We start from the raw sequence: 140,915 nt of genomic DNA, 5'->3' as shown, positions 1-140,915 counted from the left end.
AGGCACAGAGCAGAACAAGGGAGAATCTCAAACTAGGGTGAACTCAACAGGCAGGAAACATGACCTCAAGAAAACATGCAAGCAAGGGAACAAAATATATGCCATTTACAAGATACTAAATCATTTTCTATTCAAATTTTTCTTCTTAAAGAAAAAGTTAACAATATCCACCCAACCTCACCAATTCCATGGTTTCTATAGTAAATAACATGTTTGTTATGCATGTTAGTTTCAGATAATTTCTCTTCCAACCACATTCTCCCCGATGGAGATTGTTCCATTTAGCAACGCTGTCCCTGGCCTTCTGCTCAATGTCAGCGGCAGACTTCTCTTCACCACAGCTCTTGATCTGTTGAAGACTTTGGCATACTCACAGGCTTCTTCTCCATCCAACATCCACCCATTTTTCTGGATGATATCATGTCCATATTTGCCATTCTGGGCATTTATTTACTTGACATATTCGTTTCCAACGACTTCTATTGCAGCCACCCCTTCCCATAGACACACCCTGGGACTTGTCACCACCTGGAATTGCTCCAGCTGCAAAAACATTTTTTCAGACATCAGACTCTGAACATAACCTTGAATCAATCTCTCTCAATCTACAGTTGTTTGTCCTCATGGAGACCTCCAACTCACTGATCCCTCTGCTTTCTACCTGGCCCCCTTGGCTTCTGTCTGTCTTCATTCTTTCCTTTCCTGTTGAGTAGTCTCTGGCCCATGACTTCTCCATTTTACTTTCCAACACCCTTAACTTTGGTACCCTGTTGTTCTTTCATTGTACCTGCCTGGCCAAGTACCAAAGCTCCACGGACCCCCTTGCTGCCTGTATCTACCTCTTCAGATGATCTGCTGGAGAAAATAAGATACCCAGTGCACATCAAGCCATCCGAACTGAAGCACCAGTACTGTTTCTTCATCAGCTCCCTGCAATCCTCAACCTCGCCGATTTCCTACTTTTAGCACTTTTCTCAAACAACTATCCTTCTCCCCAAGAGACAGCACCCTCACTTTCAGTAGAGGATTTCCCCTTCTAATTAGCAGCTATAAGGCGGGCATCAGCCTCCCCCAACAAGCACACCCTCCACAGTTCACTTTGCCAGTGTTTTAGAAGAGGAAAGCCTCCGTCTCTGGAGGCCCTGGAGGCAGCTTCACTGCATTGCCCCTGCCTCTTCTCTCTCCCAGCTTCACCCAGAGAAAGCGTCTCTTAGCCGACAGTCACCGCCTGGATCATGAAAGTGTGCTCGCTGTTGGAGAACACATACAATGGCATACCTTGAATCAAGGAGTTTCTTGGGCCAGCGTGTGAGATCTTATATGAGGTTTTACAGTCCCTCAGTTTCAGTCTGTACAAATGGTTTCCAACCCAGGACTGCAACTCTTTTTGAATGCCAGAATCTAGATCCTTGTATCATTGTGGTTTTACTTTTTAAGAATCTTTTTTTTTTTTTTTAGAATCTTTTGATTAAAAAAAATAATGATTTAAAAAGCTACCATGAATTCAGAAATATTAAGATTCATTTTAGTTTATTAATTCCTAGCATCTCTATGCTTTTATAAATATCATTTTATTCATTTGTCAGAAAATAGCTTCACCAAGCACAAAGATCCAAAGATATCTTTACCATATCCACAGCCTATCATCTGGACCCACTTTTTCCTCCTATCATGCTGGACCTTTACTTTTCTTCTTTTTACTGGCCTGTGTTATCTCTGAGATCCATCCCCCCATTACTAAACTACATTCTTTCTCATTTCTTTTCATTGTGCCCATCCTTCAGTATGTTCTTCGAAATTCAGTTAGTTCAGATTTAACAATACTTACTGAGCATTTATTATGTGCCAGGTACTTTTAGGCACATCCATGCCTTAATTACAAGTAATCTTTACATACGCCTTCTCAATAATACTTTGAAGATGCTATTATTACCACCACTTTACATAGAAGGATATTGATGGCTTGGTCAGGATGCAAAGATTTTAGTTAGAAGATGCCAAATGCATGTCTAAGGCCTCTAGTTTTTGCACTGCATCGTATCTGCTATGACACCTATGTCCTGTTGCTCTTAGCGTGTATGCGGATCACACATGGTGTAGCATTTGTCTACTTTAGGTGCTGGTTGAGGGCAGTAAGAACAAGTTCCACCCATCATTGAATAAGTAAAAGTAATGGATTTTTAAACATGACTAAGCACACCCAAAAGTAATATTTTTACCTTCAATACAAATGTAACTTCTCCACTCAAAAAAGTTTGTCAAGAATATTTCCCCTTCTCCACATAATAAGGATTTATTACATACATCCTTATTAACGGATCCATTGAATAAAAGCAGTCGAAACCAAATGACAGAGATCCAATAGTTATTTCAAATTCAGTGCCTGCTAAACCTTGCCAGGGATATGTTGGCCTCTGTGGAAGTCTTTGTAACCAGGCAAACATGACATTGCTATGGCATTGTCTCTTGGAACAAAATAAGGCCCTAAGGTCTTTGGGGAGCTGAGGCCACTTTGGACTTCAGATCAAATTGGAGTCTAAAGAAGCCAACCATAAAGTACACCACAGGCAGAGTGTACAGTCACATTTGCACTGACGCACCCACGAGTATAAATGCTTGGTCTCTTCTGTGACCCTTCAAAGTGTGTGACAGACTCTTCTGTTGGGTTGCCTCTTTTGTCTTTTGAGAGAAGAGCAGAGCTTCAACTTTAAATATTTATTTTGGAAAGCAAGATTGACTTTTTTTTAATAGAATAAACAACCAAAAAGAAAGGAAGTAAGACCAAGAATAAAAAGATTGCTTCTTCTGGCACGGAGGGAAGCTTGAGTGGAGAAGTCTGACAGAGAACTGAGCAAACCCCAGAAGCATGTAAGAACTGGGTGTAGTCACAACCCAGGGAAAGGACTTCGACATCTGAAGTTGGAATTCATCATTGAGGCATGAACACATTTGGAGATACATTGTTAGGGCCATGATACTGACAATTTTTAAGCCCATGTGAAAATGGTGCCAGGAGAAAAGGAAGGGGGTTATTTCTGCACAGCTGAAATGTTCATTTTCCTCTGAAGCGAGATTCTCCTAGTTCCCAAGCACTTCTGGCCTTGGCACAAAGTCTTGGGCTGAGAATCAAGAAATGTGAGTTCTAGTATCAAGTCTCATAGTAACAAGTAGGCTTACTTTAGGAAAGTCAAGGAATAATGGAATTACAGCCTAGAAAGAAACTTCAGAATTTTCTTAATGCATGACTTTATTTTCTAGCTGCTGAAATGGGGCTGGGACCTTTCTGCACTTGGTTTTTCCACCCTGTCAAATGCTTTCATCATTCTCATACCTCCATCACAGAATTGTGGTGAGGGTCCGATGAGCTAGGTATGAGAGTGACTCATCCCTGTGATCTCTTTCTTCCCTGGATTCCTGTATTAGTTACTGTGATGCCCATCCTCCCGTCCTCCCTTCCTCCCTTCTTCCTTCCCTCCTTCCCTTCTCTCCTTCCTTCCTTTTTCTAATTGCCTCCTCTTATTCCTCGTACTGCATTTGTCTACCTTTGATCTTACCTTGATTCTGAAGGCGAGGAGTTATATATTAAATAGAGAGCGTGAAACAGATTTGTTGAGCATATACTAACAACTGAAATCTACTACGTAATTACAATGCACCAGGCTCTGGGCTACTATACACAACAGATCCTTAGAAGTGGGTAGCATTGATCTTCCTTTTCCATCCAAGGAGACTAAGAAGCAGAGAGGTTAAGTGGCTGCCCAAGAACACATAATTAGGAAGTAGTGGAGGAGGGACCAGATTCAAATTTCTCTGGCTCCAAAGCCCTTATTTCTATCCATGCAAATAGTCTTGATTAAATTAAACATGATTTTGAAATGTTAGGCATAATTATGACAACCCTTGAATTTCCCTCAGGACCAAGGAGACAAAGTGCAGGAAAAATCAGGAGGAAGTAAAGAAGAAAAAAGATCCTTTTGATATTATAGAAACTAAAAGTCAGAGAACTAGAAAACTACTCATACATCTCATACCCCCAAGGATACTGAACAAGAAATTTCATTCAACCTTATCTTCTACCCCTTCGTTCAGCCTAGCTACCGGCCTATAATATATTTTCTCTGGCTCCTTTTTTGCATACCCAAATGAAGGATGATTTAAAAATTTTTAGATCCCTTAAATTTAATCACTGTCCAAATGTCTTCCATTTCACATTCTTCAGATCTTCTTACCTCTTCTCTCTCTGGTGGGACAATGCAATGGGCTCAGTAGGGGCACGGGTTCTCAAGGCTGGATTCCATAATGAGTGGAAAGCTACAAGCCATGCCCTCAGGGAGCACTTGAACCCTGTTCTCTGCAGCTTCTATGCTTTCATGAGGCACTGGCCACCAAGGATACCTAGCATTAAAAACAGCTGCAGTTTTAAATGGCAAATCCTCCAGGAAAAGACTGTGTTTATTCCTTTCTCAGATTTTTCTACAATTTTTAACTCTTTTTTAGCCCCTACTCTTTAAATTACACCTTGTTAGAAAAAGACAAATTTCACCAGAAGAAAACTCTAAAGAACTAGTGATCCAAGTAGGTGAAATATGAACCTACATATGAAAAAAAAAAATGTTGTTTTTTTTTTTTTTTACTATGTTATGTTAGTCACCACACAGTACATCATTAGTTTCTGATGTGGTGTTCCATGATTCATTGTTTGTGTACAACACTCAGTGCTCCATGCCATATGTGCCCTCCTTAATACCCACCACCAGGCTCACCCATCCCCCTACTCCCATCCCCTTTAAAACCCTCGGTTTCTTTCTCAGAGCCCCTTGTCTCTCATAATTCAACTCCCCCTCCGATTTTCCCCCCTTCATTTTTCCATTCCTTCTCCTAATGTCCTCCAGGCTATTCCTTATGTTCCACAAATAAGTGAAACCATATGATAATTGACTTTCTCTGCTTGACTTATTTCATTTAGCATAATTTCCCCCAGTCCCATCCATGTTGATGCAAAAATTATTCATCCTTTCTGATGGCTGAGTAATTTTCCATTGTATGTATGGACCACATCTTTATCCATTCATCTGTTGAAGAGTATCTCAGCTCTTTCCACAGTTTGGCTATTGTGGACATTGCTGCTATGAACATTGGGGTGCAGATGGCCCTTCTTTTCACTACATCTGTATCTTTGGGGTAAATACCTAGTAGTGCAATTGCTGAGTCATAGGATAGCTCTATTTTTAATTTTTTGAGGAATCTCCACATTGTTTTCCGAAGTGACTGCACCAACTTGCATTCCCACCAACAGTGTAAAAGGGTTCCCCTTTCTCCACATCCTCTCCATCATTTGTTGTTTCCTGCCTTATCAATTTTTGCCGTTCTAACTGGTGTAAAGTGGTATCTCAATGTGCTTTTGAACTGGTTTCCCTGATGGCTGATGATGATGAACATTTTTTCATGCATCTGTTAGCCATTTGTATGTCTTCTCTGGAGAAGTATCTGTTCATGTCTTCTGCCCATTTTTTGACTTGATTATTTGTTTTTTGGGTGTTGAGTTTGAGGAGTTCTTTATAGATCTTGGATATCAGCCCTTTGTCTGTAGTGTCATTTGCAAATATCTTCTCCCATTCTGTGGGTTGCCTCTTGTTTTGTTAACTGTTTCCTTTGCTGTGCAAAAGCCTTTTATCTTGATGCAGTCCCAAAAGTTCATTTTTACTTTTGTTTTCTTTGCCTTTGGAGACGTGTCTTGAAAGAAGGTGCTGTGGCTGTTATCCAAAAGGTTACTGCCTATGTTCTCCTCTAGGATTTTGATGGATTCCTGCCTCACATTGAGGTCTTTCATCCATTTTGAGTTATCTTTGTGTATGGTGTAAGAGAATGGTTGTGTTTCATTCTTCTGTATATAGCTGTCCAATTTTCCCAGCACCATTTATTGAAGAGACTCTCTTTTTTCCATTGGATATTTTTTCCTGCTTTGTTGAAGATTATTTGACCATAGAGTTGAGGGTAGATATCTGGACTTTCCATTCTGTTCCATTGGTCTATGTGTCTGTTTTTGTGCCAGTACCATGCTGCCTTGGTGATCACAGCTTTGTAATATAACTTGAAATCAAGTAACATGATGCCCCAAATTTGTTTTTTCTTTTTCAATATTTCCTTGAGAATTCAGGGTCTTTTCTGGTTCCATACACAGGATTTAGGATTGTTTGTTCCACCACTTTGAAAATGCCAATGGTATTTTGATCGGAATGATGTTGAAAGTATAGATTGCTCTGCAGCATAGACATTTTAACAATGTTTATTCTTCCAATCCAATTCTTCCATGGGATGTCTTTCCATCTTTTTGTGTCTTCTTCAATTTCTTTCATGAGTGTTCTGTAGTTCCTTAAGTATAGATCCTTTACCTCTATAGTTGGGTTTATTCCAAGGTATCTTATGGTTTTTGGTGCTATAGTAAATGGAAATAATTCTCTAATTTCTCTTTCTACAGCTACATTGTTAGTGTATAAGAAAGCAACTTATTTCTGTGCATTGATTTTGTATCTTGCCACATCGTTGAATTGCTGTGTAAGTTCTAGTAATTTGTGGGTGGAGTCTTTTGAGTTTTCCACATAAAGTATCATGTCATTTGTGAAGAGAGAGAATTTGACTTCTTCATTGTCAATTTGAATACCTTTTATTTCTTTTTGTTATCTGATTGCTGTTGCTAGGACTTCTAGTACTATGTTGAACAATAATGGTGGGAGTGGGCATCCTTGTCGTGTTCCTAATCTCAAGGGAAAGGCTCTCAGCTTCTTCTCATTGAGAATGATATTTGCTGTAGGTTTTCCATAGGTGGATTTTATGAAATTGTGAGATGTACCCTCTATCCCTATACTCTAAAGAGTTTTAATCAGGAAAGGATGCTGTATTTTGTCAAATGCTTTTTCTGCATCAATTGAGAGGACCATGTGGTTCTTGCTCCTCTTATTTATGTGTTCTTTCACATTGTTTGATTTGCAAATGTTGATCCACCCTTGCATCTCAGGGATAAATCCCACCTGGTCATGGTGGATAATCCTTTTAATGTACTGTTGGATCCTATTAGCTAAGATGTTGTTGAAAATTTTGGCATCCAAAAAAAAAAAAAAAAAGAAAGAAAGAAAATTTTGGCATCCATATTCATCAGGTATATTAGTCTAAAATTCTCCTTTTTGATGGGGAAGGTAATGCTGGCCTCATAAAATGAGTCTGGAAGTTTTCCTTCTGTTTCTAATTTTTGAAACAGCTTCAGGAGAATGGATATTATTTCTTCTTTGAGTGTTTGGTAGAATTCCTCCAGGGAATCCATCAGATCCTGGACTTTTATTTTTTGGGAGGTTTTTGATCACTACTTTAATCTCTTTACTGGTTATTGGTCTATTCAGGTTGTCAATTTCTTCCTGTTTCAATCTTGGTGGTTTCTAGGAATGCATCCATTTCTTCTAGGTTGCTTAATTTATTGGTATAATGTTGTTGATAATAATTTCTGATACTTGATTTATTTCCTTGGTGTTAGTCGTGATCTTTCCCCATTCATTCATAATTTTATTAATTTGCATCCTTTTTCTTTTCTTTTGGATAAGTCTATCCAGTGGTTTATTGATCTCATTAATTCTTTCAAAGAACCACTTCTAGTTTCATTGATGTTTTCTACTGTATTTCTGGTTTCTAATTCATTGATCTCTGCTCTTATCTTAATTATTTCCCTTCTTGTGCATGGGTTAGGTTTAATTTGTTGTTGATTCTCCAGATCCTTAAGATGTAAAGACAGTTTGTGTATTCAGGATTTTTCTATTTTTTTGAGTAAAGCTTGGATGGCTATGTATTTTCCCCCTTAGGACTGCATTTGCCATATCCTATAGGTTTTGGACCAATGTGTCTTTGTTCTCATTGGTTTCCATGAATTGTTTAAGTCTTCTTTGATTTCCTGGTTGACCCAAACATTCTTGAGCAGAATGGTCTTTGGCTTCCAAGTGTTTAAATTTCTCCTAAACTTTTTCTTGTGTTTGAGTTCCAGTTTCAAATCGCTGTGGTCTGAGAATATGCAGGGAATAATCTCATTCTTTTGGTACTGGTTGAGACCTGATTTGTGACCCAGTATGTGATCTATTTTGGAGAAAGTTCCATGTGCATTCGAGAAGAATGAGTATTCTGTTGTTTTAGGGTGGAATGTTCTGTATATCTCTATGAGGTCCATATGGTCCTGTGTATTATTCAAAGCTCTTGTTTCTTTGTTGATTTTCTGCTTAGATGATTTGTCTATTGCTGAGAGCAGAGTGTTGAAGTCTCCTACCATTAATATGTTATTATCAATACGTCTCTTTATTTTGGTTAATAGATGGCTTATGTAGTTGGCTGCTCCCATGTCGGGGGCATAGATTTTTACAATTGTTAAATCTTCCTGTTGGATATACCCTTTAAGAATGATATAGTGTCCTTCTGTATCTCTAACTTCAATCTTTAGATTAAAATCTTATTTGTCTTATATGAAAATTGCTACCCCAGCTTTCTTTTGAGGTCCATTGGCATGAAAGATAGTTCTCCATCCCTTCACTTTCAGTCTGTATGTATCTTTAGGTTCAAAATGAGTCTCTTGGGATGCCTGGGTGGCTCAGTTGGTTAAGCGGCTGCCTTCGGCTCAGGTCATGATCCCAGGGTCCTGGGATCGAGTCCCACATTGGACTCCTTGCTCAGCAGGGAGTCTGCTTCTCCCTCTGCCTCTGCCTGCCTCTCTGTCTGCTTGTGCTCACTCTCTCTGACAAATAAATAAATAAAATCTTTAAAAAAAAACAAACAAAAAACAAAATGAGTCTCTTGTAGACAGCATATAGATGGGTCCTCTCTTTTTATCCAATCTGCAACCCTGTGCCATTTCATGGGGCACTTATGCCATTCACACTGAGGGTGATTATTGAAAGATATGATTTTATTGTCATCATGTTGTCTGTGAAGTCCTTGTTTCTATAGATTGTCTCCGTATATTTCTGTTCTATATCACTCTTGGGGTCTTTCTTCTTTTATAAAGCACCCCCCCCCCTTAATATTTCTTGCAGGCCGGCTTAGTGGTCACATATTCTTTCAATTTCTGCCGGCTCTGGAAGCTCCTTATCTCTCCATCCATTCTGAATGACAGCCTTGCCAGATAAAGAATTCTTGGCTGCATGTTATTCTCATTTAGTACTCTGAATATGTCTTGCCAGCCTTTTCTGGCTTGCCAGGTCTCTGTGGACAGGTCTGACATTATTCTGATGTTCCTCCCCTGTAAGTAAGGAATCTCTTCCCCCTAACTACCCTTAAGATGTTTTCCTTGGTTCTAATATTTGCAAGTTTTACTATTACCTGCTGGGAAATTGGTCTGTTCTCCTTGATCTTGAGAGGGGTCCTCTCTGCCTCTAGGACATGAATGCTTGTTTCATTCCCTAGATTGGGGGAATTCTTGGCTATGACTTGCTCAAATATATCTTCTAACCCCTCTCTCTATCCACCCCCTCAGAGATCCCAACAATTCTGACATTGGAAAATTTCGTAGTTTCATTTATTTCTCTAAGTCTGTTTTCATGGATTTTAAGCTGTTTGCTCCAGGCCTCTCCTGTTCCTTCTTTCTTATCAGTTTGTCTTCTATATCACTAATTCATTCTTCTTTCTCATTTACTCTAACTGTTAGAGTATCTAGATTAGATTAGATCTCACTGACAGCATTTTTATGTTCAGCCAGACCAGCTCTCATTTCTGCCCTTAGATAATCTATGTAGCCATTAATAGTTTTCTCCAGCCTAGCTATTGTTTTCATAACTGTTATCCTGAAGTGTCTTTCTAACATCTTTCTTATAGCCATATCCATTAGGTCTGTAGAATAGGCCATTACTTCTGGATCTTTTCTTTGTTGGGAGTTCCTCCTCCTAATCATTCTGTTGAGTTGTGGTTGAGGGGATGTACAGCCCAAAATACCAACCACAATCCAGGCAAGGCACACCGTGGGAAAGTTCAGACAACTGGAAACCACCACCAAAAACAAAAAACAACAACAAAAAACCAAAAAAAACAAAAACAAAAGGAAACAGACAAAATGAAACTCAAGAATAAGATTTTTAAAGTACAAAAGCAAAAATAAACAAACAAAAATACCCACAACCCCCCCCCAAAAAAAATGAAAGAGAGGGTGATGAGAAGGTGGCTATAAAAAAATCCCTCAATATGGGAGAAGTAGGGTATTTCAAGTCTTCCTGTATTTTGTTCTCTTTGTTAGAGAACACTACTTCCCGGAGATACAGGGAAATTAAAACTGGTATATATATTTATGGTATGGTATATGTATGGTATATGGTATGGTATATATGTAAAGGTAGTACTGAATAGGGAAAAAAAGGACTACATTGGAGCCCATATATATATACACACATATATATATATATTCTTTATATATACATATATATATATATATATAAAGATAAAAAGTATAGGTGTGAAAAAAGTTCAAGTTAAAAAGTAAGTATGGAATATGTTGTATTAAACATGTAATTGAAATGATAAGTAGGTAAAAAAACATAGAATAAACATGAGAAAGAATTTAAAGAGAGAGAGAGAGAGAGAAGTTCTATCACGGGCTGTCAGGCAACACCAGGAGCTTAATATAGTATTTTCCCCTGATGTTGGGGTTTTATAGTTTTATGGGGACCTGGGGTTGTTGTCCTCTTTTTCTTTCAGTTTGTCTACTGGGGGAGGGGTCTACCACATTGTTTTCTAGTCAATCCTGCTTTGGAGGATTTGCCCTGCCTCCTATCAAGGGGCTGGGCTCCTTGGAAACTGGTTTTCTGGGCTTTCATTCTCTGGCGGCTTTTTGCACCTTTTTGGAGGGTCAGAGCAAAGGAAAATATCTGCACCCAGACCTCCACCTCAGAGGATAGAAGCCACAGTCTGCTCCTCTCTGAATCCTCCAGAACACACAGTCTCCCCCTCTGTAAGTGCCACTGAAAACAGCAGCCTCCCACAGGTGGTGGTGCCTCCAGTGATCCTCTCAGTGGTGGACCCTGGCCCCCACTTGTCCCTGCACCCCACACCCCATGGCACCAAAACCACCAGCAATCCAAGTCTAGGCCCACCACGGCCCCAGAGGCAGCCAGCCCCGGGTCCATGGGCTCAGGTCCGTGCCTGCAGCCGCCAGGTCCCAACATTTGTCCCTTAAGCCCCTGTGTTTTGTTTGAGCACTGCTACCAGTCCCTTCCCATCAGGCTGCCACTGGTCTCCAAGCTATCGCTTGTTCCCAGGTGCAGGATGCTTTTACACTGGGGCATTACTTTCCAGTGGCTACCTTCTGGTGGTCCCCTCCCCCTTCTGTTTATCCTCAGACATCTGTCCACTCATTCACAACTCTGTCCTTCATACCTCTCACTGATGATCCTCTGTTGAGATTCCTGAGAATCTCTGAGATCCCTGTTGAGATTCAGACATATAATCTTATGTCTCAGGCTGATTTTGTGGGTGTTCAGAGTGGATTGGTAGACATCTAGCTAAATTCAGGGGACCAGTTGAAACACAGTTCCCCACACTTTCCCCCCTCTATTTTTAATTCATTTATTACGTATTAATTGCCTACTCTCTGCAAAGCTTTGTGCAGTGAACTTTCAACTGATGGGCATTCAGGGTCCCAAAGAGATTGCTAGATCTACCACATCACCTGCAATATTACATCTGGACTTCCCCAAACTTTCCTCTCCCATTTGCCATTGTTTTTTCTTTTACTCTATGTCTTACGCAAACACTGACCATTTAAAAAAAAAAAAAAATCTGCTGGTCAGAAAGCAGCCCAAGGTTCTTCACAGGGAGGTATGAAGGTGCAAGACTTACACTGGAAGACGAGGCTTTACATTATGATAAAAATATACCCATCATCTATTCCCATTGTTTATACTGGCTTTAGTTTTCCTAAGAGGGCTGTTCTTTTATTTATTATTTTACAAAACTTTTTTTTTTTAAGAGAGAGAAAGCTTGTGAGCAGGGGAGGTGGGGGGAAGGGAAGGACAGAGGGAGAGGGAGAGAGAGAATCTCAGGCAAGCTCCATGCCCAGTGCAGAGCCTGATGCAGGGCTTGATCCCACAACCATGAGATCATGACATGAGCCAAAACCAAGAATCAGACACTAACCAACTGAGTCACCCAGGCACCCCTACAAAACCCATTTTTAAAAAAATCAGTTTGTATTACAATTGAGATACATTTTTGTGTTAATATTTTTGTCACTATTCAGTTTGGAACTCATTACTGATGACTTCTCACTTATCTGGCCACAAAAATATTAAGCATTTAAGCCTATTTTTCAAAATCAAGATGCTGGATTAAAACACAGCAAGCCATCTACCTTCCTCTCTCCACAAAAAAGAAACAAACGAATGAAACATATAATCTTTGAGTACTTGGCTTTCTATAAGTTTGTTGTCCTAAATCTCTGTTAATCAGAATTATCTCTAAAAAAGAGGAATACTTAATGTGAAATCACTATTACACATTCCTACGTATTTAATATCATTGACATTAAGTAAAATATATAGGATTAAAGGGGGTAAACATCTAAGTGAACCCATAAGAAGTGATTACTCAGTATCTTGGTGAGTTCCCCCTTTTTTCTTATATTATTTTTACTTAATATTATACTGTGAACATTGCAGTATCAATGACAACTTCTAAAATAGTTTCACAATGGTACATTTGTAACTGGTTGGTAATTTATTAATCATTTTCCTATTGTTGAATGCTTAGGTGGTTTCCAGTTTTTCACCATTACAAATAAGGCAGAAATGGGGGTGCCTGGGTGGCTCAGTGGGTTAAAGCCTCCGCCTTCGGCTCAGGTCATGTTCCCAGGGTCAGGCTCTCTGCTCAGCAGGGAGCCTGCTTCCTCCTCTCTCTCTGCCTGCTTCTCTGCCTACTTGTGGTCTCTGTCTGTCAAATAAATAAATAAATAAATAAATCTTAAAAAAAAAAAAGTTAATATATATATATTGTAGTAAGAAGTGAGAGGTACAGAACTCCCAGTAATGAAAAACAAAATTACCCAAACCCTTTCTTACAGAAGTTAGCATAGTTCTAGTTTAGGGCAGGCCTTTGAACATCCTATATAAACATTTTCTCAACATTTAAATTATTTCATTAGTGGACCCTTATACCATACACAAAAATCAACTCAAAATGGATTAAAGACTTAAATGTAAGTCCTAAGACCATAAAACTACTGGAAGAAAACACAGGGGAAAACCTCTTGACATTTGCCTTGGCAATGATTTTTCTGGATATGCCACCAAAAGCAAAGACAACACAAGCAAAAATAGACAAGTGGGATTACATCAAACTAAAAACCTTCTACAAAGTAAAGGAAACAACAGAATGAAAAGGCAAGATATGAAATGGGAGGACATATTTGTATACTGTCATCTGATAAAGGATTCATACCCAAAATATATAAAGTACTCCTACAACTCAATAGCAAAAAAGACAAATAAATCAAATTTAAAAATGAACAAAGCACCTGAATGGAAATTCCTCTAAAGAAGACATACAAATGGCCAACATGTATATGAAAAGATGGTCCACATGACTAGTGGTCAGAGAAATGAAAGTCAAAACCACAATGAGATATCACCCTGTCCCTGTTAGAATGACTATTCTCAACAAAACGAAAGATAACACATGTTGGTGAGGGTGGTGAGAAAAGGGAGACATGGTGCACTGCTGGGAATGTAAATTTGTATGGTCACCATGGAATACAGTATGGAAGTTCCTCAAGTATTAAAAATATATCTATGGGGGGCACCTGGGTGGCTCAGTGGGTTGGGCCTCTGCCTTCAGCTCAGATCATGATCTCAGGGTCCTGGGATTAAGTCCCACATCAGGCTCTCTGCTCAGTGGGGAGTCTGCTTCTCCCTCTTTGCTCTCCCTCCCCCTCATCAAATAAATAGATTTTAAAAATCTTTTTTAAAAAGTTTAAAAATATAGCTACCATAAGATCCAGCAATTCTGCTTCTGGGTTTATACACAAAGGAAGTGAAGTCATAATCTTGAAGCAATCTGGTCTCCATGTTCATTGCAGCATATTTCATAATACCCAAGACATGGAAGCAACCTAAAGACTACTTTGACAGATGAATGGATAAAGAAGTACATACATACAGTAGAATATTATTTGATCTTAAAAAAATGAGGAAATCTTGCCATTTGCAACAATAAGGATGAACCCTGAGGACATTATAAGTGAAATAAGCCGATGCAGAAGACAAATAATGCACTTTTTTGAGGAGTCTAAAAATAATCAAACTCATAGAAATAGAGAGTAGAATGGTGATTGCCCAGGCCTGGGACGAGAGGAAAACAGGGAGGTAGTAATCAAAGGGAGCAAAGTTTTAGTGATGCAAGATGAATGAGTCTTAGAGAACTACTATACAGCATAGTAAATAATAATACTGTATTGCATGGTTGAACATTTGGTAAGGGGGTGGATCTTATGATGGGTGATCTGATTACACACGCAAACTAATAGTAAGCAAAAAAGATGGGAGGAGACATTTAGTAATGATGGAGGGGTTTATGGCATAGATTGGGTGATAATTTCATGGATGTATACTTATCTCCAAATTGAACAAGTTGCATATATTAGGTATCTATAGCTTTGGTATATCAATCATACTTCAGTAAAGTGATTTAAAAATTATTTCATTGAGAATGAATCTGTTTAAGAAACAAAACAAATAAACAAATAAAAAAAGATACAAACAAAAAAGCTGACTCTTAAATACAGTGAACAACCTGGCGATTGCCAGAGGGAAGAGGGAGATGGGTGAAATAGACAAAGGAAACCAAGAGTACGTTTATCATGACAAGCACTGAATAATGAATAGAATTGTTGAATCATTACACTGTATACCTGCAACTAATATAATTACCGTATGTTAATTATACTTCAATTTTTAAAGAGATACTAAATTCCTGATGTAAGATAAATAAGAAAAAAAGAGAATGAGTCTCAAATACAAAATTATTATATCAAAGGCTTTTGGTAGAAATTTCCATATTGCTTTTCAAAAGACTGGTACCAGCTTATTATTTTAAGAGAAAAACACCAGTCTCGGGGCACCTGGGTAGCTCAGTCAGTTAAGTGACCAACTCTTGATTTTGGCTGGATCGTGATATCAAAGTCATGAGATCAAGGCCTGTGTTGGGTTCGGTACTGAGCATGCAGTCTGCTTGGGATTTTCTCTCCCTCTGCCCCTCCCCACACCCCAGCTCATATGCTCTCTCTCTCCAAAAAAAAAAAAAAGAGAGAGAGAGAGAGAAACACATCAGTCTACCACACTCTAAAATTTATATTCAATTATGATATCCACATTACTGATCTAGAGGCTCTGCAATTGGGAGGGACTCATGAGTTCCTATGACTCTCTGACAGTAGGCCTGCTGTCCAAGTTACCTTATCCCATTTCAGTCCAGAAACTTAATTTTTACAAAATGTGAGTTATCTACAAAGAAAAAAATTCCAAGTGAACTAACAAATATTTTGTAACAAACTTACTATGCATGAAGAACAATTCCTAATGCTGGGGCATAGACAGTGCTTGCCCTCAAGTGCTTACTCTCCAGTGGGAGAGATAATATGATGAACCTGCCTTCCACGGCATTCACTTTGCAGTGTTTTGTATTAGTTACACAGTCAATACAAAACAGAAAGTAGTAAGAGCCACTGAGGAGATTCAAAGAGCTTAAGAGGACAGAAGAGAGGAATACATTTGATGAGATTGGGAAATCTTACTTATATCAATTGCTTTAAGACATGTCCTCTTTTATGAAGAAGAACAAAATGCCAGAAGGAAGGCTTTGGAGCCTTAAGATACCGTTATAGAAGGCTCTGGTAGAATTAGGGCTTTCTTGAGAAATTTTGCATTTCTTTAATACATTGTATAGGATGGGATGAGGAAGTTCTTGTTCATGTTCACCATCTTTTCCACTAGTATAAACTCTTTCCACAGTGTTTCAATTAGAATGGATCTACAAATAAGTTCTCTGTCCCACAAATACTCTTTTTTTTTTTTTTAAATTTTATTTATTTATTTGGTGCAGAGAGAGACAGAGACCACAAGTAGTCAGAGAGACAGGCAGAGAGAGGGGGGAAGCAGGCTCCCCGCCGAGCAGAGAGCCCGATGTGGGGCTCGATCCCAGGACCCCGAGATCATGACCTGAGCTGAAGGCAGAGGCTTTAACCCACTGAGCCACTCAGGCGCCCCCCACAAATACTCTTGATATCTATGTATTTCAAGGTCTTTCCCTTTCTTATATTTAGTAGAGATGAAATTGATTCTCAGACAAAAGAAGAGGCTGAGAGTTGGGCCTCTTAAGATCCTGGTGGTGTGGTGTGAACACTGGACAAGAAAATGAAAAATGTTTTGTTTTTATCTTATTACCATACACATGTCATCCTTTTTACTCCCAGTAGTCTAGAGAAGCATTATGTAATATGGTAGCTGCTAGCCACATTAGTTGTTTGAATTTACTTTTCAATTAATGATAATTAAAATTTAAAACAAAGTTTCTCCATCATACTAGCCATATTTTAACTCCTCGATAGTCCATGTGGTTAGTGGCTACTCTACTGGAAAGTGTACATAGAAAACATTCCATTATTGCAGAAAATTCTATTGGGCAATGTTGATCTAGAGTGTTAGGTAGTTCTGGAGGCTCACTATTTGGTAAAAATTCTGTTTTCCTCTACTCATAAAACACTTCTGACGCTAGATGTGTATGTTTTCCATACCAAGCTATTCTGACGCTGTGTGGAGTTAATACAGTCTCCACAGGTGAAGGGCAATCATATCAGACTGCCTCCCACTTTAGACACCCATTGTAAGTAATGGTTCCCCTGGTTACTCATACCTTCTATCTGACTTAGCTACAAATCTGAGATTCTTACAACTTTCTCCTCAAGTTTGATAATTTACTAGGGGGGATCCACAGAACCCAAGAAAACAATTTACTTACGACTGCCAATTTATTACAGAAGATATTTTAAAGGATACAAATGAAGAGCCAGATGAAGAGATACATAAGGCAAGCTTTGTAAGGTTCCTAAGCACAGGAACTTCTGTCCTGTGGGGCTGGGATACACCACTCTCCTTGCATGCGGATGTAATCACCAATCTGGAAGCTCCCCAAACCCCATACTTTGGGCGTTTTTATGGAAGCTACATCATGTAGGCATGATCTACTAGTAACTTAATTTCCAGCCCCCTCCCTTCTCTGGAGAATGAGGGGTGGAGTGGGGATAAAGTTTCAAGCCTCTAATCATGGCTTGGTCTTTCTGGTGACCAGCCTCCATTCAAAAGCCAACCAAGAGTTGCCTCATTAGAACACAAGACACTCCTATCACCTGGGAAATTCCAAGGGGTTTAGGAGTCCTGTGTCAGATGTTCCCATCGCTCGGGAAATTACAAGGGTTTTGGGGGCTCTGTGCGATAGGAATTGGAGTCAAAGACCAGCTATTGGCAGGAATTGGGGAGATCAGTATATATACTGCTTATTGTTTCAAACTCATGAACATTGACGAAGCAATGGGGCAATTTTGAGAGATTTTGTAATTAGAGATGAAAGACCCAATTTGCTATGGATAAGGGAAGGGGCTGTGATTCTCCTGTTTTCTAGGATATAGTTAAGAAAAGAACATTCTTTAAACATCAACTATTTTCAGAATGTCTTCTGTAAAGTGTGGGCTAGACTAAAGGCAAGGAGAAAGAAACTATACTCATGAAGATTTCTAAATCTGGGAATTTTTTATTTATAGAGAGAATGATTATATGTCCTAGTTTATGTGGGTGGTCCCAGTTTGCCCCTGTTTTCTTTTTCTTTTTCTTTTTTTTTTCCAGAAGCAATTTTTAATTTTTATTTTAATAAACATATAATGTATTTTTATCCCCAGGGGTACAGGTCTGTGAATCATCAGGTTTACACATTTCACAGCACTCATCATAGCCCATACCCTCCCCAATGTCCATTTCCCCACCACCCTCTCCCGTCCCCCCTCCCCCCCCGCAACCCTCAGTCTGTTTCTTGAGATTGAGTCTTTTATGGTTTGTCTCCCTCCCAATCCCATCTTTTCATTTTTTCTTTTCCTACCTCCCCCCAACGCCCCCCCCCGCCTTGCATCTCCACTTCCTCATATCAAAGAGATCATATGATAGTTGTCTTTCTCCAATTGACTTATTTCGCTAAGCATGATATCCTCTAGTTCCATCCACGTCGCTGCAATGCCCCTGTTTTCTTGACACATTGTTGCTTTGTGTTCTCCATTTGACTCCAAAGGTGTTTATCATCCCAGCTGGGATGATAAATTAAATGGTCATGTCTATTTATAGTTCCATTTCCTCTTTCCCTGTTGAAACTTTGTAGATCCACAGAACAAAAACCCTGTAGATGTTGGTTTCCTGAAACCAACTTTGCCAGGTCACATTCAGGTCAATGTGCTCACAGACTGTAAAAATGTTTCCCACGTATTCACTTTCTTACTTCTAATACTTACTTGCCAACTTACTTATTGCAAACTATTCTCCTACTTTAAGGCTGAATCATCAGAGCTAACACTGTTTAACCAGAAGGTAGAATGGCTTATGGCACCATCAGCTTCATCAAATGCTTGCATATATTTATTTTCTGCATCAACAGATTTCCATGAGGGTGCTGATGGAAAAGGGCCTTGGTCTTGAAACAAATTCAGAAATATAAATATTTAAAGGAGAGAGAACTGATCTGGGAGGCAGAATTTCTTGCTAGCTCAGTCATCTATATGAACCGAGGTTTCTCCTTTTTATGCCTTGCTCCTGTCGGTTTCCATTTTCTACAGAGAAACGTATGATGTAAATTTCATGCATTCTCCATCTGAGCCAGTTTGAACTTCTAAACTTCTTTCTCGGTGTCTTAAATATCCCTGTCTCTCTCTCACTTCCTGTTCTCTGCATATACGTTTCCTTCATTCCTTAACCCTCACCATGCACGTCGCTCCCTCAAGGAAGTCTCCTTTGGTCCCCTGAATCAGGTCAAGTAATCTCATGATCTCTATATCGCAACAAAGCACTGAGCTTTAATTTTCTCTTTACTTGTCAAAATTCCCCTTGAGACTTTAAGCTCTGTGAGACATGTGTGTTATATGCACTTTATCCCTCCAGCCCTAGAACAGAATCCATACAGTTGCTCCTCAGTTATACTCATGGAAGGAAGGAATGAGTAAGTCAATGAACAAGTCTGCGCAAGTGTTCATATCCAAGGATATTGAGCCAAGGAAGACATCGCTTCTACCCCGAAGGAGCACAGTTTAGTTAGGCCAAACTGGAATGACTATATTACAAGGCAAAATAAGCTTCACGGAAGAGGTAAAGGAATTCTGTACGAACTCAGAGAGAAATGAGAACACACTGGAGATAAGAAGAGGGTTCTTGCAAGAGGGAGCCATTGAGATAGGCCTTAAAGGAATGTTGGAACATTATAGGCAAAAATGATGAATACATAACATTCAATAAATTGTAAACCTCTTATGTATAGGAAGATACTGGTTGGGGCCCTAAGTCAGTAAGACAAAAAAGGACATGCACCCTGCCTTAAAGGGGCCAGTGGTCTAATTGGAAAACCCATAGACCACTTAAAAGAGATGGCATCAAGGGAAAAATGTATTCTGTGCTAAAATAATGTAAACAGAGTGCTGCGGGAGATGAGGGTGTGGGGAGAACAGAGATGGAGAGAAGAGGGATCAGTTCTGCCTGGAAACGTCTCTTCCACTAGGGTGGAGAACAGTGAACCAAAGCCCTGCAGCTGTGAGGATTAATGAACTTCTTGGAACTTGCCTTTGTTTCTCTCGTTGCTTGGTAACCCTCCTTCTGGCTCAGGAGATGGCCACCGCTGGGAACAATATTTTTGAAAACTAAACTGTAAATCCCCCATTTACACATAGATCACACTTGCAAAACTCCCCCCCAGATAATTGCATATTTGGGCAACGGCCTTGGCCAGGTTAAGAGCGCTTCACCCAAATTTTGCCTTCCTTTGGCGTCTGCCTATCTTTACGGGGTTATCACTGGACTATTCTAACTTCAGTAACTCCTAGGGACATTTTGAGCTGCTTTCTTCCAAAGGGAGTTGTGACTGGTTAGAATGTACTGCAGGTGAGATCTATTTATTTCCCCTTTCCCTCTTGGACTCTCACTTTGGGAATTATAGGCTCTGCTGCTCTACAGAGTCCCCGTGGTTTATGTGCCAAATGGCGTGCCTAACCCAGCTGGCTGCCTCCGCCCTTGGGATGCTCCGAGGTTGCTCAGCAGCAGCCTGAGGGGGAGAGAAGCGGGTTTTTGTTTTGTTTTGTTTTGTTTTTTTGTCTTCAGTTAACATGAAGCCTATACGTGGATTCTAACTCCTGCCATCGACTCAAACGTTCTGTGTCTGTGTGAGTGTCCAGAGGGCCTGGAGCACAAACGTCAGGTGCAAATGGCGACACACACTTGAGCATCCCCTGAGTCACAGCATAATGCATTTACCTAATGACCTCTAATATAGACAACTGGAAGATGTAATTCCAGTACTAACTAACATCTTCTAAAAAGTCTTGGATAAATCCAGGCCTATAAACTTCTGTAGTTTATCAAATTCCCTCTGTCCCCAAATATTCCTGGAAAGACAGGGAAGTTGGCAGCGAACTTATTTTTTCTCGGGAGGGGGTGTCATCTGGACAGAAGGAACACTGTTAAATGACTCATTGATCTAGGACTGCACAATGGTATAATGTGATGATGAAATCATCGCTAATTGTGCAAATACATCTAGTCCTAATCAAGGAGAGAGATGTAATTTATACAAACAGCAGGTGATGGCCATCTACCCATGCTATCGGTCCAAATGACTTTGCAACCTCTCCCTATTCCACAACTGAGTCTCTGCTTTGCAAATGAATTTTGTTACAAAATCTGGAAGCATTATTAGTTTAAAGCAGAAAAGACAGTAAAACATTCATTTTCTTATGAATTTAAGCATAGCTGATGCAGGGTCTAAATACAAAATATTTAAAGACTTAAACCCATGATTATATGGTCAATTAAACTTTGACAAAGGAGGTAAGAATATGCAATGGGAACAAGAAAATCTCTTCAACAAATGGTGTTGGGAAAACTGGACAGCTACACACACATAAGAATGAAACGGGACCGCTTTCCTACACCATATACAAATATTAACCCAAAATGGATGAAAGACCTAAATGTGAGACCTGAAACCAGAAATATCCTTGAAGAGAGCACAGGTGGTAATTTCTCCAACATCAGCCAGAGCGACATTTTTGTAGATCTGTCTCCTGAGGAAAGGGAAACAAAAGCAAAAATGAACCATTCGGACTACATCAAAATAAAAAGCTTGTGCACAACAAAGAAAACGATCAACGAAACTAAAAGACAACCTACGGAATGGGAGAAGATACTTGTAAATGACATATCCGATAAAGGGTTAGTATCCAAACTATGTAAAGAACTTACACAAACTGACACCAACAAAATAAATAATCCAATTTAAAAATGGAGAGAAGACATGAACAGACATTTCTCCAAGGACTACAGATGGCCAACAGACACATGAAAAGATGCTCAACATCACTCATATCAGAGAAATGCAAATCAGAACGATGATGAGAGATCACCTCACACCTGTCAGAACGGCTAAAATTAGCAACACAAGAAACAAGGGTTGGTGAGGATGTGGGGAAAAAGGAACCCTCGCACACTGTTGGTGGGAATGTAACACGTTTGTGGAAATTCCACAAAATGTGTGTGGAAAACAGTATTAAGTTTCCTCAAAAAATTAAAAATAGAGCTACATTATGATCCAGTAATTCCACAATTGGGTATTTGTGAAAGAATACAAAAACACGAATTCGAAAAGATATATGGATCCTTATGTTTAAGCAGCATTATTCACAACAGCCGAACAGGGTGAGCGAAATAGGTGGAGACTAAGAGTATACTTGCCATGCTGAGCACTGAATAATGTATAAAATTGTTGCATCATTATGTTGTACCCCTGAAACTAATATAAAACTCCATGTTAATTACACTGGAATTAAATTTGTTAAAAAATAAAAAAACAAACAAAATATTTCAGAGCAGAAATAATATCTTCTTCGTCTCTGGCATCCCTGAGTGTGAAGACAATTATGCTGAGAAAGTCCTTTGTCATTTGTAAACGAGACAAAAGTCTCTGGGAAAAAAACATCTTTCCCATAAAAAAAAAGAAAAAAGAAAAAAAAATTCTGACTTTTATGGATAATTCATGGGGAGGATTTGGTTTTTTATTTATAGTTCTTTAAACAGATACAGCAGTATCCAGAAGAGGGTGAGTAAGGAAAAACAAGCTCTCTCTGTAGGAGGGGATTTAAAGAAAGACACACACACCCATATGGTGTCTGTTAGAAATGCTTTACGAAGCTATTCTTTGGAATCAGCAGTCTTAGAGCCAAAGAAAGCTGAGAATCTGGTCACTATTGACTCTGAGCCACAAAGAAACTACTGACCAGCTGCCACATTCCTCTGTTGTACCGATGCAGTTAACACTTTCCCGCAAGTGGAACCATCTCACTGTGTGTCCGAGAAATCTCTTACCACTGTGTTTAAGGGCAGAAATCTGGGGAGGCCAGATTCGAGGCAGAAACAGCCACGCCCCTTGAAACCAGAGGTCTCACAGTGGCTTGTTGGATGCTAAACCTAGTGCATTCTGGGCTCACTCGAGCCTCTGGGGCTTTGTCAATAATCTTCCAGGGAAAATATGAGATGCTGGGGAAGGTGAGGAGGGAGGACGAGAGCTCCCCATTGCTTCTGGGAAAGTGCTCACGGAGTGTACCAGGCAGGATGCGTATGACCCCCTTTTGGATCCCCCAAACCTCTCTCTGTTGTTTTTTTTTAAAATTAGAGCTGAGAGAGAAATAAAAGGGGAAGATAGAAGACTCTTGCATAGATAAGAACTGAGACACCACTGAAATCATTGCTCTAGGAGTAAGAGAGAATTCACAGGCATCCCCAATGGGACAAGTCATCATTCCGTGTTTTCAGGTTCCTTCTGTGCTCAACATCCTTAGAATTCCCATTCCCTGTGCTTATGACATGTTGAAATCTCACACAGTTGGAATGTTTCTTTTCTGTTTGTTTCTTTCCAGCGGCCGAAGAGCATGGCTTTGGGCGGGCTCCTGTCTGTGACAGCTTCCCATGGGGACAGGCTCCCGTGAAGAATGGAGAGAAACGTCTGATCTGAATCCCCAGCTACGGAGTGAGACACTGCTGGGTGTGGTACAAAGCCTTTGGCTGAACTCCAGGCAGAGCTGGATGAAGCAGAGCTGGAAAGCTCCAGCGGTCCATAAATACGTTCCCAGAGTCACAAAGATGGGGGTTTGCTTTGTTCTGGAAAAAGCTCTTTTTATTCTGAGGTTGGAGTATCAGCAGAACTCTGTAAATGTAAGCTAATCCTGTCTGCTGCGGTTAATCCTGTTCCCACCAGTCCCGTTGACCCAGAGGAATATCGTGTCACTTCTGTTCCATCCTTAACCGGACTACCAGGTGTGTTGAAAAATTACATTATTCGAAATTCTCATGCATGCTCAATGGAAAGAGACAACTGTTAAGTGTAAAGTTTGAGACCAAAATCCCACCTCCTCTACAAGCCTTTCAGCTACAATGCCCGCTCTTGGCCCCGAATTCCTGTACGTGGCCCTGAGGTCTAACAAAAACAGCTCTGGCTTCCACTCAGGTATTTTGCTTTGGACATTTTGTGTCCCCACGTGGATTTTTGGGTTGTTAGAGGGAGGGTGCCTTGTTTTAGTTTTGCTTTTATTTCCTAGTAACACTTGCTTCAATAAGCCTGTATCAAGCGCTCGCAAGATACTTGCTTAATTAATGAATGATTCTTCCTCCCTTCTCTGCCATCAGTCCCATCACACTAAACTGATGCCCTCCACATTCGACACTCTAGAGTCCGACTGGTAAACTGCTTTTGTGGTTCCGCTGTTAATCTCCACAGTCCTCCTGACTGCGGCAAAATCAGACAGGCATCACCCGGGAAGAGCCGCCCAGTGATCATCTCAACAGGAGACACTCGATTTGCTCTTGCAGGTCTCACTCTTCTCCCTGGCAATGACCTCCAGAGGAAGGGAGGGGACAGGTCACATTTCCCAATGACACTGTCATTGAAAGCAAAGTAAAACAGATAATATGGTGAAGTTACCTAAATTATGATTGATGTGGGGAATGGCCAGCCTTGTTAAATGATGCTCTTCCTATGTCATTTGGATTGTGATCCTAAGGGTCATTGCCGTTGAGAAACTGAAAAGAAACAGCTCTCACCAACCCTAAGCAGCCCGGATGTAGGTACGGTTGGTCCTGCGCGTGCCCCCTACCCGCTGTTCCATATCCTGCCTCCAAGCCAACTGCTTTCTCAGTCACGAATTGTTCTATTTTCTACTGTTGTTCCTGTCTTCAAAAAAAATCTGTTACAGGGCACATGGGTGGCTCAGTGGGTTAAGCATCTGCCTTCAACTCTGGTCATGATCCCAGAGTCCTGGGATCCAGCCCCGTTTTGGGCTTCCTGTTCAGCGGGGAGCCTGCTTCTCCCTCTGATCCTGTTCCTCTCCCCACTCCTGCTCTGTCTCTCTCTCAAATAAATAAATAAATAAAATCTTTTTTAAAAAAAATCTGTTACAAACATACAGAACTTGCTAACTTCTCCCTTGTGAGAAAAAAAAATGCTTTAAAAAAGATGCAGCAAAACAGTGATCATTAACACAAATACATTGTGAATGACAGAAATTCAAGCATTAGCCCACTCCAGATTAAAGAAATATGTGTTGTTGTTGTTGTTGTTTTTAATTTAAGAGTAAGAAACTACTCACAACGAGTATTAATGAGGCTGGCTGTAACTGTAGTAAACATCTCTTGCAGAAATAAATTGTCAGATATCATTGCACAAATCATTTAATGTTATTTTATTTCTAAAGGGAGAGCTCATCTCACCCAGCTGTTTGGTGATCCGATATCCTGGAATAAAAACAACTAAAGGTCAGCGATGATTCTTTCCTGAGACAGTGAAGATATTTTCACTTTAGAGGTCTGGGTTTGCCCAGGAAGGAACAGCCAAATCTATTAGCAAAAGGAAAGAAATCACTTCCAGGCTTTTATTTTCTAAGAGAATCTTCAAAACGGGCCCAACTGCGAGCTGGTGGCTCTTCTCCCAGCCAACCTGCTCTCGAATTTTGGTTGTTTCTACCACCTGATGTTGACGTGTATTTGAATTCGGTGCCCTTTAATTTTGGCCCAAGAGCAGACACAGACTCATTTCTTTGTTTTCTCCTTAGCACAGCTAAGACAGATTGGAACTTTCACAAAAGCTTTTCTAAAATAGTAATTAAAACCAAAAAAAGAAAAAAAAAAAAGGAAAGAAAGGAAAATCAACAGACTTCCAAACTCCGGCTCAGCTTCCGGTGGGGGAAGTCATTTGAGCATCCTCAGTTTCCTCCTAGACATTGTGCCCTCGTGGTGGTCCAGATCAAGAGAAGGAGAGAGATCTCCACTGAGCCTCCCGGGCTTCCCTCTTTCCTTCCCCACCAGTCGCAACAGAGCCTTCTCATATGTTCTGACAGGAAAAACATGGTCTGGTGTGCTGGGCGAGGGGCCTGCTGCTCTCAGACACACTTGCTCAAGAAAGAAGCACCTGCAGAGTGCAGAGGGGTGGGCCTTGCTGTCAGCGGCTCTGGCCTCCACTTTTGGCATTGTGCTGCTCACTGAAGTCAGCCTGTGCCAATGGGTAGGGGAGAAAAAGGACACCAGCCCTCTCCTTCATCCCCAGAGAGGGGAGACTGCGCCACCCCATCCCCTGTCTGGGGATGTCTGGGGATGTTCCTGGAAGAAGGACCAAGCTTCCTTCCTGTACCCCATATTCCTGCCTTCCCCCTGCCCGTGCCATCTGCCTTCGCCCGCCCGCTCAGCAGCACAGTGCACCTGCGTTTCATCCCAGGCAGGCAGGCGAATTTTCCAAACTTAGGGACCTGGCATGGTGTGGACCCACGCTCATCCTTTGCTGGGGGGGCGGTGGGAGGGGATCCTCACGTCACTGGGGCTGGTGCTGACTTGTCCCAAAGCAGTTGCACCCATGTGCAGGAGCTTCAAGTTTAGAGTACAGTGCAACAAACGGCTGATGTCCGGGTTAACCTCCCTCAGCAGTTGTCTCTGCCCCTGTGCTAAGGAATGGGGCAGAGCAAGGGCACCTGCCAGCTCTTTTGTCCCCTGAGTGCCCAGGGGATGCTCATTGTTCCAGATGTGCCCCAAGAAGGGAGAACCATGTCTCCCAGTCCATACTGGGGGATTCTTGGATCGCACACTCCACTCCCGGGCCTCTGGCCTCTTTCTGCAAAGGAGAACTGCGGTGACTGCTGGGCCAACACTGGCCAAGTCACTGACCTCTAACACTCCAGTCTTCGAGCTCTGCTGGTTCTAAAAACTCACGATAATCAGCTCCTCTTGTTTTCTTAGTTGAAAGTGTTTGCCTTGTACGAACCCCTGTGAGCTGCTCTCTCTCTCTTTCTCTCTCTTTGTCTCCCTAGCCTCTCTCCATGATCAGGGCTCATGTCAATTTGATTATTACATCAGTTAGACAATTAGAAGAACATAGAAGAGTAGAAGAAACTCCCCATGCCCCCCCCCCCCACACACAAATTCCCCAAGTGGAAGATTAGATATTTGGTCATTCTGAGGGTGTGTGCTTGTTACTCTAAGTTCAGCCATTCTAACTGCCTGACAAATGTCCGAAAGCTAATGAGTAGGAAAAAGGAACCTGCTAAATTATGGCAACAGCTTCCTCCTCTTTATTTTTTTTATGTATTTTTTTTAAGTTTTGATTTTTAAGTAATCTCTACACCCAGTGTGGGGCTTGAACTCACAATCCTGAGATCAAGAGTCACACCTTCCCCTGACTGAGCCAGCCAGACACCCCATACTTCCTGCTCTTTAAAAAACAATGATAATGAGTTGAAATACAAAGCTCCGCTTCTCACTTCTGTCCTCTGAAGCCTGAGAAAAGCAGGATATGGACTTCTGACCTATTAATCCTACCAAGTTCATAAACATGAATTCAGACAATAACAAACTGTTTTCTATTCGTTGGAGAAGGAAATAGCTCTAGAAGACATTCATTGCTCAACTCATAAATATCTAATTAAATCCAGGAGTGATTACTTGGAATAATTTCTGAATAAATGAGCTATATAATAAGTGATTAATAAATCCATCAACTTAAAATCTTCCTGCCACCCGCCTCAAGCCCCCTTAACCAACAGGATTTGCTCTTGCTTCTTCTTTTGGACCCTAGTGCCCCATTTTGTTCCTTCTGTTTCCTTCGTCTCTGCTATTTACTCCTACAACCTAAAACAAACAAAATAAAACAAAACAAAAACAAACCCAAGCCATCACCTCTGCTTTCCCTTCAAAATAATGCAAGGGACCCCACCCTTGCGGTTCCCCCTCTGACTTCCCTGCGAGGCCCACACCCCACACCCCCAGCTGGCTTGCTGAACAGGTTTCCTTTCTCCCTCCTATCTCAACAGAAACCAAGCTGTCTTGATAATACTTCATGCCCAGCTGCCTTCTCTTGTGAAATCCCTATTGCCTACTCCTACTTATTTCATGATAGAAGAGAAATTTCTATTCTGCTGTGCCTTTAAGCCCATCAATCCATTTTCATTAAAAGTTTTTCCAACCCTTGATTTAATTACTTCCAGAGTGCAAACACACAGTCCCGATGACTCTTCTGATGACCTTTGCTCTCCCATTTTTTTGTCTCAAGGAATCCCTCTTCTTACCAGGAGCTGGAATAACCCTTCTAAATCTCGTATCTGATTATATTATTTCCCACTTTTAGATTGTTTCCTGATTCTCTATAGTCTATTGGGTAAATTCCAAGCCGCTCACATGCTTGGAAATCTCTTGTTACGGCATCGTTCTAACTGTACTTTCTGACATGTCTCACCCCGAAATTTTCATAGCGCTCATTCCAGCCGTGCCAAACTGCTGCCCACCCACATATACATACAGGGTGCCTGCCTCCGCCCACCATCTTCCAGGGTCATTGACAAACCCCTACATGTCCACAGGCACACCCAGGAAGCCTGCTTTTCACTTTTTGGGAGGCATAAGTATTTTCTACTGTGTGTGTCATGCCACGAAAATGCCAGTATAACCAGTATAACCGTGGCAAAAACAGACAGCTGGGTCACTGCTTTTCAACCATATGCAATCTGACCAGGGTGAGAGCCAGAACTTTCTCAGAGCCATGAGTTCTCTGAGCATCCTGGACCAGACTGTGGCATGTGGGTGTTTTAGTAATTGGCTCACCTTTAGCTGATGTGATTGAAACTACAGTTCGCTATTTATTTGGTAAAATGGGAAGAAGATGACCTTTAGTCATAAAAAATGTGTGTTACAGTATGTTAAAACTTATAATGCAGGATTCATGATACCGTCATTAGCATTCTCATCATCAAAGCTAATATAGTTTGCAATATATCCCATACTATGATAAGTACATTATAACCATTGTTTCATTTGTTCCTCAAAGTATTTAATTCTACTTTTATCATCTTACATCAGTCCCACCCTCACCCACTTCTGCTATTTCTAATCATCCTAACCTGCTACACTTCTTCTTTTCCACAGCAACGTTCACCTTCTAAGGTCCTATTTACCTGTTTATTAAGCCTTACTGCTCCTTTTCTGTCTTTTCTTTGCAGAATATAAATTCCACAAGGCATCAGACTTTAAAAAAAATTCTGGTTATAGAAGTACATAGTAGGTGTTCTATAAATATTTGTTTCATAAGTAGCCAAAGCTCTATGAAATAAATAATATTTTTAAATTCTCATTTTACAAATAAGGAAATGGAGACACAAAGAAGTTAACACATATAGCGGGGAGATGGAGGACGAGAATTTGAATGGCCAGTGGATTCCAGAGTCTGCTTTCTTAACATTACATGGCAAGTAACATAGCAATTTATTTGGAATTTTCTTTCTTTTAAAAATTATCATCAGTCTTGCTCACAAAGCCTAGCAGTCCCTTTTACAGATACAGTCACTGAATACTGTTTGAAAACTCATGAAGACATCAAATAATGTTTAAGAGACTTTATTTCTGGTATTTATGTTCCAAAAAGTGTTTCCTTCCAGGGCATTGTTTATATTCTCTCTTTAGGTTTTATTTGTTTCTGTTGTGGTGGTAATTTTCCAAAGCAGGAAACTACTTTGGAAGTATATTTAGGGCGTTTAAATTTAGATAATAAACTGAATTACTTCTTTCGGGCAACAGTGTCATGCTGTGTGTGGTTTCAGAATGCTGACTGCCAAATACAAGGGCTTGTCAGCCAGATGGTTCTTTCTGATGGCTGGAGTCACGACTTTCAGCAGCCTGCTTTCCCATCTCACAAGTAGCTCCACAGAGACATGACACAACCAGCAAGGGCTGGTGAGTCTATTTTTTCTAAAGGACATCAGCATATATGTGCACAGGGATGAAACTAATATGCATTTTTTTTCACAGACACAGTCCTCCTGTGTCTCCTCAATTCTCAATACTTCACCATGACACCACTCACTTTAAAAAAAAAAATAAAGATTTTATTTATTTATTTGACAGACAGAGATCACGAGTAGGCAGAGAGGCAGGCAGAGAGACCGAGGGAAGAAGGCTCCCCACTGAGCAGAGAGCTCGACGCGGGGTTCGATTCCAGGACCCTGAGATCATGACCTGAGCCAAAGGCAGAGGCTTAACCCACTGAGCTCCCCGACACCATTTACTTCTGACACCCGATGTGTGGTGTTTCCATACACCAAGCCATTCTGCGACACCAGCTGGACACCTGACAATCCAGTTCAGTCCTGACGCTACCCACCTGGTGATGGTTTAGCTCCCACACATCAAGGGGTTAGTCCTACCAGACTGCTCCCCACCCCCACTTAGATGCCAATCACAAGTCCACCGTCTCACCTTTCTGACGGAGGGGTATAAATTGGAGGCTTCTCGCACACGCTCTTCGGGTTCCATTAATTTGTTAGATTGGCGTGTAGAATTCAGGAAACATTTTACATATGAGATTACCCGTTTATTTTCAAAGGATGTAAGTCAGAAACAGCCAAATGGAAGGTACATAGGAAGGGGTGGGGAGAGGCGGTGACTTCTCGGGCACCAATCTCCCTGCATCTCCCCATGTTCACCACCCAGGATGCTCTTAAACCCAGTCCTTTGTTTGTCTGTTTGGTTTTTATGGCAGCTTCGTTACAGAGCCACAGTTGATTAGATCATTGACCATTGGTGACCGAACTCAGTCTCTAACGCACTCTTCTCCCCCGAGGTCAGGGGGTGGGGCTGAAAGTTCCCACCCCACAGTAGAAAAGAACCACTGTGCTGGCAAATCCATAACCCAGTTATCATTGTCTGCTTTCTTAGTAACTGCAAGGAATTATGACAGCACTAATTTATATACTGTGTCTGACCCTGTTCAGGGAACACAGGGGTGCAGAGCCCTGAGGAGAGCTTTTGAAAGGGATCGTCATATAAATGTTGAGCCTTGGGAAGTGAAGCCATGCAAAATGGTAAGGTGGCCCCTGGAAGCAGAATGAGCCAGGTCTGGGAACGCTTGAAGTTTGGCTTTAAGATTAGAAGTGTACCACTCTGGAGAGGGCGTCTCCAAGGGTGCATCAAATATCCATTTTGTCCTGATGCCAAAAGGCCAAGTATCAGAGTACAATGGTTGACCAAAATGGAGGTCAAAGATTATTATGAGGATCGTGGAATGCATTTGGATGCTGGAAGGAGAAAAATTAGATATCTTGGGTAAACCAAGAGAGTTGAACAATTATTGCAAATGTTTATGAAAATTTAATAGTTGAACTTTTAATGTTTCTATTCTCATGCAGGAACAAGAATTTATCAAGAATTTCTCAACATTGTCAGCTGCTAGGCTGTTCTCATGGTTACTGCATTGGTTCTTTGTGAACTTCCCAGATCTTCCCTTTCCATGGAAGTTAGAAGAGCAAGATACTTGGGAACTATGACATTTTTTCTTAACCATTTCTTCCTTTTTTCATATGTCTTATCTTATAATAGTTTATCACATTATGGTTGATGACACTTCATCATGAATATCACATGTGATTTAGAAGTTTTTTTCTCTTTTTGTCACATTCGAAGTGGCAGCATTGATGTTCTTTCTGTTCTGGTTTGGTGAGTTCCTAGAGGACTTGTGTAAAAACATAGTGGCCTAAAGGAAATAAAATAACTCAACAGAGCTATGCAAGATCATTTTGTTTAACACGACGAGTGCTACCGTATGAAGCAATTCCATGAATAGTATCACTTTGATGTAAACTCTTGTTTTGCCTTGTGCAATTATTTAATTTTATTAGATGTTTGTTGGCTGAAGAGTTACGTTTTCCCTCAAGTTGTCCTCATAATGCACTGTCAATATTTAATATTAACGGTCAAATGATTTCCCTACTTATTTAAATATTTAAATGTTTTTTGTACATACACTCAATAGGTGTAACAGTGATTTGTCACAGTAATACATACAAGGGATATTTGTAATAATACATGTGTAGTATATATCCTTCAACTGACTGATGGAATCCTGATATAAAGCACATAAGGAGACTTTTCACTGAGTTGCATATAGAATACCTGCTCTCCATATTTAAAAGAGAAGGTTCAGTAGGGACTATACATTTCAATGACATTCTTTTTATACATTACCATCACTGTTACTCAGATTAGATGTGATTAGATATGGCCTTGAAGGATGCCAGAAATCACCGCTGTAAGACGCATTCAGATATGTGGACTTCCACAGGACAAAGCTGAATTGCAAATTGTGGTCAAATACAGAGGCTACTAGGTGCATCTCTGGTCTCTGTGCTATGAAAATGGCATTATGGGGTGAGAGGGGGGTTGCTCTATTGGAGATCAAATGTGACCATTTTTCTGAGATGCATGGGCGGGGGTAGGTACAAGCATTCCTGGTCTGTGTGCATTTTCAATGGTAGTGATGAAATTGAAGGATGTCAGTTGTAGGCACATCACCAGAGACCCAATGCGCCTGGTTAGGCATTTTGGAAGTGTACCCTGAATGCTTGGATTATCCGTTGACAGGTTCTAGGTAAGCAGTCATGTGCCCAGGGGGTGTTCAGAACCACCTGTGATGTCTGGGAGCAGAATGCTAGGTTCCTACTAATTTCTTCCACCTTCCCCTTCTGTCAGGATGCTAAAAATACCATCTTTTCCAATCATTCCAAGAATCCATATTACTCATAAATGATAGAAATTGCATGAGAACCTTTACAATGACTTTAGATTTCCCTCTCCTATAAACTCTGAAATTTGGAATAGGGGCCACCCTGGGAGGGTTGGGAGACTGTAGAGACAGGACTCGTGAGAGGGAAAACATCTCCAGCAGAATTTCACCTAATTAGCCCTCAAGGGTTGCTACCTCTTGGAGTCAGTAGTCTTGATCCTCTCTTGGGACCATATTTTGGGTGGGTGGGGGGGCAGGGAATAGAATGTGGCCACAAACAAAACCTAGTAAATGGCATGATAAAGGAAACATAGATTTACAGCAAATTATCTGAGCTCCCCTCCACCCCCTTTGGGGGACCTGGTGCACTCATCAACCAGGCCAGTGATGGAATTTCAGGACCCAGGAGGCAGGAGAGAAGACAGAGAGTCCTGATCTCCAGAGGGCCAGGGATGTCATTATTAGAGACCACATGGGGATCTGGATGGCAATAAAAAGCCATACGCCCAAGGGACTCAGGAATGCCTGAATTATGCTTTCTCAAATACACTCCAGCTTCTCGGTCATCACTCTATCCCTTCCCCTGCTCTGCTGGCCTGGTTTCCTAACAAGGAGGTGTAAGGTCAGGAAACTACTCCAGCTAGGGCCTGGCCTCTCATTTCCTTGAGCTCCATATCTCCGGTGACATTCTCCTCACTCAGCACCCTTTCCAATGGCCGTCCTAGACTTGGTTGCTCTTAAGACTTTCTGTGACATTTTCAACCTTTCTTTTCCTTTCTTGAAATGCAGGCCTCTTTACTTCTTCCCTCTCTCTGAGGATATGTTCTTACCTCCTACTTAAGTGGGAAAACAGAAGCCAGGACAGACACCTTATATACAACCAAACAGCTTCCATACCTGTTCTTTCCTTTTCCCCTGTAAAGTGGAGATGCCCATCCTCCCATCAGAGGTCATTTCCCACAGCTAAGTTCGGAATCATATGCACTATGGCTTTATCAGGAAATCAGTGTGGCTCTCCCGTGCCAATCCCCTCTATGCTACCCCCCCGTCCTCCATCTACTGCAACCAACCTACCCCTTACCCTGAGGTGCCACTCCAGCTACTGCCCTCTGTCTTTGCTCTCTTTAGCAGCCAAATTCAATTTTTGTTAGTCTTTAAAATTACACTAGTGTTTTCTATAATATATATAAAATTACAGTTATTATATATAAAAACACACTCATATTACATGAGTATAAAATGCCAAATAAATACTTTCTCTTCCTAGACATCCCCTAAATACAAATCCCAGAGGTAATCACTGTGAAATTGTGTATATATGTACCAATGTACATAGGTTCATAAGAATTTCTTACACAGGGCATGCTTGGGTGGCTCAGTTGGTTGAGCATCCAGTTCTTGGTTTTGGTTCAGGTCATGATCTCATGGGTCCTGGGATCAAGCCCATGTTGGATTCTGTGATCAGTGGGAGGTTGGCTTAAAGATTGTCTCCCTCTGCCACCCACCAACTCCCGTGCATGCACATGCATGCACACACACACTCTCTCTCTCAAATAAATAAATATATAAATAAATACAAGAATTTCTTACACGAATGGAATTATAATACATGCTGTTCTGCAACACGCTTTTTTTCTTTTACGTATTTTAGATCTCTTTTCACATCAGTACATATAAATACACCTCATTATTGTTAATATCTGCAGTAAATTTTAATTTTTTTTAATATTCATGATGCTATCTTCAGTGACTAGAACAGCCCATAGTAGGCACTCTATGAATATTGGTGAATAAGTGAATAAATTCCACTGCTTATAAGCACAGCATATTTGAGAATAATCCTCTATTGATAACCTGCAGAGAGGAAAAACAGGTGCTCCTTCTTTGCTCAGCTGATAGCTTACCCATTGCCAGACAACTGAGTGCAGCCTCTGGGACTAGGCAGTCCCCAGCTAAGTCACCGACTGACCACAGACACGTGAGCTAGTTTAACCAAGACTGGTAGAGCCTGAGGTATACCAGAAAGACTACCCAGAAGAATCCTTATTTATAAAGAGTTGTTTAAGGGAACTAAATGTTAGGATTGCTTTGCTACAAAGGCCCATCAAAATACCCTTGCCATTTGCTAGCAGTCTGTTAAGCGAAAGCACAGAAAGGATTGCAGTTCTCAACTTGGCAATTATCAAGTGTGAAGCCCAGGCATCTCGTGGGGCTCATTAAATATGGGACACATTCAGCTTACAAGTAACAGATCGGGGTTTTGACACATGAAATAATTTTCTTTTCATTGTTTTGTTGAGGTAGTGGTTGGAGTGGCCTTTGTGGGAGACTACTCAGGCAAAACTGACAGACCTTGAAGAGGAACTCACCCAACACATTCTTCCCAGTCACAGGGAGGTAAACCTGCCCTCCGGATGTGAGTGGGGATGGAAAGGAAGCATGATGGAAGGTCTGCGCTCCGAGTGCTGCTCCAGAGCCTCTGATACCAAGAAGCTTCTCTCTGTACCGGGCATGACAAGAGCTCCCCATGTGAGTGTGGATTTCCCCGTGGTTGTGACAAAGCAGGCCGTGTGCGGGAGCAGGAAACGAAGGGTTTTTGAGATGTTCTGTTCAGTGCCCCTGGCAGAACTATTGTCCAGGGTGAGAGCAATGAGGGAGAGAAGAATAAGCCTCAAAATAACTATTAATTTTGTCTTTTCTCAAGTTCTCTAAGAAAGAGAAATGTAAGAAACTTGTTGAGGTAACAATGTTTTGAAGGGATAGCAGTGGATAGAGACAATTTTTAGAGCATGGGGTTCTCAGAGCAGCAGAAGGGCAAGTCCTAATGCACAATGACTTGCGAGACTGCTTGCATCCTATTTGCTCTTTTTGTCCCATTGGCCAAATCAAATTAAAGGCAGCCCAAACTCTCAAGGGATGAAAAAGACCCTTCCTCTAATGGGAGGGATTATTAAGGATGTGAATACAGGCACAGAAAGCAGCCATGGCCATTGTTGTTGTTTTTTGCCATCTGCAGTAAGAAGGTGGTCTCCAACTCAGGCCTCAGGCTTACTCGGAAGAGTTTCCTGGTCAGAGATGGTGAACCCACTCAATATATTCATTCCACTCCCATGACGAGCCTTCAGAGGCCTAAGTCACTCCTGCCTCATATCTACTTCCAAAAATCTGCTCTGGTGTTCGTAGCACTAGACAGCTGTTCTGTATGACTTGGGGTAAGAGTCTGTCACTCACAGTTATCAACATTCTGAATCAGGAACTTGATATTTAAAGTTTTGGTAACTCATCATTACTATGTGCATTTTTAAGAGCTTGGAGGAATTAGAGCAGTGAGTAATTTTCATTTCTGTTACCTCTTCACTTACGGTACTGGCATTCCTGTAATATTTTATATCCTACTTGTAGATAAATATCCTCCTCTCTTCTACCTGGCATGATGTTCTCTGCACATTTCTCCTTTATGTCTTCTAGATTCCAAGGTACACTTAAAAAACTCAAGTATACCTCTAGACATATGAAAACACTAACACATATTTTAATATTTGTTAACATTTACATTGTAGAAGGCCTAGAATTGCATTATATAATACAGCAGCCATTGACTATTGAACACTTGAAATGTGGCTAGTTCAAATTTAGACATGTTATAAATAAAAAAATATACACCGAATTTTGAAGATAGGAAAAGAATGATAGAAAAGAATGTTAAATAACACATTAATAACTTTTATATTGATTACATGTTAAAATGAGAACATTTTTCAAATCCTGGGTTAAAGAAAATATATTGTTAAAGTTAATTTCACTTGTTTATTTTCACTTTTCTTAATGTAACTGCTGAAAAATTATACAAAGTGGCTCACTTTGGTTCTCAGAATTTGTTTTAGAATTCAATCTAGGAAAAATAAGGGGGAAGTGCTTATATTAATATCAGACAAATTAGATTCGAGAACAAAACGTTATCAAAGATAAAGGTTATTACATAATGATAGGGGGTCAATGCATCAAGAAAACATACAAATTCTAAATATTGATGCCCCTAATAATAGAGCTTCAGAGTACATGAAGCAAAAACCAAAAGCTGCATGGAAAAATAGATGAATCCACAATTATAGTTGGGAATTTTGATATCCCTCCATCAATAATTGATAGAACAAGTAGATAGAAAATTAACAAGGCCAGAGAAGACTGAAACAATACTAGCAGCCAACTTGTCCTAACTGGCATCTATAGGAAACGGCCTCTCAATAGCAACAAAACACACATGTATTTTTCAAGTGTACATGGAACATTCTGCAAGATACCACATTCTGAGCTATAAAACATGTGTACATTTTGAAAGCATTCAAATCACACAGAGCAGGTTGTCTGTTCACACTGGAATTAAGTTAGACATCCATAACAAAAGTATACTTGGAAAAGACATTCCAGTACTTGGAAATTAAATAACACACTTCTAAATAACCCAAGGATCAAAGAAGAGCTTGAAAAGGAAATTAGGAAGTATTTTGTACTAAATGAAATTGTAGCACAACGTATTGAAATTTGTGGAATGCCAGTACTGGGGTTCTCATAGAGAAATGTGTAGTACTAACTGCTTATATTAGAAAAGAAGAGGGGCGCCTGGGTGGCTCAGTCAGTTAAGCACCACTCTCAATTTTGGCTTAGGTCCTGATCTCAGGGTCATGAGATCAAGATCCATGTTGGGCTCTGTGCTGAGTGTGGACCCTGCTTAAGATTCTCTCTCCCTCTCTGTCCCCCCATCACTGTCTCTCTCCAAAAGAAGAAGAAGAAGAAGCAGAAGAAGAGGAAGAAGAAGAAGAAGAAGAAGAAGAAGAAGAAGAAGAAGAAGAAGGATCTACAAGGACTTCAGTTTCTACCTTAAGAAACTAGAATCAGAAGACCCAATTAAGAGGTGTCTGGCTGCCTCAGTTTAGAGACCATGCAACTCTTGATCTTGGCATTGTAAGTTCAAGTCTCATGGTGGGCACGAGATTGCTTAAAGATAAAATCTTTAAAAAAAAATTAGAAGACCTGATTAAACCCAAAGTAAGCAGAAGAAATAAAGGTCAAAGCAGAAACCAATGAAAAGGGGCACCTGGGTGGCTCAGTTGGTTAAGCAACTGCCTTTGGCTCAGGTCATGATCCTAGAATCCCAGGATCTAGTCCCACATCGGGCTCCCTGCTCAGCAGAGGGTCTGCTTCTCCCTCTGACTTCTCCCCTCTCATGCTCTCTCCTCTCATTGTCTCTCAAATAAATAAATAAAATCTTAAAAAAAAAAAAGAAACCAATGAAAAGGTAAAGAGAAGAATAAAGTAATGAAACCAAAAATTGGTACTTTGAGATAAAAAAAACTGATAAACCTATAGTCAGACTGATCAGAAAGAAAAAAGAGAGAGAGAAGCTATGAATTATCAATATCAAGAATGAGCATCACTACAGATCCTGCAGCTAATAAAAGGATAGGAAAATCATTATTATGAAAATTAGTAAAGTCAATACTCTGTATGTTGTGTGAGTGTGGACAGAAAGGGCAATCTCCCGCACAGTGAAGAAAACTGAGCTGCAACTCCTTTGCTGAGCATATACCCAAGAGAAAGTCTCAAGTGGTATCAGAGACGTGTACAAAAATATTCACTACAGAGTTGTATGGGGTAAAGGAGAGTTGGAGGCAACCAAGTGTTCACCACAAAGGACATGAAAGGCAACTATAGGAGATGCATGTTATGGAATATTCTGCAGCACTCAGGAGCGAGGAAACTGAGGAACAGATTCATATCCCAAACCTGCATGCATAGTTAAAAGCATCTATCTCGAATTAAAGTGGGTTCCTGGAAGGTGGAGAGTGGGAAATGGGGAATGGCAATCAAGAGATAAGAAAAGACAGAGGGATGTTTACAATGACCACAGACTGTATTAAGATCACAATGTCTTATGAACTAAGGAATATGTACCTGGTGTCCAGAAAGAGAGAAACAATCTCATGAACACTACTATGTAAACTCATTGCCCTTCACAACCATTGGGATATAATGAAAAAGAAAACTTAACTCACTTTAGGGAGTGGACTTGTGCAGGGCACTTATGTTATATGACATAGATATCCAAATGAAAATTAAGGCAAAAAGAAAGGAGAATTAGAACAAACTAATTTTTATAGGTAATTTTATTATCTTTATTTCAGCTAGCCTGCCAAATCCCAAAAAGTAGAAAAATCTAAGTGAGTGGTATAAAATATCCATAGTTCCTCAATCCCTATGTGTATTAGCAAGTTTTACCAAAGTTATATATTGCAATAAACAATGATGTTTCAACAGAGTTGATAAACTAAGGTTTTCTTTCTAGAGCCATAGACAAAAGCAAATCTTTTCTCCATCTTCTTGGGGAAAGAGGTATAGTATGATTTAAATAACTTTCTCTCTCTTGCTCCAGGTTTGCAATCTTCATAGATAGTTTATGTAACTCCAGGACCACCTTTGAGTGCTGAGGACTTGAGATATATATATAGAGAAAGAGAGAGATAGATAGATATATTTACAGTGTCTGGCTATTTATTTACTGGCTAGCCAGTAATAGCCAGTATATAAATATAAATATATCTTATATACATACACACACACACATATAGCCTGTAATAGCCAGGATACAAATATATATTTATATACTGTAAATAGCCATATTATGGGTGTTTTTGTTTTTGCCTTTCAGGACTATCTCACCATCTTTAGAGACTTTCTGAAAAGAAAAATCAAAAGAGTGATTTCTCAGAATTTCTCCATGTTGTAAAATGTTGTGCTTCCTCAGCAAGTCTTGTGATAGGAGGAAGACTGAAGATGAAGAATGATCGCAGGACAGATTCATGGGCAGGGTACTCCAGAAAAGTACTTTGGATCCTGGTAAAATATTTCCCTAAGAGCTGAAGCCGTATCTGTTCTTAGGTAATAGAATCAACTCAAGCAGAGAGGGTGAGAGGACCCCCTGAAAATATCTGAAACAACCACCGGCATGTCACTTGACCAACCAGAAATGGAACAAAAGCACATCACGTATCGGAGAAAACACTAAGGGCCAAGATATCTGGTCAGTAGACTTTCCCGTCCACTGACCCAGGCTGACCTGTGATAAGATCCGTGCAATAAACTTTGGGGCCGATACAGACTCATCATAATGCTTCAAGATGGAAAGAGCCAGTAAACATCTTATAAACTAACCCCAACAATAGAGATAGTCCTTTAAGACATATTATTACTTTTCCTATTTTCTGAACCATCCTATTTTCCTGTAATTTATTTCAATGTGTCATAAGACATAAAATTCATTGAATGATATAAGGCACCCTCTCAGCCTCCAAGATTTGTTCTCTGAGCAAAAGACACTCTGGGAGCCAGCCAACCATCCTACAGCCAGGGTCACACTGGATCGTGACAGTGTCTGATCCTTCTCCACAGACAGATTTCCATTTGATATTTCTGGCTTTAGGCACAGAGATCTAATCAAAACATTTTCTTAGCATCTTGAGTATCTCAGAGAAAACACATTTTTTAATACTGATGATATTATAATAAAAGGGGTAAGAACTATTGCTGGCTTCTACTTTATTTTTCCTACCCTACTGATCCACCACTCCTTCCCCCAACAATATCACCTCTCCCAACACCAGGGCTGGCTAGTATTTACTGAGCACTATGCTTTTTGCACATTACGTGCATCATTTCATGAAAGCGTTCAGGGACTCCATGAGGAAGGCAAGGCACTAGGGTTATTCCCATTGTAGAGACTGGGAACCTAAGGAACAGGGAAACTAAATGCCTTGTCCCAAATCACACAGCAACTTTTAAGTGGCAGAGCCAGAGTGTGAACCTAGGATTGTCAATTAATTCCAGATTCTGAGCTCTTCGGCACTACAGGACATCTCCTCTTGCCTCGATTTCCCCCTGTGTAAAATGAAAACAATGACAGTGACTCAGCTCCCTGCATCATTGTGAGTAAAATGACCTAAATAATCTGTTTAAGAACATTTTCCATATCCTGCCACAGCAGCTGCTTGAGAAAAGGGAGGTCAACCCCACAGGCCAACTCTCTCATGAACGGCTCTGGAGTGCATCAGAAGCTGAGGATGCTATTCCTTAGATACCTAGAATTAAACGGTGATCGACCAGCTCAGGCTCAAGCACGTGCCTGAAGAGACTGCTCTGTCCCTGGCTGGGAGGACCGTTTCTCTCGGATTCACTTCGGAACCACTCTCCAGTAGTCCTACCTGCTTAGCACCATTCTGCCTAGGGAGCGGGGGGCGGGGGAGGGGGTGGTGCGCGGGGGGGTTCACGGGGGATGGAAATTTTCATCAAGGTGCCGGCATTGACCACTGTGAAAATGTAGAGGATGTTTTAGCCAATCGGACCAGAGCACATGCATCCTCCCTTGTACCCATACTCCATCACGGTAGTGAGTGATCGTGATCTACTATTATCTTTACAGTGACCTTGTTGAATTCTGGGTGGTGAGGCAACCTGGATGATAAGGGGGGGGCGGTGCGCCTGGGTGGCTCAGTGGGTTAAAGCCTCTGCCTTCGGCTCGGGTCATGATCCCGGGGTCCTGGGATGGAGCCCCACATCGGGCTCCCTGCTCAGCAGGGAGCCTGCTTCTCGCTCTCACTCTCTGCCTGCCTCTCTGCCTACTTGTGATCTCTGTCAAATAAATGAATAAAATCTTAAAAAAAAAAAAAAGAGAGAGAGAGAGAGGAAGAGAGAGTTGTTTGTTTTTTTGTTTTTTGACTTATTAAAGAAAATAGCACAGAAGTAAGGGGACTTATTGGAAGACTTTTATCCTTCCTAATCCACGTTATTGCCCATAGGACAACTTGGAATCATTCACAGAGTAGGGGGGTGCGCCATATTACCATGTGGTTGTGAATTAAGCGGGCATATGTATGCATGGATGGGTATCTGAGAAAAGGGGACGGACTCCTCACCTTGTACAGAGCAAATTTTTTGAATAAATTTAAGTCTTCAACAAAATGTGTGCGTGTTTACTACAGTGTGTATGTTTTAAGCATTTCACAAATGCTAATTCATTTAATCCCCCCAAACAACCCTTGAGGCAAGCATTATCATTATCCCCATTTTACAAACAGTGAAAACAGAGGTGGACTAGGCAGGAGGAGAGACGGTGCCCTTTTGCCCCTGTGCTCTTGGCAAATATGCTGTCTCAGCTGAGAGAACAGCTTCTTGGGGACAGAGAGATCATCAGGCTTAGGGTCAGCTTCTGAGGAGTCCCTTTTTTTTTTTTTGGAAACTGGAGTTACTCAAGAAACATCTGTGACAAGGAGATATTGCTCTGTGAGTCCCGGTAAGGACTGTCCATCCAGAATCCCCACATACATCCCTTCCTCCCCATTACCGCCACCAATACTCTCTGGTTTTGAATCTTTTATAGAAAAGAATCTTGGGGGAAAATTTTTCTTAATTGCTTGAGTGGTGAAATAAGAACTACTTCATATGAAAAAACATTGTATAAAATTTCATAAACCCTTGTTAGAGCATTTAATAGTATATTTTAGTGCATTGGTAAATACAGATACTTTTAAAGAAAGAGGTTTTAGGGAAGATGCCGTATTGGAATTGAGAAAGCTTTCATAATTGTGTATTTTATGTAAATAAAATATTGAAACCATTTAGCAATCCCGGGGTTTTTGGAAAAACTTTTTCCCGGTTTTGCTCCTTGAAAATGCATGCTCAGCCTTCCGCCCTCATGCTCTGGGTTCCTACCTCTGTAACTTTACTTCTGCAATCCTTTCTCCCTACCGTTTCCCTGATCCTTTTCTCCATCAACTAATTCAATTCCCACCTTCCCTGTTCTTTTGGTGTTCTTGGACCCAATTTCAGCATGCGTGTGGAGCAGCAGGACGTGGGGTGAGGGCCCATTCTCCATACCTCCAGCAGGCAATCCTCCAGACAGCAGCCGGTGCCTGACCACAGATGGTGTCAGATGCCACAAGCGAAGGGTTCAGTCCTACCAGACTGCATCCACCCCCAGCTTTATAGACACCAGTCTCAAGCCCAGGGGGTCACCTGAACTTCCGACGGACTGGCTATAAATCAGGTTTCCACAAAACCCCCTCCTCAGGTTAATTAATTTGCTAGAGAAGCTCACAGAACTCAGAGAAACATTTCACTTACTTTATCACCAGTTAATTGTAAAAAGAAGTAACTCAGGGCTAGCCAGAGGGACAAGGTCTGTGGGAAGGGGAGAAGCTTCCATGCTCTCTCCAGGAATGCCACTCTTCACCTCTCATATGTTTGCCAACCCAGAAGCTCTCTGAACTCTGTCATGTTGGGTTTTTACGGCAGATTCATTGTGTAGGCACGATATATTAAATCATTGGTCACTGAAATTGATTCCATCTCTAGCCCCTCTCCCTTCCCTGGAGGTCAGGAGGGTGGGCCTAAAAGTTCCAACCCTCTCATCACAAGACTGGTTCCCCTGGCAACTATCCCTAGGTACTTTACAAAAGTTATTACTTAACAAAGGACACCTTTGATGTTCTCACTTAGGGTAACTCCCAGGGTTTGCTGACTTGTGAGTCAGGAACAGTGGTCACCTGAATGACCAAAATATATGTTTTTCTTATAAATCACAATATCACATCTGTAAACTCCTTGACTGCTCTTGGCATACAACAATCTTCGGTTTCTCTGAACTACGCATCACTTGTTAGTAAAAAAAGGAATGTTTATCTATGTAGTAGCTAGCACTGTGTTAAGCACTTAACAATATTCCAGTTAATCCTCAGAACAATCTTAATAAGTATTACTATTATCCTCCTTTTTAGATGAGATTATAGATTTATTCTGTAGACTGACAGCATAAATAAAGTATAAATAAAAAGAGTTAAGCAAATAAATCACCCAAGGCCACTCCATGAATGGAGTACCATTCAGGTCTATTTGCCTCCATAATCTGGGCTCTTAGCCAGATTCTGTTCTTTGTTCCACTGATTTGGCAATTATATTATGAGGTATGTGTGTGTGTGTATGTATCTATGTCTATGGATAGATAAATGGACAGATTTTTATTAAAATTTTTGCATTTTGAGAGCAAAGAGCACATTTCATACCTCCCCATGCCACAGGTACTTTACCTGTTTCTCTGAAAAGAGTAGTTCCCCAATACACACTTGTGTGAAGGTGATATTGCTACCTATACAGGAAGTCTAGAGCAGAAATGTGGCATTTTCTGAGCTTCACGCAAAATAATTTCTATTAACACAATGGACACAAGCTTGTGGCAATAAACTTCATGGAACATATTAAGGCCCATGCTTGCATCTTGTTGGGATCCTAAAGCATAACACATGAATAGTTTAGTCAAAATACCAGGCAGAGTCTGACAAATGTCAAAAGAGAGCAGACAATAAGAGAAAGAATCCCAAGAGTTAAATAGGTCAGGAAAACGCCTCCTGGTATCAGGAATTGGAATTGGATAGGTAGCTGCATTGGTGGAAGGCATTTTATATTAGGGGAGATTTATATTAGTAAGAGGGGGAAGGAATGAAATGCATGAAAGTATTCATGGTGAGTTAAAAGATGAACTTGACTAGAGAGCCATATGGGGCAGAAATGAGGTAAGTTGAGATCAGAGTACAGCAGGTTTTGAACAACACACTGAGTAAAAGACATGATTCCATAAACAATGGAGGAATTTCTAAGGGAATGAAAAGGAAAGAATTTATTCAAAACATAATGGAATAATTCACAAGACTTACTGGCCAGTGGTGTATGGCTTTCCTTCACTGACTTAGTCGACATGGAATAAGAAACAATGGACATGAAAGATTGATAGAATAAATACATCACAACACACACACACACACACACACACGTGCAAAAAGAAGAAAGAAAATTTGACTACTTATTAAATCTAGTAAAAAATCACCAGATTCAATTCTCAGCCAAAAACATGAAGAGATTCAGAATCTCACATTGACTCTCTTGCCTAAATTTCAGACTTCTCTTGATGATTTTCATCTTTGGCTGTAAAAGAAATTTTCAAAAGAAAGATGCCTCCATACCCTTCTTAGAAAAAACTGCCTCAATGTCACCAGGGTATTAAGGCATTTCAAAAGTCTAAAAAAGGAGAGTTGTACTTTAATTTCTTCAGGCCCATAGAAATCAATCTGCACATCTTCCCTTATATTTAATGTCTTGTATTTTAATGTTATAAATGCTGGTATGGGAATCTCTTGAATAAATGTTTTTAAATTCAGGTTAAAAATTAACTCACAAAAAATCACATAAAGAAAGGGAAGGATTTATAAGTTCAAAAGGACTTAAGAGATGTGTCCACCAATTGCAATGTACAGACACTATGTGGATTCTAATATGAACACATAAACTGTTACAAAAATTTTTAAGAGACCATCAGAAAAATTTGAACATTAGATAGATATTTGATCTTATAGAATTTTTATTTAACTTTAGCTATGATAATTGTTTGTGGTTATGTTTTTAAAGACAAATGCTTGTCTTTTAGAGATACCTATTAAAATACTTAGAACTGAACTACTATGTCTAAGATTTCCTTTTAAATAACTTAGTATGGGAGCTCCTGGGTGGCTCAGTGGGTTAAGCCTCTGCCTTCGGCTCAGGTCATGATCTCAGGTCATGGGATCAAGCCCCGCATCGGGCTCTTTGCTCGGCGGAGAGCCTGCTTCCCCCCACCTCCCCTGTCTCTCTCTCTCTGCCTACTTGTGATCTCTGTCAAATAAATAAATAAGTTAAAAAGAAACAAATAAACAAATAAATAAATAACTTAGAATGGGCAAAGTGGGTGTAGGTATGGATAAAAGAAGATTGACCATGATTTGATACTTTTGTGGGGGGCAGAGGAAGGTGGAGAGAGAGAATCACAAGCAGGCTCCACACTCAGCAGGGAGCCTGAGGAGAGGCTCTATCTCATGACCCCGAAATCATGACCTGAGGTGAAATCAAGAATCAGTCACTCAACCAACTGAGCCACCCAGGCCCGACAAGTTGATAATTTTTTAAGTCAAATGATGAGTACATGGAGCTTTGTATGTTTTAAGTGGGGGGAGGGGGGAGTAATTGTTATTGCCTAACTTTAAAAAAAATCATCTTTAATGCATAGATAATCATTTGTATAAAACTTAATGAAATATTCCACTCACCATATTTTCTCATGGAGTCCTATGGGTATGAATATTTTTAATGTTGATTAATTTAACTTAATTAATAAATTAACTTTTTTGTGGGAGGTATAACTTGTTTTATTAATGTTAACTCTTATTAACAATGAAATTGTTTTATCCATGGTATAATACATTGTTTATTCATTTCCACTTTATTAATGAAATGATTGAATTCCAAAATAGTTTCTAAAGGTTTTAATAATTTTAGGCATATGCTGTTACCATGACCAGAAAAAACAGTTTTTTGATATACATTCCTAGGGCTCTCCTCTTATAAACAGATAAGAATAAATTGCAAGTAACTTCACCTTTATAAATATAAGTTCACAAATTTTTAAAGTTCCTTTATTTTTAAAATTTTCTTTATCCCAGATATCTTTGCTTCTAATTACTTGTCATATTTTTACCATCTATAAAGCAAAAGTGAACTTGTAGTTATCACTAATCATTAGAAAATTCACTAAAGTCTAAATTCATGAGTTAGGTGTGTAAAAGTCTTATGTAAACTATCAGACATTTTGTAAATGTGGTTTTATTTTTTGCAGTTTGGTAAATAATTTTCATAAATTCATCAACATTAAAAAAAGTTTGACATACCATAATCTGATCACACTTTTAGAATTCCCAGTAAGGAATACATTTGCAATGAATTGGTCTACTTTCTCTTCACTAATTGAACACTTCTCTCTTGTTTGCCTTGGGCCCTAAGCACCTAACAGCCTTACTCCCCAGGTAGGCGGGCTGGGCATAGGAGCGCCGGCAGAACCCCAAGGAGACACAGAGCTGGGGAGTGGCTCCGTGGGAGAGGCCTCATGGTTCCTGTTGACCCTGCACCAGCAGAAGCTCAAAGGTCTCAGATTTTACCTGGAAATTTCTGGGAGAGTTGACTCGCAGCCACACGTGCCAGACTGGAGTTGAGCTGTGCCAGGGTCAGCAAAGCCCGAGGGAAAAGTCCAAACCAAGACTGAGCTCTGAGTTAGGGAGAAGCTGAGCAGAAGAGGCTGCAATTAGGGCTCCAGGAACCAACGCAGCAAAGGGCACTCGAAACCTCTCTTCCAGCGCCAGTGGTTGGATGCCAGGTGCAAGCAGATTTGTGCAACTCGACATGAGAGTATTTAGAAGGGTGACCCTAACTTTTCTTTTCATGGTAGGAGCGGGAAATTACTATCCAGAAATGTAAATAATTGACTTCTGTGTAACAAACAGTGGACGGGAAGAGAGCACTTTGGTTCAGAGTGGGCAACCTCGGCCACCTTCAAAGCAAAACTTGAGTAGGCTAAAGCTGAGTGCTGAGCCCAGTGGAGTCTGAAAACGAGTGTGTGAGAAAGCTGTTCCTGAGAAGCATCACCTATTAGGAAAAGTTGGCACTTTGGTGAGGAGTTTGGTCTGGCAACAGCAGAATGAAATAAAAAAAAAAACAGACAAAACAAAAAATGTTAGAGAAAGTTAAATCTCCTTCCTCAAGTTCAAAAGCCTAGTGGAGAGAGAAGTCAGAAAAGGATCAGGGAGGGGCGCCTGGGTGGCTCAGTGGGTTAAACCGCTGCCTTCGGCTCAGGTCATGATCTCAGGGTCCTGGGATCGAGTCCTGCATCAGGCTCTCTGCTCAGCAGGGAGCTTGGTTCCCTCTCTCTCTCTGCCTGCCTCTGTTTACTGTGATCTCTCTCTGTCAAATAAATAAATAAATCTTAAAAAAAAAAAAAAAAAGAAAAGGATCAGGGATACAGATGGGCCTGAAGAAAATTCCTCAGACAGTATTTGAGTGGGACATTCATTTTTGTTATTCCTGAGTTTCCTGAGACACCTAATGAATTCCACTCTGGTGCCCTTCTTGTCTGTTAGAAAAAAGAACCGTGGTGTCTGAAGTATTGAGAAAGCAAGCCCCAGGCATTGAAGGGGTTGGGAGTGGTGAACTGAGGAAAGAGGAAAGTTCCATGAGACTAGATACACCCAGTCCTGTGTTACGTCTCTGGCTAAAACAGCAAATGGCAAGTGTTTACTTGCATAATCCTTATCTTTCATGGGAAGTAAGATTTGAAGATAGGCTCATCTGTATTCAAAGAAGACAATGAGGTTTTGTTTTTTTTTTTTTAAGATTTTATTTATTTAGGGGCGCCTGGGTGGCTCAGTGGGTTAAAGCCTCTGCCTTCGGCTCGGGTCATGATCTCGGGGTCCTGGGATCGAGCCCCACATGGGGCTTTCTGCTCAGCGGGGAGCCTGCTTCCCTTCCTCTCTCTCTGCCTGCCTCTCTCCTGTCTGTCAAATAAATAAATTTAAAAAAAAAAGATTTTATTCATTTATTTGACAGACAGAGATCACAAGTAGGCAGAGAAGCAGGCAGAGAGAGAGTGGGGGAAGCACCAGAGGGTGATTCATTAGCAAAAGAATCCAAGACAATCCTAAACATTAGTTAGAAAAAAGCAAGCAGGGGCACCTGGGTGGCTCAGTGGATTGAAGCGTCTGTCTTCGGCTCAGGTCATGGTCCCAGGGTCCCAGGGTTCTGGGATCAAGCCCCACATCGGGCTCTCTGCTCAGCAGGGAGCCTGCTTCCTCCTCTCTCTCTGCCTGCCTCTCTGCCTACTTGTGATCTCTGTCAAATAAATAAATAAAATCTTTAAAAAAGAAAAAAGCAAGCAAATAAAAATATTCACCAGAAGACTATTTTAAATTATTCCTTCTATCTGTTAAGCACCTACTATGTACTAAGCATAAATGCTTTCATTTAATCTTACAACAATCCTGGGTTTGTCTTTTTAAGTAGGCTCCATGCCCAACATGGTCCCCAATGTGAGGCTTGAACCCACCACTCTGAGATCAACACCTGAGCTGAGATTATGAGTCAGATGCTTAACTGACTGAGCCACCCAGGTATATCAATCCTGTGACTTTTTAAATCCTCTTCTCAAAAACGGTTAAGGAACACCTGCCAAAAAATTTACAAACAATAAGCAGCTGAGTCAGAATCTGAACTGGATCCATGCTTTCCACTATAACCTAGTACTTCTAAAATAATATAAATGATGGTCAAAAAATAAGTAATTATTTAGAGGCAAGGTAGAGACAAGGAACATAAGAAAATGCAGCTAAGATCCAGAACACAGAGACACTTTCTCCCTCCTCCAAACCACAAAAGGACTTAATCAAGAGCTATTGAGTGAATGAAGATTGGCACTGATACAATCTACCGATCCTATTCAAAGTTTTACACTCAGTGTGGGAGTGTGTTCTGTTCTGTGCAGCTTTATCACGTGGGTAGGTTTGTGTATCCACCATCACAGTCAAGAGACAGAACAGTTCCATGACCACAAAGGTCCATCATGTTGCCTTTTTCTGACCACGTCCACTTCCCTCCTGGCCATCTCCCTAGCCCTAAGCCCGGGCAACCACTAACCTGGTTTCCTTCTCTACAATTTTGTCATTTCAAAAGTGTACATAAATAGAGGGATGCAGTACATAATCTTTTGGGATTAGGTTCTTTACACTTAGCATAATTCCTTTGACAGCCATTCAAGTTATTTTATGGGTCAATCATCCATTCCTTTTAACTGCTGAGTAGTATTCCACAGTATGGAGGTACCACAGTGTGTTTAAACATTCACCTACTAAAGGACATCTGGACTATTACCTTTATAGGAATAAAGGTAATAAGAACATTCATGTACAGGTTTTGGAATGAACACAAGTCTTCCTTTCGCTGGGATAAACAAAAGAAATGCAATTGGTGGGTCATGTGGTAGTTGTATGTTGATGTTTTTAAGAGACTGTCAGACTGTTTCCAGAGTGGCTGTACTATTTTACATTACTACCAAGATGTGCAAATGACCCAGTTTCGCCACATCCTTGCCAGCATTTGATGTTGTCACCATTTTTAATTTTAGCCATTCTGATAGGTGTGTAGTGGTGTCTTGGGGTCTTCATCTGCATGTCTTTAATGGTTAATAATGTGGGACATCTTTTCATGTGCTTATTTGCCTTTCATATATTCTCTTCAGTGAAATGTCTATTCATGATTTTTGCCCATTTTCTAATTGGATTGTTTGGGGGTTTTTTACTGTTGAGTTTTGAGAGTTCTTTATCTATTCTAAATATTAGTCTTTAGTCAGATATATGGTTTGAGAATATTTTATCCTAGACTGTAGCTTATCTTTTACCCCTTTCACATGGTATTTTGCAGATAAAAAGGTTTTCATTTTAATGGGTCCAACTGATCAATTTTTCCATTTGTGAATTGTGTTTTTGGTGTCAAGTCTAAAAACTCTTTGCTCAGCCATATATCCTAAGATCATCTTCTATGTTTTTTTCTAAAAGTGTTATAATTTTGGGGTGCTTGGGTGGCTCAGTTGACTAAATGTCTGCTTTCAGCTCAAGTCATGATCTCCAGGCCCTGGTATCAATCCCTGGGATTGAGCCCAGGGATCCAGCTTTGTGTCAGGCTCCCTGCTCAGCAGGGAGTCTGCTTCTCTCTCTCTTTCTCTCTCTCTCTCTTCCCCTCTGCCCCTCCCCACTGCTCATTCTCTCTCTCTCTCTCAAATAAATAAATAAATAAAATCTTTTGAAAAGCAATTAAAAATAAATATGTGTTATAGTTTTATAATTTCCATTTAAGTTCTAGATTCTATAATGTTTCTTCTGAGCTTTATTCTAAAAGTTTTTCTTTTTATTTTATGTTTTACATTTCAGTACAAGATTCATTTTGAGTTAATTTTCATATGAGGTGTGATGTTTAGACCAAAGTTTATTTTTTGCCCCTAAGTATCCAGTTTCTGTATCATTATTTGTCCAAAAAAAGCTAACTTTTCTCCATCCATCTGCTTTTATATTTGTCAAAAATCAGTTGAACATATTTGTGTGTAGATTTATTTTTAATTGTCTAGCATGGGCTACTAATTTAATGAGTATTTATGGAGCTCCTACCATGAGCCAAGAATTCTAGGTGCTGAAGATGCAACACGATCCCAAGCAGACAAAAAATTCCTGTACTCATAGAGCTTATAGGCTAGTGGGAAAGATAAATCTAAACAAAAATATAAATTAATATGTACCGTAAAGTCAGAAAAAGAAATACTGTGAAAATAACGGAAAGTGGTAGACAGTCATGTGTGAGGTGGGGTGGGGGGCCTATATGAAATAACATAGTCAAAGAAGACTTCTCTGAATAATTGCCATCTGAGCAAAGACTTAAATTAATACAGGAGCAAACCATGCAAATATCCAGGGGAAAATTTTCCCTGAAGAGAACACAACACGTCTTGCAAGCTTAAAAGACTATGTGTGTGGGGGCATCTGGGTCGTTCAGTGGGTTAAAGCCTCTGCCTTTGGCTCAGGTCATGGTCTCAGGGTCTTGGGATCGAGCCCCGCATGGGGCTCTCTGCTCAGCAGGGAGCCTGCTTCCTCCTCTCTCTCTGCCTGCCTCTCTGCCTACTTGTGGTCTCTGTCTATCAAATAAATAAATAAAATATTTTAAAAAAAGACTGTGTGTGTGTAAGAGTGTGGAGGATACAGTAGTGTGAGTTTCTGTGGCTTTATCCTCTCACAGATAACTACTACAAATTCTAGAAAAGGTAGAAGGTGAGGGGGAAGCCTACCTGAATGGACGAGAGAGTGGACCAAAGCAGAGTGTGTTTCCCATTTGTTATGGCTGCCAACCTGAGAGAAGATTCTATTTGGGTGGTGGGGGATGGCTAAAATTTAATGGAAGACTGGCAGTCTTTTTGTCCTGAAGAAACAGAAACAGAGTTTGGGACAACAACAGCTACTGCAAAATGAAGGGACATCTGGAAATTAAAGATGCGGTGGGCAGGACGAGGGCTGGGTGGAGTGGCGGCCCTACTGTTTAGGAACTCTGCCCAAATGTCTACTGCTTTCTGAATTGCTCATTAGCAGGACAGACCGAAAACAGCCCTGCTGAGGAAAAAGAACAGAACTCAGATGTGAGCTGCTATTTAATACAGAATTTTCGGTGTGGATCCAAATAAGTTAATTGTCTGCTTAAACAAACAAACAAACCCCTTCCTTTCGGGAGAATGTAAGAGAATCCATTTCCAACGTCCAGGATACAATCCAAAACTACTGACATATAAAGAAACTACGAAACTTGAGTCAAATAAGGAAATAACAAATAATCAATAAATCCGTATTATAGAAAAATTCCCATAATCCTAACATAAGTTTTTTTTTCTCCATTTTCTCATAAAACAGTTCAAAGGAAGAAGCAACCAAATCACATGGCTGGTGAGATGTACAGGGCAAGAATAAGAGAAGAGGTCAAGCAACCAGTGATCTTTAGCCATGGAGAGAATGGTACTGTACAAGAGAAATATAATGACATGGCAGCGGAGAATATCAGGATAGGCCCTAATGGCCTCTTCCTTTGATTTCAAGAGGTCTCAGTAAGTAACCTTTGTTCCCATTCAGGAATGTACTAGGCAGGGCTCTGTTAGCCAAGGAGGCCGTCTCCGTCTTTATACCTGTGGTCGTGTTGTATCCTGATGAGATGCACCTGGCCCAGATGAGCAGATTCAACATTTATCAAAAGCAGCCACGGTGGGGAGCACTGTTCCAGTGTTATAAGGCTATGCTCAGAAAGGAACATTTCTAGAATGTTCCTCATCCTCAGAAATTCTCATGAGATCCTACTCAGATGAAATGATCTCAACAGTACACTCACCGTGATGATTTTGAAGTCTGGAAACTTGACCTCTGCCTGACTTGGAAAACGTAACTGACCTCCCTGCCCTATGCCTCGATCTTGATGCCCTCCTTCTGTATTTCTGTATCTTTTCTATAACCACGTGATTTGATTATTTAAGCATTTGACCTTCCCATCCATCTAGGCCTCCTCTTAACAATTGTCAATACTGTAAATGCTCTCACTGAGTAGATCAGTGGTAACAGTAGGGGTGATTCAGAGTTGTCACCTCTAGTAGGTCAAAATCTCCGTGAAAAAAAAAGTTGGGACAATGAAGTGGTATAGTATTATGCACCCAGATTATTTTACCATTTATCGTTTGAGATACCTAATGTCTTGAGGTGTATAAAGGGAGGTAGAACTTACCAGTAGGGCATAAAAACTATACACTTAGCTCCTAAGGAGCTAAATGCTAAAAACTATACACTTAGCTCCTAAGAACCTAAATGCTCTCTGGCTATTGTTTACCGGACTAGTGAAAATCAATGAGCCAATAGGGGGAGCCAAAACAGCACAGATGAAACTTCTGGATACTGGGACTTGGGGTTCCCACAAAACTGGTGGCATAGTACACATGGATATCAGGTGTAGCTGTAAAGTGGCAAAGAGTGGCAGCCGATAAACTTTGAAAATACGAACTCCATTGTGAGGAAAATGGCAATTTCTCCTGTATCAGAATGCACTATTAAGAATATTCTAAGGAAATGGGAAAATCTGCCATTACCTCCTTGATCACTAGGGTAGGGAAAATCCACTCTCTTCTCAGTTGTTAATTTAATTTCTATTGAAATATGTTTTCCATGCAAAAAAAAGTGCAATATCTTATAGAGCTAGTTGACTTTTTACACACGAGTCACACCCGCGTATCACTACCCCAGTGAAGAAACAAAACATTACCAGAATCTTCATAGCCCTCCTCATGTCCCCTTCCTCAGAGGGATTTCTATTCTGACTTCAAACACCATGGATTACTTTTGTCTGCTTTTGTACATTACATAAGTTCAATAAAGTAGTAGGTGCTATTCTGTGTCTGGCATCTTTCCATAAACATTTTATATTTTGAAATCCATCCATATAACCATTCACTCCATTGTTGTAATGTACCACATGTAATGTACCACAGTTGACTTATCCCCTCTTCTGCAGGTGAGTGTTTTGGTGGTTAGTTTTGAGCTGTTACAGATAGGGCTGCTACAAACATTGTAACACTTGTGTGTTGTTGAACAGATACATGCACATCTGAAGGGCAGTGCGTAAGGGTGGAATGCTAGATCACAGAATGGGCTCATGTTCAATGTTAATAAGTGCAACCAAAGAATTTTCCAAGGCAGTTGGACAAATCTGCACTTTCACCAACAGTTTTTTCCAGATTTGGGGTCGCCATACGTTTCTCCTAACACTTGGTGTTTTCTCATTTTAGCAGTTCTTCTGGGGATATCCTGAAATTGCTCTGTGGCTTATTTTGGGGGAGGGGTTGTTTTGTTTTGTTTTGTTTTGTTTTGTTTTATATAGTTGCTCTTTCACTGTTTCTCTGTACATAACCACTGTATCTATACTTGAAAGTTCTTATGAAAAAGCCTGATCCCTAGTGTATTTGTGAGTAGGATGTGTGTGTGTGTTTGTGTGTGTGTGTGTGTGTGTGTTTCCTTGACCAACTTTAAGTCTTAGGGAAATCAACAACCACTTAAATCATCCAAACTAAGAAACAAAATTCGGCTGCAGCTTCTTTACTTCTGCAAAGTTATATTACACTTAAAGTTCATAGTCAAATAAGCAAAGGCATTTCTAGACAGTTAATTTGTTTTCTGGAATTCTTATGCCTTGTAGTACATTGAAATACTGTTCTTTTGCTGATTACATGCATATTTATGGGAAAATATTTCATCAGTTTATGATGTTTATGCTTTCATATTAAAGGACTTTTGTTTTATTTTTAAAAATTTATTGAATTTGTTTAAAACTTAAAAAAAAACTGTTTACCCATTTCTCACCCCCACCCTTTACCTCTGTCAATCATCAAACCGTTCTCTGCATCTAAGAGCTTATATATATATTAGATTCCACATATAAGAGAGATTATACAGTATTTGTGTTTCTCTGTCTGACTTATTTCTCTTGGGCTAATGGCCTCAAGATCATCCAGGTGGTAGCCCAACCATACACTATTGTTTTAATTGTAATTTCCCTGATCATTAATGAAATTGATCATCTTTTTATATGTCTATGGGCCACTAGAATATCCTTTGTTGTGGAGGCTCTTCAGATCTTTTTTCCATTCCTCTAGTGGGTTCCATTCTAGTATATTTTTCCCATTGATTTGTAAGAATTCTTTATATATTTTGGATGTAAGTCCTTGGTTGGACAAGAGTACAAATACCACTTGCCATTCTGTGGCTTGCCTTTTGGTATCTATACCAATGTGCTAGTACTGCCCTAGCAAACTGTCACACATTGGGTGTCTTAAACAACAGAGACTTATTTTCTCAGAGTTCTGAAGGCTAGAGGTCTGAGATCAAAGTGTAAGCAGGTTTGGTTTCTTCTGAGAGCTGGAAGGGAGAATTCTGTTCCAGAATATGGTCTTCTGTCTGCAAGCACACATGTCTAAGCTCTGTGTATATGGGTCCAAATCTCCTCTTCTAATGAGGACACCAAGCATATTGGACTAGGGCCCACTCTAAATACCTCATTTTAACTTAATCACCTATTCAAAGACCTTTTCTCTGCATACAGTTTCGTTCTGAGGTATTAGAGTAACTCAGGCTTGAATATACATCCCCCCTCAGGGGGGATGGGGGAGACAATTTAGCCCAATTCATTTTTTTTTTTTTGAGATAAAATTAACATTTCACAAATTCACTTTTTTAAAGTGTATAATTCATAGGGTTGTGTGACCATCAAGACTATCTAATCCCAGAACATTTTCTTCACCCCAAGAAGAAACCCCAGGCCCCTTAGTAGTTCCTCTTCATTCTCTCCCCCCAGTCCCTGGTAACAGCTAATCTTCTTTCTGTTTCTGTAGATTTGCCTGTTTTAGACATTTCAGAGAAATGTCTAAACCAGACACCTTTGTGTCTGGTTCCTTTGACTTAGCATCACGTTTTCAAGGTTCATCTGTGTTGTAGCTGGGGTTGATACTTCATTCCTTTTTATGGCTGAATAGTACTCCATTGCATGGATAGACCACATTCTCTTTATCCACTCATCATGGGTTGTTTCTACTTTTTGATTATTATGAATAATGCTGTTATGAACGTTGGTGTGTTTATGTTCGTATGAAGATATGCTTTCGATTCTCTTGGGTTTATAGCTAGAAGTGAATATACTAACTCTAATTTATTTGTGGAACTGCCAAACCTTTTTCTTATCAGCTACAGTATTTTCCATTCTTCCCAACAAAGTATGAAAGTCATCCTAGAGGGTGGGAGGTAGGGTGTCATTGTGGTTTTGATTTGTGTTTCCCTAATGACTAATGATGCTGAGTAGCTTTTCATGTGTTTATTTTTTTTGGCCATTTTTATGTCTTCTTTAGAGAACCTTAATGATGTTTTTAAATTAACAGTGATGTTTATTTTAATATTGGATAATTTATAACTTTTTTCATAATGCTTTTTATATTTCTGTATATAAGAAGTATTTGCCTACTTTAAGATCACATCTTCTATATGTTACCTTTCATATGTAGATCTATAATCCACTTGGATTTCTTTTGGGTAGCGGTAAGATAAGGATGAAGATATAATTTTTCCATACAGCTTTCCAACTGACCTAGAAAATATGTATTGAAAAAAATCCTTTCCCAGCACACTGAAGGGTCAAATTTGTCACAATTTAATATTATATTAAATAATATATATAATTTATATTTGCCTTAATATATTTAGTTTTTTATTTTTTTATCCAACTACATAATTCACTTGATTCTATTTGTACCAACACCACACTGTCTTAATCTAGCTTTATAACCAGTCTTGAAATCTACCAGTATTAGTCTTCCAGCTTTGTTTTGTTTGTTTTGTTTATCTTAACTATTCTTGGCCTTTTCATGGCTCTGGATTTCCCTATTAAACCCAGTAAAGAAACAGACCACTTGTTTTTGGTCCCATAGAAGGAATTACATTCAGCAGAAAATTTTAGAACTGGTCTTTCGTACTAGGTCTTAGCTCGTGGAACTTCAAACACCCTTGTATGAAATGATGATTGGACACTTACTGTGAACAAAGCCCACAATGAAATAGTAAGTGTACTATATGAGAAAAGTTAGTTCTGTCTTCAGTAGGTAGTGGTCAAAGATGTTCAACAGAATCAATGAGCTATAAATGTGCAATGCAAAAATAATAGTATGTAGATAGAAGTTGCATCCAATGAAATTAGATACAAACTTAGAAGCACTCATTTCTTTATTTTACACGGTACACATAAGTAGTAGAAACTCAAGGGCACCTGGGTGACTGTCGATTAAGAGTCTGCCTTCAGCTCAGGTCGTGATCCCAGGGTCCTGGAATCAAGTCCCACATTGGGCTCCCTGCTCAGCAGGGAGTCTCCTTCTCGCTCTCCCTCTACGCCTCCCCTCTGGTCATGCTCTCTCTCTCAAATAAATAAAATCTTAGAAAAAGAAAGAAAGAAACTCAAGAGAAAAGAGTGAGTTTGATAGATCAATCCAGAGGGGATTACAGAAATCTCAGGAGACATTAAGCATCCCCAAAGAAAAGATATGTCTCATTTAAAAATAAAACAAACATACAAATAGTTAAAACTTGTTGCCCGTCTTGCTACAAAGAAGTTCGCCATTAGAGAAACGTTGCTCATTCATACAGAAACATTAGCCAATATGTTAGGGTCTCATTCCTTCTTATGAGCAGAAAGCAGGGAATATAAAAAAACTCCACCCTATACATAATATTTTCAGAGACAGAAAAAATTGTATTGTATCCATAAGAAAAGAACAGGATGCCACTTAAAAGGAACATGTAGAGACAACTATAGGCTACTGGAAATTAAAATGAAATAATAGATTTTAAACTTCAATATAGGTCTTAACGAACAAAGTCAAGAAAATCTATCAGCAAGTAGAACACAAAGAAAAAGATACCGGAAGTAAGGTAGGAAAGGTGAAAAGAGTATTTTACTGAAGCGAGTTCCAGGGGCAGAGGGCGGAAGGAAGAAAACAAAGAAGGCAAGACAAAATAAAACCAAAAAATAATGGAAAAAATTTCTAAATTCTGAAGCAGATGTGTTTCCAGATAAAAAAAAAATCCCAGACAGTACCCATGGAATGCATAAAAAGCACCCTACAGTAAAGCCACAGACATAAAGAGAAGGTACTAAAACCAGTGAGGGGGTGGGAAGGGCGTCAATAACACTGTATTAAGGGATTGGAACATCGTGGACTATTGCATAACAGCACCAGAAGGCGAGGGACAGTGAAGAAATACCTTCAAAATTCTGAAAGAGCCCTGACTTCTACATATAAGTAATCTATCAATTAACTGTGAGGGTAGAAAAAAAAATTGAAAAAAAAAAGATATTTTAACACATGTAAAGATGTTACTTCCCAGGCACCTTTTTCTTAAGCACTAAAAAAGATGAGGAAATAAGCCAAAATACATGAAGACTTGGAACCAAGTTAATGAAAAGCGCAGCCAAGGGAAGCCTTAAGATTTTAAAAGTAAACAACAATTCATTTCAGAACCACTAGCTAGAGGGCCCGGAAAGGAAATCTCCAGGAGGGGTAGCACAGGGAGGAGTGGAACTGAAATCATATCTGACATGTCTCGGCATATTCAGAAATATACGGCCAGATCTATTGGGGCATGTAGCAAGAGTCAGCAACAGGAGCAGGAAACTAAGCCAAAAAGCAAGATAAAATATTCAAGCCATAAAAATTAAAGCCTTCGCTTATAAGGAAATAGATTCAGAAGTCATTACTTGGCTTACCGTGTTAGTAATCACTGTTAGCAATGATTGCGATTTGCTCAGTCGTAATGAGGTAAACACTGAAGGTTAATTTAATCAAGGAGTGGGAAACAACGACACTGAGGAGAGGTGGTACTGCAAAGGACCTAAACTCTATTCTTTCTGGATGGTAAGTTGATACATAATGTTGAAAAATAATAAATAAACATAAGAAGGGGGAGAGTGCCATTTGGAAATCGGTAGATAAATATCCGAGGAAAGACCTTAAGAAGTTGAAAGTGGGTTATACTGGAGGCATAAGACCAAGGGATGGATTGAGTATGTCAAACTATCGGAGTTTTCATTACAAGTCTTTTTGGATTATTTGACTTTTGAATTACTTGCTTGTACTACTTTAGGAAAACAGCAAATTACTAAAAATTAGAGTTGCATAAATAATAGAGATTTAAGTTATTTAAAGCCATAAAGATAAGTCATCAATAAGAGAAAATAAAATTACATGAAACTGACCAAGGAAGAGAGAGAGATGTGGGGAAAAAGTCAGAGCTAGATTGATCATTCTGTAGCAGGAAGTCAAAATACATTCTTTAGAGAGAAAAATTCAAATGATACAGTGTGTTCTTCCTCTTCAGAATGATTAAGCTAACCAGTAGGAAAACTCAAAATACTAGGACTTAGGCAGAAGGAGAGAAGAATTTCATTTTCATTTTTCATATATACCTTTGTAAGGCTTGAATTCTTGTTCGTATATACATATATATCACTTCTATAATTATAATTATGTGTAATTAACTGTAATTAACAAATACAAAGATTGTGGCATAATTCACATCAGTGCGAAAGTGTCTCCACACCGCCCTCCAGAAACTGCAGGGCAGGAAATATGGAAAGACTCATGTTGCAGAGATTCTCCTGAATCTTCTCTATGGCTCGATGTCCAGATATGGAATGGATGGCACTTTGTTTATTTGAGTACATTCATGAATTTTTGGATATAAAATTCCTGAGACTAGGGAAAGATGACGAGTTAAAATGCTTTCCCTAATAAAGTGAGGGGAAATGAGTTTCTGGGGCAGCGGGAGCAAGAACAGATGACGTCTGACAAGGAGAGATTTGAGAAGGGAAAATGGCAGACCGGAAAAGCCTGGAGACCGACAAGGTCATGCAAAGAAAGTCAGCCAGAAGATATTCCTGGTGGCAGGGAAAAGGCAATGGTCTTTTTTTTTTTTTTTTTAAAGATTTTTATTTTTATTTATTTGACAGAGAGAGATCACAAGTAGGCAGAGAGGCAGGCAGAGAGAGAGGGAAGCAGGCTCCCTGCTGAGCAGAGAGCCAGACGTGGGGTGCCGATCCCAGGACCCCGAGATCATGACCTGAGCCGAAGGCAGAGGCTTAACCCACTGAGCCACCCAGGCGCCCCAAGGCAATGGTCTTTTAAGATCACTCACTGTGGAAGTCCTGTCTTGTGTACCCAGCCATATCACCCCTCTGTTAACTCCAAAGCTTTAGTATAAGTCAGCTGTGAAGCTTTCTCATGTGATGACTGTTTTAAAGAAATCAAAGAAAAGTGGCCATTTTCTCTATTATAGATCAAGATGTAGTGGAGAAGCAGAGGCCAGTGTAAGTCAGCATGAACAGAAATGAGACTTCAGAGGAGGTGAAGGTTTAGAAGAAGAGGTGACTGTCAGAAAGACAAGTTTTCCAAGACTATCCAGAGCTATAAGAGGGACACATGAGGGATAAGCACTGAGGAGCCCCACCAACCCCCCTCAGTCCCTTCTACCATTTTTGTGTGTTCCTCTGCCGGTTTCCGTGGGTTCTGGTTTCTCATGGTCCTACCTTCTCTTCTGTTGGTTTAGCCTTCTCAGGCTGCTAGACAGTTTTGTCCCCCAGAGAGAGCTGGATGTCCTAGGAACTTGTGTTCCCCCCTAGCTAGCTCTCCACCCAGTTCCTTTACCTGGAATTGGGACAAAAATGTAAGCAAATTCATAGTCCAAAGTTCCCTTTGGGGACAAGGCTAAGCCAGTTCCTGTAGGACTTGGCCCCATCACGGTCCTAGGCTCCTTCCCTGTCCTGTCCTCTCCCCATACTCCTTTTCCTGTTTCTCTTTAGAACACTTCTTTAATAAGTTACTTGCGCATGAATCCTTTCCTCAGGGTCTGCTTCTGGAGAATCCGGTCTAAGAGAGACACTAAAGTCGTTTTAATTGAAATATGAAGAAAAGAGTTGGAAGCCTTGGCCATACTCAAGGGTTGGGTGACACAAAGATTAGACTTTCAAAGACTTTTGATGTAGTTAATATTGGGTGGAAGGGAAATCGAGCAAAAACAAATGTAAAGAAGTAAGAAGTTGTTCCAGACAAATACTGGTGATCGAATAGAGAAAGAAAGCAGGAGGGGCGCCTGGGAGGCTCAGTCGGTTAAGCGTCTGCCTCTGGCTCAGGTCATGATTCCAGGGTCCTGGGATTGAGCCCCACATTGGGCTCCATGTTCCTCGGAAAGCCTGCTTCTCCCTCTCCTACTCCTCCTGCTTGTGCTCTTTCTCTCACTGTCTCTTTCTTTCTGTCAAATAAATAAACAAAATGTTTAAAAAAGAAAAAAAAAAAAAAGCAAGCAAGCAGGAGACTTGGAGGAAGATGTGATATTTGGCCATGGCAGTGAGGGACAGGTGGGACATGAAGATGTGGAGTAAAGACACCTTAGACAAGGCACAAGTATACATTTGCAAGGACTACATTCTCCTTGTGATACAGTAAAATAGAAAAGGAGGTTAATTAGAGAAACATTAGGAAGTGACTGGTATAGGGCCCTCGTTTTTCATTATACAGGCATCAAAGTGAAAACAAAGACACTGGATTTTTTTTTTAAAGATTTTATTTATTTATTTGACAGACAGAGATCACAAGTAGGCAGAGAGGCAGGCAGAGAGAGAGGAAGGGAAGCAGGCTTCCTAAGACACTGGATTTTTTCATTATTTATTTCTGTCATCGCACCACGGCCAGGACAGCAGAAGCACAGGCTGAGTGAAGGTACAAAGCAACAGCTCCACAGTATCGGTGGCACTAAGGGTATCAACAGATTCTCCTAACACGGGTATTTTTCATTTTCCAGTAAACAGTACTTAAGAAAGCATTAGTAGAGTTGCTCATGAGAGAAATGTACCTAATTCTCTATTTTTGCGGAGGTGGGGGAGGGTGGATGTGCTGGTTTCGAAATGGTGTTCTCCTCAACTCTCACTCTTGCTCAGTTGTCCAATCTCCAGAGACAACTTATAGATCTCCAGGGCCTTTTTCACGTCGTCTGGGTAGGGGAGACACTGGAAGAATTTACTGCCCGCCAGCACTTGCTCACAGCCCATCTGGAATTCCTACAAGACATAAAAGGAAAGATGTAGAGACGTCTCTCCAGCTGTGGAAGTACAGGGTGTCTTCAGGATGCCTCAGCGGTGACAGGAAAATGAGAGGATCCGGCCCGTCCTCAGGACTGGTGGAGGAAACCCGAAGGCACTCTGTGTCAGCGGCGTGCCCAGCGCTACAGCAGCACTCCTCACGTGCGGCGGATCACTGTGGAAGCAGGGAAGGAGGAAGGCTGCAGAAGACACCCGGGGGGTTCCTTCAGGGACAAGCGAAGGAACGGTGCTGACGGCTGTGCAAAAGCATAGTGCGTACGGTAGAAAACACAGGGCCAGGGGCCAGGTCACCTAGATCTAGGGAGCCCTCCTCTCTGGGGGCTTGGTTCTTCTTAGTATAAAATGAGAGAATTAGAACTCGCTTTAAAGAGCTCACTAAGTGTGGGGCGCCTGGGTGGCTCAGTGGGTTAAAGCCTCTGCCTTCAGCTCAGGTCATGATCCGGGGTCTTGGGATCGAGCCCCGCATTGGGCTCTCTGCTCTGCAGGGAGCCTGCTTCCCCCTCTCTCTGTCTGCCTCTCTGCCTGTTTGTGACCTCTCTCTCTGTCAAATAAATAAATAAAATCTTAAAAAAAAAAAAAAAAAAGAGCTCACCAAGTGCTTTGAGGCTGACTTCCAATGTGATTTAAACAACTCGTACGTGGGTCCTGATACAAGTCTGATTTCATCAACGTTGGTTGACAGGGCTCTGATACCAGCTACAATTTTTAGAACATGACAGGATATCCTGAAATGTGTGGCACTTACCCACTTACACTTGGGCACCGCTGGGAACCAGATGCCGTTCTCTGAGCAGGTGATTTTTTGAGAGCCAATCACACCATAACCATCATCACACTGGACAGTAACACTTTCAGGCTCAACATACTGGTCCTTATCCACAGACAGATCTCCATTTTTGATCTCTGGTTTCAGACACAGAGCTGTAAAGGAAACGCAGTTTTGATCATGCTGTGATTCTCAGAATAAAATCTTGCAAAAGTGAAGAGTCCTGAGGGGATGAGAAACACTGATAATAAATTATATCTGCATGCTGAGAGTTGTTCTCTACCTCCATTGATTGTATGATCGCAACGATAACATTAATAACAGTAATGTTATTTTACATACTATTCTCAAGATAAAACACTGTTATTTTTCCAAAGATTTATTTTATTTATTTATTTATTTATTTATTTTAGAGAAAGAGCACAAGCAGGGGAAAGGTAATCAGGGGGGAGGGAGAGAGAATTTCGAGCAGACTCTGCACGGATCATGGACCCTGAGACAAGGCTTAATCTCATGACCCTGAGATCACGACCTGAGCTGAAACCAAGAGTTGGATGCTTAACCAACTGAGCCACCCCGGCACCCCATAAAACACTATAATTATCTTCATTTGGCTAGAGAGAAAAATGAGGTACACATGGTTTATGTGACTTGTCTAAGGACACATAACTTTTAGATGACATTACTATAATATTAACCTAAGGATTGTAGTCCTAGAATCCAAGTTTTTAAAACTGCTATATTTCAAAACCTCACTCTTTCTATGATCCTAAGTATATAATTTTTATTCACATACCCTTAACGTCTTCCCGTGTTAAATGGAGATAATGGTGGGAAATTAACCTCTTGAGTTGCTATTTACTAATAGCAACTGTGATTTTAAAAAGGCACACCTAACTTGGTGGTCAACCAGAAATCTCTTATTAGGGCAACTTCATCATGAGAAGATGAATGGTATGCATGAGGCTCTAATGGAGATGTTAGACACCTCAAGGAGGTTTGGAATTTATCCATAACTGCATTTATTTAAAATGAAGCAGGTGCTTATTAAAATGTTGCCAAACCCTCGCTGACAGTCTCAAATTAAAGATTGCTATCTCTATGTGTAGAAACAGACCATACATACATGGACACTCGAATTGTGCCAAAGGAAGTGGGAACTACAGCCCAGTTAATAAGTGGTACACAATTAGTTGATTGTCCACTGGGGAAAACCAAACTTTGACCCTCACTTTCTCCCATAAACGCAAAGGAATTTCAAGTGGGTTGGCGATATCGTTGTAAAAGGTAAAACATTAAAGCTCTGTAAGAAACATAGGAGAACATGTTTGTTGTATTTTGTTGTTGCATAGAATACTGCCTTGCAGTAGGCAAATGTTTCTTAAACAATCACAGAAGTTTCCAACATCAAGGACAATATTGGTAATTTGAAATAAATTGGAATTTAGAATTTATGTTTATCAAAACTAGAACACTCGGGACACCTGGGTGGCTCAGCGGGTTAAATCTCTATCTTCGGCTCAGGTCATGATCCCAGGGTCCTGGGATCGAGACCCCTATCCAGCTCTCAGCTCGGCGGGGAGCCTGCTTCCTCCTCTCTCTCTGTCTACTTGTGATCTCTGTCTGTCAAATAAATAAACAAAATCTAAAAACAAAACAAAACAAAAAAACAAAAAAAAACAACCAAAAAACAAAAAGCTAAAACACTCATACCCTACTTGTAGAAACAGAAGTTGTTGTTATGACCACTTTTGAACAAAATTTGGTATCATCTATGAAAGATGAAAATGTGTACACTCTGCAAAGCAGCGGTTCTACTGTTGAGCTTGTTCCTAACACAAATATTTGCACATGAGTACCAAGAGACCTACACAAAAGTGTTCATAAGAGCATTATTCATAATAGCCTAAAACACGAAAAACGTAAACTCTTATAAAATACATAAAATATGGTCTATTTATCCAGAAGAATTATTACAAAACAATGAAAACGAATAAACTATCACAATGTGCAAGGACATAGATGAAGAAAGAAGCCAGGCACAAAGAAGTGCAAGCATGACTTCCTTGATACAAAGTTAAAAAGTTGGCAAAACTTATCCATGGTGTTAGAAGGTGGAAGAGGGACAATAAAGTACCCCCCAAGCTGAAAAGGCATTTTGAAACAAAAAAACAAAAGCAGGGCACACCCTGCAGTTTACACAGAGTTTTCTTCAGAGTAACTTACTGATGGGGGAAGGGGGAGAGTCAGGCTGACAAGGACCCAGGCCCTGTACAGCTCTTCTCCAAAAAGTCTGGACCTCAGTCCACGGATTTTTTAGAGCGAGAGGGCACCGTATTACAGACACCTCAAGGAGATGGAGGGGCTCACGTGCAGCTAATTGACAGCTGACCTTTAATTAGATCTAGTGGCGCCATCTATAGCTCAGAAAGAGGGAGGACTATTTTATCTCAGATTCATGCGAGGCCAAAGCGAGCCTTCCCCTACACGGACCTTGGTGGGTGTTTCTGAGGTATGTATGTTACTCTCCAATGAGTCTGGAGCACATAACCACAAAAGAGGTCATCAAGCGGACATGAACAAGACGGGGGGCCAAAGATGGAGCCAGTATTTTCAGGGCTCCTACACATGGTGTTGGTAGAATGACCTTCTTTGGGGAGGAGAGTCAGGAGTAACTGAGGGAAGACATGAGATGCTTCAAGGGTAGGTTCACGTTGTAATCATTGTTGACCTTCACCCTTAAGATTTGTACACTGTTCTGCAGTATGTTACATTTCAATTAAAACTTTTATTAAAAAAAAAGCAAAAAGCGGTCCTCTAGATTACCTCTGAAAACATACACACTGGTAACAACGGTTACATCCCAGACTGATAAGCTGGGTGATGGTTCAGACTTTGAAAATAGTGTACCATATGCATGCATTAACTACACGAAATGAATAAATAGTACAATAAAAAAAATTTTAAGGGTTTCCCCTGGCTGGAAAGAGACTAGAATCAGAACAATCACAGAGGCTCTACATTTCTAATCAAGGTCATCAGTGAGGTTGAAGTTACCTTTACATTGAGGGGCTGGAAGCGACCAGTGGGAGTTCCTGCAGGTGATTTTAGATTCTCCAACCAGAACATATCCTTCATCACATTCATATTTTACGACAGTAGTATAGGAGAAAAATGAACTCACGTCTTTATGGGATCCATGGGCAATGCTCGGAAATACTCTGCAATCTTGAATGGTAAAAGAGAAGGGTGGGGGACAATGAGCTAGGGTTTAATTTAATTAACAATTCAGAGTGAGGGACTCTTCTTATTTTGTCGAATGAAGTCATTAAATTACACTGCGGAGGTATATTTCAATTCCTTAACAAAATCAATAGGAATGGTTTACTGAGACCTTAGCTACTTGCTAGGCACTGTGTTAATCATTTTAGATATGTTAAATAATTAATCCTCACAATAAGTCTCCGAGGCAGTACGATCATCATTCCCATTCCAGAGAAAAGGAAACTTAACCTTAGAGGGGTCAGATGTTGCACATAAGGTCACAGCTAGGAAGTGTCAGTAACATGGATTAAGCTCAGGTTTGTATCAAAGTCCACTGGTACTTTCTGGAATCCTGCTATTTTCTGCTGTCTGTAGTGGTCATTGGATGCTTACTTTATGGAGGCATCAATAGATATCTAAAAGCCATAAAATGGAAGTTTTGGTTGAAGAACAATACTCTTGCACAGTCAAGTAACATCCCATAATTGATGAAGTAGGCAGCTCAGAATCCCTTAGAAAACTCCTAACTCCTTCGCCCAAATCAAAGGCACTAAAAGGTTAGGAATTTAATCTTTTAAATTCAAATTAGTCCCAGGTGAGGCAAATATGTGGGTGCATTTCTCCTTCAGACTGACAGAGAGGCACTAAGGAGCTCACTGAGAAAGGCCAATATATCTTTATTCACTTTGCAGGGATATCAGACACAGTGGCCTAGTATTGAGCCCCTGCCTGGGAAATCCAAAATGCAAAAGGGGGCTGTCTAGTGGTTCTGTTGGTGAGGGTGAAGGACTTATTTCTGTTGCTTTGAGATTGGCCCGTACTCCTGACATTATTTGGAACAAAGGATGAGTGAGTACTTCCAGTGAGTTGGAAACGGGCTGCATGAAAAAGACAGGCCTGGTGGTGGTGTCTTCAGACCTGTGCAAAAGGACCTCCTGAGGTTGGAAGAAAGCTTCAGTGAAAATAAATCCCTAGGAGTCCCTAGGTCTTTAGGAGATAGGAAAGAGGAAGAGAACATCCAGAATCAGAGATGGAGCCTGGGATCTAGCAGACCAGGGAATTGCAATTAGCAGATTCTCAGTGGTGAGGAAGGACCCATCAAAAACAGCAACAACAACAACAACAAAACACAAGAGAGAAAGCAAGCTTGAAACACTCTTGATGCAAAGAATCAGCTCAGGTCAAGCACTGTTTCCCTTACCTCTGCTTCTCCTAAAGCTGTAACTCTGAAGGGTCCAGAAAGCGTAAGAACAATAATCCCAAAGTAAGTTCTGTTTTAGTATCAAGGAAAAGGAATTCACCTGTGCATGAGTCAACAGCTTCCATAGAGCATTTATTAAACTGCAGATTAGGCCCCTCCATAGAAATAAAAAAAATAGCTCTTAATTTTTATGACCGAACACACATAAAGAGTTCTGTACTACACTTCTCAGGTAATATCAAGGAGGCATAATTGCAATCTACTTAAAAAAGATAAGATGTAGCCCTGGTGTAGGAAAGACGTTAGGGTTTGAAGCCAATGGCCAAGGAAGAGTTCTCGTGGTGTCTTTGGTGCAAAAAAGTGGTTTTATGAAAGCATGGGGACAGGACCCATGGGCAGAAAGAGCTGCATTGGGGTCATGAGGAGTGACTGATTTTATATTTCCAAGTTGTAAGGGGGTTAGGGATAATATAAGTCTCTAAGGAACAGGGAAGCAAGGTTTTCAGGACCTCGAGGGGGCTAGCTATTGTTGGGAAATGTCATTTCTTACTGTCTAACAAAACCTTAGTCACGAGACCCTTCATATGTGTATCGGGGGCCCATATGCTTAGGGGATGAGTGCCAACATGTATCTTGGGGGGTTTGGAGATTAAGGAAGTTTCCAAAAGAATTTTTGTATGTTAAAATAGGCTTACAGGATTGGGGCATGGGGCGGGGGGTGTTGTCAGGCTAGGATTACCTTTTCCCCATGGCAAAGTGTCAGTATCAAGGCAGCTGAGTCCCTAGAGAAGTCTCACTCTGCCTGTCTTAAGGACTTGTCAGTGGGCTGTAGGTAGTAAGGAAACTTAATGATTTTTCTTCTGCCTTTGTTTCCCACATCAGCCACATACATAGTTGTACCACAGCTCTGTACCAGTCCACTCTAGTGCCAGATTAGGACAGGAAATTAGTTCTATAGGAGAAGGTGTTGGCAGGATGGAGGGAAGGTCTCCAGGAGTAAGCTGGAGACAGGTCTCAAAGGATGGGTGGAAGTTGAGTGGTTGGTAAGACAGGTGAGGCAGAGCAATACTGGGGCCATGAGAAAAGTCTGGCATCAGAAATCCTTACTGTGAGGGAAAGGACCTTCAGGTCAGAGCAGACAGACATTAACTATCATTTCAGAGGGTTGAGGCCATGGGAAATGGGAAAAGATGAGGGAACAGAAGGAAAAAGGGGTAGGGAAATGGGATCATGAAGAAATAATTGAAAGACAAGACAAATTTGATTAGGTCTTCCTCTATCACCCCAGACTGTGTGAGAAGGGAACTCAGAGATGAAGCTGAGAAAAGTCTCCTGAGCATGAAGTCCTTTATCCTGCCACTCAATAATAAATTAACACTGCCATTCAATAATTTTCATGCATCTGATGTGAAAAATCTTTTCCCAAACATTGCTTCCTTAATTAACCCATGCTTTCCCCTGACCACTCTCAGTGATGTAGAAAGCATGGCTTTCACATTTTTAAATCAACAGGCCAGCTCACCTAGGAGCAGTCAGCTATTATTTTAGGGTTGGGGTTTTTCCCTCTAAACTATCTCAAATCCTCAACTTTTATGCTATGATAGCTGTTTCAGAGAATATGTTAATAAATATTTTTAGGTATGAAAATTAATTCTCTCAGATAAAAAATAATGTCAGTTAACAAAAGAAGACAATATCACTTTGCTTTAAGGACATTTCCATTTAAATAACAGAACAACAAATAAATTTCTACAGCAGCAAGCTTTCAGTTGGTTCTGGTAACTTCTCTCAGACACTTTCGTTTCTCATTCTGACAAAAATTTCCCTATGTTTCAATAACAATGTCTTACATTTATATAATGGTTTACAATTCATAAAGTACTCTATAATTTTACCTTGGAAAATTTACTCAGTATTTGATAACAGAAAATGTATTTTAGAATTTTTATGTATCATTAGTTTTTAATCCCAGTATAGTTAACATACATTGCAACAGTAGTTTCAGGTGTACAACACAGTGATTCAGTATGTCCATACAAAACCTGGTACTCCTCACCACAAGTCCACTCCTTAATCCCCATCACCTACTTCACCCATCTCCCTGCCCACCGACCCTCCTGTAACCATCAGTTTGTTCTCTATAGTGAAGAATCTCTTTCTTGGTTTGTCTCTTTTTTTCTTTCTTTCATTGTTTTGCTTCTTAAATTCCACATAGGAGTGAAATCATATGGCACTTGTCTTTCTCTGACTGACTTATTTGACTTAGTATTATCCTCTCTAGCTCCATCTGACAACAGAAAATAGTTTTGCTTTTTAGATGGAAATTATTCCCAATCAATAAATAACTAAGATTATGGATGGTATAGTTAACCTATTTGGAAAGTAAATTTGTTCTAGGCATCTTGGAGCACTGCAATATAAGAAACTGATTTGAAAATTCAAGATTACTTTTTGCTAAAGCAGCCTCACGAGTAATTTTGCATATCAACACATTTTTATTCTAGACATAATAATAGCTTCTACCTGAATTAAAACTATTTCCTTCTTATTCTAAAATTCTTCATTTTTATGAATACATAGTTCATTATACTCTCTCAAAAGGGTTATGAATTACCACTATTTGACTATATTCAGTTAATTCTTAATTGGGTATTTGTCCTGCATATCTTAGAGCGACTACTCTCCTTTCCCTATAACTAACTACTGTACTCACCACACAAGCCAGAAGGGCACAGCAGTAGGGTCAAGACCCCAAAGATGTACAGTGCTGGGAAACCGCTCTGCAACTTGGAGGCCATGGCACAGAGTCTCAGAGGTGCCATACTGGGGCTCAGTGTTCTCAGACCTTTGAATTAATCTGAAGAAAAGAATTCTCAGTAACAATCGAAATGGTGCCTAAGCCAGTGTAACCAGCCTTGGCAAAGTCTCAGTTGTGTGTCACTAAAGGGGAGGGACAGGGGGAGTGACAAGAAGACCAGGTGCTGAGCACAGCTCTAACACGGGTCAGCTGATAAGGCCCCATTCTTGGAGAGAAGAGTCTGGAGGTTGTTAGGAGAGCCCTCTGGGATTCTGTATGTAGTTATTGTTATCCTAAAACTCCCTTGCTGTTCAGATGGGGCACGTGGTGAGTTCCTTTCTGGATATATCCATGATTCCTCTAGTAAACAAGAGCAAAAAAGCACAGGGGAGTGCAGCCCATGATGCCCAGTGTATGTGGTGGGTTCTGCAGGAATTTGAACTCATAGCATGAGAGAGAATAGAATGTCTGCGAAGGGGTGCCTGTTTGAGAAGTGGTTTCTGTGATGAGAAGTGGGTGTAACTTACCCATAGAAGAATGGATTTTTTTTAAAGCTTGAACATTAAATTTCTTTCTAGATAGCACATAGTCTAGGCAGAACAGAGTAGTATGAGTCTCTAAGTGTGGAAAATCTCAAGAACCCAGTCCACATAATTACAATTATAATTACAATTACAATTATAATTACAATTACAATTATTATAGTACCTCAGGGGGAACCTCTTTTCCCTAGTTACTGGGGTTTTTAATGTACATAAAACATCAAATGATTCACTCTGCAACTTGGAGGCTATTCTAGTGTAGAATAGTTCTAGTGTAGAAGCTGTTCTAGTGTAGAAGCTATTCTAGCCTGTATTTGCAACACAGAAAAAGCATGCATTGAAAGTTAAGTGGTTGAAGATGATTAATTAAGGAGAAAGGAAGATTTATTGTGACTCTCAGAATATCTGAATGATGCTGGATCCGGGAGAACCTAGCATTTGGCTTCTAAGCAGTAAACACAACTGGATGGAAGGCACATTTGTTATTCTTCTTAGTCTGGTAACCTCTAGACTAAGTGTCTCATAGCCATCTGGGATTGCCTGGTTATTCACCCAGATCACTTCCTAAATTTAGGAACTTAAACTTTAGGAACTTCAACTTAAAGAGTTAAGTGGGATGCATGAAACTATCAACCTGGATTCTATATCTTGCCCACCAACTGTGAATATGTGTTCCTTGAAGAGACAAAGACGGTTGTCTAAGCAAAGGAGCAAATTCTGAAAATTGTCCTCAAGTGATCTTCACTACTCAGCTGAACTGGAATGATTGCTACATACCAATAATAGCCAAAATGCTTCTCTCTCAGAAATAAGAGTTACCAAATATAGCTGAACAAAATTCTTTGGAATATTAAGGTAAGCACAATTAAAATTCAACAAAAGAAAGCAAGTAAATTCACTAAATAGTTGCTTCCTTTAAAAAGAGGAACCACAGGGACACCTGGATGGCTCAGTGGGTTAAGCCTCTGCCTTCAGCTCGGGTCATGATCTCAGGGTCCTGGGATCGAGCCCCGCATCGGGCTCTCTGCTCAGCGGGGAGGTGCTTCCCACAATCCCTTCCTGCCTGCCTCTCTGCCTTCTTGTGATATCTGTCAAATAAATAAATAAAATCTTCAAAAAAAAATAAAAAGAGGAACTACAATAAAGAGATTCATGTAATTTAAATGATCAATCAACACGTTTTGTTAACCTGCCTTTAATTTTTAAGGTCTGTACCAGAACTTCACATAAATTATTATAATGAGTTCTGAAAAACTCCTGTGACATGGCTCTTGCCTACCTTGTTGCATAGATGAGGAAACAGGTTCAGATAAATTAAGTAAATTGTCCCCCAAACTCCTCAGATAATTAGTGGTTAAGCCAAATTCTGACTCAAAACTGATAATTAAAATCCAAGCTTTTTCTTTAAACCAAAATAATTTGTATTTCTTTGGCCAGTAATGATTTCCTGTCAGGACACTGATTCAGCCATATGGGAGTATATCAACATCATTGGATTTTACCCAACGGTACACCCACCCTCCAGATGCTGTTGGAACTGCAACTAATGGCTTAGACCCATGACCTCCAAAGCACGTACTGTGATGATAGGAGCTGCCTGACTCCTGATATAGAAAGTTATACCCTGCTCCCTCAGGAGCAACCAATGCCTGGCTGAGCTTGGGATACCAAAATCCTGATTCCTTGATTCAAATCTGGACAACTCTGTGGTACAGTTGATGCCCTAGAGCCCACTGTGGATCAGGTGAAGGTTACACTTAACCTGAGAGTAGGTTTTTGCTCAGTTCCTTTCCCTCTTGTTGTTTCATTCCCTTATAGTTCCTCACCCCCGCCAAAATCACACTATCAAAAGTTCATATGCATCTGAATCCCTTCTAGAGGCATTGACTGAAGACAGTTTGTACCATAAGTGGATCTAGGAAGCAAACTCTAAGAACAAGATTCTAGAATTGGATCGCCCACTAGCCAACTGACAATCAAGACTCCCTCACTGGGGAGGGGTGAAGTATCAGTAGCCCTGGCTTACTGCAGCATTGCAACTATGAACATTTTCAGCTGGTAAACTGTCATGAAGCATAAATGGAGAAAAACACATTGGCCAGTGAAATACCTCTGACATTTGAGAGTTGTGTGGAAATAGGATGGTGAAATTGGGTGGCTGAGGACTGTTGATGCAAGCTCAGCAACCTCTTAGCTGAAAGTAAAAGTTCAAGGCAATCAATCACAATTCAAATCCAACTGTGAAGTCCAGGTGCCCCTCCCTGCCCCCATTAGTATTTAAAGAAACTCTTATGTCAGCTTGGAGACTGTGCTAAGGACCAGGGTCAGGATTTAATCATATGATTAAATCAGGATTTAACCATAAACCAATAGTAAAACTTCAGTAAAAAATAAATTCTTAGTCTTGGCAAGTCTCTACTTAAAGTCAGGACCCTAATGGAGGGAGGGGCGCCCTTAGACTTGACGTTAGGATATCCAAGTAGATGCACTACAGAACTTCAAACTCCAGATTTCCCTAAACCCAAAGAGCTTATAGAATTGGCCCAGATTCCCTTGTTATAAGATAGTGGCCCTGCTGCTTGAAGACCAGCAGAGGAATCAAATACATTGGGTATCTTCTAAGGTCCTAACTGCTTTCCTCAAGATCTGCCCCATCTCACCTCCAGGCCAAGAGCTGAAATCAAATCTCAGTATGAACTGACTAAGGACATGCTGAGCCTACTGAGAGAGGAGAGGAATCATATGCAGGATCTGCAAGACTTAGCATGTAGTAGGAGCTGGGAGAGTATGCCTTGGAGGGGATCATAAAGCTGGACAAGGGAGAGTTTGTCAGGATAGGGACACTGTTCCATAACACAAGATAACAATGCAAGTGCCCTGGGAATCAGCTCTTATGTGCTTCTGGGATGCTTTTGGAAGCTTGGGGAAAATGATGGTCCAAAATGGTATAAAGATGCCAGAACTTCTAAGGCAGACTAAGTAGGAAATGATTAAAGACTCAGAGAAGTAGACATGTTAGAATGATCTATTTTAGGGGCGCCTGGGTAGCTCAGTCGGTTAAGTGTCTGCTTTTGGCTCAGGTCATAATCCCAGGGTCCTGGGATCCAGCCCTGCGTTGGGCTCCCTGCTCAGCGGGAAGTCTACTTCTCCCTTGGCTCTCTCCCCTGCTCGTGTTCTCGCTCTCTCTATCTATCAAATAAAAATAAAAGAATGATTTATTTTATAAAAACCAGAAGACTTACCAGCTATTTTCTTCATGAGAACCCTGAGGATGACCAATTACCAGGACAACAAGGAATGTTCCAGCAACAAGGACCAAGATTATAGAGAAACTCTATTCTGGCTAGCTAACTGTAGGTTGCATTTTTGGCAGTAGATATTATCTAATGTGACTGTCTAATAGCAGTGGGGATTAGAGAACCCCAGGATAGCAAGGCTAAGTAACAACATTCTATCTCCAGAAGTGGACTGGGTGAAAAGTAGCGGAGGGCCGTGACTGAGTGACGCAAGAATATGCCTAGGATGCAAAATCAAGGAAGACACTCATTCTCAGGGTTGTGCAGGTACGAACCCTCAAAATGAGTGCCTCTTTAATGATGAGGCATATATGGCTGCAGGGTTGGGAGGCAGCCAGGGGAGAGAACATCCTGACCTATAGAAATCTCTGAAGAGGTTAATAGAATATGGTGTTCCTGAGGGTAAGGATTGGCCAACATAAGCATTGCATGATACATAATCAAAAAAGTTCAAGAACAAGTGATCCAAAGACAGAGATAAGCTGCTCCAATAAAAAGTCATGATCTTTTGCCCAATTATGTTTTTTTTAACTTGGCAATTTTCTCACCCATTCTCAAACTTAAAGACAGATTCCTTTGCAGAAGGACCATGTAACACAATATCAAGTATATATAGTAATAGTTTTCCAATCCTTTATCAAAGGACACTTTGGTGATTTGCTTTAGTGAATGTGCACTAGGACCTCTAGAGACATGTTGGATCTGAGCTGTCTGTATGCCTGGGAACAAAAAGTGCCACCATGGCCCCAGTTAAAATAGGAGCTACAGGAGCCAGGCAATAAAATGATCCCTAGTTCATGTTTATTTCACCATGATTCATTGATTTTATGGACCCACGAGGCTCTCATTTCTGTGGCTCTCAAGTGTACACAGTTTGTGGCAGTTTGTAGGACGCTTACGTTAGTTCTCTGACCTTTGAAATAAGAGCTATCAAAGTAAGAAAACCCATGTAAAAAGATCTACAAATGATATTAATACTGAAACACTGCATGATTTTCCCTTAAGATTAGGAATCAAAGCAGGGATATCTACCCCATCATTCGTATTCAGCAATATATTGGAGGTCCTAGCTAGTGCAATAAGGTAAGATAGATAAATAAAGGGCACTCAGTTTGGAAAGGCAGAAACAAAATTGTGTTTATTTTCAGACATGATTGTTTATTTGGTAAATGCCAAAGAATTTATAGAAAACCTACTCGTACCTATGAAAGAATTTCACAAGGTCACAACAGACATGGCCGATATATAAAACTCAGTTGTATTTCTATATACTAGCAATAGCAATGAAAACTTGGAAATCAAAATTTAAAAAGTACTACCATCTCAAGGGCAATTTGCTAGGTGACAAAAACCATTTTCAAAAACTTTGTCAAAGTGACAAAATTATAGTAATGGAGAAGAGATTAGTAGTTATCCTTATGGGAATGGTGGGCCAGGGGAAGGGGGTGAATATAAATATAGAGGGGTAGTTCAAGGAGGATCTTTATGATGAAGGAATAAAAAGAATCTGTAAATAGTGTAGAATTTACACACACATTGAGCTAATGTCAAGGTCCTGCTATTATCAATATCATTCTAGTTCTCTAAGATATAACCATCAGGAGAAACTAGGTCAAGGGCACATTGGACCTCTCTGCACTATACTTGTGATTTTCTGTGAATCCATAGTTATTTCAAAATGAAGAGTTTTTAAAATGGCACAACTCTATATGGTGCGTGGTAGCTGGAAACTCCAAAGCATTCATGAAAGGAAGCTGAGAAAGCCTGATTAAATGGAGTGATGTACTGTGTTCATGAATTGAATTGAAAGACTCAATACTATCAAGAGATCTGCTCTCCTCAAATTGACCTAGAGATTCAAAGCATTCCAAACCAAATCCTGGCAGATGTTTTGTAGAAACTGATGAGCTATTCCTAAAAGGTATATGAATAAGCCAAGGCCCTAAAATAGCCAAAACAAATTTTGCAGAATAAAATTTAAAAGACTCCTACTTCCTGATTTCAAGACTTGTTATGAAACTGCATGATCAACTCGTTGTGGTATTGGCATAGGAATGGACTTACGGATCCATGGAAAAAGTAAAGTCTAGAAATATACTAACACACATACACACACACATTTTAGACAGAGGTGCCAAGGTAATTAAGTGGAAAAAAAGACAGTCTTTTCAACAAATATTTCTCAACAGAACAATTGGTCATTCATATGGAAAAAAAAAGAAAAGAAAAGAAAAGAAAGAAAGAAAAATCTTTGGCAACTCTTACCCTTCACCATGTGCAAAAATTAACTCAAAATGTATCATAGATATAAATGTAAAACTAGCCAATTTGGGAACTACTAATTGAAAAGAGACAGTATTTATTTATTTCTGTATGTATTCCACAGTCTATTTTCATAACAGAAAAAACGCTTCTCCTGTAGAACTAAGATTTGGTTTTACCAATGTAAATATTTGATCCATTTTAGTTTGACTGAAAATAAAAAATAAATTACTATATAAATTAAATTTTAGAAAATTAACTTCTATCTCTCATGATCTTAATTTTTATTTGTATTTTAGCAAGTTTAAATGATGGATATCTACTATAAGCTATATTCTAATTTTTTTTGAAATTATTGTGTTTCTATTGGTTCCTGAGCTAAACATAAAGGAAAAAAAACTCCTTAAGAAAACTCTTAAGCAAGAAAAATTTTCAGTTACATAAATTTGCATCATTTAAGTGTAAATATTCATAATGGATGATAATCTTATTTTTAAGCCTAAAAATATTGGCATCAGACAGTTGCTGATCTGTTAAAATGATGCGAGTACAGGATTAAGAGCTCTTCACAGGACTATTTGTGAATCAGAAATTTTTGGAAAACAGTGTTCCTTTTCTGACCATTTGCATCCCTCATTAGAAAACAGCAGCTTAGGGCACCTGGGTGGCTCAGTCATCAAGCATCTGACTATTGATTTCATCAGGTCTGATCTCGTGGATCTCAGCCTGAAATCCAGCCCCAGGGTCCAGCTCCTCACTCAGCATGGGGTCTGCTTGAGATTCTTTCTCCTTCTCTGTATTCCCTCCCTGTCACTTGCACACTCTCTCTCGTCTCTCTAAAATAAGTAAATAAATCTTAGAAAAGAAAAGAAAATGGCAGCTCAATCCATAGTCTCCATTCATATATATTCTATCTCTTTTTTATACATAAATTTTCATCTGAAATCTCTGATCTACCAACTGCCCTCTCTCCAACTTTCTAGGGATGGGAGAAATCATTTCAAGAAGGGAAGTAAAGGTAATCAATGCTGACAGGGTGAATGTTGCATTAGAAAAAGGCCGAGGGGTTTAGGGAGAAGAAGAGAGGCTGTAATCTCATTTTGCTTGGTAAAAATTCAAGTTAATAAAGAAGCAGGCAGGAAACCAGAGAATCTTCTTCGGAGGAAACTGAACAGCAATAGAGAAGACACCGACAAACACTGCTATTTGGGAAATCCTCTGAAAGTGTTGGGGGATCAACTAGATTGCTAAAACAAAGGCAGAAGTTTATATCTCTCTTATGCCACAATCCAGAAGTAGAGACATATTCGGGTTGGTTATCTGCTCTGCCCAATGAGGTCATCCGGGGTAAGGTCCCTTCCCTCTTTGCCTCTCTAACATCCCCGGGGGCGTTGCCCTCATCACCACAGTGGAAACTGGCTGGCCCACACCCTGTCAGCATTTCAGCGTGAAAGAGGAAGTGAAGGTAAGCAGCTTCCTTGTTAAGAAAGTCGAGTAGGAAGTTGCACCCATTAGGGGGTTGCTCCACATGTGCCCTGCTGATATTTAAAGGGGTAAGTGCAGTTCTATTACTTAAAGGAGGTAAATCCTGAAAATGGATACCCGGAAACAATTAGCAGCCCCTCTATAACTCCCCAAAAGAAAAAATAGCTTACTGATTAGTCTCTCCAAATACACAGAACTTAGATTAGCTTCTGTGGGTCTTGTCCTTAAGAATGAACATATAAGGGGCACATGGGCGGCTCAGTGTGTTAAACATCTGTCTTCAGCTCAGGTCATGATCCCAGGGTCCCGGGAGCCCTGTGTTGGGCTTCCTGCTCCGCAGGAGACCTGCTTTTCCCTCTCTCTCTCCCTGCCACTCCTTCTGCTTGTGTTCGCTCTCTCTGTCAAATAAATAAATAAAATCCTAAAACAAAAACAAAAACAAATGAACATGTAACCTAGAATCATCAACAACAGATGTTTCCAGAGACTAGAAATTCCAAAGAAACTATTATTAATATTCTATATGTGAATAGTCACTATATCCATAAAAACAGAACACTTTTTATAAAAAAATGCTGTGAAGATTTTGTAAAATGGATAAGACAATTAAAATACAAAAGCAAGGAAATATTCCCAAAGAACATGCGGGACGGTCAAAACAGAGATGATGGCACAGGAAACAGAAAAAAAAATACAAGAAAGGTATAGGATTGACAAAGAGGTCCAATACGTGACCCGTAGAATATCCATAAAGAAAAAGAAAAAAATAGAGATGAGAAATTATGGAGAAAACTATACTCAAGAAAATTTCTCAGGAAAAAAGAATGAGTCTCCTTCTGGAAGAAAAGAGAGAAAGAAAAAAAAATCCTGTAGACTGTCATAAAAAAAAATGGCTTCTGACTTTCCAGTTGCAGTATTGGAAATTATGGTACAAAGAAGATACTCTTTAAAAGTTCTAAAAGAAAGTTATTTTTTAACCCAGTTTTCTACACTCAATGAAATTACCAGCCAGGTGTTCAAATAAAGACATTTCAAATATGCAGAAGCTCATGTTTTGCTTTCTAGATAATCATTTCCTAGGCAGCTCATTGAGGATGTTCTCCAAGAAATAGAGGAAATAAACCAAAAAGTGGAGAACGTGAGGCCAAGAAGCAAAAGCAGAGCAGGAAAACCAGTGTACAGATGTGAGAGCGTGAGAGCCCCCACTCATACTGAAGTGTGTAGCAGACACTGCCAAGTTCCTATTGATATTACTCGGGCTCTACTGCACACTCTGGGACAACTTCGAGACGGTCAGTATCTGCTTTGTTTGCCCAGGCTTTTTCAAGAACTGCTGAAGGTTATTCTGACAACATGACAGTAGGTCAAAAATACCAGGTAATTAACACTTCCCAGTTGCAGACCTTAATATCCTGAATATCCGTAGAAGTTACTGTGTCAATACCCCAGCTCCCTTGCCTTTTGAGTAAGATAACGCTCTGGTATGTCTTTAACATCCTTTATAGTGTCCCCATGGGTTCAAGTCACCCACAGAGGTCTGTGGCTTGACAATGCATCCCTTATTGGCTGCCTTCCCTCCTCTGTCTCACTGCTCTGCTCAATTTCTCAAATATTCGTAAAAACAGTTTGAGCACATATGGAACAATTCAACAAGTATTCTGAGTATATAACGCACTTAAAATATCAATTATCTAATTATCTAACACTCACTGAACTCAAGAATGAGTTTTTGCAAGCAGAATGCAATATGATACGATATAAAATGTAAATTAGGTTTCCATTTATCCCGCACCCAAATGTTTATTCTAATGTAAGTGAAGAGTGGACTACCTTATTTAAGATATAAAACTAATTCAAATGGCACTTAACAAAGAAAAGGAGAAGTGGTGTTTAAAAATTATTGTTTAATGATCGAAGACTTCTGAGTGAGGCTTGGTGGCCACAGGAGGGAGATGAGGAGGGTGTCCACACTTCCACTAGGGGGAGGAGGTGAGGGAAGATCCGTGAAAGCAAGTCCATGAAGCAGATAGTTACCCATACCTAACCCTAAGGAACATTAACATCCTCTTTTCTGGGCCATGCAGACCTTGGAAGTTCATAGGAAGCACCACGGCAGGAAGCTTGGTACATAGAATGGGCATCTGTTGGTGTGCCTATCCAGGGGGTTCACCAGCATCTTGGGGATGGTGCTGGGGGTAAAAAAAAGAAAAATAACCCGAAGAGACATGTTGCCAAAGAAGAAGTACATGAGGCTGTGGAGGGGAGGGTCCAAGAGGACAGCTGGGATGATGAGTAGATTCCCCACGCACCCAACCAGATTCATGCTGGAGGACAGAACAAAGAGCCATCTGGTCATCTCACTATCCACTCGCTAAACACTGCTTTCCGGTACCATCCTCCAAGGAAACCAGTGACCCACAAATCCTCATCGAAGGGGAAATCACAATTAAAACCTACAGATTTCCTAGAAGCAAGAGCAGGCACATGGCTTTCAGGACCGTCGGCAGACACCCCCTGTGTTGGGTCGGATTCCCTAAGTTTCTGTTGCCTCTAAAGTTCAGTGAACGCCTCTGAGCCCCCAGGGCCTGTGCAGAGTATATTTGGGGAAATAAGAACAAAAGAGGCCCGTGCTCCCCCACAGAGGCCTGTGAACAAAGAGAGAAGAGACAAGCAAAAGGGCTGGGACACCAATGAGAGATTTCAGAGGAGGCAACCCTTGGACGACGTGGCACGTAGAAGGAACCGCAGTGTCCAGGGTACCCCAAAATGTACGGGTGATGGATGGGGATTTCTCCTCATGTGTGGGACACCTGCTCAGGCCATTTCACTTTTCTTGCTAAGGACAAGGGAGGACTTGGGGACACACAGGCGGCCGCCATGTGGGCCTCGTGCATCAGTCTGTCAGAGTTTGTTTTCTCAAGATGGAAGAAGGAGGTCCAGACACAAACACGAATCCCTTTCCTGTCAGGCAGAAGTCGAGACATAGCATTAGTGAGGCAGGGGGCGAGGGCACGGGGGTTCGTAAAGGGCAGGACTCCCTTCAAATGGGGAGAATGGACTAGGAACCTGGGGTGTGTTGACATTGAATCTAAATACTGAGGAGCCGAGGGATTAGCACGTGTGCAAGTGTGCAGTGAGGCAACCCGGGAAATGAGCCCACATCCATGTCCAAGACCCTTACACTCAGGAAATGTATTAACTTTCTGGAATGGGTGTGTTTAGGGACCTCATTAAGGACAGAGTCCTAATGACCACAAAGGCAAAATCGTTTCTGATACATAATTTCTTTACTTGAAAAAAAGTGTGCACTTTGTGTCCAGAAAAGGAAAACCATCAGCTACAAGATCATCAATAATTCTACAGTCACAAAGCACTAAATGTGAACAAATTATCCTTTCTAGACATTTACTACCATAAATGATGGTGCAAAGGGGATAGTAGAGCTGGTGACCTGAAGGGATCTGTATTGTATTGAAGACGGCACATTTTTCTCCCTCTTTTGGGGGAAATTACAGTGTTGTCTCCATAGTATATTTCTTTGCCTTGTCTCTCTGTAGTTCCAGTAGTTCAATCTCCAAAGACAACTTATACAGCTCCATGGCCATTTTCACATCCGCTGGGTTGCGGAGACACTGCATGATCTTTTTGCCTTTGCGGACATGTTCACAGCCTTCAGGGATCACCTGAAAGAGAAGTAGAGGATGGGTGTGGTTGAACGGCTTCTCTCCAAATCAAGAAGGAGCAGGGTTGAGGAGGGACTCTTGGCAATGACAGGACTATAGCTCAGAGCCAAGCCCAGAACTGCATGGTGAGCAGGAAAACCAGAAAACATCTTGGGTCCCAACATGGTCCTTCCCAGAGGGATAGGGATCTGTTCTGAGACAGCTTTGTAAGGGGCTTCTGTGAGGACAGAGATGTCCAGATGTTTCTGAGACCATCCAGAAATGGAACACAGGATATTATATAGTCTAGAAAAAGTCCCAGGTCCCTGAGACCCTCTTCTCCCTAAGGGGCTTGGTTTTTCCTTCTCCTCCAGTGAGAGAGGAAAGCTTGTCACTCCTACCCAACCACAGTGTTCAAGAAAGAAGAAAGTTCCTCTGAAGGACTCAGAACTGACTCCTGACAAGTCAGATCTCACCACTGCGGGTTGGGACAGTGTTTGGGGGGAGGCCCCAATTTTAGGATTGGCTAACACAGGAGCTTTTCTTGAATCATGTCACTTACCCACTCGCACTTGGGCAACTCAGGGTACCAGGTTCTGCTTTCTGAGCATGTGACACTTTGGGGACCAACCAATTCATAGCCAGAGTCACACTGGATGGTGACATTTGAAGATTGAAGATATTGATACTTATCCACAGACAGCTTTGCATGGGCTATTTCTGGTTTTGGACACAGAGCTACAATGGAAACACAGTTTTAAGCAATATGTAAATCTAAGGAAAAAGACATGACAACAGGCTAGGATTTTAAGAATTAACTATCATGGGTGCTGCTAATTGTTTTATCTTTGGTTTCGGTAACAGTAATATTTGTTAGCATTTTGGCTGAGCATTGGCCACACTGATATATTAGACTCAGGCTGAACATTTTATGTGATTCAGCTCTATGAGGTAAGGACTGTTATCACTCCCATTTTTCTGGGAGAAAGTTGAGATACAGACAGGTTAAGAAACTTGCCCAAGGTCTTCATACTTTTCAAGAACATGATAGTATATTAAAAAAGGCATGTGACCCCAGGTCTTCAGCTATCAAAGCAAGTATCCCTCATCTCTCGATCCCAGCAAGACATGAGCTATGAAATGTTCCCTCCTGCCAATTGGCCTCTGTGTGTAATAGAGACTATGGTGGCCAATCATCCCCGGAGTTGCTGATGGCAACGTGCTATTAACCTGTGTGCCTGTAAAAGTCAGGCCTGACCTTGACTTGTCCTGTCCCCACAACATAGTAGGAGCCCATGGGGCCTTGCACGAGGCTGTGATGGAGGTCTTTGCCACTTCGTGATGTTTGCAATTAGCCCATGAGAGCCCACATTCATGCTAGAGCAAGCTTGCATGAAAATTTTGCCACAGGCCGTAGATGAAATGGGCCATGTGCAGAATTTTTCTGGAGATATACAGGAAAGTGGGCATAGGGGCTGAATTTTGTGACTGGGAGAAAGAGGAAGGGAGGTTGATGTTTATGTATTCCCTTTGTACCATTTGTGTCCCAAACACAGTCATGATTTCAAATAAATCAAATCAGATCAAATGCTTCCATGCTATTGTGTCACTTCCACCCACCCGACTGAAAAGGGAGCTGGGGTTACCTTTACACTGAGGGGCTTCAGGGGTCCAGCGTGAAAAACGGCAAGAGAGTTTGTCCTCTCCAACCAGAGTGTATCCTTTGTCACATCTATATATCACTTCATTTTCTATGAATACATGCAATCCTCTCGTTTTTTCGTAATATCCGTGGGCAACCTCAGGAGGGAAATCACAGTCTTGACGGTGAGAGATAAAAGTGAGAAAGCATGAGCTTGTCGAATGTAAAAAATAATTCATTCCATAATTTGTGTGTTTTGTAGGAGGCTCCATTCTGTCCTGTCATCTTCTCTGCCCAGGGGAACACTTAGCCCAACCCAAGACCTGGGCTGCCCTCCTGTAAGCCTCAGGCTGAGGAACCATCCTGGCCCCATCATTAGACCACTTGGTGGTCATCCCAATATCTTCAAAAGGATAATGGGAGTGGTTAAAATTAATACTTTGTTCAACCCCGTTGTTGAGTTCTTGGCCTTTGGAGTAAGACCTGTCATATCCAAGAAGTAGAGTAGAAGCCATTGATCTTGCTCATCTCCATCCCTCTTCAAGTGAAGACAGCATGTTACAAAATATATCATATACCAAGGTGTCAGGGGAGATGGGGGAATGGGTGCCACTCTTAAAGAACTGAAGCTGCCTCCCCATTCTATTACCATTTACTTCCCCAGTCTGTCTACAAGAGAAGTTAGGTTTCTGGGGAATTATAGTCGACTACTGAAAACTCAACAACATTTTGGTTCTCATTTCAGATGTGATATCTTTGCTAGAGTAGATTTTTGTATCTTTGGGGAAATGAGGACCATTGGTTTAGCAGATGCCATCTTCCCATCCCTATCCGAAAAGAGGGTCAGAGACAGGTTGCATACACACAGAAGGATCAAATCATGTATTTGGAGTTTCAGCCGTGAGGTATGATAACTCCCTTGCCCCTGTCATAATAGAGTCTGATGATACTATATTATCTGAACATCCACATTGATCCAGGATATCAATGGCATTATGTTAATTATACTGAGTGAGCAAGAAGAAACTAGCACGTTGAGATAGATAGATAGATATAGATAGATAGATAGATAGATAGATAGATAATCAATCCATCTGGGTTCCTGGTGCAGACCTCCTAAACCCTTATAAATTCCTAAATGCCTAGAACACTAAGAACATCTTTTGTTCTATTGAGGCAGTTGCAGTGTAATTGTCCTGTTGTTTAACTTAAGATGCAGCAGAGCCTTGTACATTGAAAGTGGTTATAGTCAATGGGACTATCATAGCATATACCCTTGAGATCCTGAAGCAAGACCATGCAATGTGCTGTTTGAGATATAACTCTTGACATGTTGTTTGGTCCTGATAGAAGCCGTGCCTGATATTCGGTCATGAAGTGAGCATGTGCCAAAATCATGATTTTGGTCAATCAGAACCAAGTTATAAGGCCAAGCAGACAACAAACAACTCATTATAAAATGGAAGTTGTCACCTGGGATTGAGCATTTGCAAGGACCAGATGGCACAAGTAGCCCACACAGATAGGAAGCCTAGATCCTCCTTACGCCCATCCACTGTTGCAAAAGTGCCTCTTGAGCTCACGCTCATGGCTATGTGGAGTCTCCATTATAACCAACTGACAGAAGAGAGAGAAGCCAAGCCTTACTCACAGATGTGTATTTTGGGTATGTGTAAGCTAAATGGATGGAAGCTGCGTTAGTGGCTGATCAGGGAAAGACAGTAGTAAGGAAAAATCTTAGATGATCTGCTCATTCCCTTTGTTGGAAAAAGAAGTGGGCTAAAGACAGATGAAATGAGCCTGGAATGGCCCAGAATGAACGGCTTGTTTGGCAGTGCCCTTAAGGGCAAAGATTGGAAGATTAGGCCCAGGGAGATCTGGGGTAGGTAGAAGTAGGTGACCTGATACATGGGAACGACAGCAAGTGCAAAGTGTTTAGTTTGCATGTTAACACCAGCAGAGCATCCCCAGTAGGGTAGGCATTAAACAATTAAACAGTGTCTCAGCAAGTTAAAGTCAGCCATTTTCTGCCATTGGCCTTTCCAGTGCTGTCACAAGAGGAAGAGGAGCAAACGGGTGCTATGGAATGAAGAACAAGCATGGGCACAACAACATGGACTGGCACTTACCAAGGCTGTCACTGAGTCTTCAAACTGCCAGCCACAACGTTAAGGCTTTAATAGGATACCATCCCTTGAGATAACTACAAAGCCACTTGGTAGCAAGTTGACTATATTGCATCCCTTCTACCTAGAAGGGACAAGTATGTCTTTTGACAGAAATACACAAGTGTTCCAGGTATGAGTTTGCCTTTTCTGTTTGTGGGACTTCAGTCAACACTTTTATCTGAAAGTTATATTGTTTAAATCATTGGAAATGAATTACACTACGTGCAACTAGAAAACACACTCACAGCAAAAGAGGTGTGGTACTGAGACCGTGGCCATAGAATGTACTAGTCTCATTACAGACTGCATCATCCCAAACCTGTAAATCTGTTTGGACATTGGAATGGTCTGATAAAGGCACAGTTGAAGTGCCAGTTGAGAGATAATATTTTATAGTGATGAGACTTCACAATATTACTTTATAAGATCTTCTGGAACACAGCAATCTGAACCACTTTAGGGCTCCTTCTCACACACAAGGCAAGAAGAAACATCACCATCCAGCAGGGATAATTGTTCTTAACCATCAATAGATAGGGCCATGGAAAAACAATGGGAGATGTAGGATTTTGTTGAGCGCCTAAATGCTCTTGGTGAGGGAGAGGTAGGCGTTTCACACTGGGGGAGAGTCTGAAGGAGAACTTAGAGACAGCAGAAAGAAGGAAGGAAGTTTGTGGAGGAAAGGAAACAAGTTTAGAAAGATGGGTTCAAACAGATTTGGGTGGTTCTTGAACTGCAGATTAAGGCATATGAACAGGCAGAAGAGAAGACAAGACAATAAACACCAAGAAACAGAAGGCAATAATTGAAAAGTTCAGCTGATCTATTAGATGTGGCCTATTTTTACTGATTCAGAAAAGAAAAGCAGAAGGTCAAGAGAATGGGAAGAAACAATGAGGAGGAAAAAGAAAGTTGGACTGGGAGGTGGGCAATGATTTTTAGCAAATGTATCCACTCCAAAAATGATGCAGGGTATACAAATTCTTCCTAATTTGAAACCTTCCCTTAATAATCTCCATCACTTTGGTATGCAGAAGCATGGAACAAACTGAGGGTTGCTGGAGGGGAGTGGTGTGGGGGGATGAGGTAATTGGGTGGTGGGCACCGAGGAGGGCACTTGATATAACCAGGACTGGGTGTTATATGCAAGTGATGAATCACTAAATTCTACCCCAAAATTAATAATACACTATGTGTAAACCAACCTAAATGTAAATTTTAAAAAGGAAAAGAAAAAATAACATAAAATTCCATAAGCTCTTACGCTCATCACATGCTGGTGTTTTGGGATACCACGTGCCATCTTCTTGGCATCTAGCTTCAAACCGCTGTTTCTTGTAACACTTATAATAAACTACATCTTCATAGAAATAAGCACAGCTATTCACAGAGCTAGTGCGTTGTGAAATGATTTCGCCATTCTCCAGCTCTGGTATTGGGCAACACACCTCTAAAAAATAAAAATTGAGACAAATGGTTAGTAAAATCACTGCAATGAGACTCCCATGGATAATAAACTCATTTCTACTTTTCAAGATTTCACCACTGGAGAGATTGGGGGAACAGAAGGACACTCTGGGTCTGCTCTTCCTGTCCCTGATTGCTAAAGTTCTCCAACCCAGTCATTCCCTCCAACTAAATAATTTCATTAGGAGCCTCCAAACTAAGAAGTTGGATGAAACTTGCATGAAAATGTAGATTTTCAGAAGTACTCCAAAGCAATGACAAAAAGTCTGTCTCCTTATGGTCTCACTGGGACTGGAATCAAATAATGATAGTTTAGAATTGTATATTTTCTAGAAACAAAAGTTTAAGGACATGTGCTAACCATGTGTATTTAGGAGACCCTCTCCTGGCCTTTCCCACCGACCTTTAACCTTAACTGCTGTTACTTTTTTATATGAACCCTCTTCTGTATGCTAATTAATCCATCTAGGCAAACATGCCACTGACATTCCCACAACTGTATCTGTGCTCATATCCTCTCTCCTTTTTATTTTTTAAAAGATTTTGTTTATTCATTGGACACAGAGAGAGACAGAACACAAGCAGGGGAGACAGCAGAGGAAGAGGGAGAAGCAGGCTCTCCACTGAGCAAGGAGCCTGATATGGGACTTGATCCCAGGACCCTGGGCTCAGGACCTGAGCCAAAGGCAGACACTTAACCAGTTGCACTACCCAGGTGCCCCCACGTCCTCTCTCCTACCTAGAATGACACTCTTCTTATCTATTTGCTATTCAGTTCCATTTGCTTGTGAAGGCTTCTCCTACTGGCCCAGCAAATAGTCATCATTTATATCTCTGAGCTCCTGCAGCAGTTATTAGGAAAAGAGTGTATATCTTAACCAATTACCTACTGAGATTTTACTATAATCTGGACACTCTGTATACATTACGTGTGTACTGTACCAAAATGTGCACTATGTATACATAGTGTATACATAGTATATGTATTATGATACTATGTACACATAACCTGGACATTTCCTTTATTATCTCTTCCAATCATCACAACATCCCCCAAGAGATACACGCTATTATCTTCCCATTTTTTATGGCAGAAAACAGATCCTTGGAGAGGGTAAGTCTCTTGTTTCAGATGAGGCAGTTACTTAGTGGTAAAGATAGAATTGAAATCTGGCTTGCTCAAAATCCATGTTCTGTATGGTTTCAGTCTATACTCTCTATTAATTACTTAACAGTTAATTGATACTATCCATATTCACATTTTTTCCCTTTTGATAGAAAGGGATATGTCTCAAGTATTTCTTTGTCTTTTCCCTTGAACAGGTAGGTCCAAGATAAATGTTCCCTGTGTACAAGTCTACGGCGTGTAAATGGAATTTTCTATGCCTCAGATCATTAGAAAATGCCTTTTTATGAATTAACTCCACACATATTTATGCAAATTGATCCCTGTGAGACTGTTCCGCAGACATCGAGACACATTCTTGCAATACCATAAAGACAATAAGTCCTAAGCACATGGATAGCAAAACCACATCAGTCAGTTTATAATAATGTGTTCAATAACAAAGAATGCCAACAAGATAGGTCTAAAAAAGGGAAAATAAAAAAGGAGAGAAAACCAAGAGAGAAAAATAAAGTAACATTTTCTAAGAGAGACTGGAAGTCTATCTTAAGGTTTGGATAAAAGCTACTTTGATGGATGAGATACAGGCAGGCGTTTTGTTTTGGAGTGATGATGTGAGCAAGGGCTTAGGGGCAGCAGCTCCTTGTTACTAAGGATAAAGAAGAGGTAACCTCGGGGACCAAAGTGAGACAGATTGGAGTGTATTTTATCCTGAACATGGACCAGAAGTAAGGTGGGCTTTTGAAGGAATGGAAGAGAAGGGGATAAATAGAGAAAAACCTGAAGGAATTGTGACAAGTCTCTACGACTTGGACATAATCTACCCTCCCTGATTCATAAAGGCAGAAGAGCTAATGGAGCTCCGGGAAGACAATGAGAGTATTGCAGTGCGGGTGAGCTTTGGAAGAATCACAGCCATTTCAATTCTCAATGGAGGAGAATCACCCAGGATATTTGATTTTTTTTTTTTTTTACCTAACTTTAAAACTTTCCTTCAAATAACTATCATTATGATGTAGAAAACTTCCAAAGTAAAAAACTTTAGTATTCCCCTTAGAAAAACAACTCTGGGGCACCTGGGTGACTCAGTTGGTTAAGTGACTACCTTAGGCTCAGGTTATGATCTTGGAGTCCCAGGATTGACTCCTGCACTGGGCTCCCTGCCCAGCAGGAGGTCTGCTTCTCCAGCTAACCCTCCCCCTCTCATGCTCTCTCTCTCTCTCATTCTCTCTCTCTCTCTCTCTCTCTAATAAATAAATAAATAAATGAAAGAAAAGAAAAACAACTTTGAAGTCACTCTGTGATATTAAGAACACTCATAAAGCCTGAAGAGGATGGGATCATTCTGGGACCCCAGAAATTAGTCTTAATGAAGGATTACAAGATGGCCCCTTGGACCTCCACATTCTCTCTGCTTGCTATGGAATCCTTGTATCATCGGAATTTGGGGAAATAGCCAACATGCATGAATAGGATACATAGTCTCCACTGAAAAAGACAGAGCTCGGGGCGCCTGGGTGGCTCAGTGGGTTAAAGCCTCTGCCTTCGGCTCCGGTCGTGGTCCCAGGATCCTGGGTTCGAGCCCCCCATCGGGCTCTCTGCTCAGCGGGGAGCCTGCTTCCCTTCCTCTCTCTCTGCCTGCTTCTCTGCCTGCTTGTGATCTCTGTCTGTCAAATAAATAATAAATAAAATCTTAGGAAAAAAAAAAGAAAAAGACAGAGCTCTTGGGAAAAAGCTCTTCTCTGTCGAGTGATTTTGCCATTCTGAGCAAAATGCTCTATGTCAAATGTTCTGACAGATGGTTTAAGGCACAGATATGTAAATAATTTTTATAGTCTTAGAAATTCTTTCTTTTATGGAAGAAATCACATCAGCAGATGAATAAGAAATGTTATTTTCATTGGCATATTTCCACTTATAAATGGAAAGAAGTACTCATGTCTGCATTTATAATCAGCACTAACTTAGTGGCCTGCAGGTCCTTGCAAACCCTTTCAGTGGGTCAATTATTCCTTGACTTGCAATATAATACCTTGGACTTAATGTTTTCAGTTTATACATGCTTTGTAATCTTACTCTGATAAATTCACTCATTATTTATAATAATATAAAATTTTGCCTTCCACATGGCAAAAAATTCTACTCAGTTATTAAAGCAATAGAAAAATCATGAACCCTATGGAAGAATCAATTCTTTGAAAATTGAAGATCATCCATTTAAATACAATACATTAATATAAAGACAAAAGGGATTTTTTGTGACTAGATCAGCTCCTCATGGGTTTGTAATATTCTGATTTTTGAGTCGTTATATCCTTTATGGGAAGGACTAAAATGATTTAAATATATTTCTTTTTTTAAATTTAAATATATTTCTTAATAAATACCCTGTTGTACTTCTCCAAAATTGTATCGAATTATCGCCATTTGGTTATATTTAACTAATTCTTAACCAGGAATTCTTTTCTATACCATGTTTTAAACTCTCCCCTCTTCCTTGCCACTTGTGTACTCACCACACAAAATAGATGGGCACTGCAGTAGAAACAGGAGCCCGAGGAAGAACAGTGCAGGGAAAATTCTCTGTACCGTGGGGGACATGGTGGGGAGTCTCAGAGACAGTGCACTGGGACTCTGTGTCCTCAGATGCCCTGAATCAGGCTGAAGAGATGCTCTAAGTCAGTAGTAAATCGAGATCTGAACCAAGGAACTAAGTCTTGGTAATGCCATAGATTCGAGTCACTAAAGGGGAGGGGCAGGGTCTAATGAGGCTCTCCAATTAAGCTCCAAGTCTTGGGAGTATGACATGAACTTGATGTGAAAGCTTTCTGGAATTCTGTATTTACAATTATAACCCTGAGAACTTCTCACTGTTGTGGGGGCACTTGTTAGCTTCTTATCCACATACAGACATCATTTCTCTTTGAGTACTTGAGAAAAAGTAGGAAAATGGTACAGTGTGTGTGTGGCAGTTTCTTCTGGGATCAGGGCACAGTGCTGAGGTATGTTCTCTGCCATCTTCCAGGGATGTCCTGTCTTCATTCACTACGGTGAGTTCCCAGTAAGAAGGCAGGAATAAGAAAGATGTGTAGTTAAATTTTCTTTCCAAACACGTCACAGCCTAATTGGAATAGAAAGCATGCAAGTCTATATTGTGAAAAGATGAAAAAAAAAAAAAGTCCCAACATAATTATTCCGCCAGTACTTAGTTGCCTTGAGTATTAGTGATGCCAAATTAACCGACTTCAGGATTATACCAGCTGGAGAGTAAAGGGAAATTGCCCAGAGAGATGTTTACAGCACAGATAAAGTGTGCATGGAAAATTAAATGGTAGAGGATCAAGCATCATGAAGGGACAAGGGCTCATGACAAATTCAAGGATTTCTCAGTGGCACTGGATCAGAGTAAAGGACCTTGAGCCCAGCATTATATTTCTGGCAAAAGCACTAAATTATAAATTGTAGAAGGCATCTTTGTTAATTTCAAGACTTCATTTATTAATAACTATCTGAGTTAAAACTGGTCCCTTAATAACTAATCTGTCTTCCACTCAGATTATTTCTTTTAGTCTCTGCAAAGGACGTAGATAAAGATACTGACCTGACCTTCATGTTTTCCCTCTTGGACCAGCCATGGATATTTGCTGCTTGAAGATATATTGATATTCATCCATAGAGGATGGTGAATACTGGAAAATGTCTGAAAATGACCCACACCACGCAGCTGAACTCTAGTGACAGCAGTAGGAAGCATTTAACAACCAAAGTGCTTAACTCTCAAAAATAAAGAGGAACATTACCCAGAAATAAGTGAGCGGATCCCCCTAAGATACTGATGACAACACAATTTCATTTCCTTCCTAGAGAGAAAGGAGAGTAAATAAAGGTACCACATGGTTGTTTCATTTTATCAAGAGGAACTAAAATACAATCTGAGTATGTCAGAGAAAAGAGGTCATTTAAATAGTTTAACAGAAGATTTCTTTCTTAAAAAGTCCTTCTGCTTGTTAACCATTTTCCCAACTTTTACATAAATCTTTGCATTAAATTTCTTCAAACAAAACTCTAAGTCTAATTGCATTTAATTTCCTCAAACAAAACTCTAACATTGGTATCAGATGAGGGAACTAGTTGAGAAAGACTGAGTATACCTCCCCAAACATTTCTCATCAGTAGCCATGTCAGATTCTGAGCCCAAATCTGATTCAGATACCAAGTTCTTTTCATTAGGACTTCTAGGGAATGTCATGAAAAAGATGAGACCACTAGTTGGCCTGTGAGCTGGACTTGGGCACTTAAGGGCTCCTGACTCCTCCCTTGCCCTTGGAATGTGGGTTCCACTCTCTCTTTCTCACTCCCCCAGCCTGCTTCAAGGACATATCTTCGAGACAGTGATGTGGTATTGAGAACACCTGCACGGTATATGTGACTGAGCCCAGCTTAGGCCTCTTTATAGATGGGCAGGTACAGGCATCCATTTGTCTTCTCACCGCCCAAGACAAGCCTCACAGGTAAGTTTCCTTTGCCTATTACACTGGCCACCTACCAACCTGGAGTGGCCCGCCTCTCTCTCTTCTGTCTCTCCCTGCCCTCCAAATAGAGGGGTTGACTTCAAATTACAGCTGGGACGCTCCCAGGAGTGTTGCAAACCAACAATGCCAAGTGAATGCCCATTTAATGAGATGGGCCTACAAACATTTCTTATGCAGGGCCCTGAACTCGTTATTTAGGACAGCGTGCCTGGAACCTTCTACTTCTCCTGTGGTAGAAAAGGCCCCAGACCAACTCCTCCAACAGGAGACAAAAGTCCCTTTCTTCCCCATGTTGTATAGATGTCAATCCCTCCCAAACTTGACTGACAGATATAATGCATCATAATAAAAATCATAGCATTTTGATGAAAACTGATAAACCGATTCTAAAATTCATATGGAATATAAAAGATGCAAAGCCATCTCCAAATTGGAGAAGATGGATGGAGGGGGGATAAGAGGAGAGGAACAAAACCAAAGGACTTACATAGCCACACGTCCGGACTATTACAAATCTCCAGTACAGAAGACATTGCGGCATTTGTGTGAGATAACCAAACAGACTCAAGGCTGAGAACTGAGAGTCATGTAACAAGCCCCAAACATACATCATAAATTGGTTTATGGCAAACTGACACGCTACAGACCAATGAGGGAAAGGAAGCTCCTTTTAGTGAAAGGTGCCATATAGTTGGCTATCTGCATAGAAGAAAATAAATCTTGGTTCTCTGCTTCACACCATGACAATTTTGGGTGTCACGGATATCACTGTGAACGTAAAACCATGAGTGTCCTCAAAGAAAAGTTGGGCAAATATATTTGTGACCTTGGGTCACAAATAGATAGATTTCTTCTCTTTTTTTTTCCTCTTTATTTATTTATATATTTTTGGCACAACAGGTTTATTCCCTAAAAGCTATGTAGGCAATAAACAAAGCCAGTATTTACTCTGATCTTAACTTCTGCCAAGTATTATCCATTCCAAAATTGTTTCATGAAGATTTGGTCTCTAAACGTTGTAAATTCCATAATCCTCCTCCTCACCAGAGTCTCTTTTCTTCTGTTGAATTTAACTCTTGTTTTTCCAGCATTTCTACAAAGTTCTGATCCCTGCCCACATTGTTGCCTGTCTCTTGCCGTCTGTATAAGGTTATTCTCTCTTGGTTTCCTTTGTGGGGGCTTTGCAAGTGCCAAGTGGCTGGACTGGCTGGCTCAGCACTTGGTTTGCTTCTGATTCTGCCGCCTCACCAGGACTGAAAAAAGAAAGGGCTGGGCTTCATGGAAGTCAGTGGCATAGTTTCCTCTTATTACCATGTTTTGATAAGTTTCTAAAGTCATAATCCGGTAGAATGTTTTCAAATACAAGCAGACATTAAGGAGGAGAATCTCTGTACTACGAAATCCCATTTTACGTGGTAAGGATGATCTCTGGGGAAAAAAAATATTTTTCGGTATTGGGGACACTGATAATTCCAGTGGCCCTTCCTTCCAGGCCATCCCACTCCATCCCTAACATATTACTCTCCCTTTCTTTACAATAGAATCATTATTTGAGCATTTTATCTGTAAAATTAATGTTTAGTGTTTGGCTCCTGCCCTGGGCCTTGATGGCAGCACAATTTCATTTCCTTCCTGGAGAGAAAGGAAAGTAAATAAACACGCCACATGGTTGCTTCGTTTTATCAAGAGGAACTAAAATAAAATCTGAGTTTGTGTCTATTCCCTGCTGTACCCTCAGCCCCTGGCACAGAGCAGACCCTCAAAAAATGTTGATTACTGGGGTCAGAACAACTAAATTCTAGAAAACGATTTGGCTATAACAGTAGTTCAAGCAGGCTAGACTGAGACCCAAGGGACTAAGCATTCAGCTTTGGATGCCTACCTGAGTTAGGCCAGCCTCAGGGATGAGCCCACACATTGCCTGGGATGTGCCCTATGCCTGACCATGTGGGGGCCCCACTCAGTGGGCTTGGCCACAGGAGCCTCCAAGCGATGGAGAGAGAGGCCAAGGCCAGCAAGGGATAAAGAGAGGAACCAAGGCCCCAGGCCAGATTTCTTAAACAGGAAACAAACAGACAAAAACCTCAAAACAAAACATGAAACAAACAAACAAAAAACAAACAAAAAAACCCCCCTGCAAAAACAAATTAAAAAACCACTAATTGAAATGAAAGAGATTTCCCTTAAAAACCCAAACCATGAATCAAATGAAGAAACTTGATAAATTGTACTCCCTTAAAATGAAGAATTTATGTTTACCATAGACACCTTATGAAAGTAAAAAAAAAAAAAAAAAAAAAAAAGGCAAACTACTGAGCAAGAAAAAGGGGTTTACAATACATAACTCACAAAGGATGTTTTTTCCAGATTATGTCAAAAACTCTTACAACTAATTACAACTAGCTAGACCATCCAATAGGAAAAGACTTAAACTAGCATGGCACTTTAAAAAAAATATCCAGAGTGGATTAGGGTGGGAGGAATGGGGTGGCTGGGTGCTGGACACTGATGAGAGTATGTGCTATGATGAGTACTGTGAATTGTGTAAGACTGATGATTCACAGACCTATACCCCCAAAACAAATAATACATCATATGTTAATTAAAAATATAAATAAATAAATAAATATCCAAATGGTCAACAAATTTATGAAAAGTTATTTAACCTCATTAATCATGAGGGTAGTGCAAGTTAAAAGCATGATGTGAGGGGCACCTGGGTGGCTCAGTTGGCTAAGTGTCTGCCTTCAGCTCAGGTCATGATCCTGAGGTCCTGGGATCGAGCCCCACATCAGGCTCCCTGCTCTGTGGGGAGTCTACATCTCCCTCTTTCTTTGCCTTTCCCCCTGTGCCAGGGTCCGGCCTCACCAGGTCCAGGGGTCCCCAAAAGATGGACGGTGTCATGAGAGGAATGAGAGAGCCGCTCAACAGTTTGACTTTAGCAATCAGGCATCTCCCGTTTATTTGATAAGTACGCTTCTTATGTAGGCAGTGTCTAGGGTTACATCAGTGAAGGTTTTTTACAGTGACTAATGGAATAAAAGGGAACAAACCCAGATTAGTAATGAGTAGTTATATATAGAGGAAGGGTAGCGCTAATCATTGTTCTTAACCTTTAGTAGTACAGTAGGAAAAATTTATATATAAGGCACACTACATTCCGATGTGGCCATAAAACAGGCAAGGACTTTGTGGTCTGATTACAAGATATGAGTAGGTCCTTGGAGTCCTGAGAAGGCAGGAACATGATGTTTTTCTTTGAAGTTATCTAGTCTTTGTTGCGTGGAGTCCAGAGATAACTGATGATTTTTCCAGGCTTGTTCATGTGGAGTCATTGCCCTGCAGTTTTTATGCCCCCAAGTCTCTAGCCCAGGAGAGTGGGTCAGGAGTATCTAGTCTAAGGGAGAGATATCAGTTCAGCAGAGATGGCAGGAGCTGTGCAAACCAGGCAATAACCCTGAGAGGCTTGGCTATCTATCAGAGCCTCAGCGGCCCCCAACACCCCTGCTCATGCTCTTTCTCTCTCTCAAATAAATAAATAAAATTTTTAAAAAATTATTTTATAAAGCATGATGTGATACCACTGCATACCCAACAGAATTTCTCAAATAAATAAATCATAGCAAGTATTGTAAAGAACTTGAATGTTCTGCACAGGTAAGATGGGAGGATATCCTCCAGCACAACCACAGTGGAAAACTGCTGAACAGACTCATATATCCCTCTTATGATCCAGCAGTTCTATTCTTAGGTTTTTGTTCATCAAAACGAGATGTGCTCAGGGGCATCTGGCTGTCTCAGTCTGTAGAGCATGCAACTCTTGATCCCAGGGTTGTGAATTCAAGTCCCACGTTGGGTGTAGAGATTACTTAACAATAAAATCATTAAAAAAAATAGACATGCTTAGCAAAAGACATGTGCAAAAATGTTCATAGCCAAAAACAAATCGAAAATAACACAATGTTCTTTAACAGTAGAGTGGGTAAGTGAATTGTGGTAGATTCCTACAACGGTGGAATACTTAGAAATTAAAATGAATGAATGTCAACTGTAGACAACGTGGACAAATTGCACAAATATTATGGTTAGCAAAAAAAAATTAAAAGACATGGAAGTAAGTTTGCATAATGTATAATTCCATTTCTATAAAGTCAAATAACTTAAAACCAATCCATGTTGTTAAAAGTGAGGATAGTGGAATTCTTCACAGGGGGAGAGCGGTAGTTTAGTAACTAACTGGGAGGGGACAGCCAAGGGCTTTTGCAAATTTGACAATGTTCTTTCCCCACGCACCCCATCTAGTTTCTAGTTACAGAAGTATGCTTACTTTAAGAATTTGATGACTTTTGTGCCCTCTTCTGTAGAGAAAAGGTAGGAGGTTTTAGATATGTTGGAATGTGGAGTAAAGTCATCCAGGCAAAGATAACAGTATAAACACATTTTGAATTTCCTGACCTACGTTCTTTCGAGGCACAAAAAACAAACAAACAAACAAACAAACAAACAAAAACCCAAGGAAGTTCATTGCAGGCATTTGCATACCTTTTTACATCATTTTTATTTTTGAAACATATGAGTGCATTAATCTACTCATAAAAATTGAAAAGAATAGTATTCTTCTGGGTTGCCTTATACTTACCCCTCTGAACGCTTGAATTCTGTAGTTGAACCAGAAAGAAAATCTGCCTTTCACTTCCAGTTTCCCATTGATTATGTCTCCTGGATTTCTGGATTTCTCTAGGAGGCAAATTAAAATGATGACTAGTGATTAAAATTACTTATAAAATATAACATGAGAAGGGAAATCTGGTGGAGAGTTTGAATGACTACTTCTAGATGAATCCAGAGATTTTTTTTTCAATGCTTATTTCTTATCCTGACTTCATGAATTTTACTATGAGGAAAAATAAATGCAAACATTTATCCCAATTGTCTCATACATTTTAAGATGAGAGAAAAAAAAGTGCTTAGATTTCTTTGTGCAGTTAGATCGCTGTGATAATTAAGGGTGTGATACATGGACCAGTTATTCATACCAATGTAAGTTCTCAAAAATGTATGCCCTTGCTCACAGGGAAACAAGAAAAGGGGAAATATATTCAATATCCTTACAGTTAGGAAAATATCTCAGTGTGAATTCCTAACTGCCTTCTTCTAAAGAGTATAGCTGATCATGATTTTGAAGACTATTTTGATCAAAGATTTTCTTTGGAATTGAAGGATTCATTAAGTTCCTAAGAGAACATCCCCAAATGCCACACAAGTACAAGTGAGAAAAATAAATGTTGATCCTGACACAAAAAACACTATGGTCCTACGAGCCTCTGGCATTACAAGCAATCAACTTGGATGGATTCTACTAAAGCCAGGATGGCTGGCAGGGCCGTTCCGGATTTGAAGTCTGTCTCATACACCTTGTTTATTGCAGAAGCAAAACGGTAAATCAGGTGGAGGACCACAATCGCTTGGACACTAAAATGACAACGCGCATCAAGTTGTAGAGCTTGGGACACAGTGATAGCAATGCTTCAGCGTAAGGTTTTTAGAACAGAGACAGACCATGATTTTCCTCTTTCATCAAAACTCTTTTATTCCACTGTTCAATGAACCCAGTGAGGAATCTTGATAATGCATGTTTGTTGATTGATGACAATAACAACAATAATGACAAAAAGGCAGAAAAATTGTATCTGCTCTTTCCTGTTTATGTGATCATTAGGAATCCTGGTAATCAGTGAATGGGTTATCTATAAACTTATTATACCCGCAGGCACCATACACAGTCACACAGAAGGCTTCTCAGAATGGGGGCACCTGAGAAGGTTATCAGTCTCCTTCTGTCTGGCTTCCTCTTTCTCTGCCTTTCCTTCTGTATCTTCATTCCCCTGTGTCACAGGACACATGCAAGTAGTTGTTAAAGAAGTTGTTGCAAGAAGTGTTAAACAGGGATGGTAAAGCAAATCAGAGTTATAGGAAAATGTTGAACCAGTCACGTTCAAACAAGCTAGTAATTAAGGAACTTCAGGTTCAAAGGGCCAAATAGTCTGCGTTCCTGAGAAATCTCCATCAGTTTCTCATTCTGGTGAGTATTTTCACATTGTATTTTGTAGCCACAAACTAAGTGGATGTACATTTTTGAGTGTGGATTTATCTTACAGCTCTGAATGAGGGGACTGTAAGGAAACATGTTGTATTTCTGTATTTTTTAAAAAATCCGCCCATGAGAAAGGAGCCAGGTGTTGGTTTCCATTTGCGGGAACATTCTCATGGGGGTACCGGAAGGCTGAGTCTGTCCATTTCATTTCTTGTTCTTTAACAGGTTCTGTGGTGCCACCATCATCCTGTTCTGGTTCAGGAAGTTCATTCAGTGATATTGCAACAGCCTCATTTGGCAGCTTGTCTTCTCACCAAGCACTGTCAATCAAATCCAAGATTCTTCCCATTCTCCAAGCCTCACTCTCCATTCTCCTGCAGCTTTGATCTTACCATTTCCCCACCGGACTCAGCGCTGCACCCACTTCTGCCTTTAACATTATATATTTTAATAAAACCAAATGAGGTCCTTTCTCAGAACTATGTTTCTTTTCTCAACCAATAAAAATACATAATCATCATATTTTCCATTTTTTTCCTTGACTGAAAGTAAACAAAATTATATCTCAGTCTAAGTTTTAATACATTGGCTGCTACTCTCTGGCATTTTCCCTCCCATAGGTCTAACTCTGAGCAATCCTTGAGTGGTTCTGAGTTTGCATTTTTAGTTTAGCAACTGTAGGTTGTCATGCTGTGCCTGTTATTACTACATGGCCTTCTAGCTCCAAATTCACCATTTATTACAGCTCTGAGGTAGTGGAATCAAGAGGAATTTAAGCATTTCTCCTTTACAGTAAGCATGATGTTAAGCTTTCTCGACAGAGGGGGCTAGAGGGACACTGTAGGAAGAAAGAACTCTCTCTACCTCTTCACACTCCTGAGAGGTAGGATGGCCCAGTGATGATAAGGTTATCCAGTGGCGCTCTGCCCCAGTCACGTGCCCATAATGCACGGGCCCATGACAGCCTTGCAGCCCTTAAGTGGTTTGGCCATCCCCTTCCTGTGGTTCTCCTGACAGGGGCGCTCTTTCAGGCCTCTTACCATACCAGCACTCCATCTGCATGCCTGTACACTGGTCACCAGCTGCCACTTGCCCATATCCCAGCTCTGCCTTGCAGGATGGCTAGCGGGCTCCCTATTGCTCAGCACACCTGTGCCCCTGGCCACCATCTGCAATTTGCATCACAGACACCCAGTGCCCTGGTGCCCCTTTACCAGCTGCAGGTCTATGTGTGCTGTCAGCAGCCCCAGCAGCTCACTCCCCCTCTGTCTGAATTTTGGAGGGTTGGTTTCTGCAGACCAGCTCCACTGCACACCACTTGCGAACTTCTCTGGCATCTAGTGGGTTGCAAGTAGAACATTGGGAAGGGGTACTCTTTTGAAGTTGATTCTTCCTTAAGTGCCCTCCCACCGCCCTAGTACCACATAAGGTTTTTTTCATATATATATATATATATATATATATATATATATATATATCCTATAGTTAACCTTTTATCAAAGTTTAATAATTCTTTATTTTAAAAAGTCATTGTGTAGTTTCTAGCTCCTGATTGGATCCATTGATACATGCATATTTTGGCGTACCTTAAAAATAAATATAATTAAAAATTTACAATAGTAAAGCTTCTATGAGGTGTTGAGCTACATAACATCTAAAGTTTCAAGTAAAAAAATTACATTTTAGAAATAAAACTTTCAAAAGTACATCAATCCACTTAAAGTACTTAAATTTTTAAAAGATTCTTAATAAAGAGAGTTCATCATATTTTTTTTAGATTTGCAAATGGGTTCATTATCAGTGTGACAGGACTGGGAAGCGTAGCTCCTGGATTCAAAGGAATTTTAGCAAAAAATGCATCCCCTTTTTTAGCTCTCATTATTGCAAAATGGTAAGATGATCATTACAGTCTCTAGTTAAGTTTTTTTGTGGTAGAGCCTCTAGCTTACCAATTTCTTTCTCCCCGTGGTTATTGAAAGCAGGATAGAAATAAATCAGTTAATTTAATTTATGTTCCTGTAGTCAGAAAATATGTGGCAGCAGGGGTTTTGTAGCTGACTTTTCTGAGGCTAAATTAAATTCCAGCACCAAATTAACATTTCACATAACTTCATACAGTTTTCACTCCTGGTGGAATTATTCAGCACCACTGTGGGCAAACCTCTGAGGGAAGACAAATCAGTCATAATGGAAGGTAAAAATTTCACCTAAAACAAGGAGACAAATGCAAATGATCTACCTTTAGGGTTGGGGTAATTATCTCAGGAAAGAATCAGTCTCTGGTGTTCATGGGGCACAAGTAATGGGGTTGTGGAAATAGGCTTCAAAAAGAGGGAGAAATGAGAATTCACAGAGAACGTAGAAGGAATAGTCTCCTCATCTGACATGGTAGAAATTCAAGTTGTAAATAAGCGAGCAGAAGACCAGAGGATCTTTCTCTAGAGAAACTAGACAGCAACAAAGAGGACCCTGATTCCCACCCCATGCTTGTCAGGAGACAGGACTCCTAAAACCTTAGTGACTCCAATCAAGTCGAACTTGATTTTTCTTTCATGAAAGAAGAGGCATAAGAGCATTTAGGATGGTCAGCAGCTCTGCCCAGTACCAGGGACAAGGTCCCTTCCTGCTTATTGTTATCTACATCCCTTGGGGCGCTGTCCTCCTCAACATGGCGGAGGTTGCTCACCAGCACCCTGTCAGCATTTCAATCCTGAGGAAACAAGAAGCAGAGAGCAAGCAGGAAAGTGACTGGGAAGTTATACCCATTAGGAGGTCACTCCAAGGGAGGCTCTAACTGAGGAGCTATGTGCCTGCTGATATTTAAAATGGTAGAAGTGATAGAGGGGGGTTAATATAGGTGGGAAAACAATTAACAGTTGCTGTTATAACCACAGTTTAAATCCCTAACTGTACCATCACACTGCTAGTAAGCCACTGTCAGCAAACTTTATTCATATATATAGAACCTTAGAGAATTTGGGCTTCGCTCTGAAAAAAAGAACAACTGACTGTGATGATCATTAAGTTGCAAAAGAACACTTTTGTATTACAAATAGCTCCATGGAGAAAAGAATGAATCTAGGTAGAAAGAATTGCGTACATTTTTTTTTTTTTGAAAAGAGAAAAAAATAAAAATCTTTCGGAAAGCATCATAAAATGGTCTTAAAAGAAATCTAAAAATTCAACAAAAGGGTTGGAATGTAAAACCGGAGAAATTTTCCAGAAAATGTGTGTACGGTTGAAGGTAGGAATGAAGACAAAATGCATAACAAAGGGACATAATCAACAAGGAGATATGATATCAGGTTAATTTGATTTCCGTGAAGAAACATTGTTAAAGAAATTACATAAGAAAATTTCTCAGAACAGAAGAACGTGAGTTTATAGACTGAAAGGGCTTATGAAGGGGCACCTGGGTGGCTCAGTGGGTTAAAGTCTCTGCCTTTGGCTCAGGTCATGATCCCAGCATCCTGGGATCAAGCCCTGAGTCCAGTCCGGCTCTCTGCTCGACAGGGAGCCTGCTTCCCCTGCCCCCCCTCCCCGCCTGCCTCTCTGCCTACTTGTGATCTCAGTCTGTCAAATAAATAAATAAAATCTTAAAATTAAAAAAAGGCCTCATGAAGAACTGAAGAAATACATGAAAAAGTAAAAGATAGGAAAGTGCAGTGACATATTTAGAACACCATGGGTAACGAGTATATCCTAAAACTTTCCAGAATAGGGGGAAAAATCAGAAGTTTGGATGACCTCTTACTTCTCAGTACTGGTACTGGAATTAATAAGACAATCGAGAAATTCTTTTAAAATGAGAGAAAATTATTACCAGTTTTTCATACCCAGCTGAATTCTCAGTCGAATGTGAAAATAAAGACAGTTTCAAATATGTCAGGACTCAAATTTTTACTTGTTATGTATCTTTTCTTGGGTAGCTCCTAAAGAATGGGCTTCAAACCAAGGGAGAGGAAAGCATGGACCCAAGAACCAGAGAAAGTAACAAAAGCGAGCCTGCAGAAGACAGAACATCCCCTGTGGGATGCAGCGTGTAGCAGACACTGTCAGATGTCCTGTCCATATCACTCGGACTGTAACACCTCAGCACAGTCTGGACAGCTTCCAGGTTCTGCCACCCTTTGCCCAGACCTTTTCCAGAACCATGTAAAGCTACTCTGATTTTTACCTGTAAGGATAAAAGGAAGATAATCAATACCTTTCAGAAGCAGATCTTAATTAACGACTGATGGACACTAGTGTATCAATACCCCAACTCCCTCACCTTAGGGCGATTACTTTCTCTGAGTGAGGTTCAACATCTTTACCAGTTTCCCTGGGATTAGGCTCTGGTCATCCTGATTGCCTGGATCACATTCCCCTTACTGTTGCCTTCCCTTCACTACCTCACTGCAGTACTCATCTCCTGGTGTTTCCTGCCATTCCTAAACAAACCTTTTAACTTTAGTTCTCGTTTCAGGCTGTGCTTCTGGTAGAACCCAAACTAAAACCAAGTGAGAGAATGAACTTTGGGAGAATGATCCATGGGGACAAAAAAGCGAGCTGATAAGGTTCTGTTGTCCCTGAACATTCAGACAATATTGGTGGACCAAAAAATCTCTTGGAGCACTTAGGTGGAATTGGAAATAGAAACAAGGTTAACTAAGCAGGCAAACAACATCACTAAAAAGAACACCACCAACACCAGAGTAATATAAGGCAGTTATAAGGAAAAGAAATATGCTCACAGAACACCACTTGGTCCAGTGCAGTGATCATTCCATGCAAACATTATATTACTGATTTAACTAAAGTTGGGCAATAACCATATTGGAAAAAAGAATGAAAAAAAAAGATGATTGAATCTTTGGCTATAATCAATAGATTAATGGATAATTTATTTAAAAAGTGGAAAAAATACAATTTCTAAAAACATGGTGATAAAGACCAGGGGAAAAAAATGTTTTAAGAAGTAACTGTGGTTCTCTGGGACTAGGGAAAAGGAATTGTGTCGGTCTGGTTAGTACATGATTTTGTTAAATGTATATATATTTAAAATTAATTTTAAAGATAAGTGGAGTTGATAGGTCAAGAAACAGCTGCACTTCTAATTTGGTTTATAATTTATAGAATTATACACAAAAATCAAGATTTTAAAGATAAAACTTAAATATAAAATGTGAAGAGAAATTGGAAAAAAATGTCTTGGAGTTATTTATGCCCACCTTTACTGTTTCAATATTTGTTCGCATATATATCCATTTATTTTAGATCATTTTAAAGGGATTTAAATAAAAGAATATATTAAAAAAGAAGAAATAATTCATATCTGTATGATAATAAGTCTCTGCCCTGCTCTGATGTGCTCAGGGAAAATGTTAAGGAAGGAACCATGAAGGATTGACATTTAAAAGCTTCCACCATGTCTTCTGTACAGATAAAGAATGAAGCCTGAGGTAGATAATTCTTCATCTGAACACATTAGTAATATGAAAATAGAAGCATACTTAGTTAGCAATTCAATTATAATCCACTAATAACATGATGTAGAAGGTGACTTTTCAGATAGCACAGATACTAATTTCCCTTATGAAACTGGGAAAAACTGGGGCACCTGGTTGACTCAGTAATTAAGCATCTGCCTTCGGCTCAGGTCATGATCCCAGGGTTCTGGGATTGAGCTCCACATTGGGCTCCCTGCTCTGCAAGAAGCCTGCTTCTCCCTCTCCCACTCCCCCTGCTTGTGCTCCTTCTCTTGCTGTCTCACTCTGTCAAATAAATAAATAAATAAATATTTTTTAAAAAAAGAAATGGGGAAAAATTTTTCTTTCCCAGCCCACGCCAATATCGAAACGAAGCCGTTTGTATTGGTAAAACATTATTAAACACAGATACAAAAATATATACCAAGGATTTGAATGTATATAATGCACTTAAAGCATCAACTACCTAATTATATAAGATTCAGTGGACTCGGTAGTGAGGATAATTGCATGCAGTATGCGGGGATACCCTACAGAACCAGATACGAATTCGGTTTTATTGTATGTCTGAGAACATGTACTACAGTAAATAAGTAAAATCAAATCATGTGATGTAAATAATAATGAACTAGAAAATGAATTCAAACAATTTTAACAGAATATAAGCAAGCAAAGTCATGTTTGTAAAATTATTACTTAATGAAGGAAAATTTTCCTGAGTCAGTTTGGTGGCAAAGGAGAGGGATAGAGGCAGAGACACCTTTGCTGGTGAAGAAAGGAGAGCCCGTGTCTGAAAGAGGAATTGTCGAATATTCATCCACTTTTCACCCCAGGGAAACGGTCAGCATCACCTCGTCCAGTCCCGCTGATGTCAGACGAACCGAGGCAGAGGCCCGGCGGCGAAACCGGGAGGTGAACTGTTTGGGTTTTCTCTGCCTGCGGTTATAAAGCTCCTGGGAACACCAAACCACGCTGACAGCTCAATTTCTTTGAAATGATCCATCTGCTCCTGTCTCAGAAGGCAAGGCAGTTGTCTTTCCATGTGTTTTAAATTTCATTTTAGATTTTTGGTATAAAATATCCAGGCTCCCTTCCTTCCTCTACTCAAACCCCCTAAGGAGCAACACATCGAGCAAGTTCTTCTGTCATAAAATCTTCTGATAAAGTCTTTTTCAGCCATGTCAGCTCATGAGCATGGCTAACAACAGCTTCCACTTTCGTAGATCATATTTTTGGTGCATCCTGTGGAAATAATAGTTATAATACACAGATATTTAAATGGCGCCAATAGATCATGTGGCAATTCTATCTGCAGAGTGTCTGGGGGACCCCTGGGGCTCATGCCACATCCTCACACCCCAAACCAAAGCGAGGAACCCATGTTTGCGATAGTAGCTTATGGACTTCTTGGTGGTTTATACCTGTTTTGTAGGCAGGGTAGGCAAATATTCGATATGCGAGAATTCAGATAACAAGTGCAACCTCAATGGCAGAAAAAGAAATGAACAGCTCACGCTAAAAATAAAAAAAAAAAATTCTGTTTGGGATGACAAAAGCAAATATTATAGGGGTCTGATAAAGAGAAATGAGAGTTTTGAGTAGAGAGAGAAAAGAGAGAGAGATACAGGCCAGAACAGATGTCCGAAGAGAGCCACAGAGAAAAGGGAAGTGTGGCCCAGGCCAGCTGTGTTCTGCCCCTGACCCTACATAGGAGGCTACTGCGGGGCCCCCCATAGTGCCCTCCTCTACCAGCCTCTCTGCACCTGACCTTGAACCCCGCCTCCAGAGCATGTCCAGTGGGCGCACAGGGTTGGCCACCAAAAGCTGCTGGGGCCAGTCTTCGCCCATCAGAGAAGAGAATTGGTGGAAAGATGCCCCAGGTCCTCACCCCTGGAAAGACTACTCAGGATTGTGTCCGCCACACTCTCGGAGCACAATCAGCGTCCCTGAGCCTCCGTCACCAACCACAGTAATCACCCCAGTCAAGCTCCTTCCTTCAGCGGTCCTCCCTTTCTCATCGGGTCATCTCACTATCCACTCGCTAAACACTGCTTTCCGGTACCATCCTCCAAGGAAACCAGTGACCCACAAATCCTCATCGAAGGGGAAATCACAATTAAAACCTACAGATTTCCTAGAAGCAAGAGCAGGCACATGGGTTTTAGGACCGTCGGCATACACCCTCTGTGTTGGGTCGGATTCCCTAAGTTTCTGTTGCCTCTAAAGTTCAGTGAACGCCTCTGAGCCCCCAGGGCCTGTGCAGAGTATATTTGGGGAAATAAGAACAAAAGAGGCCCGTGCTCCCCCACAGAGGCCTGTGAACAAAGAGAGAAGAGACAAGCAAAAGGGCTGGGACACCAATGAGAGATTTCAGAGGAGGCAACCCTTGGACGACGTGGCACGTAGAAGGAACCGCAGTGTCCAGGGTACCCCAAAATGTACGGGTGATGGATGGGGATTTCTCCTCATGTGTGGGACACCTGCTCAGGCCATTTCACTTTTCTTGCTAAGGACAAGGGAGGACTTGGGGACACACAGGCGGCCGCCATGTGGGCCTCGTGCATCAGTCTGTCAGAGTTTGTTTTCTCAAGATGGAAGAAGGAGGTCCAGACACAAACACGAATCCCTTTCCTGTCAGGCAGAAGTCGAGACATAGCATTAGTGAGGCAGGGGGCGAGGGCACGGGGGTTCGTAAAGGGCAGGACTCCCTTCAAATGGGGAGAATGGACTAGGAACCTGGGGTGTGTTGACATTGAATCTAAATACTGAGGAGCCGAGGGATTAGCACGTGTGCAAGTGTGCAGTGAGGCAACCCGGGAAATGAGCCCACATCCATGTCCAAGACCCTTACACTCAGGAAATGTATTAACTTTCTGGAATGGGTGTGTTTAGGGACCTCATTAAGGACAGAGTCCTAATGACCACAAAGGCAAAATCGTTTCTGATACATAATTTCTTTACTTGAAAAAAAGTGTGCACTTTGTGTCCAGAAAAGGAAAACCATCAGCTACAAGATCATCAATAATTCTACAGTCACAAAGCACTAAATGTGAACAAATTATCCTTTCTAGACATTTACTACCATAAATGATGGTGCAAAGGGGATAGTAGAGCTGGTGACCTGAAGGGATCTGTATTGTATTGAAGACGGCACATTTTTCTCCCTCTTTTGGGGGAAATTACAGTGTTGTCTCCATAGTATATTTCTTTGCCTTGTCTCTCTGTAGTTCCAGTAGTTCAATCTCCAAAGACAACTTATACAGCTCCATGGCCATTTTCACATCCGCTGGGTTGCGGAGACACTGCATGATCTTTTTGCCTTTGCGGACATGTTCACAGCCTTCAGGGATCACCTGAAAGAGAAGTAGAGGATGGGTGTGGTTGAACGGCTTCTCTCCAAATCAAGAAGGAGCAGGGTTGAGGAGGGACTCTTGGCAATGACAGGACTATAGCTCAGAGCCAAGCCCAGAACTGCATGGTGAGCAGGAAAACCAGAAAACATCTTGGGTCCCAACATGGTCCTTCCCAGAGGGATAGGGATCTGCTCTGAGACAGCTTTGTAAGGGGCTTCTGTGAGGACAGAGATGTCCAGATGTTTCTGAGACCATCCAGAAATGGAACACAGGATATTATATAGTCTAGAAAAAGTCCCAGGTCCCTGAGACCCTCTTCTCCCTAAGGGGCTTGGTTTTTCCTTCTCCTCCAGTGAGAGAGGAAAGCTTGTCACTCCTACCCAACCACAGTGTTCAAGAAAGAAGAAAGTTCCTCTGAAGGACTCAGAACTGACTCCTGACAAGTCAGATCTCACCACTGCGGGTTGGGACAGTGTTTGGGGGGAGGCCCCAATTTTAGGATTGGCTAACACAGGAGCTTTTCTTGAATCATGTCACTTACCCACTCGCACTTGGGCAACTCAGGGTACCAGGTTCTGCTTTCTGAGCATGTGACACTTTGGGGACCAACCAATTCATAGCCAGAGTCACACTGGATGGTGACATTTGAAGATTGAAGATATTGATACTTATCCACAGACAGCTTTGCATGGGCTATTTCTGGTTTTGGACACAGAGCTACAATGGAAACACAGTTTTAAGCAATATGTAAATCTAAGGAAAAAGACATGACAACAGGCTAGGATTTTAAGAATTAACTATCATGGGTGCTGCTAATTGTTTTATCTTTGGTTTCGGTAACAGTAATATTTGTTAGCATTTTGGCTGAGCATTGGCCACACTGATATATCAGACTCAGGCTGAACATTTTATGTGATTCAGCTCTATGAGGTAAGGACTGTTATCACTCCCATTTTTCTGGGAGAAAGTTGAGATACAGACAGGTTAAGAAACTTGCCCAAGGTCTTCATACTTTTCAAGAACATGATAGTATATTAAAAAAGGCATGTGACCCCAGGTCTTCAGCTATCAAAGCAAGTATCCCTCACCTCTCGATCCCAGCAAGACATGAGCTATGAAATGTTCCCTCCTGCCAATTGGCCTCTGTGTGTAATAGAGACTATGGTGGCCAATCATCCCCGGAGTTGCTGATGGCAACGTGCTATTAACCTGTGTGCCTGTAAAAGTCAGGCCTGACCTTGACTTGTCCTGTCCCCACAACATAGTAGGAGCCCATGGGGCCTTGCACGAGGCTGTGATGGAGGTCTTTGCCACTTCGTGATGTTTGCAATTAGCCCATGAGAGCCCACATTCATGCTAGAGCAAGCTTGCATGAAAATTTTGCCACAGGCCGTAGATGAAATGGGCCATGTGCAGAATTTTTCTGGAGGTATACAGGAAAGTGGGCATAGGGGCTGAATTTTGTGACTGGGAGAAAGAGGAAGGGAGGTTGATGTTTATGTATTCCCTTTGTACCGTTTGTGTCCCGAACACAGTCATGATTTCAAATAAATCAAATCAGATCAAATGCTTCCATGCTATTGTGACACTTCCACCCACCTGACTGAAAAGGGAGCTGGAGTTACCTTTACACTGAGGGGCTTCAGGGGTCCAGCGTGAAAAACGGCAAGAGAGTTTGTCCTCTCCAACCAGAGTGTATCCTTTGTCACATCTATATATCACTTCATTTTCTATGAATACATGCAATCCTCTCGTTTTTTCGTAATATCCGTGGGCAACCTCAGGAGGGAAATCACAGTCTTGACGGTGAGAGATAAAAGTGAGAAAGCATGAGCTTGTCAAATGTAAAAAATAATTCATTCCATAATTTGTGTGTTTTGTAGGAGGCTCCATTCTGTCCTGTCATCTTCTCTGCCCAGGGGAACACTTAGCCCAACCCAAGACCTGGGCTGCCCTCCTGTAAGCCTCAGGCTGAGGAACCATCCTGGCCCCATCATTAGACCACTTGGTGGTCATCCCAATATCTTCAAAAGGATAATGGGAGTGGTTAAAATTAATACTTTGTTCAACCCCGTTGTTGAGTTCTTGGCCTTAGGAGTAAGACCTGTCATATCCAAGAAGTCAAGTAGAAGCCATTGATCTTGCTCATCTCCATCCCTCTTCAAGTGAAGACAGCATGTTACAAAATATATCATATACCAAGGTGTCAGGGGAGATGGGGGAATGGGTGCCACTCTTAAAGAACTGAAGCTGCCTCCCCATTCTATTACCATTTACTTCCCCAGTCTGTCTACAAGAGAAGTTAGGTTTCTGGGGAATTATAGTCGACTACTGAAAACTCAACAACATTTTGGTTCTCGTTTCAGATGTGATATCTTTGCTAGAGTAGATTTTTGTATCTTTGGGGAAATGAGGACCACTGGTTTAGCAGATGCCATCTTTCCATCCCTATCCAAAAAGAGGGTCAGAGACAGGTTGCATACACACAGAAGGATCAAATCATGTATTTGGAGTTTCAGCCGTGAGGTATGATAACTCCCTTGCCCCTGTCATCATAGAGTCTGATGATACTATATTATCTGAACATCCACATTGATCCAGAATATCAATGGCATTATGTTAATTATACTGAATGAGCAAGAAGAAACTAGCAAGTTGAGATAGATAGATATAGATAGATAGATAGATAGATAGATAATCCGTCTGGGTTCCTGGTGCAGACCTCCTAAACCCTTATAAATTCCTAAATGCCTAGAACACTAAGAACATCTTTTGTTCTATTGAGGCAGTTGCAGTGTAATTGTCCTGTTGTTTAACTTAAGATGTAGCAGAGCCTTGTACATTGAAAGTGGTTATAGTCAATGGGACTATCATAGCATATACCCTTGAGATCCTGAAGCAAGACCATGCAATGTGCTGTTTGAGATATAACTCTTGACATGTTGTTTGGTCCTGATAGAAGCCGTGCCTGATATTCGGTCATGAAGTGAGCATGTGCCAAAATCATGATTTTGGTCAATCAGAACCAAGTTATAAGGCCAAGCAGACAACAAACAACTCATTATAAAATGGAAGTTGTCACCTGGGATTGAGCATTTGCAAGGACCAGATGGCACAAGCAGCCCACCCAGATAGGAAGCCTAGATCCTCCTTATGCCCATCCACTGTTGCACAAGTGCCTCTTGAGCTCACGCTCATGGCTATGTGGAGTCTCCATTATAACCAACTGACAGAAGAGAGAGAAGCCAAGCCTTACTCACAGATGTGTATTTTGGGTATGTGTAAGCTAAATGGATGGAAGCTGCGTTAGTGGCTGATCAGGGAAAGACAGTAGTAAGGAAAAATCTTAGATGATCTGCTCATTCCCTTTGTTGGAAAAAGAAGTGGGCTAAAGACAGATGAAATGAGCCTGGAATGGCCCAGAATGAACGGCTTGTTTGGCAGTGCCCTTAAGGGCAAAGATTGGAAGATTAGGCCCAGGGAGATCTGGGGTAGGTAGAAGTAGGTGACCTGATACATGGGAACGACAGCAAGTGCAAAGTGTTTAGTTTGCATGTTAACACCAGCAGAGCATCCCCAGTAGGGTAGGCATTAAACAATTAAACAGTGTCTCAGCAAGTTAAAGTCAGCCATTTTCTGCCATTGGCCTTTCCAGTGCTGTCACAAGAGGAAGAGGAGCAAACGGGTGCTATGGAATGAAGAACAAGCATGGGCACAACAACATGGACTGGCACTTACCAAGGCTGTCACTGAGTCTTCAAACTGCCAGCCACAACGTTAAGGCTTTAATAGGATACCATCCCTTGAGATAACTACAAAGCCACTTGGTAGCAAGTTGACTATATTGCATCCCTTCTACCTAGAAGGGACAAGTATGTCTTTTGACAGAAATACACAAGTGTTCCAGGTATGAGTTTGCCTTTTCTGTTTGTGGGACTTCAGTCAACACTTTTATCTGAAAGTTATATTGTTTAAATCATTGGAAATGAATTACACTACGTGCAACTAGAAAACACACTCACAGCAAAAGAGGTGTGGTACTGAGACCGTGGCCATAGAATGTACTAGTCTCATTACAGACTGCATCATCCCAAACCTGTAAATCTGTTTGGACATTGGAATGGTCTGATAAAGGCACAGTTGAAGTGCCAGTTGAGAGATAATATTTTATAGTGATGAGACTTCACAATATTACTTTATAAGATCTTCTGGAACACAGAAGGCTCCTTCTCACACACAAGGCAAGAAGAAACATCACCATCCAGCAGGGATAATTGTTCTTGACCATCAATAGATAGGGCCATGGAAAAACAATGGGAGATGTAGGATTTTGTTGAGCACCTAAATGCTCTCAGTGAGCGAGAGGTAGGCGTTTCACACTGGGGGAGAGTCTGAAGGAGAACTTAGAGACAGCAGAAGGAAGGAAGGAAGTTTGTGGAGGAAAGGAAACAAGTTTAGAAAGAAGGGTTCAAACAGATTTGGGTGGTTCTTGAACTGCAGATTAAGGCATATGAACAGGCAGAAGAGAAGATAAGACAATAAACACCAAGAAACAGAAGGCAATAATTGAAAAGTTCAGCTGATCTATTAGATGTGGCCTATTTTTACTGATTTAGGAAGGTCAAGAGAATGGGAAGAAACAATGAGGAGGAAGAAGAAAGTTGGGCTGGGAGGTGGGCAATGATTTTTAGCAAATGTATCCACTCCAAAAATCATGCAGGGTATACAAATTCTTCCTAATTTGAAACCTTCCCTTAATAATCTCCATCACTTTGGTATGCAGAAACATGGAACAAACTGAGGGTTGCTGGAGGGGAGTGGTGTGCGGGGATGAGGTAATTGGGTGGTGGGCACCGAGGAGGGCACTTGATATAACCAGGACTGGGTGTTATATGCAAGTGATGAATCACTAAATTCTACCCCAAAACTAATAATACACTACGTGTAAACCAACCTGAATGTAAATTTTAAAAAGGAAAAGAAAAAATAACATAAAATTCTTACGCGCATCACATGTTGGTGTTTTGGGATGCCACATGCCATTATCTTGGCATTTAGCTTCAAACCGCTGTTTCTTATAACACTTATAATAAACTACATCTTCATAAAAATAAGCACAGCTATTCACAGAGCTAGTGCGTTGTGAAATGATTTCACCATTCTCCAGCTCTGGTATTGGGCAACACACCTCTAAAAAATAAAAATCAAGACAAATGTTAGTAAAATCACTGCAATGAGACTCCCATGGATAGTAAACTCATTTCTGCTTTTCAAGATTTCACCACTGAAGAGAGATTGGGGGAACAGAAAAGGGTACCTGAGGCCCTCTGGGTCTGCTCTCCCTATCCCTGATTGCTAAAGTACTCCAACCTAGTCATTTCCCTTAATTAAAAAATTTCATTAGGAGCCTCTAACGTGAGACACTGGATGAAACCTGCACTTAAATGCAAATTTTCAGAAGTATTCAAAAACAATGACAAGTAACATTCATTGCTTATGATTTCATTAGGGTTGCATCATTATTAACCTCTCTAATACCTTACAGTTCCTCAGTCACAGGAGGAAAAATGTCCTTAAAAGTTTATATCCAGGGCACCTGGGTGGCTCAGTTGGTTGAGCGACTGCCTTTGGCTCAGGTCATGGTCCTGGACTTCCGGGATCGAGTCCCACATTGAGCTCCCAGCTCCTTGGGGAGTCTGCTTCTCCCTCTGACCTTCTCCTCTCTCATGCTCTCTCTCACTCATTCTCTCTCAAGTAAATAAATAAAATCTTTTAAAAAATTTAAAAAAAAAGAAAAAAAAAGTTTATATCCACCTGACAGTTAATGCACAGAAATAAATTTAAATTACTGCATATGGTCAGGATTTTTCTTTTTTGATGCCAAATTTAAAAGAAATAGCTACTCAAATTCTTCCATTTTTAATGCAATAAGAGCTAATAAAGATATATTTTTTTATTCATTAGTAGGAATACTTTCAGGTAGAACTTGATATTGCTTGATGTAAGAGAAAATATCAGAGCAGATTAAAATGCCTATTCTTCATATCAGGAGCTTGACTAGCACTACGATGGTCTTTTGGGCAGACTCAAACACTCTCACCACTCATTTATTTATGAATTACAATAAAAATACCCAACATTCATGTTTTCTAAATTATAATATTACTATTTATGCAATAGCATAGAAAATACTTCTAAATATTTAAGTCATAAGTCCAAACCCATACTGAATCAGATTTTCTGAAAAGTAGGATAAATATCATTTCACTTCTGCTTTTTAAATGGTTAAATATATCCTTTATTAAATAATTAAATAAAAAAAATTATAGTGAGTAACATAAATATAATTTTAAAGTAAGATTTTAAATTCCCAACAAACAAAAGTCCAGAGCCAAATGGTTTTACTATTCCCAGGTGAATTCTACCAAACATTTAAAGAAGAGTTAATACCTATTCCTCTCAAACTGTTCCAAAAGTAGAAGAGGAAAGAAAACCTCCAAATTCATTCTTCAAAGTCAGTACTACCTTGATACCAAAACCAGACAAAGACACCACACAAAAGAAAACTGCAGGCAATACTCCTCATGAGCAGAGATGCAAAAATCCTCAACCAAATATTAGCTAATCGAACACAACAATACATTAAAAGGACCATTCCAAAAAAAAATTAAAAAATAAAAGGACCATTCAATATGGTCAAGTGGGATACATACCAGGGATGGAAGTATGGTTCAATATTTGCAAATCAGATTAACAAGAGGAAAAATTTTTAAAAACATATGATCATTTCAAATGCAGAAAAAGCATTTGACAAAATACGACACTCGTTCATGACAAAATGTCTCAACAAAGTGGGTGTAGAGGAAATATATCTTAACATGATAAAGGCCACATACGAAAAACCCATAGCTAACATCATACTCAATGGTGAAAAACTGAAATATTTTCCTCTAAGATCAGAAACAAGACAAAGATGTCCACTCTTGCCATTTTTATTCAACATAGTACTAGAATTCCTAGCTGTAGCAATCAGACAAGAAAAAGAAATAAAAAGGATTCAAACTGGTAAGAAAAGTAAAACTGTCACTATTTGCAGATGACATGATACTATATATAGAAAACCCTAAAACTCTACCAAAAAATCATTAGGACTAATAAATTCATAACTGCTGCAAGGCATAAAATTAACATATAAAAATCTATTGTGTTTTTATATACTAACAATGAGGTAGCAGAAAAAGAAATTAAGAAAAGAACCCAATTTACAATTGTATCAAGAAGAATAAAATACTTAGGAATAAATTTAACCAAGGAAGTGAAAGACCTCTACTTTGAAAACTGTAAGATATTGATGAAAGAAATTGAAGATGACACCAAAAAAAAAAAAAAAGGAGAGATATACAATGCTAATAGATTGGAAGAATTACCATTATTAAAATGTCTATAGTACCCAAAATAATCTACACATTTAATGCAATCCCTATCAAAATACCAAAAGCATTTTTTCACAGAACTAGAATAAATAATCCTAAAATTTATATGGAACCACAAAGACCTCTAATCACACACACACACAAAAAAATCCTTAGAAAGAACAAAGCTGAAAGTATCACAGTCCTGGATTTTAAGAAGTACTACAAAGCTATAGTAATTAAAACGGTATGGTACTAGCACAAAAATAGATACATAGCTCAATAGAACAGAACAGTGAGCCCAAAAATAAAGCCATGCTCATATAGTCAAGTAATCTATGACAAAGGAAGCAAGAATATACAATGGGGAAAACACAGTCTTTTCAATAAATGGTGTTGGGAAAACTAGACAGCTATGTGCAAAAGAATGAAACTGGACCACTTTCTTACACCATACACAAAAAGAAACTCAAAATGGACTAAAAACCTACATGTAAGACCCAAAACCATAAAACTCCTAAAAGAAAACATAGGCAGTAATCTTTTGGACATTAAAATCAGCAACATTTTTATGGATCTGTTTCCTCAGGCAAGGGAAGCAAAAGCAAAAATAAACTATTAGGATTACACCAAACTAAAACACTTTTGCATAGTGAAGAAAACCATCAACAAAACAAAAAGGCAACCTACTGAATGGGAGGAGATATCTGTAAGGAGTGAATATCCAAAATATATAAAGAACTTATCAAACTCAACACTGAAAAATTGAAAAATTGAATAATCTGATTAAAGATCAGAGTACTTGAATAGACTTTTTTCTAAAGAAAACATACAGGTAGCTAACAGACACTTGAAAGGAGAATCCTCAAAGGTGTTTATTTATTTTTATGTGTGTTGGTTTTTTTTTATTACATGAAAATCAAGTTTCCTTTTTTTATATTTTTAAAGTTTTTATATTATGTTAGTCACCATACTAATGTTATGTTAGTCACCACACTAATGTTCGTCATTAGTTTTTGACATAGTGTTCCATGATTCATTGTTTACGTAATCCATGCCCTCCTTAATACCCATCACCAGGCTCAGCCAACCTCCCATCGCCTTCCCCTCTAAAACCCTCAGTTTGTTTCTCAGAGTCCACTGTCTCTCATGGTTCCTCTCCCACTCTGATTTCCTCCCCTTCATTTTCCCCTTCCTTCTCCTGAAGTCCTTCAGGCTGTTTCTTATATTCCACAAATAAGTGAAACTATATGATAATTGACATTCTCTGCTTGACTTATTTCACTTAGCATAATCTCCTCCAGTCCCATCCATGTTGATACAAAAGTTGGGTATTCATCCTTTCTGATGGCTGAGTAATATTCCACTGTGTATATGGACCACATCTTATTTATCAATTCATCTGTTGAAGGGCATCTTGGCTCTTTCCACAGTTTGGTTATTGTGGACATTGTTGCTATGAACATTGGGGTGCAGATGGCCCTTCTTTTCACTATGTCTATATCTTTGGGGTAAATACCCAGTAGTGCAATTGCTGAGTCATAGGGTAGCTCTATTTTTAATTTTTTGAAGAACCTCTACACTGTTTTCCAAAGTGACTACACCAACTTGCATTCCCACCAATAGTGTAAGAGGGTTCCCCTTTCTCCACAACTTCTCTGACATGTTTTGTTTCTTGCCTTGTCAATTTTTGCCATTCTAACTGGTGTAAGGTGGTATCTCATTGTAGTTTTGATTTGAGTTTCCCTGATGGCTAATGATGATGAACACTTTTTCATGTGTCTGTTAGCCATTTGTATGTCTTCTTCGGAGAAGTGTCTGTTCATGTCTTCTGCCCATTTTTTGACTTGATTAATTGTTTTTTGGGTGTTGAGTTTGAGGAGTTCTTCACAGATCTTGGGTATCAGCCCTTTGTCTGTAGTGTCATTTGCAATTATCTTCTCCCATTCAGTGGGTTGCCTCTTTGTTTTGTTCACTGTTTCCTTTGCTGTTCAGAAGCTTTTTATCTTGATGAAGTCCCCCAAATTTCATTTTTGCTTTTATTTCCCTTGCTTCTGGAGACGTGTCTTGAAAGAAATTGCTGTGGCTGATGTTGAAGAGGTTAGTGCTTATGTTCCTCTCTAGGATTTTGATGTATTTCTGTCTCACATTGATATCTTTCATCCATTTTGAGTTTATCTTTGTGTATGGTGTAAGAGAATGGTCGAGTTTCATTCTTCTGTATATAGCTGTCCAATTTTCCCAGCACCATTTATTGAAGAGACTGTCTTTTTCCACTGGATATCTTTTCCTGCTTTTTTGGGGATTAGTTGACCATAGAGTTGAGGGTCCATATCTGGGGTCTCTATTCTGTTCCATTGATCCATGTGTTTGTTTTTATGAAAATCTTGTATTTACTAATACTTTGTTACTTAAGTGGTGGCAATCATTGTTAAATATATTTTAATTCAGTAATTTTGTTAAAACTTTTCATTTTATTGCCCCCAAATGAGACTAAATAAGTAAAATTAAACTTAAAGTCCTAATGTGAAATGATCTTCAGTGAGTTGATCTAAACTATCATTTTTCATTACTTGTTCATTTTACACATTTTTCAAATTCCAACCTGTAGAATAAAGTTCCCTATATCCTGGGCCTCTGTGTCTTCACCTCTAAAATGGCAAGATTCTGATGTGCGGAAGGAAGCATTGTCTCCCTCTGTTGTCAATTCCATTGAAACCCATAAAATTGCATCCACCTGTCTCTCAGCTCCTCACGTTCTCTCAAAGAGAAAAGACATCTTGAGATGGCAAAAAGTTCTTTTTTTTCCCCTCTGAGGGGCCAGAGTACTGGGTCAGGGGTCGGGGTCAGAGTCTGTCTTCTAGGGGCAAGTCACAAGACCCAGCTCCTGCAGCCCACAGCCCCTCGGCGCAAACACATAGAGACACAAGCCACTTTGCAGCTGGCTGACTTAATGACTGTCTCACAGACTTTCCTTCTACTAAGCACCCCAAAGTTGACACTGAGGAGGAAAGGGCTGTGATGGAGGTCTGACTCTGGTAAATGTTGAGCCCTATTCTCCATGTTACTTCACCAGTGGTGAAGCTAATGCTCAGTCTGCTCAATGCTTCACTTCCGCTTCCCCTCCATGTCCATGTCTCGTTTGATTTTGAAATGGGATAAGGAAAGTTATAGTTACAGTTTCTCAGCTCCTCCAAGACTTTCATGATCCCTTCTGACAATAATACTTCACTCCTCTGTTGAATTATTATAATCCTAAATGCATCTTGAAAGATAAAATTGCATTCATTTTAAGAAAAAAGAAAAGAAAGCCTAGCACATGGTGGGCATCTAACCTACAAAAAGACTTAAAAAGCAGAGACTCACCCTTACATCCTATGTGTGGGGTCCAAGTCAAATTCCTCTGACAAGTCACAGTTGTAGGCCCATCCGAAGCAGGTTTATAGCCGGCAGAGCACGTGTACCTCAACACAGTTCCAATATTATACATTCGCTCTTTTGTTGGCACGTGGTTGTTATATCTTTCCCAGGAGGCATTTTGGATGTCTGGTAAGTCAGTACAACTATCTGTTCATAAAAGAAGAACAAGCGGGGAAAGTCACTGCTACTAGAGATGCAACGGTGATCATCAACAATCCTGTCCTATCAGAGGATCCCGCACGTTCATTCAGCCAGGGACTGTCTTGCCACGGCTGAGGCATCAGCCATGTCAGAAAACAAACTAGCACCAAGTTATCATTATTACTATTAGCAGAAGTTTTCATGATCTACGTGAGTTTATAGTTTCAGAGTGTCAGAATCATGGTTAGTTTATATAATTTTTTTGTGGAAATTGGAAAAAGGCATTTCTGACCCTCCCAACCCCCCAGGACACTTTACTATGAATCTTTCAATCAATTATCATAATGTAATGATTTTGTTAGAACAAAACAAGTTTCCTACTGTGAGAAAATTGTTGAAATAAATACACTAATCCACAATGTCTACAATGTTAATGTCTCCCTTTAGGGTTGAAGTGTCCACAACCTGCGCATATGTATATGGCAACCTTTTGTGATTATGTAAGACCTTACCCAGCGTACTGTAATCTTTCTTTTTCCCAACAATTAGAAAAAATAAAGACAAATATTGATCTAAATTTAAACGTTTACTCTGGTTCTAGTGGGTTTAGGCATACAAATATACCTCCATCAACATTTCTGGGTAATTTAGATGCCAAACATTGAACTTCTTACGTGGTCCATACTTACTGAGCTCACAGACGGGAGGAGGAGGATCCCAGTCACCATTTTCTCCGCAATGGATTAAACTGCTTCCTTTGAGAATAAAACCTCTCTCACAGTCAAATACCATGGAGTTTTTATAAGTATAGATGGTACTAAATCCAGAGATCACTCTTCCATTTTTAACAGTTGGCTTAACACAGAAGATTTCTAAAGAATCACAAGAAATGACAAGTGGGTCACAAAAGACAAATGGCAATAAGGATCTCACTTACTATTGCTAATGCAGATTCAACTATGACACAAAAGCCTAATACAGTATACATCCAGTAGATACAAGGAAAACATTTTAAAGTGAATATAATTGCAACTTTTACAAGCCTCAGTAAAACGAGGTCTCATCCTTTCAGTTCTGTTATGATATGATTGCGAATAACCCCAGCTTACTCAAGAAAAACCAGCCATCTATAACCCAAAAGAAACACATCCCTAAAGACCTCATAATCCTTCCCTTACAGTGGCCTAGTTTTCTGCATGATTTCAGTGTGGGTCGGTGGCCAGTGGTGATGATATGGTGGTCATGAGGAAGAGGCAGTCAGGCATCAGAGATCTGTGCTCTCACAAACAAAGAACAAACTGCCCTGGGCACCGCATCCCCACAGCAGTCAGTCGTCTTGCCCCCATGTCAGTCCTGCCACCTTGATGATTCATGGCTATGGCTGAAGCCACCTTCACCACATGGCTGGATGGTTACAACAGGTGCCTATAGGTTAAGTTTTGTCCCCCTTCTTTTGTTGTCTCTTCTGTGGCCCGACTTGTCTCTCTGAAATGCAACATATTTATTTCCCTGGTTAAAGCCTTTCGAAGTTTCCCTTTCACCTCCACTCCAAACTTCTTAGAGGGATGCATGAGGCCCTTCGTAATCTGGCTCTGCTAAATTTCTGTCCTCAAACTCTGCTACTTCCACCTCTTGCTGTCTGGACTCCTGACATTTTGAATTGCTTGCTGGATCACGCTTTATCACCCCCTGATTTGACTGTGTTCTGTGGTGAGTGAGAATATTAAATGATACTATGTAGACACTTAGTCACAAAGGAAGGAGCCTCAGATTAGCCAAGTAACAATACTCAGTAGATCTGATTTTTTTGTTCATTTGCTTTGTCCTGTAGGCACTTGCGGTGAACGTTGTAAATGCTAACCAATATTTCCACTTCCTCTCCCTAAACAAACAAAACACAATATTCCTCAGTTCCCTTAAGATAGAGTCTACACATTACTAGTTTGGGACAAAAGGCTGTAAACTGATATGTGGTCACTTTGGGCCAAAGCTCTTTTAAAAAGCCAGGGCATAATTTACTTTTCTCTCTTCACCTACTGAAGAGATTTTGAAAGCACATTTTGATGCAGAAGTATCACAAGAGCAAAGCAACCTGGATTGCTAGACTTGTTGCTGAATTTGCCTCTAGATTATAGCCAGCCTAAAGAGTCCCCTGGACATGGAGCCGACTCGGTAGGAATGAAAATCAACTTTTACTTTGCAGAGCCCAATGAGATCTTGGTTGCTATTTTTTACGGCGCGCTGGTACATCAAACATAAATACCAGTGGAGCAGATAAATGACTGCATTGTTGCAATGTTTAGTCTCGGAAGCATTCCCTTTCCCCCAGCAAAGTCACCTACCTTTTTCTTTTAAACAAACCATTCAGGCCAAAATTCATCACTGTGACTTACTTTTACAAGTAGGAGGACTTGGGCTCCAGACACCTACTGTCTTATTTTCCACTGTGCAAGATATGGAGGCTTTGCCTATCATTGAGAAGTTGGGGTCACATCTGTAGGTGACAGAAGAGCCATATGTGTAGAAATCTTCATCTGCACCATTGTGCTTCCCATTGCTGATGTCCGGAGGAGGCTTACATTTAGCAACTGGGGTGGAGTGAAGAAGAAGAAATCATCAGGGAACGTACCTTTGCAAATCTAGCATTCATGATACAAATTCTAATGGAGAGTATGAGAAGCAGCGAAGATGCACAAGAGTTTTATTTTCTAACATGGTTTAGCTTTGCAGTCAAGCCAGAAGAAGTCTTTACTTACTTATACAATGTGGGAGAGGATCACTCCAACCAACTCCTTTATCTTGGATCTCACAATAACTAGTGGTTTTGCCAATTAAAATATATCTGAATGAGATAGGATAAAAGAGTTTAATGAAATTCTTCTTACCTTAAATTAAGTTGGATAAAGGGACTTGAACAAATAAACTGGTTACTCAATTGTAAAAATGAAGAAATAATGTTTTCCAAATAACACTTCCCAATGAGTAAAACTTCAGTCTCTAGACACACCCCAAACTCTCAGGCCCTCTGACATGCAACCCCCTTCTGACTTCTGGGTGCTTACCCTCTCCAATATACCACTAACTCCCCCATTCACAATCCCCATTTTTTATGGCTCTTGACAGTTCTAAGCTTCCTTCAGTTTGTCTTACTCCCCTCAGTGTACGATAGTAATGGAAAGAAAAAGCATTGTTAGTATGTCTTAAAATGGTACTATCATCAAGGAATAAATGTACACTGTGGTTGAACACTAATGGAAATGTTACCTTTGGCAAACTAGAGCCCCTGGGACTTATTTAATACTAACTCAAAGAAAAATGAATCTTTTAATAAGATAAAAGACAGTGATAATTAAGCATTTACTTATTTTGGAATTTCTTGAAAATACGTTTTCTAAGCTACCCAGGAAACCAAGGGAAAAATATGGTTTCCGGTTACTCCAGTAGGAACACTTTCAGCATTCCAACAGCACTTCCCTTCTGAATCTTCTCACTTCACATTTCACGAGTCATACACAGTAAGGAAATAATGAGGATTACATGTGCGAAAATCAAACAAAAGGAAACAACAGTACTGGGGGAAAATGTTAAACACAGGGGACAAGCAAAGAGGAATCAACACATACTTAGTTGGGGAACCTGAAGAAGGAACACAAAACAGAACAAAATAGCTATTTTAAAATGTATTTCAAATAAGTATTGCAGAAATAATACTTAATCTACATTTTGCTTTATTTGATTTTATTTACAGATTTTATTTATTTATTTGATAGGCAGAGAGGCAGACAGAGAGATAGGAAGAAGCAGGCTCCCTGCTGAGCAGAGAGCCCCAGGCTGGTTTTGATCGCAGGACCCCAAGATCGTGACCTGAGCTGAAGGCAGAGGCTTAACCCACTGAGCCACCCAGGTGTCCACTTAAGCTACATTTAAAAAAAGCATCACATAGCAACAAAATGGTGAAGTAAATGGACTGTATCAAAACAACTAAGAGTAAAATTACCAAAGATTATTTTGAGTTAAAGCACTTGAAATAGACAAAGGAATGCTCTCTGAACTCTCCTTTTTTTCCTGAAAGCAGGAGATAAAACTCTTATGTGAAAGATGCTTTCCCCATGACAGGAGGAAAAGAACAAACTTACCATGAGAGATGGGGAGGTGAAGCCAGGAGAAATCTGTACAGACAGACCTTGTCAAAATGACCCTTATCTACCTGCAACCTTCCGTAGGTTACTTCCATAGGTTGCTTTCCCACAGTTGCTACTTTTTCTTCAACCTAGTATATAAACACTGAGGCTTAACCACTTTTTGGGTCTTCATTTTCCTGTGAAAGACCCCATGGACGTCTAAAACTAAAATATGTATGCTCTTCTCCTGCTAGTCATATGTCAACTTAATTCTCAAACTCAGTCAGAGACCCTAAGAGGGTAAAGGAAAAGTTTTGGGGAAAGTTTCTTCAAAAGTTAAGTTGAACACTAATCCAGTACTGATTTTTAAATATGCCTAAATTTAAACTTTATATAGAAAAATAAACAAGTATTGTCAAGAAAAAATAAAAAAAAACCAATAGGGCAGGACTACTCATACAGGCTATTGAAATATATTATAAAGCCTTGGTAGTACATCACTGTGAAATGTGTACATGACTATGTAGGCAAAACAATGGCATTAAGTAGAAACATATGCAGATACATACAAGATATATATGAGAATTTAATACAGTGTTAAAAAGCACTCTCAAATCAGCAAACTAAAGGACTTTTGGAATAACAGGAAAGTCATATGGGAAAATATAGGCTAGAATATATATCTTGCACTGTGTATTGTATATTGTCTCCAAATGGATCAAAGCTTTCAGCACCAAAAAATATGAAAACATAAAAGTAGCAGAAGAAATCTAGGCAAATAGTTTAAAATTTTGTATTAGAGAAGGGCTTTTAAATGAAAACCTAAAATCCAGGGGCGCCTGGGTGGCTCAGTGGGTTAAAGCCTCTGCCTTTGGCTCAGGTCATGATCCCAGGGTCCTGGGATGGAGCCCCGTGTCGGGCTCTCTGCTCGGCAGGGAGCCTGCTTCCCCCTCTCTCTCTGCCTGCTTCCTCCTCTCTCTCTGCCTGCTTCTCTGCCTACTTGTGATCTCCGTCTGTCAAATAAATAAATAAAATCTTAAAAAAAAAAATAAAAAAAAGAAAACCTAAAATCCAGAAGCCATTTTAAAAAGAGAATTTGATAAATATGAAGCATGAAAACAATTTTTCCTTAAGAAGAAAAAAAGTGAATCAATAGCCAAGTCAAAAGAAAAATAATATACTTGGAGGGAAAGTTGCAACTCCTATCAGAAACAAGATCTAGCAAAAAAGAAGTCAAACTATCACTCTTTGCAGATGATATGATACTTTATGTGGAAAACCCAAAAGACCCCACTCCAAAACTGCTAGAACTTGTACAGGAATTCAGCAAAGTGTCAGGATATAATATCAATACACAGAATTCAGTTGCATTTTTTTTACACCAACAACAAGACAGAAGAAAGAGAAATTAAGGAGTCAATCCCATTTACAATCGCACCCAAAACCATAAGATACCTAGAAATAAACCTAACCAAAGAGGAAAGAATCTATACTCAGAAAACTATAAAGTACTCATGAAAGAAATTGAGGAAGACACAAAGAAATGGAAAAATGTTCCATGCTCCTGGATTGGAAGAACAAATATTGTGAAAATGTCTATGCTACCTAAAGCAATCTCTACATTTAATGCAATCTCTATCAAAATCCCATCCATTTTTTTCAAAGAAATGGAACAAATAATCCTAAAATATATATGGAACCAGAAAAGACCTCGAATAGCCAGAGGAATGTTGGGAAAGAAAGCCAAAGTTGGTGGCATCACAATTCCGGACTTCAAGCTCTATTACAAAGCTGTCATCATCAAGACAGTATGGTACTGGCACAAAAACAGACACATAGATCAATGGAACAGAATAGAGCGCCCAGAAATAGACCCTCAACTCTACGGTCAACTAATCTTCGACAAAGCAGGAAAGAATGTCCAATGGAAAAAAGACAGTCTCTTCAACAAATAGTGTTGCGAAAATTGGACAGCCATGTGCAAAAAAATGAAATTAGACCATTTCCTTACACCACACACGAAAATAGACTCAAAACGGATGAAGGGCCTCAATGTAAGAAAGGAATCCACCAAAATCCTTGAGGAGAACACAGGCAGCAACCTCTTCCGCCTCAGCCACAGCAACTTCTTCCTAGGAACATTGCCATAGGCAAGGGAAGCAAGGGCAAAAATGAACTATTGGGATTTCATCAAGACCAAAAGCTTTTGCACAGCAAAGGAAACAGTCAACAAAACCAAAAAACAACAGACAGAATGGGAGAAGATATTTGCAAACGACATATCAGATAAAGGGATAGTATCCAAAATCTATAAAGAACTTAGCAAACTCAACACCCAAGAATAAATAATCCAATCAAGAAATGGGCAGAGGACATGAACAGACATTTCTGCAAAGAAGACATCCAGATGGCCAACAGACACATGAAAAAATGCTCCACATCAGTCGGCATCAGGAAAATACAGATCAAAACCACAATGAGATACCACCTCACACCAGTCAGAATGGCTAAAATTAACAAGTCAGGAAATGACAGATGCTGGCAAGGATGCGGAGAAAGGGGAACCCTCCTACACTGTTGGTGGGAATGCAAGCTGGTGCAGCCACTCTGGAAAACAGCATGGAGGTTCCTCAAAAAGTTGAAAATAGAGCTACCCTATGACCCAGCAATTGCACTACTGGGTATTTACCCTAAAGATATAAATGTAGTGATCCGAAGGGGCACGTGTACCTGAATGTTTATAACAGCAATGTCCACAATAGCCAAACTATGGAAAGAACCTAGATGTCCATCAACAGATGAATGGGTAAAGAAGATGTGGTATATACATACAATGGAATACTATACAGCCATCAAAAGAAATGAAATCTTGCCATTTGTGATGACGTGGATGGAACTAGAGGATATTATGCTTAGCAAAGTAAGTCAGTCAGGGAAAGACAACCATCATATGATCTCCCTGATATGAGGAAGGGGAGATGCAACGTGGGGGGGTTGGCTGGTAGGAAAAGAATAAATGAAACAAGATAGGCTCAGGAGGGAGACAAACCATAAGAGACAATCCCACAAAACAAACTGAGGGTTGCTCGGGGGAGGGGTGTCGGGAGATGGTGGTGGGGTTATGGACATTGGGGAGGGTATGTGCTATGGTGAGTGCTGTGAAGTGTGTAAACCTGGCGATTCACAGACCTGTACCCCTGGGGCTAAAAATACATTATATGTTTATAAAAAAATAAAAAATTAATAAATTAAAAAAAGAAACAAGATCTATATTCTAGTATGCATAGGTTCATGTGTATATATCGTGTGTGTGTGTATGTGTATGTTCATGTGTGTAGGTATCTATCCTAGAAATTAAGATTAGAAATTTCAAGAAATTAATTCTTAAAAACAGGCAAAGGATATGCCAAATAGTTCACAAATTAATACAAATATCTCTTGAACACATAAAAATATGCTCAATCTCACTCATGATAAGAGAAATATACATTGAAACTACAGTAAGATTTCATTTTTACGTCTTAATTTGGAAAATTTTCAAAAATTTCACATTTTCAAAAGATTGACAACACAGTTGGGAAGTCTATGAAGAGACAGACATTCACATACTCTGCAAAACATTATAACCTCAAAGGAGAGCAATTAGGCAGTATCTTTCAAATTTTCAAATATGTATACTCTGACCCAGAAATCCCACTCTGGAAATTCAACCTACAGATATAATTGCATCTGTATGAAATTATATATGTACAAAGTGGTTGATCAAAGCACTCTTCAGAATAGCAAAACATTAGAAATACCTATGGATCCATCAAGAGACTGTTAATCCATGATACATGACACAATTATATTCTGTGACCCTGTGAAGACAAATCACTGAGGAACTTCTATGCACAAATGTGGAATTATATTCTGTATATATTGATGAGTAAAAATAAAGCAAGACTCAAAGCTACATTTGTTATTGGAAAGGTGTAAAATAAAAATATATACTAATTTTTAGCTTGTGTTTATAAAAGTAAACACTAGAAAGATACATAAGAAAACCATTAATGTGGATCCCTGGTTTTAAGGACACGAAAGAAATGGGGTGGATGGCAAGAGGGTAGAAGTGAAAATTCTCAGTGTATATGGTTTTACATCATTTTTACTTTTGAAATATATCAGCTATTTATTAAAAATTAATTTAAAACAACTGTTTATACATTGCTTCACACTCACCCTTCTGAACAAACGAATTTTAAGTGTGATCCAAAGACGAGCTCTGTCTCAGCTATCACTTTCCCATTTTCTAACTCTCCTGGGTGTCTGCATCGTTTCTCTGACAGAAAAATTAAAATGATAATGAGTGATTCCAAATACTCAGAGATAAGGCTTTAGAAGATTGATTAGCTTTGACCTATGCTTCCAGAAAGATCCTGAGGTTGAGATCCAAATTTATTTCTGATCCTGACTCACTAAATTTTTACTTTGGAGGATAAATGAATACAAAGTTTGATCTCACATTTTTCTGGTACATTTCACCCTTAGAGGAAAACACTCAGTTAAATCACTATGGTAATGGAGTCTATGGGTAGTTATTGATCAGGGAGCTGTGCTCCATTCTGGATCTGTGGCACATACTTTGTATGTCAGCCACTTAAAAATGCATGTCGTTGGTCACCAAAGGGACAACAGAAAGTGTAGATACCCTCACTATTGTAAGAACATTACAGAATTTACTCTCCACTATAAGTGAATCACAGAACCTTCTTCCAAACACAGTGGATACTTTGGTTGAGGTTTCTTTGGAAACCACATTACCTCTCTCTGGCCACCGAACTTTTTATAGCTTTGTAAAGAATGGGTCTTGTTTTCAAAACATTAAAATTGAATTTGTAGTTCACTTTGGAAAGAAGTGTTAAGTGAATTACAGTGTAAAGGATAAGCTTCTTTTTCACCGCAACAGGGCAGTTCATAATTTCTGTTTTATTTGTTTCTTTATTTATGCTTTTCTAAAAGTAGCACACATAGGTACATTGAAATCAGTGACTTGACAACTGGATGGTTTCTTGGTGACCAAAGATTCTCATTTGCACTGAGAAAATTTAATTCCTGAGACATCTTTGTAAAGAAGTGAAAAGCGTAAATAAGAAAAATAAATGTTCATACTTACTGACACAGAATTCGTTGTAGTCCCATTTGTTATGCTGACAGGTAATAGTCGGGCTTAGATAATTAACCCTGCCAAAGCCAGGACGGCAGGTGTACCTCAGGATAGTTCCACTTTTGAAGTATGTCTCATTTACCACAGTTGTTGGAGAAGCAAAGTATAAATTTGGTGGGGGATCACAACCTCCTGGACACCAAAATGACAAAGAGCGCCAGAAGTTAGAGCTCAAAACACAGCATCTTAATGTTTCAGTAGTATGATTTTTAGATAAAGGACCATTCTTTTCTCTTCTAATCAAGAAAAAATAACTCTTATTGTCCCCATAGTTCAACGAATCTAGTGAGTGGTCAGTAATACACATTTGCTGATTAATGATAATGATAAAAGGCAGAAATTTTTCATCCCTTCTCTAGTGTTTATGAGATAATTTATCTAAAGGGTGGTAGATGTGATTTCATCCCTCTTTCAGAGTCCTCGTATCTGCTGACTCAGGGATATCTGAGCAAAGCCAACAATTCCTACAAATTTCCTCAACAGAAACATAGTCTTTCATGAATAATACCATTATATAAGATTGCTTGTCTCAGGGAAGGAAAACCAGGTGGCTGAGAGGTGGGTAAGAACCACATTCTTAATTTGCATCTTTTGTACATGGTGGATTTTGAATGATGCAAAGGAAGAGGCATGGAGTCCTTGAAACATAAAGATATTAATCCTGCTTTCCTTGCAAGAATTAAATAGGGGACCAATAATTTACCTTTCAGGAGCCCTAGGAAAAGTCTTTACTTATTTCTCCTCTCTATTCTGGATAGATTCAGAGGCAGTGAAAATTGTTCAGTTGGGCTGATAGATCACACCAACTTGTTTCAAGTCATGGTTGGGAGACAAACTGTTTTGGAAAATTCCTGGAGAAGAAATGCTAGGGGGAGGTGGGTAGAAAACTGTCTCTTCTATGTATAAAACCAATTCCCCCTAAATCCCAAATAATTCCAAATCCCCTTTAATTCCAAATTCCAAATTCCTGATCAAATCAACTCTTATTGCTGAAAGTGGCTTTCTGCTAAAAGTTGAATCATCTGTTGGCATTAAGAGAGAATGGGTGGATGATCTTGAATGTCTGTCGCCAATCTGAACTTACTTCTCTAGTACTCACCAAGAACAGGAACCATTAGAGCAGCGACCAAGATCATTTGGAACAGAGTTGGGTCAGAGGCTCTCCACAGCCTAAAGAAGGGCTGGGCTGCCACTTTCTCTTTTCTATGAAGGATCCCATTTAGAGCTCTGGGGTGCATGCCCTGGTGATTCTCCCACATTTTTTTCTGCAAAAGACCTCAATTTAATAAGCAGTCATTAAATTCCTAGTCATCATAAAGCACTATGGTAAGTACTATGGGGTCCACATCTTCAAGGAAATTATGACCTACAGTAGAAGAAAGCACATGCACACAAATGTTAAAACATGACACAGAGAGTGTTAGCCTCCATTCAGAGGAGAGATGGGAAAGGGGTTGTTAAGAAGGGACAGCTTATAGAAGTGTCCAAATGGGATATAAGGGTCAAGTTTAGGAATTTATAGACGATGCTCTTTAGGGAATAAAGAACCACTGTTTTTCATTTTGGATTTTGTTTCCCCTTTTTTTACTTTAAAGCTAAGGAGCGGTTCATTATTGTGCTTTAATTTCTATTTATATATATATATATATATATATATATAATTATTGTTATTATCATTATGTCCAGTTAGCCAACATATAGTAGTACATCATTAGTTTTTGAAGTAGTGTTCAAGGATTCATTAGTTGCATAGAACACCCAGTGCTTGTGCTTTTAAAAGACCACTGTGGGGGCGCCTGGGTGGCTCAGTGGGTTAAGCCTCTGCTTTCGGCTCAGGTCATGATCTCAGAGTCCTGGGATCGAGCCCGCATTGGGCTCTCTGCTCAGTCAGGAGCCTTCTTCCCCCTCTCTCTCTCTCTGCCTGCCTCTCTGCCTGCTTGCGACCTCTGTCTATCAATTAAATCGATAAAATCTTAAAAAAAAAAAATCACTGTGGCAGGTGTGTACATGAGAGACCGAAGTAAACAAAAAGAAGAAACAGGAAGGTTGAAGAAGAAAACTACTGCCGTTGGCCAGGTGAGCCACAGAAATGGTCTGACCATGGAAATGGCAGAGGAGTTGGAGAAGAGGGAACAAATGTAAGACAGAATTATACCAAAAGGCAGGAAAATGATGAAATAGAGAAAAGGAGTCAGATCTGTGTCGTATTGAGAGTTCCTCATGACAATTGTCAACGGAGGCAATAAAGCATGAAGCAATTTGCAATTTTAAACGAATAGTTTATGGAGAGATATGTATATCTGTATGTATAGATATACATATAGCTATATAAAGAAAAAGAAAAATATATGTGACAAATTATACTTTCATATTTGATCAGACTATTTGAAGACTTTTTTAAAGCAAAATCATGAAGGACACTTTTCTCTTCACCACCGCTCCTGTTCCCTTTGGGGAAAACAATATATCTTAAATCTTAAATTTACATTAGAAATAATCCTTGTCCTCAAAGGAATATATGAAGTTAACTCCAAAGAAATACTGAGTTTTATCTTTTATTCTGATATCTGTTAGATCCAGATGATTCTATATGCCCCAGGTGTTCTTAATTCATACTACGCACATATCTGGTAGTGCCCTCAATATTTACCTCAAAGATGTTTCTGTCCCACGTTACAGAAAGAGACAAGTTTATAATGACCCTTCACACTATGTGGAGAGGCCTAACTTCCTAACTGAGTAATGACTCATTTGATCCTATCTTTCCAAAACTCAGTTCTGATGAAGCCATTCTTCCACCCGTCATCAGTTGTGGGCCATTCCACCTGACAGACATCTTGGCCCCTGAGTTCCAGACAGGGCCACTAGGACAATTCTGCCAAAAAAAATAAAATAAATTCAACAAGATTATCCACTTACCAAATATATTGGCTTACTAAAGTATGTTTACAGAATTTGTACTGAATACACTGAGGTGGTCTAAAGATGCGTGAAGGAGACCAGCACTGGGGCCCTTACCCACCCACTTTCTTTTTTGTTTGCCCCTCCCTCCACTCCAGATCTCTAGGCTCTTCTCTTGCCCAGACAATCGGGATGAGACAGGAGACTAGTGGGAGTAAGTTAGTTCCACATCATGAAAACCAGTCCACTAAATCATCCATGAAATTTGCAAAATACGATAAATTTCTCCCTTCCAGTGAAAACTGTTATGACCTGTAAAAACTATGGAAATGAGTTTCTTTAATTTTTGATGAGTTCGTAGCATTGGTTGAATTTCAGTGAAATTGAAGAAAAAGGCTAAAAAATCAATACATATTTAAAAAATTTTTAAAAATAAGCTGGAAATTGTTTTTAATTTTTAAAAAATGAAATAAAGTAAAATAAAAATACCAATATATTGGCAAAATAGAATTTGACTACAAAAACTCAGGAGACTGATAGTATAGTACAAAGTGGAAATTCCGCATATGAATTGTTGCAGTTATTATGTTCACAATAAAAATATGTACATTGGATATACTCCAGAAAATATTCCCGAGTATATATATAAAAACAGAGCCATAAGATTAAATCTTGACTTTTTAAGAAATTGAATAGAAATACTTAAAATACTGCTACAAAGAACATATTCATTAGCTGTGTTCAAAAAGAAGACATTTACAATCATTGAGTATATTCAAAATGAATATTTAAAACATTGTTTAGTAATTTGACCATTTAGTAATTGACCACAAACTAGCAAATTGATTTCAGCAAACTGATCCTTTAGGAATTGGCATTCCCTCACTGGCTTCTAGCAAGGAGTTTTTCCGTCATTTGGTGCTTGGTTGACCCCATGCTTTGGTTGACCTGAACAATCTGGAGCCCTGATGGTCCCAAACATTTTCCTATAATGCACCCCTGCCCATTATCACTTGCCCTCTTATCCTTCTTCCCTCTTTGATTCCTACTTGTTCTACCAGTCCTTTCTCCAATGTTCCCTCCTTGTCTCCAGGCCAGTCTTCATATTCTAATTACAGCTCGATGTTTCTAACTTTGATTCAGCTGTGGCTTATAACTGACATTTAACCTCTGTCTTCAACACTAGACCTCAAGGTCCTCGAAGTCAGATGTGGGTTCTTATTTGCCTCTGCCCCACCAGGTACCTGGTACCTGGTACCTGGTACTGCGCCTCACACAGTTAAAGCACTCAAGAAATGTTTGTTGACGTTACATTCAAAAGCATCTAGTGATAAAATGTTTTAAAGAGGAATAATACTGCTCTACATCCATATCTACTCTTAGAGGCTTTGTTTTGTCAAGGTCAGATTTTCACTGATTTTAAAGTTCTTAAGGAGAACAGAGCCTACTGATTTTACTCTAGGCTCTTCCCCATCCTTAACCTGAAGTCATCATATCCTCAACCATTCAACAGAGGACAGGGAGGAGGGAAGGAATGAATAAAACATAGTCTCCTCCTTCCGCAGGTTAGGACAGGACATAAAGGTCACCATATATACAGACCCTACACGGGGCTGAGGAATTCATATCACTCAACTTTACTCTGGGGCCGCAGACACAGTGCTAGGGAGCACAGGAGGACAGTATATTGCCAGACCCGGGAGCATGGGCTCTGAAGTCAGATCCAGGCTATGTGGATTAAATCCTGTCTCCCTCAGATGGGAACTGTGTGTCCCCAGGGCAGGGTACTCCACTCCTCTAAGCTTCAATTTCCTGTTTTATAAAGAAGGAATGATAACTATACATGTGTCTCAGAATTTCTGAGAGGTAGCTTGGCTTGGTGCACAGCGGCACATAGAAAACATTGGAGAGAAATGTCAGAGAAAAGAGGAATGGGATTGGAGTTGGCATGTGACCTTGACAAGACCAGAATTCCTGGAGTCAAAACATCAACATAATAATGATGGGGACAGAAATGTCTGACTCTTGATTTTTGGCTCAGGTCAAGATCTCAGGGGCCTGGGATCAAGCCCCAAGCTGGGCTCTGTACTTAGTGAAGAGTCTGCTTATCCCTCTCCCTCTGCTCCTTCCCCTGCTTTCCCTCTTTTTCTCTCATAAATAAAAATAAAATTAAAATGGTGATGTATAATTACAATGACATTTGGCTGCAACACCAGGGTACTTCAATTAAAACCCAGGGCAGAGGAACACCCACTGGACTTGGGCCAGAAACCATTGGTTGGGTCTTCACTGCGGACTTTGGTGATGGTGAGACCCAGTGCCACACCCAGAACAGAGACTCTCATGCACACAAAGGCCTGCCCTGGGCATTCTTCTTCCCCTCGTTTTCCCTGTCTTCCAGAGAGGAACTTACCTACTCCCATGACTTTGACCTTTACCCATTAATCACTTACAGACCTTTGGCAAAACTGTCTTCTTATAAAGTGTATAAAAACTTACACATTTCATAAACTCAGTTGCTAATAAAAATCTTAGTCTGCCCTATTCAGTCCCATACATAAATTGTGAGTCTTTAAGCCGACCTCCTTGCTCTGGTCACTAACAAGTGGAATTCCAGTGCTGAGCCTTAAAACTGTGAATATTTCTAAAAGTCAGGGAAAGAAATATCAGCAAAATAAGGAGAAACTATTTTGTCTTCCCCTATAGCTGCACAAAGGCAGGTATCTGAACCCTAAAGGTGACCTTGCAAATGTTGTTTCTGGACTTTAGAGATCATTGCTCTGCCACTTGAACAAAACCTTTAACTCTGGAAAAATCTATAATTGTAATTGGTTATCTTCACAAATTATTTTTTGCCCAGGATAATACAAAAATTACATTTCTAATTTTGAGTGTGATAAATACCTGTGAGTTTTCCTTACAAATCCATAAATGAATTCTATACTTTTCATTTGTAATCCTGAAAGGAAACTCAAACTTTTCACTCTGTTGGATTTCTCTCGCTTTTTAAAAATACTTTATTTATTTATTTATTTATTTACTTATTTATGGGGCAGAAGGAGAGGGAGAAAGAGAAACTCAAGCAGATTCGACTCAGGGCTCAATCCCATGGCAGTGAGATCATGACCTGAGCAGAAATCAGGAGTTGGATGCTTAACGGACTGAGCCACCCCTGTTAGATTTCTTTTTTGTTCTTTTTTTTTTTTTAAGATTTTATTTTTTTATTTATTTGACAGAGAACAAGTGAGAGGGAGAGTACAAACAGGGGTAGGGGCAGAGGGAGAGGGAGAAGCAGGCTCCCCACTGAGGAGGGAGCCTGATGCAAAACTCGATCCCAGGATCCCGGGATCATGACCTGAGCTGAAGGCAGTCGTTTAACCAACAGAGCCACCCAGGCACTCTCTTTTTCTTTTTTTAATGTCAGCTTTATTGAGGTGTAAGTAACTGAATTGTAAGATATTTAAAGTGTATATCATGGTGATTTACATAGGTACTGTTTGTGAAAGGACTGCTCCCTCCCCACCACCCATCTTGTTGATGAACACATCATTAGCTCACATATTTATCCTTTTCTTCTTGGTGAGAACACTTATTTACTCTCTTAGCAAATTTTAATTATACAGTACAGTGTTACCAATATAGTCACCATGTTCCACATTAGATCCTTGGAACTTCTTCATCTTACAGATAAAAATTTATATACTTTTACCAAGCTCTCCCTATTTCCCCTACCCTCAAGCCCCTGGCAACCGATCGTTAGATTTCTTATTTAAGCAAAAATCCTTTTTTTTTTTCAAGTTTAAGGTATAGTTCCCAAAGTTCAGATCAGTTTTCCAACTGCTTCCTTTGTATCTCCCACGCACCTTGAATCCAGCATATCCCAAATGAAACCCACTATCTTCGCTCCAACACCCTTAACCTCTATGTTTTCTGTCTCAGCTCAGGTAATCATCTCTATCCAGCCTTCCAGACTAGAAACTTTAGTCATCCTAGCCTCCTCTCTCTTGCCCCCTCCCATATTCAGCCTCTGAGTCCTGTCACATTGCCACAGCAACACTGGAATCTGTCACTCTCTCCTCCATCTCACTTCCATAGTCTGGGTTTATGTTCTCATCATTCCCTTCACCCACCCTGGAGCACTAAAATGCCTTTATACATCCATAAGCCAGCTTCTAATATGACACTGTCATATTCCTAAAAAGCAATTTACTTAAAAATTCCAATGGTTCCAAATTTACTAGATTTCCTTACCTCTCCCAACCTTCTCTCTGCTTCTACTCACTTAAAACACTGTAGCTCAACTTCATGGAGGTTTTCAAAATACATCCTGGATTTTTTTTTTTTTTTTAGATTTATTTATTTGACAAGGAGAGAGAGAGAGAGAGAGAGAGAGCACACAAGAGTGGTGGGGAGGGTCTGAGGAAGAGGGATAAGCAGACTCCCTGTAGAGCAGTGAGCCCAAGACCCAGGAATCATGACCTGAGCTGAAAGCAGACACTTAGCCAACCGAGCCATCCAGGCACCCCATTCTGGATTTTTTTTAAACACTTGCAAGAATTTGCATATAATATCCCTTGTGACTGCTTTTACCTCCAACCTTCTCTTGATTCACTGTCCAGATCAAATATCACCTCCTTAATGAAGAATTGTCCAACTCCACTGAGAAATATCAGCCTCTTCTAAGCTCCCCTAGTATTTTGCTGAGGCCTTAATTGTAATGGTATTGTTTCTGCTCACATTTGCCTCCTAAAACAGACTGTGAGCCCTTGAAGACAAAGAAGATGTTTATTCAACTTCCTAGTGCTGACCTGATACTGTAACTGGTGTGTAACAGTTACCCAATAAATGTGAAATAAGTAAAACTCAATGTAGTTTTATCTTCAGAGTGCGAATGACTGACTGCCTTCCTGAGGACCAAGTGGGATAATGTCTGTGAAGTGCTTCATTAATGTAGATGAGATAAATGATGCAGTGATCCCACTTCCCTCCCTAGTTCTCAGGCTATGTGGTGGCTCAGTGAGACCTGAGGAGCATCTGGAGTTCACCATCACTACTCCTTGTGGTCCTCCAGCAGAACGTGCACAGGATTCGGCAGACTACTGAGGATGGGGATGGAGGCTAGGGCTTGTGGGTTAAGAAGACCCAAATTTGAGCCCCATTCACTACAGTCCAATTCTATGATCTTGAAGAAGCCATGTGAGCTCCTTGGGTCTCAGGTTCTCATCTCTCAAATGATGACAGTAAACTTAGATCATCTTTCCATTCCCTATACAATCTAGAATGCTATTAACTGCCCACTAAAAAACTAAGACTTCTCTAGTAAATACCCTCATATTTCAATGACATCACCACCTTTTAAATTCCTATAGAGGTGAGACCAATTCAAGAGCTATAGTCAACATGACGGGTCTCTGAAGATAAATACTGTTGGCATGCACAGTGCAGTACAATTTGAGAGGTGCTGGGAGAATTCTCAGCCCCCAAATTTCTCCTTCCATTAGAGATTACTTTTTAAGACCATGTATTTATTTTGTCTAAACTCTGCTTGCATGCCTCTTGAAAGGGTAATATTCTTCTCCAGTCTCAACTCCTTTCTTGCAGCTACACACTCAATCGCATTGCTTTCAGATTCCAGAAAGAACTTGCTTCCACACTTGCACCTCCTTCCTAAAATCTCTGTATCTATCAGCGTCTTCCTTGCGTACTCATATTCTATCCAAGGGTATCACTACACTTAATTCAAACCTTCCCTGATGCTTCTGCTCATTCTGGATGCTCTGTCATTCTCTCTGTACTACTCTATTTGAGGGATAGAACAGGACTCAGCTACGAGTGGCTGAGGAGTTGAAATAAGAACAAGAATAGTACTGTGTCCTGCCCCACCAAGGAAGAAGGAAATTTCCAGAAGGAAGGGTAATCAATGTCGTCAGATTCAGAAAAGTGGGGAAGAAAAAGGAGGTGAGAACAGTCAAGGCTTCTGCTTCAGAAAGTAACTGGAGGCTGACCAACGTCCGTCTTATTATCAAATCAAAAGATCTTTGCTGTGGATGGTGGAGAAGATGGGGAGGGGTTAATAAAATCTCCAAAGGGCCCTGTATCAATTTTTAGAATGCAGACTATAAAAACCAGGTCCTCTGCGAACCTCTTTGGACACTCTGATTTACCTCCTGCCTCAACTCCCCTGTGCAGAGAGACGGTAAGGAATCATTGAGCCAACACACCCGACTTTTAGATGCAATAACAAGAGTGACCTTCTACTTCCTTTCTGCTTCAGTTTATTTGTATGCATTATTATTACCCCATTTATAACAAAAAAATTGAGGCTTAGTGCTCGCTTCGGCAGCACATATACTAACAAAAAAATTGAGGCTTAGAAGGACTAAAAATACTTTTCAAATTATACAACACCCTAATGCAGGACTCCTGAAAAGATTTCTGCTGAAAATACCCCCAAGGTTTTGTCTCTCTTGTCCTCCTTAAAGGGCCAAACCACCAGCCTTTTCCCCCAAGGCACCCCAAATAATCCACTGACCTGGCAGGTAGCTGAGGAAGAAATAGAAGACTCAATCGTGGTCCCTTGGGTCGTTTTTCAAGGGGAAAAAAAACTGTCTGGATCTGTAATAGTTTCAGTTCTTCCCCAGATGAGAGTTTCCCAGAGTACCCTGGAGCTAGCTTGCACCACCAAGAAGTCCCTGAATTCCAGCCATGTGGCTGGCTGGTCACAGATGGCTAAGTTCTAATGGATGGGCAGAAACTTTTTATTGGCCCAGTGAATGATTAACAATGGAAATAAAGCACTGATATTTACCTAATCCCCTTCCTGGGCACTAACCCTGCTTCCTGATAACATGTTGCAATCGTTTTTTCTCTCCTCTGCCAACCATTTCCCCTAAGTGGAATGGTAGTATGAATTTGATGCCAGAATTCGTTTTTTCTTTTCCTAAATTCAAAACAGACCTATACGATGCAATCCACCTAGCCTAGAAAACTTGGATACTGTAGGGTTGAGACTAGGCCCACCTTGACTTACTTTCTAGGATGTTAGGTCCAGCAGGCCTTCCTGGGGCTCCCTGACTGGTGACTTTCCCTGTGCTGGTCTTCATTTCACCCCAAGACAGTACAGTGGTGAGGAATTTAACAAGTTTACTGACTTCCTGCTATGGGCCCAGTTGCCTGGAACATAATCCATACTCAATACATGTTAACTGATGGGACATAGCTATTAAAGGGCAGTTTTTCATGAAAATTTCACTTGTTCTGTCATAAACACCAAAAGTCTCATAAACGTCTCAGAAAAGAGTGGCGTTGAAACACCACAGAGGCTTTGACAGAGAATTGGGATTTCATTTCCTTTGAATGAGAAGTGGAAAAATAAGTAGATGAAAATGAGAAGGCTATAAGAGGTAAAGAAAACATGAGCCAAATCAAAAGGTGAGACTGATTTGCCAATTTGACAAGAATGAATGTAGAGGAGGATTCTGAATTGTGCCAAGTCTTGAGAGCTAAGTTGAAGGAAATACCACCTTTAAAGTTTTGTCTTCAAAATACCATTTCCCCATCTATTGGAGGGCTTTTCTTTACTTTCCAAAGTGACTGTTGCAAATTTTTCTCTCTAGGTCACCAAATGGGCTTCTTCTCAGCAAGTGACCTTGCCTCCTACTCCCACTAAACAATCATTCTACAGCAGCTTCTATCCACCTCACATTTTCTCTCTTAGCCACTCTTTTTTTTTTTTTAAGATTTTATTTGTTTGAGAGAGAGAGCGAGAGAGAGAGCACGTGCATGAGTGGGAGGAGGGGCAGTGGGAGAAGGAGAAGTAGACACCCCGCTGAGCAGAACCCTGGGATCATGACCTGAGCCCAAAGCAGACCCTTAACTTGTAACCATCCCTCAGAACAACGTACTGCTTAAAATATAACCCATGAGAAATTATGCTGGTCACCGAGCATGATTAAATATAGCCTTAAGAAAAACATGTACTAACAACAGGCCTCTGGGGGGGAGGATGATATGGGTCCTTGAAGCTGAGCAGCTGGGAACGTCTGGCCCGCTCCGGGTGGAACGCTGCCCGCTTCATTTCTCTGTCAACTCCCCTTCTCCAGAGATCACCTGCAGTTAATCAAACCATCCGTTTGAATGGGCTTGTTCAACTCTAAGTTATGTACTATGTGACCAGACATATTTGGCCTTTCTTCTCACGTATCTACAAGACTCATGGTCAGTGTGTAACCTAGTTCGGCTTCTTTGTTGGTTGTTATCTACTTTCCAATAAATATGAGACTAAGGAGTTGTTTGGGCGACAGTCTTCTCTACTGTCGACCTCTGCTCCCTTTGTCTTATAGCGGACTTGTTGGTGCCTCTTTCTTCTCTCCTGCACCCTCGGGAAGTGGCAGTAACTGATTGAACCACCAGGGCACCCCTCTTCTAGTCACTCTTGCTTTCAGAAGAGATCTGTTTGTTTTCTTATTTTCAATGCATCTTTCATCCTGAAGTGTTCCCCAAACCTTGCCAAAACCTCAAATTCCATTTTTGTTCTGTTATAAGATGTTTAACTTCTTAGGTTTCCTGCCTACTCTTTCTCATTAAACCCTCCCAGCCGCTCCCATCATGGCTTTCCAGTCTGGCTTCTTCCTCCTTAGGGACACACCTCTTTCAGGCTAGTCCTTATCTCCAAATCCAAGATTTCTTGAACTCATCACGTGATTTCTCAGCAGCCCCAAACACTGCTGATAATCTCCTCTCCGAAACTCCTCTCTGGCTTCCATTACGCTCAACTTCTCTGATTCCCCTCTTTCATGAAATGCTCTTTCTTAGTTGTTCTTATCTCTTCTTACTCTTTCTCATCCCTTCCTATAGATATGTCCCAGATTCTTCTTTTCAAAAATTTTTCTCTTCATTATCTTTAAAATTATCGTAACCACTCTCATGGCTTTAACTATTCCTTATAAGAAAACTGCTCCATAACCACCTCTTTATCTCTGATTACTCTCCGAAATGCAGACTTAACGTTTTTTTTTTGTTGCCCATCAGACATCCTACAAGTACATTACATGCCACACATCCAAAGGGGAACTTCTTGTTTTCTGCCCAGAAGCTTCACCTTCTGACCCCTACAATAATCCAGGCTTCCAGGAATGGAATTTCAAACTCACCTTTAAACCCTTCCTCTCCCTCATCCTCCAATGTTCAATGAGCTGATAAATTGTTTTTATTTGATTTTCCCAAGTCTCTTGTGTCTGATATTCACTCTCTTTCTCTGTTTCTGCTGCCATCATCCAATTCCAGTCATCATTGTCTCCTACATGGACTACTGCAATAGCTCTTGTATGGTTTCTTTCTCCCTATTCTTTCCTACTTCTACCCATACTACACACTGTTGTGAGCAAAATCTGTGTTCTGTCCTTTTCACTTCTTTTCTTGATCTCCACTCACTGTTTACCAAATAAAGTTTAAATTCTCTAATATGCCCTTTAAAAGGCTCCACCAACCGGCTTTAACGTGTCTGTCCAGGCTTCTCTCTTGTCACTTCCCATGCTTTATCCAGGCCAAACCAGGCCACCTGCCATTCCCTAAGTAGGTTCCATCTTTCCTGCCTCTCTGCACAACACATTTTTTAAAACTTACTATTAAAAACTCAATTTAAAACATTAAAGACTTGGGGAAACTGGGTGGCTCAGTTGGTTAAGCAACTGCCTTCCATTCAGGTCATGATCCCAGGGCTCTGGGATCGAGCCCCACATCAGGTTCCCTGCTCGGCAGGGGAGTCGACTTCTCCCTCTCCTCTGCCCCTGCTCATATGCTCTCTTTCTCTCTCTCTCTCAAATAAATAAGTAAAATCTTAAAAAAAATTTTTAAAAACTTTAAGAGAATAAACACCTGGAGTTTCACCATCCTAAGGTACCTGTTTTCCTCTGTGCCTGTTACTGCCTCATCCTCCTCTACAAGAAGAAAGGTTTTATAGAAATGCGATCGTAAGTTTTTATTATTCTGTATTCTACTTGTACTTAGGATTATATTTTTGAGATTTTCTGTTGATAATTACAATAAGAGGTTGTATTACATTTAATGGGCCATAATTTACTAAAAACATTCCTAAGATTGGACATTTCAAATGTTCACAAGGTCTCCCCAGTATGGACAATATATACAATAATAGAATGAATGGCTTCAAATTAGAAATCATTTTGCTCAAATTAGATGAAGCTGAGGAGTGGATTTACTTGGTTCAAAAGCTTATGGCTCTTTATGATGCTCTTACTACATTTCTCAAATCTTTCCACTTGCAACATCCTCTTCTCTAATCTTTGTCTTTCAATCCTACTCACTTTTAAAAGTCCAAGAACTGTGACTCTTCTTAATGATTTTCCTGCCTCCTCCTTTTCCAAACAGATGGCCTCCTCCTTGAAGCTGAACTCCCCTAGCTCATTGTTCTGTGAAAGTTGTTTATTTTGTTCTAACCGCTCTGAATTAATGATGTCTGTATACCTGTCTTGTGTCTACTAATAGAATGTGGGTTACTTGAGAGTTTCTTATTCCTATTTCCATTCTCCTTCATAATTTCTTCTAGGGACATTCCATTATTTCAAGCTCTCTTTTATATTTTGTTTGTATTTCATCCAGATTTCCTATGTCTTTTGGTAGTGGTCAGAGCGAGAGATAGAAGTTTGTCATATCATCTCTGTATGACATCATGATAGGAAAAACCTATCCTACCTCAGGATTCTGGCTTCTTCTGCCCTCTAAAAAGACAGAAAGAAAATATATTCACTTATATTTCACCATCTCAAATTTACCAGGCAGAAATAATTTTCATCCAGAGGTGGTAAGCAATATTACTGCGGAAGATTTAGAAATTTGGGTTTCATAAACAAGATAAAGGGGAAACTCAAAGAGAGTTTAAGTCCTAATTCTATTTTTGTCTCAACAGGTCATTTCAAGGATGTAACTGTTGTGAACCTATTTTCTCAAAATGGGAGGTTAATTTTTGCTTCATAGG

The 140,915-nt window shown here is 40.2% G+C and overlaps 3 protein-coding genes and 1 pseudogene across 6 annotated transcripts; all 4 read right to left on the bottom strand.

Annotated features, from left to right (window-relative positions):
* Nucleotides 1-61,047: 61,047 nt before the first annotated feature.
* On the bottom strand, nt 61,048-69,760 carry LOC308355774 (apolipoprotein R-like). The gene is made up of 4 exons (XM_080824247.1): nt 69,535-69,760; nt 65,414-65,584; nt 62,336-62,511; nt 61,048-61,548 (listed from the first exon to the last, which is right to left on the bottom strand). Exons 1-4 carry the CDS (start codon nt 69,641-69,643, stop codon nt 61,408-61,410), a joined length of 597 nt encoding a protein of 198 aa, XP_080680373.1. The 5' UTR covers nt 69,644-69,760; the 3' UTR covers nt 61,048-61,407.
* A 10,708-nt stretch (nt 69,761-80,468) lies between these two features.
* LOC308355992 (apolipoprotein R-like) lies at nt 80,469-90,389 on the bottom strand. The gene is made up of 5 exons (XM_080824578.1): nt 89,785-90,389; nt 85,940-86,125; nt 82,512-82,685; nt 81,428-81,603; nt 80,469-80,886 (listed from the first exon to the last, which is right to left on the bottom strand). The coding sequence occupies exons 1-5, from the start codon at nt 89,867-89,869 to the stop codon at nt 80,713-80,715; spliced, it is 795 nt and encodes a 264-aa protein (XP_080680704.1). The 5' UTR covers nt 89,870-90,389; the 3' UTR covers nt 80,469-80,712.
* A 7,460-nt stretch (nt 90,390-97,849) lies between these two features.
* On the bottom strand, nt 97,850-98,354 carry LOC308355993 (anaphase-promoting complex subunit 13-like; annotated as a pseudogene). The gene has a single exon. The product of its transcript is annotated as an anaphase-promoting complex subunit 13-like (transcript).
* A 7,946-nt stretch (nt 98,355-106,300) lies between these two features.
* On the bottom strand, nt 106,301-136,650 carry C4BPA (complement component 4 binding protein alpha). 3 transcript variants are annotated; one of them, XM_080824575.1, is made up of 13 exons: nt 136,452-136,650; nt 129,669-129,893; nt 128,118-128,283; nt 126,968-127,150; nt 126,034-126,133; nt 120,448-120,533; nt 120,085-120,279; nt 118,381-118,563; nt 117,497-117,697; nt 111,723-111,908; nt 108,344-108,517; nt 107,260-107,435; nt 106,301-106,718 (listed from the first exon to the last, which is right to left on the bottom strand). In XM_080824575.1, the coding sequence occupies exons 3-13, from the start codon at nt 128,275-128,277 to the stop codon at nt 106,545-106,547; spliced, it is 1,818 nt and encodes a 605-aa protein (XP_080680701.1). In that variant the 5' UTR covers nt 128,278-128,283; nt 129,669-129,893; nt 136,452-136,650; the 3' UTR covers nt 106,301-106,544. The 3 variants fall into 3 exon arrangements, with proteins under 3 accessions (XP_080680701.1, XP_080680703.1, XP_080680702.1); XM_080824577.1 differs by lacking the exon at nt 129,669-129,893 and having other exon boundaries at nt 136,452-136,642; XM_080824576.1 differs by lacking the exon at nt 129,669-129,893 and having other exon boundaries at nt 128,118-128,294; nt 136,452-136,632.
* Nucleotides 136,651-140,915: the final 4,265 nt, after the last annotated feature.

Source organism: Martes martes (genome assembly GCF_963455335.1).
Source record: "Martes martes genome assembly, chromosome: 15".
NCBI lineage: Eukaryota > Metazoa > Chordata > Mammalia > Carnivora > Mustelidae > Martes > Martes martes.
This window is presented reverse-complemented; position numbering and strand designations above follow the sequence as displayed.

What these genes read in the sequence shown, in the direction of transcription:
- LOC308355992 (XM_080824578.1), bottom strand. Translation starts at nt 89,869, where the DNA reads ATGTCCCCCACGGTACAGAGAATTTTCCCTGCACTGTTCTTCCTCGGG. An exon ending in GTGCCCATCTATTTTGTGTG is followed by an intron (nt 86,126 to 89,784) that starts GTGAGTACACAA and finishes TTTATTTTTTAG; the next exon opens with AGGTGTGTTGCCCAATACCA. An exon ending in AACACCAGCATGTGATGAGC is followed by an intron (nt 82,686 to 85,939) that starts GTAAGAGCTTAT and finishes CTCACCGTCAAG; the next exon opens with ACTGTGATTTCCCTCCTGAG.
- C4BPA (XM_080824575.1), bottom strand. Translation starts at nt 128,277, where the DNA reads ATGTGGGAGAATCACCAGGGCATGCACCCCAGAGCTCTAAATGGGATC. An exon ending in TCTAATGGTTCCTGTTCTTG is followed by an intron (nt 127,151 to 128,117) that starts GTGAGTACTAGA and finishes TTTGGTGTCCAG; the next exon opens with GAGGTTGTGATCCCCCACCA. An exon ending in CCCACACATAGGATGTAAGG is followed by an intron (nt 111,909 to 117,496) that starts GTGAGTCTCTGC and finishes TTTATTTTTTAG; the next exon opens with AGGTGTGTTGCCCAATACCA.
- LOC308355774 (XM_080824247.1), bottom strand. Translation starts at nt 69,643, where the DNA reads ATGGCACCTCTGAGACTCTGTGCCATGGCCTCCAAGTTGCAGAGCGGT. An exon ending in GTGCCCTTCTGGCTTGTGTG is followed by an intron (nt 65,585 to 69,534) that starts GTGAGTACAGTA and finishes TTACCATTCAAG; the next exon opens with ATTGCAGAGTATTTCCGAGC. An exon ending in TCCAGCCCCTCAATGTAAAG is followed by an intron (nt 62,512 to 65,413) that starts GTAACTTCAACC and finishes TTTCCTTTACAG; the next exon opens with CTCTGTGTCTGAAACCAGAG.